At 43.1% G+C, this 144,179-nt stretch overlaps 5 protein-coding genes across 5 annotated transcripts; 4 read left to right on the plus strand and 1 right to left on the minus strand.

Moving 5' to 3' along the window:
• The first annotated feature begins 4,993 nt into the window (after positions 1 to 4,993).
• Positions 4,994 to 41,125, plus strand: gpm6aa (glycoprotein M6Aa). Its single transcript, XM_083785284.1, has 7 exons — positions 4,994 to 5,331; positions 29,921 to 30,113; positions 31,168 to 31,324; positions 34,085 to 34,238; positions 34,939 to 35,015; positions 35,400 to 35,465; positions 38,696 to 41,125. The coding sequence occupies exons 1-7, from the start codon at positions 5,295 to 5,297 to the stop codon at positions 38,846 to 38,848; spliced, it is 837 nt and encodes a 278-aa protein (XP_083641410.1). The 5' UTR covers positions 4,994 to 5,294; the 3' UTR covers positions 38,849 to 41,125.
• LOC310873016 (F-box only protein 6-like) lies at positions 32,457 to 33,278 on the plus strand (the record flags this gene model as incomplete). Its single annotated transcript, XM_083785285.1, has 1 exon — positions 32,457 to 33,278. Exon 1 carries the CDS (start codon positions 32,469 to 32,471, stop codon positions 33,276 to 33,278), a length of 810 nt encoding a protein of 269 aa, XP_083641411.1. The 5' UTR covers positions 32,457 to 32,468.
• Positions 41,126 to 46,748: 5,623 nt separating the features above from the next.
• lrit3a (info leucine-rich repeat, immunoglobulin-like and transmembrane domains 3a) lies at positions 46,749 to 57,329 on the plus strand (the record flags this gene model as incomplete). The annotated part of the gene is made up of 4 exons (XM_083785765.1): positions 46,749 to 46,870; positions 48,757 to 49,223; positions 53,250 to 53,555; positions 56,185 to 57,329. The coding sequence occupies 4 exons, from the start codon at positions 46,749 to 46,751 to the stop codon at positions 57,327 to 57,329; spliced, it is 2,040 nt and encodes a 679-aa protein (XP_083641891.1).
• A 5,267-nt stretch (positions 57,330 to 62,596) lies between these two features.
• egf (epidermal growth factor) lies at positions 62,597 to 85,088 on the plus strand (the record flags this gene model as incomplete). The annotated part of the gene is made up of 25 exons (XM_083785766.1): positions 62,597 to 62,723; positions 66,534 to 66,727; positions 68,021 to 68,202; positions 68,832 to 69,062; positions 69,434 to 69,639; positions 71,206 to 71,319; positions 71,638 to 71,760; positions 72,876 to 72,998; positions 74,477 to 74,602; positions 74,936 to 75,069; positions 75,498 to 75,646; positions 76,684 to 76,788; positions 76,896 to 77,119; positions 78,258 to 78,425; positions 78,605 to 78,757; positions 78,842 to 78,991; positions 79,395 to 79,514; positions 80,704 to 80,829; positions 81,060 to 81,182; positions 81,641 to 81,797; positions 82,340 to 82,501; positions 83,993 to 84,086; positions 84,235 to 84,331; positions 84,438 to 84,611; positions 84,856 to 85,088. The coding sequence occupies 25 exons, from the start codon at positions 62,597 to 62,599 to the stop codon at positions 85,086 to 85,088; spliced, it is 3,795 nt and encodes a 1,264-aa protein (XP_083641892.1).
• An 8,891-nt stretch (positions 85,089 to 93,979) lies between these two features.
• Positions 93,980 to 119,700, minus strand: elovl6 (ELOVL fatty acid elongase 6). Its single transcript, XM_083785730.1, has 4 exons — positions 119,481 to 119,700; positions 100,567 to 100,698; positions 98,389 to 98,540; positions 93,980 to 94,448 (listed from the first exon to the last, which is right to left on the minus strand). Exons 1-4 carry the CDS (start codon positions 119,561 to 119,563, stop codon positions 94,009 to 94,011), a joined length of 807 nt encoding a protein of 268 aa, XP_083641856.1. The 5' UTR covers positions 119,564 to 119,700; the 3' UTR covers positions 93,980 to 94,008.
• Positions 119,701 to 144,179: the final 24,479 nt, after the last annotated feature.

The following is a 144,179-nucleotide window of genomic DNA, read 5'->3' on the forward strand; positions in this document are numbered from 1 at the left end:
TGGGAGACTGGAAGAGCTGCCTTTAAAAAAAAATGAGATTTAAGATGTTTTTATCATGCCAACGTCGCCACACAAATAACACAAACTAGGAAAAATCGCGGCATCAAATAATCAAATGAAATAGTATGGTTTAAAGAACTCAACATAAAATCACCACCGTATACTGTACGTCCACTAGCAATGAGTCGGCTGGCGACCGGAAGTCCAGCAGCGGCCCAAACGGAATGCGTAAGAGTTGCATGCATATAGCCCATTGGATGAATGGCCCATTATTTTTTCATTATCTTTTTTTGAGGGGCGCTAGCGCCTCCTATGTCCAGCTTTGGGTGTTTGTGTAATAGACAGGGCAAAAGCTCTAACAACCTGATTACCGGGTGTGCCAAACTTTTCTCAGTTGTTTCTAATATGATTTTTCACGCAGAATCTAATTCTGCTTGGTACACTGGGGGGGTCACTGGCTGGGGAGTCACTGGGGGGACACTGGCTGGGGAGTCACTGGGGGACACTGGGGAACACTGGCTGTGGGGTCACTGGCTGGGGAGTCACTGGGGGACACTGGCTGTGGGGTCACTGGGGGACACTGGGGGTCACTGGCTGGGGAGTCACTGGGGGTCACTGGCTGTGGGGTCACTGGGGGACACTGGCTGTGGGGTCACTGGCTGGGGAGTCACTGGGGGTCACTGGCTGGGGAGTCACTGGGGGACACTGGCTGTGGGGTCACTGGGGGACACTGGGGGACACTGGCTGTGGGGTCACTGGCTGGGGAGTCACTGGGGGTCACTGGCTGGGGAGTCACTGGGGGACACTGGCTGTGGGGTCACTGGGGGACACTGACTGGGGAGTCACTGGGGGGACACTGGCTGGGGCCAGTGGGGGGTCACTGGGGGACACTGGCTGAGGGTCACTGGGGACACTGGCTGGGGAGTCACTGGGGGGACACTGGCTGTGGGGTCACTGGGGGACACTGGCTGTGGGGTCACTGGGGGACACTGGCTGTGGGGTCACTGGAGGGACACTGACTGGGGAGTCACTGGGGGGACACTGGCTGGGGCCAGTGGGGGGTCACTGGGGGACACTGGCTGAGGGTCACTGGGGACACTGGCTGGGGAGTCACTGGGGGGACACTGGCTGGGGCCAGTGGGGGGTCACTGGGGGACACTGACTGGGGGGTCACTGGGGGGACACTGGCTGGGGAGTCACTGGGGGGACACTGGGGGACACTGGCTGGGGGGTCACTGGGGGGACACTGGCTGGGGGGTCACTGGGGGGACACTGGCTGGGGAGTCACTGGGGGACACTGGCTGGGGAGTCACTGGGGGACACTGGCGTCACTGGGGGTAATCAGGTTGTTACAGCTTTTGCCCTGTCTACCACATAGTGTAAACACAAACATTGTGTAAACACAAATATTGAACAAAAAAGTGAGGACGCAAATTGTGATTGGCAAGAATGAGATGATGTACAGTATGATGATAAGAGCGCCCCTCACTTCACCCTGGTGTGATTCTTTTGTTTAATCTTACTTACTTAAAGCTAATAAATCTACCACACATGGCTTTCTTACAATGTTAGTGTTAACAAGCACTAGTTTCTATCACACTTGAATAATCGCCTTTACTGCCAGCTTTACTTCCATTGTTATATAATCTGACATTACATAACAATGTAGATGATTAATGTTTGAGATTCAAAGAATGTATTGGTCACATGTGCATACTGTAGTGTACATATACGGTATGTGCAGTGAAAGGTAGGATCTCCCCGAGATCACAGATTGCCCAGTCGTATACGCAGTGGTGGAAAGTACTTTTACTTAGCAACTGTACTTAAGTACAATGTTGAGGTATTTGTACTTTACTTTCCAATTTCCAATCTTTTACTTCTACGCCATTACTGTACATCTCAGAGCCAAAATTTGTACTTTTACTGTACTACAATTATTTGGAAACTTTAGTTACTATAGTTACTTTGGAGATTTCAATTTTGATTAGAAAACATACATTAACCACTTCAACCCTATACATTTCGGACATTCACACACACACACACACACACACACACACACACACACACACACACACACACACACACACACACACACACACACACAGTTATTTATGTCCACATAATGAGAAGTACAGGAATACCTTGTACAAAGGACAAACACTGCCAGTTACAACGTGCATGGACGGCAAAGCATCGTTACATACAGTACAGCTGACATGACACAGGGCAGCAGACATAAATCATGGATAAACGAAACAACGCCTCCTCCAAATTGAGCGGCTTCCTATAATGGCTGAAACTGAAGATGTGGGACATGGTTTCAGTTATTTGTTCATGGCCATGATGGATACAGTGAGGAGCATGATTGCCTGGAAACCAGATGGAGAGATTAAGTTTAGAAGGTAAAACCTGTAATCTCGCTTTCAAAGTGAAAAAAAAACAATGCACTCATCAATGGCAACATTTAACACAGAGTGAGAGACAGAATGGTCCGCAGTAGGAAGACTGCAGTCTTTCCTTGTGATCTCAACTCAGTCCAATGTTGTCGCTGTCTTTGTTGTTGTGCCCATAGGAGGCGACATCGGGCATTAGTCAGTGGAATTTGATGCTCAGTTCCACACACAGTCATAGTCGCTCTGACAGAGATACTGGCCTGGGGTCAGATATAACATTCTCTGAGGCAGCCACCGCCTCAGAGTTAGACCCTACCCACTCCAGGGTAACGTCAGCCCAGCAGCACATGTCATTTAGGTCTGGCCAGTCCGACCACACACCAAAGCCAGGGGAGCGACTGTCCAGCTTTCCATTGGGTTTCCTCTTGAAGCCTAGGGAGCTATTTAGAGTATATATATGAATAGAGAAGGCACCCAGAGGAAATCTTGAGGCGAAATGGACATAGTGGCCGAATGAAGGTATTGCAGCCTGGCCCCAAACACATGAACGCGCTGTCCGTTGACTAACATTGTACACGTCCACGACGGACGACGCTCGTGCGCGTTCAACGGCAGCGCGTTCATGTGTTTGGGGCCACTCACCATTGCAATCCGTCCCAGAATGCACTCTGTTCCTACCAGGAAGGAGGAGTGAATCCGCCTCATGCGCTTTTGAGCAACTTAATGCAAGTGGATAGGAGGAGAACTCGGGTGTCTTCTCTATAGATATATAACTCTATGGGGAGCTAGAGTCCGAACCACTCGCCAGGGGGACCTTGCGTCTTGTTAGGTCCAAGAAAAAAGAACGAGCAAGCCTTCTCACATACTGGTCATCACTGTTCAGCATATTCAACAGATGGGAGAGACGCGAAGCAATATATAAACCCATTTAAAATTGGGGGACCCCAGACCACCCTCACCTTTACTGTGGAATATAATGTCACGTGTTGTGTGTGTGTTTAGGCCAGCCGCCAGTCCATTGTCTCACTAACTGTACAGTTTTAAATTGTCAGTCAAATCACGTAGTGACTTTCGTGGAACATGTACATTGGAGAATAAGTGTTGTACTTTGGCACACACACACACACACACACACACACACACACACACACACACACACACGACTGCCTGCCCTCAACCTCACCCGTCCGTCCCTCCCTGTTCATACATCATCCATCCCTGTTATGAGCTGTTTGTATCCATTAGTGTGTGTGTGTGTGTGTGTGTGTGTGTGTGTGTTTGTATCCATTAGTGAGTGAGTGAGTGAGTGAGTGAGTGAGTGAGTGAGTGAGTGAGTGAGTGAGTGTGTGAGCGTGTGTGCTTGCGTGTGTGTGTGTGTGTGTGTGTGCTGACTCACCGACTTAAGTGTATACTTATGTGTGTGCAATGCTCACACTAAACCTCCATGAGAACCAAATGTGTGGTTTGTCATATAGTGTCACCCACCGGCATAGGGTCCACTGGGCCACCCGGGCGAAAAAAGGGGAGCGAAAAAACAGGAAAAATAACAAGAGATAGCCTACATTGGCAGCGCTTCACCCCCTGTGCATGCACATTTCTGTTAGTAGTTAATAACCACAGCAAGCTGCCATTGTTTTAAATGGTCCCCCATTAGCAATTTGGCAAAACGTTCACACCTATCGCCGGAGTTGCACTGACCGCACCCATATGGGCAACCATGGGCACCACCTACTTTCTCAATCACAGCACAACACACACACACCCCCGCAGCAGAGAGAACATCCAGCCGTATTCACACACAGGACAAGAATAAATGACATCACATCCACGCATATAAATATTACACGTGCCCGGACCCTACAGCCTAATGTAACACATGATGCACATTCCTGTAGATATACATGAGCAGATCTATACGCGGCATTGTTCTAACACAGTAGCAGTAGCGCAATGCATTTTACCGTAACATTACAGGCCTTTATACTGCGTTGTGCATCCTTAGCCAGCCGAATCACTGCAAGCATGAACGTGATAAGAATCAAGTGACACCTCCTTTGTGATGGTATAATTGAATCTGGATGGCTAATAAGATTAGGAGAATCCTATTTGGAAAACACAGACCCCCTCCTCTTATTTAAGAAGAGGTTAACTTAATGCAGTAGAACCAATGCTCGGAGGGTTGGGGGTTGGGGAGGGGGGGGTAGCCTCTACCACTTACGGGGGGCTATAGGCGAGGGTGGGCTGGGAGAGGAAGTCCAATAACAGACAGCACTTCTCTTCTCCCCCTCTGGAACACGAGGAGGGTTTAAGGCTATATATTCACTGCTCGCTCTGTGCTCCACAGCTGCTCCATATCCCCTTTGTAAACAGCATTATTTTTTCTTGCATCGACTACCCACCACCGCTCCCTCCTCTTTTCATACAAACAGCCCCCCCCCCCCCCGCCAAACAGGCCAACAGTCCCGTCCCGTCCCCCCCCCCCCCCCCCCCGCCTGCATATCACATATAAATCACCCCCTTTCCCCCCCTCCCCTCCCGTCTCCTCTCCTCTCCTCCGTCTGAGACTGGGAAGGCTCACAGCACTCTTGCACAGAGGCTGCACAGTGATGGCCAGCGCCTAGCGCGGTAGACTTCAACCGCTTCTTCCCTCACAGACAGACTTCCCTTGACAGAGATCACTGCTGACAGTCAGCCACTCCGAAGAGATCAGTAGACAAAAGAGTGGTAGAGATAGAGAAGGGGAGGAAGAGAAAGGAAGGCACAGCGAGAAGGAAAGGGTGCAACTGTGGACTATATTCATCAGCCGGCAACCCCCGGAGAGAAAAAACACTTTTGCTGGGGAATCGGCGACATTTGCTTTCACCCCGTTGTCTATACAACTGTAGGACCTGCACAATGGAAGAGGACATGGATGAAGGCCAAAGTCAGAAAGGTGAGGGACACATATAGGGGTTTATTTCCATCATGTGTAGATGTGACTCGATGCTTTGTCTGCATGTGCGTCAGCCGTGCGCTCGCAAATGGAGCCTTTTTTTCTCATTATATATATTTTCCTGAATAGGATAGCAGCTGTTTGGAGTAATTCCTTTGTCCATTGAGTGTCAGCTCTCGACTGAAGAGCGTGTCCGTGTGTTTCGGTGGCTAGAGGGGTGTGAACTGCCTTGGGTGGGGGGGGGGGGGGCAGACATGTCTTTTGTGTTTGGGGGTTTCACGCTTGTCGCGGCAGCTGAGAGGGAAACACAAACCGAGCCCCGTTCTGTTCTCTCAGTGTTGCCGGGCCTTTGTGTCCAAACTCAGAGATGCCGTATACGTATACGTGCACTAATCGCACACGGCATCGTCCGTGCAGGCACCCTTGTGAGGTTTTGACGCAGGGGGAGCAAGGGGTTCTCTCTCTCTGTCGTTCAATCAATGGAGGGGAACTGTTTTCTTTGTGCGAAAGTGGGATGCCGTTTATGTGACACACACACACACACACACACACACACACACACACACACACACACACACACACACACACACACACACACACACACACACACACACACACACACACACACACACACACACACACACACACACACACACACACACACACGAGCTGCTGAGTGTGTCTGACGAGGGCTTCTCCACAGACGTGACGGATTGGTCATGTTTAGCAGCGCGGCAGTGTTTCATATCCAGTGTTCCATGATCGATAAGCATCCAACTCTCCTCCTTCATGCACCGTAGCCCTCTGCTTCCATCAGTCTGTGTGAGACAGGGCTTGTTTGTTCCTCTCTCTAACGCTCCCCTTCTTGCTCTCTCTCTCTCTCTCTCTCCTCTCCATCTCCCCTCATTTCTTTAAAGACCAGGCAGGCAGCCAGGGATGGAACAGTTGCCATGGCAGTGCCCGACTCCAGTCATTATCTATTCTCTTTTCTACAGCTCATGACATTTCAGTAGCATGAGCATAGTTCACCCTATTGAATGTGTGTGTGTGTGTGTGTGTGTGTGTATGTCTGCGTGCGTGCGTGCGTTCATGAGCGTGCGTCCGTGTGCTTGCGTGTGCAGAGAGATAAAGTTTGCACATGTGTGTGGGGTGCATGTTGAATACTCTAAGGAAGTACAGTACGCGTTTACTGTGTGTGTGTGTGTGTGTGTGTGTGTGTGCCATAACCCATGGACAATGATATAAGGAGAGCAGTTCTTGTGATTGCAGCCATAGACAAAGACATCGTTCCAATTGTGTGCCGTCTTCTACCTGTGGAACAATCAGCACCTGCTGCTGAACCCCTGACAGGGGATTCTGACTGAATAGCTCTCAGTCGCCATTACTAGGTGTGTTCACAACCCCCCTTCTCCCATTCAGGCACTAGATTTAGTCAGTCGAGGTTATGATGCTCAGCCAACTGAAAGAGGCTATCACACAAGCTGCACATGCATCTCTACAGCAAGTCCCCTCATTTAAAGCTTGATTTATACCTCGCTGCATGCACGCTGAAAATAGCTGCTCGTTGTGAGCTTGTAGATCTGCCATTTCTTTTGCGTGTGTACCGCTGTACGATGGAGTATATGAATTAAGCATTGGCTTGTTAAAATCAACATCCATAATTACTAAGTCGGGCACTCATTCCCTGGCTGTGATCTCCAGTGCTCCCCTCTGGCCCAAATATGGCTCTCTGGAAAATCTGTCATATCTGGAGGATATGATATCCATAAAATATGCAGCCATAGCAGCTGGCTCAGAGCGGTGGATTAATGGTGTGTTCATTAATGCACTTCTTGCGGTGAGTCGGCAGTTGGCACCATGATGATGAACTGCATTGGTATTTCACAGGAAAACAAGGATGTTACATTAATTTGTGACAAGCCTTATGAAATAATGAACAGCTCAAGGCTTTGTCTACAAAAAACTGTGCCCCCAAGCCAGATTTTAGAACATGTATATATTACCTAGTCTATGGTAATGCACTTGACTACAGACTACACCAATGTCTGACTGATACTCTTTTTGCACACTTGACCTATAAGATTTACCAACACTAGTATAGTAGTACTTGCATTAGCTATGCCTTGCATTAGCAGTTTGGTGGAGTGTGCCACACCAACATATAAATGCACATACACATTGTATGAGCGTGTGACAAATCAAATCTTTGGAAATGAAAAAGGTTGAGAAAACGTGTTTTAAACTCATGTCACCGTGTGTCCTTTCCTCTACTCTGCACAGCACTTTGTGATGAGAAACATCCTTGACTTGCAGCGGGCCTCTGTACCGCTCAGGTGACCCATTAATGCCATCACTAGATTTAGAGTCGCTTTAGTGCCATTAGATCATACGAGGTGGTAATTCGGCAGATTTATTTTGTTAATCTGCTGATGGAAGAGCAGTTAGGAGTAGATGGCATAGCCTGGGATAAATGAAGGCAGGACTTCTCGCTCAGAGGTTCTGTGGTCAGAGAACACATTGTAGAAGTGGGACACAGGTTCCCTCTCTAGTGGTTTCAACATGGAGGGAGAAAGATTACTGATCGCCCGCTATACTGTTGTACATAGTTAACTTTAGTCAAATAATCTCCAAAGGGAAAGTTAATCATCAGAAATCTTGACGAAAGACGAAAGGTGTTATTTCAGGCTTCCGGATTTGTAAAACCAGGCTACAACAATCATTGCTTTTATTATTTATTATTTGTAATGTATTATTATTTAAAAAAACAATATATCCCCTCCTATGTCCAGCTTTTGGTGTGTGTGTGTGTGTGTGTGTGTGTGTGTGTGTGTGTGTGTGTGTGTGTGTGTGTGTGTGTGTGTGTGTGTGTAAACAAAAACTTTGTCCTAACACAAACATTAGATGCCATTGACAATGAATGGACAATTTTTTGTGTTTGTGTAAACACAAACATTGTGTAACACAAGACGAAGGTGAGGACGTAAATTCTGATTGGCCGGAATGAGATGATGTATGATGATGTTTGTTCGATGTTAAGAGCGCCCCTCACTTCACACTTATTGTTAATGGCATTTAATGTTTGTGTTGGCACCGTTTGTTTCACATCAGCATTACATCACCTAATCAACATGTGTTAGACTTTTTCAAAAGAGAATTGTTCCAATTGCCTCTATATAGTGACAGTTTGTGTGTGATATGTCAGACATTGCGAGAAATAAAACGATAAGGTACTGTTATAGTGTGGTGTTGGAATTGCTCCTACTGGGATATCTCAACAGTGTGAGGTACCATCAGCATGGGAGGTCTCTCCGAGATGAGGTATTCTCACTGTCAGTGTGCTCCAATAAAGTAACTGGGATGTCTCTCCAATACCTCCCCTTTCAGCTCAGTGAATGGAGCACAGGATCACAGCTTTGGCTCTACTCTTGCTTGCGAAGAGGACGGGAATTTGTTCCCTCACTTTATATCCCTGTACTTGTTCAACAGTGCAATATCTGTGCTCATTTACTAAATGAATGTTTCCGGGGTCAAAAATTCCCAGTATGTTTGCATTGTGGTCTCTTGTTATTACAGTCTCAGTGAGGCGCTGCATGGGACCAGGCAGTGGAAGATAACCCTTATCTGAAAACTCTGGGCATTGAGCTAAGCAATACCAACAGCACTAAACCATTCATTTGTCCATGAGGCCAGTTTTAAAAGCCTGTAAATGTCACATATTGCTGTATTCTCTATACATGCCAATCTACAATCTTATGCAAATCATAAATCAGGCTGTAGTAGGATAGCGGAGGTTAGAGGGTTCTATCTGCTGTCGATAAATGGTAAAGGGTGCATTTACAGTATATAGCGCCTTTATCCAAGGCACTTTACAGAGATTGTGCATACCCATTCATACACCGATGGCGGAGGAAATCATGCAAGGCACCAACCTGCACATCGGGATAAATTAGGGGTTCAGCGTCTTGCTCAAGGACACTTCGACCCTAACTCTGAGGGAGAGAAAAAAGTCTCCAGGGGGCACATTGCTATAGTTCAGTCCAGGTGAGACACACACCAGGTGTGCTTTAGGATTTTGTGTCAAACAGAGTGCAATATACAACTATAGGCCTACAAAGGTTATTAATTACTTTTAATTTACTACTGTATAATGTATGCAATACATTAGGGACATTATATACTGTACCCTTTCATCCACGTTCAACATGCAGGCATGTTATTATAAGCAAAAATATATATATATTTTCCATAAGCTGACAACGTGTCATGATGCAACATGTGAGCTAGATAGCTATTTCCTCTATTTATTTATTTGTGGTTAAACTTTTTGAATACAGGTGTGCCTTAATTGAGATTTGAACTTGCCCTCTGGTGTGCCTGCTGTAGTCTATTACAATGTGCCTGCTGTAGTCCATTATGATGTAACAGACTCAAAATCTTTGTGCAATAGTGCAATGTGCATTGTGCAATAAATACACAAGCTCTTAAAAGTACTAATAGTTCACTAATACGTCTTTCCAGTGTTATAGTTGTTTTGTTTTTAAGCCGTCGTGTTGCTAGTGTCAACTGTGCTGTCAAAAGTCTCATTTTAAGGCATTTAAGTGAAACAAAGTGTGTCAAATGCTTATGTTTTTGTGACTTGTTTAATGTGATGTGACAGTTACATCACATTAAAAAAAGAGTTAAAGGACCACTTCACCACTTTTCAACCTATCTTCATATAATGTCCTAACTAATAATCATGAAAAAATTGCGCAATTCTTTTCTACTCGGTCTGTGTCTCATAGGAGGGCTGTGGGCAGTCCAGAAACCGTCTTCCAGTGACATCATCGATGGGGAATCCAAGCTAATAGAAACTGCAAGCTTTCTAGTCCTGAAAAGTTGCAACGCGAAAATGGAAGCCATCGTTCTCACGAAAATGAAAATATAAACATTTTTGTAAAATAAATCTTGTTTCAAAATAAATCTGCCTAATGATGATGTCACTGGAAGACGGTTTCTAAACTGCCCACAGCCCTCCTATGAGACACAGACTGAGTAGAACAAAATCGTGCCATTTTATCATGATTATTAGTGAGGACCTATTATATGAAGATAGGTTGAAAAGTGGTGAAGTGATCCTTTAAGGTGAACTAATAGTGCTTAAGTGCTTGTGTATTTATTGCACATTGCACTATACTAAGATTTTGAGTTCAGCAGCTTTATGAAGGCTGGAACAAACGATGGCTTCAAGTGGTTTGAGTTGCACTTTGGCACAGGTTGATTGATGGCAGAAGTTTGTATTCGGAGAATAGGGGATGTTAATGATAGTCTGTAATGATTTGTGTTGCTTGTTTCATGGCTGCCTGCTCATACAGGCTTTTGTATGGGCTTATAGTCTTTCCTCCCCATTACTGTTTTGTGCATTTTCTCAATCTCTATAAATATGTTGTTCTTGTGATAATGTACAGTTCAGTTTAATGATGACATCACTGGAAAGAAGAAAATGGAAATAGACAGGTAGTGGCTTTGCTAAAGTGGCGCTGATGTCAACGAGTGCACTAGCACCGGCTGTCTTCCTCGGCGAGGCTGTAGATAGAGGATTATGAGTCAGAGGCACCAGGTGGGCTCTGTTCATTTCAGCTGCTGGCCAAATAGCTGTGTGCACACTCTGAGCCAAAGGAGCCATCCGGGACTCGAACCAACGTCCTGCGGTACCACACGCTGAGCTGAGCTATAAACCTGCACTGACTGACAGTTTACACAGACTTTCCAGCTGGCTGAGTAATAATGAAGCCGTTCTGGGAGATGCGTTGAATTCTCTGTAATAATAAATATATTTTCTTGAATGATATGAAAGTTTCAGCATAGAGATATCAAAACAGTGAAACATAATTCACAAAAGTCCTCTCTCTGTTGCTTCTCATTTAACCTATTGCGTGATATTCACAAGTCTGACTTCCGTAAATAAAAAATACATAATGGAAATACATTGCAGAACATTTTGCCCAATTAATTAGGGACATTTACAGATTATGCCAAAACCGTTAATTCATATTGCCCAGGTCTGTAAGTAAAAGTCTGGTATTCAAAATGTACTTGAGTAAAAGTACAAAAGTATTGGCATCACAATGTACTTAAAGTACCAAAAGTAATAGCGTAATATATAAGTGCCTAAATTGTAATTGTAAATTGTAATAGTACACTACTCATTATGCAGAATGTCCCGTTTCATCAGTGTTCACAAGTGTGAGCTTGTACATCGGTTCTCAAATAATTGTAGTGGAGTAAAAAGTACAACATTTGCCTCTGAGATGTAGTGGAGTAGAAGTATTGAAAATTGAAAAGTACTACGTAGTTGTACTTAGTTACTTTACACCACTGCCATTAACGCCTCCGCCTCTGTTCAATCTGAATGGAAAAAAGACACCTGTTAGCATTTCCTGCGCCAAGAGGCCACTCTGCAAGTCATCGCCATGCCCCTTCTGCTTCAAGGGTTCCATCAAGGTATTAGCAAGGCATGCTGGGATAACAGGATGATCTCTATGATATTGGATAGTGTCTTATATACACACTAAAATCCAGTGGTAATTTAACCCTGGAAGTGCAAACATGTAGCAGACTCAGGGAAAACAGTGGTCTCAGGTTGACCTTCCCAATCTTAAAATCACATGAAATAATAAAAATCACACCCGTGTGAACTGAGTGGTGCAACTCCCCTCTCTACCCCCCCCCCCCCCCTCTCCTCTCTCTCTCATTAGCAGGCAACAGTGCAGCACTAATACTATCTCTCTCTCTCTCTGTTTCTGGCTCAACAGCGCCCCTACTGGTAGTCATACTGGTGCTCATGAACACATACATAGGCACATACATAGGTGAACCAACACAGGTGAACACGGACATTGCTGTTCCTTGGAGTGGTTGCACCACTCAACAAGCTGAATACCAGAATAAAGTGCTGAACAAAGTACTGCATACAAGTGCAAAGTGCTGAGTTTCAGCACAGCTACTACCCAACAGTTACATACAAGATAAACATCAATATAAAATAAAACTCTACGTGGTCAGGGTACAAAACCACAACCCTCTCTTCTGTCTCTCGCCTATTGTTCTGATCCTCATTCGACCCCCAGTCTACTGGGTGTTGAGGGAGTTCCTCCAATTGTTTATGCAGGGTTTTTCAGGGCTATATTAGTGCAATTACGTTTGAAGGTTTTCTCATTGTTCCGACTAGAATGACTCAGTGGCCAGAGTGAAGACTGAGGACACGGGGTAACAGGTGTTGAAAACATAATGTCAGACGAGGACATTCCAGGGGAGCTCTCTCTAGTCTCTACCCCATATGCCTCGTTTTATGTCGAGATAAATATTATAAATCAGGCTCTACAAAGGTCTCTCCAATGCTGAGAACCTCATAAATGCCATTGTACTATAAACCCTGCGTCTGCTTGGATTGGATTACAGTAATAGTCTCTCTTGTTGATAAACAACCACTGTTAAAGGCCGTGCTGACAGTTGGCACTGTACATGCATCAGTCTCATATTTACTATAATAGTCTGCACATAATATATCCAGTCACAGATTCATTGGGGATGGATGTACAACATTCATTCACTGGTGATAGATTGTGAAAGGTCCCTGCACACTGCTGTCTTTTTCACATTTTTAGCTGCATTTCTTCCCAGTTCTTCCTGAAAAAAGCATCCAGTCTGCAAGGCCCTTTAAACTATTTACAGAATATATAGAATATAATAATGAGTCAGTCTATTTTATTCATTTAAAAATATATATCTTATTCTTATCTCTCTACTCTTTCCACTCATTTTCTGGGTTTTCCACTGACAATAATGTTCTTGAAACTATGGGCTCCATTTTCGTTCGATCTTTCTAAATACACTGTTTGGGGATTTAGCAGTGGGGAAGGGGTGTTCCCCCACTAAAGTTGGTATTTTGGTTACCCGTCTTAAATCCCTAAAACACCTCCTTTACCCGTTATATTATGGCAAATAACTTCTTTGACTATACAATTATATAAACACAATGGACACAAGGAAGTGGCAGGCACTCACTTCTGCTGATTATAGGAAAATTACAAAGAGATGCAATAGGAGAATAAGGAGAGATGACGCAGCCTGACTCTGTGCCTGGACATCTCCATTGAGGCGCGCGCCGCGCCGCTCTACCAAACTAATTTGGCACGGCTTACGGGTAAGCTACGGGTGCTTTTAAACTCCACTATGCAAATGTGTGTGACCAAAATAGCAATTTAGGGGAAAGCGTGCCAACACGCCCATGACCACACCTCTAGGCGCAAATACCGGTGTCGGCAAAAAAGATAGCGGGTGACTCTGGACCAAAATACCATTAAGAGACAGAGCAAGCTCCTATATTCGTAATTTTCGGGCAGCGGCTGAATTGCGGGCCGCGTCACGGGTAAAGGCTGCGACAAAAATGGAGCCCTATATGTTCAGGCCTCTATGCAGCTTTCAAATCAGTTCCTTCCGTATATTGCGCTGCTCAGAGCAGTATAGTCACCTAATTTTGTCCAGATGTCACGTTTGTGACGTCCACCCTCTGTAGATACAGTATATTTCCCATTAGCAGTTTCATTTGATACTCATAATAAAAAGCCCCTTTCATTTTCACTTTCACTAGAATGGATCATTTCAGAATAAACAAACATTTCAGTGCAGTATTGTTTTGAGGCACTTTCTGACTATCCTTAATGGTAGCAACCTAGCAGGGGCTCATATTGTATGTATTCAATAATGTCTTAATTGAACTATAGCTAAGCCCCTCCCCAAACTGCTATGGTCCAATCACAGCTAAGCATAACATGGGTTAGTTAGACAAACCTCTCCACCAATAGTTTTCCTATATGATAAAACACAGTAACACCGTTTAAAAAAAGAAATGCCACGCACATATTTTTCCAGTGCATATGGCAGGCCTTGTTGACGGATTTGGAAGAGATTTTGAAGGTCTGGTTCCAAAAATGAACCAGTATTTAATGTGTAAAATCCACGATAGTTACATTGGAATGAATGAGCCCGGCTGGAAAGTGTCCAAGTGGGAGAGGCCGGGTCTTAGCTATAGGTCCATTGTTATCCAGTGGCCTATAGCCCTAGTGGTTGATCGCCCATAAAGGTCTGATCCTGGAATCGCAAAGCATTTAATGAATTTGACCTGATATGATGTGAGCTGTAACATGCAACGATGATTCAAGGATTATATATTATGGCATGAATCATAGCCGTGATCTAATCATAAAACAGGGATAGGTGAAAAGATAATCTGTCGTCTGTAAGTCTATGGCACAATGGATCTAAACGACCACATAACAATCCCAAATGATGAGACTTCAATAACAATTATGAACAGGCTGACACAGTATATAACAAGAAAATATATTTAAAAAAATCACACCCGTGTGAACTGAGTGGTGCAACTCTCCTCTCTCTCTCTCTCTGTGTAATTAGCATGCAACAATGCAACACTATCTCTCTCCGTTTCTGGCACAACAGCGCCACTTTTGCCCCTACTGGTACTCATAGTCACATAGGTGAGGACTCTATGGTGAGGACGGACGGACATTGCTGTTCCTTTGAGGGGTTGCACCACTCAAATACCACCCTATACTTCAACTTGGCGGCTCTCCAGGAGTCTATACTAGTGACTCTTTTTTTCTATACAGTAAGGACCCTATAAAATAAAGTTTATTATTATTATTATCATCTTGGGTGCCACCATATACCCCTTAGTAAAAAAAAAAGCTATAGTTGAAAAATTTCAAAATGATTTTCCAAATATAGTAAAATATGGCTACAAAGTTTAAGGATAAGGCGTAGGGCGGTGTGCAAGATGCGGGGCTCCAAATCTCTTTGCGGAAAACAGTAGATCTACAAGCTCACAACGCATCTTCCGGTCGACGAGTCTTCGCCCTCAGAATGCGGGCCCGCGAGGGTTCAAGTGGTTATACGTGAAAGAAAAAGAGACTCCTTCATGTCTTTCCATTAGTGGCATGTCACTCCCGCCGCCTGGAGTTAAGTGAGCTCAGACAAAAGACACATCCATGCTCAGTCGTTACACGCTAAAGGTTCAGAGCGCTCCGTCTCTCCGAGGGAGGAAGAGGGGGGGAAAGGAAAGTATGAAAAAAGAGAGAGAAATGAGGCTAAGTCGTTTCTGCCTTGGCCCTGTGCAACGTTCGTTCCTGGGACCGTGGGGCTAATCTGTATAATGTGTCTGCCTCACTATTGTCCCAGTGAATTTGTTGACGTACGCTAAGTGGGTCACAGTGCTGAAGTATAGCCCGGCCTATTCTCGTCCCATTCCACGCTGTGGTTGACATGGCAACCATAGTGGTTGATTAAACACGCGCTGAGATGTTTGTGCATGTGTGTGTGTGTGTGCGCGTGTGTGTGTGCGCACGCGCGTGTGCGTTGGGGGTATACTTGAAAAAGAACCTGCTTGGGGAGGGGAGGTGGTGGGTGGATGTGGGGTTATGGGGAAGCGCAGAGATTGTGCACTCATACTCACACACACACACACCATTCCCCCTGCACTCGATCTCTTTCTCACCCAACCCCCCATCTGTGAGTCTTGGGATCCAATAAAGATCATGTTAGCTGTGCATCTTTTGGCTGTGAATCTGTGATTGGTGTTGTGGTTAGAGAAAAATTAACTGATGCTTGCACTGAATCCTCTCTCTCTCTCTCTCTCTCTCTCTCGTAGCCTATATATATATATATCAGTACATTTATGATGTTGCTTGACTCATTCGCTTTGATCATAACATTAGAGGCAGTGTGGTTCTATTGGTATGTTGGAATGTTACATGAACTAAAGCATGTACTACTTACAAGTCAAAGTCATAGAAGAGTATTGGTCTGTGGTCATGGTAACCCTATAAGGACAACAGCGATTCAAATACTGTACCTCAATGAGCAGATCTTATCTACAATATCCGTTTAACTTTTTACTTGGAGGCAGTGCTGGCCTGTATAGGACCTATAGGTGTCACAATATTTACATACTGTAAGCGATCTGTAATTGATTTGAATGAATAAGTATAATTACTTAAAGAATGGCACATCTGCAGTGTTTGGGAGGTGGTCGCCCTACTATTCCAAATGTAGGTAGGACACCTACTGGTAAACTGGTAGAATTAGCACTGCCATGAGCTCATGAGCACAACAGCTGAGCTCCCTGGGCCAAGCAGGGCTTCTGTCTTGATAGAGTAGTAGTTCACAGTTCAAATCCCGGATAGGGTGTGAAACTTACAGATTGCAACATTAATGTTAATATACTGTACACTATGTACTGTAATACTAATATTATATATTTTTCCAATTACACAGCAGCTATGTTTCATGTCCTCATTGTTCATATTTTGTACCCTACTTTTTGCTACATATAGCTCTCCTATGCAACTTTGAACTACTTATAGGCCTACAACTAAAAATATCTCCACTCAGTAGAGAACTCTGGGTAATGTTAGCCATATTCTGTTAAAGACATTCTAAAGACACTCCCAGTAGTTTTCAACGTGGTCCCCAGAGGTCATTGAGGGGTGTTCCAGGGGTCCCCAGCCAAATCAGCAGTAGTTTAATTGAACTCTAAATCAATTCAATTCACTTGAAATAATTACAATACAAAGAAATAGAGATATCACAGCCACTGTGTGTGAATCTACTGTATTTCTCATGTGCAATTGTCAGAGTTGAATTTGAAACCAAAACATACTTTCCATCAATAACCATTTTAAATGGGGGTTATTTTGGGGTCTGCAAAATGAAGAAGACTGAAACCTGAAAAAAAAAGTCTATATTATGAATTCAGAATGGGGAAGAAAAACGCGCTCCAGGTAGGATGTGTAAATTACGTCAGACTTCGGTGCTCTATTGGTAGGCAGGTTTCTGAACTGACCACAGCCCACCGATGAGACACAGTGAGTATAGAACTGTCCACAGCCCACCAATGAGACACAGAGTGAGTATAGAACTGTCCATAGACCACCGATGAGACACAGAGTGAGTGTAGAACTGTCCACAGACCACCAATGAGACACAGAGTGAGTAGAACTGTCCATAGACCACCAATGAGACACAGAGTGAGTATAGAACTGTCCACAGACCACCAATGAGACACAGAGTGAGTATAGAACTGTCCACAGACCACCAATGAGACACAGAGTGAGTATAGAACTGTCCACAGACCACCAATGAGACACAGAGTGAGTAGAACTGTCCATAGACCACCAATGAGACACAGAGTGAGTAGAACTGTCCACAGACCACCAATGAGACACAGAGTGAGTAGAACTGTCCATAGACCACCAATGAGACACAGAGTGAGTAGAACTGTCCATAGACCACCAATGAGACACAGAGTGAGTAGAACTGTCCATAGAACACCAATGAGACACAGAGTGAGTATAGAACTGTCCACAGACCACCAATGAGACACAGAGTGAGTAGAACTGTCCATAGACCACCAATGAGACACAGAGTGAGTAGAACTGTCCACAGCCCACCAATGAGACACAGAGTGAGTAGAACTGTCCACAGCCCACCAATGAGACACAGAGTGAGTAGAGAGAAATTGTGCCAGCGGCCAGTTATGTGAAGATACCGTTGAAAATGGGTGAAATGCTTCTTTAACAACTGATCTCAGGTCAAGAATAGAGTAGGCAGAGTAGGCAGTCGGAAGTGAAAGAGTGTGCGATGCCTAAAAGTGTATGTGTGCATGTGTGTTCCTGTCGGACGTGACGGGGACAGATGGAGCGAGGTGGGAGGTGGGCGGTTCTGGGTGGATGGGGGGTCGTCCTTTCTCTTTATGGCAGAGAGACGCCGTCTGTTGATTGGAGCACGGAGGAGGTTCGGGGTCATGGGCAAATTACAGCCAGAGTACAAATTAAAAAAATGCTTATCGTGACCAAAAAAATGCCAAAAATAGAAGATCTGCAAGTTACACGTTGCAACGCGACCTGTTGTGAGCTTGTAGATAGTCTATTTTTAGTGAAGAGATTTCAGGGCCCTATCTTGCGCCACCCCTTTACCCCTAAACTTAAAACATTTTCAAACTAGAAAAAGTGCCCTTCTGGGCACAGGTCTCCACCAGGTTATCCACAGATCCGTGCAGTTAGAGGTAAAAACACTTTTCGGCCAGTTATAGCGCCACCTTGAGGCTGAGTTGAAATTGTTCATGTGGCATTGCGTCCTCGGCCTAGTGGGAATGTGGGTGCACAATTTCAGGGAAATCACGCGATGTGTTCATGATTTGCAGCATTTTGTTTGAAACTGAGCACTCCTGTGAACTTTGGAAGCCAATCTTAGCCAATCAGGATGGAGTCTGAGAAATGTGAAAGACCGGTTTCGTTGAATGGCTGTAGAGAGACTGTGTACCAATTTGCGTGATGTTTGGACAAAATCTGTAGGTGTACTGTGCAAAAACTTGTTTTGCACAAAGCGGCCTCCTGGTGGCGCTATAACAGGCCGTTGTGGAATGTTTGGGGCAGAGGTTCATGGTTGGCATCCAGGGAGTGTGTGTGCAAAATTTGGCATCGACCGGGTTAACGGTGGCCGAGATTAGCTCCTCACGGACGGACGGACGGACGGACGGACGGACGGACGGACGGACGGACGGACACACGGACGGACGGACGGAGTGCAAAACATAGCTCCTCACGGACGGACGGACGGACGGACGGACGGACGGACACACGGACGGACGGACGGACGGAGTGCAAAACATACTCTCCCCCTAGGCCTTCGGCCTGGTGGAGACAATAATTCAACTAGCCAATCTAAATCGACACGTTGTGAGCTTGTAGATCGACTATTTGAACTATTTTAAAAGGATTTTCAAAATAGTAAAAAATGGCAAATACGTTTAGGGATAAGGGGTAAGGGATAGCCCCTTGATGTAAATGGGAGGAAAAGCGACCCAAGTAAAGAACCAACTCTGGTCTGTTTTTACTAGAAGTCTAGAGGGTTTACTTCCCCATCCGTTGGCTTCACTCAGCATTCATGAATTAATCCCTCTATTGCTGGATTTAAGTTAGATGGTTTATTAATTTAGTAAATGACTGACATCTTTCAAACTGCTTCTCAGTCTTATAGTTTCCTCTGGCATCTAATTTACATGCTGTTTTTAGTCAACTGTGGGTTTAGTCAATATAAAGCACAAATTGTCAGAAGAAATGTAGTTTTACCAGAGAACATCTAAATAGCTCCTCATTATATCCTGCGTGTCGGTTAAAGAATCAGAACAAATGCTAACTCTAAGGGCCGATTCATACTCCTATTTTACCTCTGTAGTGCCGAAATGATTTTGGCTCGTCAGTAGCACCGAAGAGCCGACTTTAGGGCGGTACCCGCCCCCCCGAACCTCAAATGACGTCACATTGTAGGCTCTACAGAGGCGAACCGACTTTTATTCTGCTCTAAAATAGGAGTATGAATCGTGCCTATATGTGAGGCTGTAGTCATCAGACATGACCACCAAGTCAATTAGGCCAACCTTTCAACCGGCGTGGCCGTGGAGTCAATACATTGAAACAGCCATATGTTCTACAACCGTGCTACAAACTGCGTGGGCGAGATAGAATTGCATCTACTATACTTATGAACCACACGTCTTTCGTCTTTATCACAGGTAATGTCATGCTAATGCAGAAAGCTATAAATAATGAATGCGAGAGGCTTGTGCTTGACTGAGCTTCGCTGCTGCTAAATTATGAATCAAGCAGCTCCCACTGTCAATTCTCACCACCTCTTGTCATTTTTCACCAACTCCCATCTGGCAGAGCTCGACAGAAAGAGAAAGAGAGAGAGAGAATGAGAGAGAGAGAGATAGAGAGAGAGAGAGAGAGAGATTGGCCTTGCAAGCTATAGGCTGCTCACTACAGACACCTGAACACACACACACACACACACACACCCTGACTAATGCATCCATTGCGTAACCGGTTGTCATACATCACATGCCGTCATGTGACAACTGACAAGGCACGATTTCCGTTCACAACATTTAGAACATAACTAATCAATAAACTATCACCCTCCTTCCTCTAATCCTCTCGTGCTCCATTCCTCCGTCTCTTCCCCGGACACATATCCTCCGCCGTCTCCATAGAGACTAGACATTTCCTTCAAGCCAACACTCAGTCACAGTGTTATAATTATGACTGTTATCCGTAAAACGACTTCTCTGGTGATAAAATATCTGCGACATATCGCACAAATGAAATAATGTATATCTTCTGTGGAAAATGTAAATGAACATCACCGATTAGTCTGATCTCATCCCGGTGGCTATTAGCTCCCTTTCCTCTCCTATGCAGTAATGGCAGACGCCTATCGATTGCAGTGATTGAGTGTTCTCCATCAAAGCTATACAGCCGCGACCACAGTTTCATTACATGCAACATGCGATTGAATTCCATGGCTAGGACGGACAGAGATGCATTACTGTTTCAGACGGCAATGCAACACTGAATGTTATTCAAGAAGTACAGTAGACGAAGACACGAGGAAGATGACAAATGTAATGGCTAGAATGTATGACAGAGTATATGTTAATACAATAATAAGTAGCACATGTGCAGTGGTAAGAGGTGGTCTCCCTACTCTTCAATTGAGAAACTGAGACCTTGATATTAATTGGTTCACAAATATCAATAAAGTTATTTGAAACACTGGATTAACCGCTATCATTACTTATTACGAAATTAGTTATACGAAATTATTGCAAGAGACAACAGAGTGCACACAAAACGTATGGATTGTAGCTTTAATGATATCAGCACAATTTTGCATTCCTGTGAAGTAGTCGCCACAGTTACGTGCACCTACAATATACACCTCTTCTACACATGATGACACCATGATGACACCATGATGACACCATGATGACATCATGGCAGTCATCTCTTTCATCCGGTCTTTGTCAGTGACCCTTTAATTTCCTCGTCTTCAGCCTCAGTATGAAACCCTGGAATCAAATTACAAGAGACTTTTAATAGCCATCTTGCCTATCACGTATTTAAATGGTGGTGATTTGTGTTTCCAATCGGAGGGGAGAATGGAGTTGTTGCACGATTTAAACGTTTTCAAACTATTTAAACATAGTTGGCCTATAGGCAACCACACTGATAATAATCTGAGTTCTCTGCAAAGGATTAGAAAGGCCTTCGGGTCTTTTCACACAGTACAATTCTCAGTGTACAACTTTACTTATAGTCCAGCAACCGGGGGTGTGGAGTGGGAAATTTGGTATATAGTTATTTCTTTATTGGCCTAAAAATATTGTCTATATGCATAAATTCATCAATCCACTTGCTGACCGGCTGTCAGCATTGAGGGGTTTATATGTGACCATACCATTAACAACCTATGCAAGGCGAAAATGTCAAACTTCCTAGTCAAACTAGGGGGTTTTGATGACTCTCCTTGGGCTAAAAACGGCCATAGCCATAATCACAAATGTGATGACGTCAGGATATTTTGGGCACATTTGGGCAAGTGGCTATGGCCATTTGTAGCCCAAGGAGTGTTTTCTTGTGCAAAACTAATGCTTAGAATGGATTCAGAATCATGAAGAAGGAAAAAAAAATATATATATATATTTTTTTTTAATGTTCTGTTTATTCATTTTTGTTTTTTTTACAAATAAGTAAATTGAGAAATAAAAACAGAGTGACAAATACAAAAAAAACTAAAACACACACAACAAAACACAAACTCCAAATCAAGACAACCAAAGAACATTCAAAACACAAAACAATAAAAACAATATATAAAATATATATATAAAAAACAAAAATAAAACTCCAATATAGTCAATATACGTAGCAGATCATGGTCACAAACATCATCCAGACAAGACAGGTTGGCCAGTCAGGCGACAGTTATTCAGGTTCAATTGGGGGCACAAGTTTAAGGCGGTCAACATGAGATAGAAAAGGCACAATTTAGTCAATATACAAAGCAGATCACGGTCACAAACATCATCCAGACAAGACAGGTTGGCCAGTCCGGCGACAGTCAATCAGGTTCAATCGGGGGCACAAGTGTAAGGCGGTCAACATGAGACAGAAAAGGCTGCCATGTTTTACTGAATTTGGAGATTGAGCCACGCAATGTATATTTAATTTTTTCCAATTTAAAAAAATACAGTATGTCAGATATCCAACGGGAATGTGAAGGGGGGTATGTTTTTTTCCAATGCATGAGAATAAGGCAGGGGGATAGTATCAGGAAGGACGCCAAATAGGGAAATAATAGGGGATAGCTCTATGGGAAACTGTAACACATCTGAAATAGTATCAAATATAGCTGACCAAAAAGACTGTAAGGCTGGACAGGTCCAAAACATATGAAGAAGATTAGCTGGAGCCTGGTGGCATCTATCGCACGTTGGATCAACACTATCATAAATCCTGGCTAACCGAACCTTGGTCCAGTACACCCGGTGGAGAAATTTACATTGCAACACCCCGTGTTTAGCACATATTGATGAAGAATGAACACGACCCATAATGGCCTCCCAGGTTTCATCAGAAATTTCTTCCTCCAGGTCCTGGGCCCAAATATTCTTATAGGCAGTGGTTGAGGGTAAATGAAGGTCAAATAATGAGGTATAGAGTGACGATATCTTTCCCTTAAGACTAAGAGGAGCTGACGCTATAATTATGTCTATAGGTGAATTAGGTGGAATAGTCGGGAAACTAGTACATTTTTGGCGAACAAAATCACGGACTTGCAAGTAACGGAAAAAGTGGGTTCTGGGTAGCTTATACTTTTGAACAATCTGGTCAAACGAAACGAACGTGCCACTATCAAACAAATCTTTGACTGACTTAATGTCATGATCATACCAAATCTTAAATGCCCGATCTTGTAAGGAAGAAGGAAATAATGGATTCGCACACAGAGGGGTTAGTAATGGGAATAGTTGAATATCAAAATGGCGTCTAAACTGAGTCCAGATCTTAAGAGTCGACTTAACTAAAACATTGGAAGAGAATTTAGATAATGGCGCAATTGAGGGAGCACATACTAAGGCAGTCAGAGAAGCCGGGGCACAGGAAGTGGATTCCATGAGCCACCATGCAGGGGATGATTGTAAGTTGTAGTCATGCAGCCAATACAATATAACTTGAAAATTAGCAGCCCAGTAGTAGAACAAAAAATTAGGTAGTGCCATTCCACCAAGTTGTTTTGGTTTCTCCAAGATGGTCTTGCGCAGCCTCGCCATCTTTTTGTTCCAAATAAACCCTGAAATAATAGTATCCAATTTTTTTTTAAATGATTTGGTAATAAAGGTTGGTATACATTGAAAGAGATACAGAAATTTAGTTTGACATGTCACATGCTTCATAAAGCATAATGAAAATGAATGAAAATCCTGCCTTATATACTGTACACTACAGTGTAGGTTTTTAATGGTATGGTCACATATAATCGCCCTATAAAAGAAATTGCTCAATACCGACAGCCGGTCAGCAAGTGGATTCATGAATGTATGTATATAGACACTATTTTAGGCGAATAAAAAACCCCAATTTCTACCAGATTTCCCACTTTAAACAAAAGAAGCCTGTTGGCTGCCGGACTATTAGAAGGACAGGCACACTCAAATGAACGCTGAGTATCTTACTGTAATTAGGGGGGAAAGGAGGACATAGATCCGGGAGAAAAGAGAGCAGCTATGATTGGTTCTCTTTCCTCTGCAGCATGTACAGCTGTGATTGGCTCTGGCCACACTCACTGCAGCATGGACAGCCCCTGTCATCGCCTGCTCTCAGCTGCAGGTGATAAGGTTGATTAAATGGACCTACTGTACAGAGTTTCTTCTGGGCAGAGAGATTGAATAAGTAATGATTACCCCTCCCTGGACCACCAATGAGTTGTCCTCCTACACAGTAGAAGACTGTGGTTGTACTGGGAAGCTCTCACTGGCCAACAATATAAGACTGTGGTTGTAGTTCCCAGTATTCAACAGTAGAAGACTGTTGTACTGGGCAGATAGAGAGAGTCTACTCTAATGGGGACATTTAGCAGTTTGTTAATGAAGTCACACAAATCACACAGCCACACTATACAGGCTGCTTGTGTGCATGTCAGTTTGGAAACAGTCTACAACTGGTTTGGCCAGTATTTATCTTATAAATACTATATAGAATCAAAGTGCTTCTCATGAATAATGTTAGCATAACTAAAAGATTCACTTGGGGCCTGGGGACAACTGGTTGTACAGGGAAGCTCCCAGTTGCCAACTGCAGAAAAACATGTGGGTACTGGGCAGTATACTGAGTATAGGTCCCAGTTATACCTGCAGACATAACAGTAAGCCTGTGGTTATACTATGTTAATTCATAGTCAGACCCAGTGTGAATGTGTATAGTGTCAGGCTGTTTATTCATTACTCTACTTTCTCCTGTACCTCTGCTCTCCTGAAATGCATGCTTACAGCTGCTATTTTATTTTATTTTGTATCTGTATTCAGTCAGAAATTTAAACAGCACAAGGTACAGTCAGACATCCTACTATAAATGTGCCACGTCTCTGTGTGTCTGCGTGAGCGTCTGTGTGTACGGTTGTAATGGACGTAAGTCGACAACCGTTTGCCCCACCGACTTCACATTCGACACACACGGTCAGTGCAGTGCCCGGTATCGAGTCGGACGGACCCACAGTTATCCAGAACCACCACAAAAGGCTCTGGTCAGGCTCTGCCAGTGGGCCTAATCAGCCTAAATCCCCTCACATGTGCAATTTCCAGCCTCTGCCTAAGTCAATTGATTGCGATGACAACCCCACACCTGCAAATTGATTACATGACCACTCCACTTTTCACAGTCAGTTTGCACTCTTCACACACAGGCGGACAGACAAATACAGAGATCGGTATCTGTGAGATGTGGGACACAGACAGATAGTTAAGTTAGGTGCTATGACAAGTTGACAGCGGGTATTATTAGGTTCCCAAGTTGCATCGCTCTCAAGTAGGCCGGTGGCCAACGGGCACATGTCTAGTTTAGGCTAAAAGGATAACAGACAGAGACACATACACAGACAGACAAAAAATACAGGTATGGGTAGAGAACAAGCACAAACAAGTAATAACACTAGTAACAAAAGTGTAAAAAGGTACAAAGACGGTATGAGAATAACAACATCCAACCTGGCCTAGAATTCAGTAGTTGTTGTGGACTGGGTTGGGGTGAATGTATCTGTAACTGCACCATTAGCACTGCAGTAAAAGCGCATGTGTGTCAGCAATCCTCACTTGGATTAAAGATTAAATAAAAGAAATGGGGAAGCCGCTGAGCAAACGGCTGAGTGACGACACGGTCTGCAGCTGGATTACATCTGCCAGGATGCAGATAATCTGGGCGAACCCCAGGCTGGGCATGTGAACAGTGTCTGAGCCTCATGCCTGATTTACAGTTGGAAGCACGCCGCGTCATTGAGCACTGAACATATCAGCTGTATAAGCTCACGACGCGCTGTGAGCTTGTAGATCAGCTATTTTCTATAGTACTATATACGACTACTTGGTATTCAGGTCAGGGCAAAGGAAGGCAGGGAGCAGGAGGAAGGAAGAGGGATGCCCCTCTAGTTTTGTAATGCAGGTGTGAAGCGGGCAAGCTGGTGTCCATGAAGGAGACGAGGCTGATAACGACCATGATGAGCGATAACGAGCAATGAGCACCCGCTGTGTGGTCGTACGCCGTTCAGTACGACAGGCATTGCAAATTAATTTAATCAAAGGGGAATTCTGTTGGCGATGTAAAGGCATTCTGTGGTACTATGAGCGTGAAATTACACTTCTGCATTTCGTTAGCTGACTTTATTGACGTGATAGACTCTGTTTTGGAGTGCAGTGAGCATTTGTATAGACAAATCCATGGAGCGGTGCCCTGTAGGCCAGGTGTCGGCAATCAATGCTGAGGTGTCAAGCCTAATGTTACACCTCAGCTAAGGCTGTGCCCGGAGGGAACGGGTTTGTCATTGATGCCCATGCACTCAGATCAGCTTGTAAATTGTGTCTGGTGGCTGTCAAATTAACTGCAGTTTAGTTGATACTCTGACTTGACTGAGAATACTCACCCCAACACACACACACACGCATCCACAAACCACATGTACACAGTCACATGTATGGTAGAAAATCCAAGAGAGAGTATGCAATCAATTGAAGCAATTTAAGACAGCACATGGTGTGTACTGCACACCCACACACACACACCCACACCCACACACACACACACACACACACACACACACACACACACACACACACACACACACACACACACACACACACACATCCCCTCAACAGGCAATGTGACAACAGATTGAAGCCAGCTCTGAGCGGAGATTAGTCACCTCAAGGGGCCACACAAACAGGAAGCCAGGCTGGGGTCAAAGTCCAGGTTGAGAGTTCAACTCTCTTTCCGTGTTAAATACATGTCAAGAGGAGGTTTGTAGGGCTTACATGGGCTTACAGTATATACTAAGGGGGAACACCACCATGTGCTAATATTTATGGAGTGCAGCTGGGCCCAAATATGTGATTAATGTACTATGATCTCCCGTTAAAAAAATGTCTAACGCGATTTGCCAATTACAACAGTGGAATGCTGGAGGCGTTAATATGGATCCATATATAGGCCAGTGTTTTGAACTGTACTCTGAGCCAAGGAATCATGCAGAAGGAATGTACAGTAGCTAGACAAAAATCACATTTTCATAATTGCAACAGAAACCTGAAATGGGTTATCCCAATGGTTCCAGCCCATGTTTTATGTACTCATGTAACGACAATGTGACATGTCACATGACATGACGACAATATAACTTTTCTGAATTCTCTCTGATGTAATAATTATTTTCTCTTTCCTATCTTTATAGCCAGCGTATACCTTCTCACAATGCCACACCAGCTGTTTCTCCTGCTGTAGATGTAAAATACCACGTGCACCTTTAGGACACATGGATTAATTTCAGTTTAGTAAATTTGCAGAATCTTTGTATATTTCACCTTAACACCCCACTCCTTAACCCATTCTGACCGGGCACCCATTTTGGTGTTGGCATCATGTTATGCTTTAGCTATTGAAAAATAGCAGATCTACAAGCTCATAGCGCGACCGAGTGCCGAGTGGCGCGCTACGAGCTTGTAGGTCTGCTATTTTTGAAAAATCGAAGAACGACTGACATTTTTTTAATCTGATCTCAGGTCAGAATGGGTTAAAGTTCATATTAATGAGGCTGTGGTTTCCAGCATGCAAAAAAGGAATTGTGCATAAAAGGTTGAGCAGTGGTGGTTCTTACATGCACAAATGCATTAGCGCAAACCACAAACAAACATAGTAAATACTGCCCAGTCCCAGTGTCTGCCCAGTCTAGTAGAGTACATCGACAACAAATGTCTTTCTTTAAAGGAGAACTCTAATTACATTAATATGAAGATACGTTTGGACGAGTGAAGCTATAGTGAGGAGTGAGGAGTGGACAGATTAATTATAAGATGCCATCATTTCCATCTACACTCGTGTCTCAGAGGTGCAGCTGTGGACAATTCAGAAACCTTTCCAGGAAGACAAAGGCTGTAGTTTCCATTAGTTTGAATGGGTCAAGTGCTCCTTTAAAAATCAAACTGGTGTGAAGTGGATTTATATTGGCCACATCTCTTGACGTCTCATGTAACTGCGGCCCTAAACAAACATTAAGTCCATAGATTTAAGGCCATGCATTGGAGTAGCCTCACAGTGGCCGGGAAAAAAGCGCCCCTCAAAAATTGTTTCTACGAAATGAGCAGTGTATCAAACTATGTGGTTTTTATTAAAGGGACACTGTCACAATCATCTCTCTCAATATTTGTTGTAGAACTAATGCTTCATAGGCAGCCATAAAACTATACAGAGGGCCTATGGTGCATTTCTGAAATGCCGCTTGAGTTGTGCTGGAAAGTTTACTGCAGTGATGTCAGTGGGGTCAAATCCATGAATGTAAAAACTATAACCCCTACGTCCTGGTCTTTAGCCACCAGCCTCGGTAACCACAACGTTGTCCTTGTTCACTGTGATCTTGACTTAAAAATATGAATGAGTTTGATGTAATGGCAAGTGGCAACCATAGGCTGTATGGGCGATTGTGGGGAAACGGAGGAAAGCCTGTAACATTGTATCATTGTTGTGAGACATGGCACTGGCTCAGGAGGTTGAGGCCGCTCTCCAACACAGAAAGTTAGGCATGTTTGTGGGTGGGTCGGTTCTCTGTATCTGCACTAGTGACTTCTACATGTTAGTTAGGGCGCCTGTTTAGCAGGCAGCAGATCTGGGAGGGGTTCCTAGTCTGTATGTGTTATGTAAGGATGTCCCGTTTCTTTTTGCTCTGGTTTTGAGTATATGCCAATACCGATTTTTACCGATCCGATAGTTATATTTTTATAGAACACTTATGCCATATCACAATAGTACCAGTAAGACGCCTGAGGGCGAGAAGCGACCTCGCCCTAAAGGGCATATATAACTGGCCATATATGGAGCGTATCTTGAGCGTATCTGATGAGCTCAGATCAGGATATGGAATGTCAGAACAGGTCAGCTCCATATAATGGAGATCTAAGGGTGGCAGCGGGGGGGCAGTGTATTGAATGTACAGGGTTTGATGAGGGCCCAGGTAGGACCAGGCCTTAATTTTCGGGCCTGTTGAGAACTCCCCGGCTGCCAGGCACAAATAAGTTTGGGGCAGGCCCGTCTGAAGTTTAAATGGACAGGTATCAGTCAGAAGGTCACTCACCCCAGAGAGTGCAGGGGAGGATCGGCGTGTGCACGCATCCGCCTGGGTGAAGTCAGACTGCTGGGCGAGTGCGGTCGCTTTGGCATGGGATGAACTTTGACCAATAAATCACAATGACCTGTGCACCATAAATGGGGGCTGATGTCACATGATGTCACGATGACCTGGGCACCTGGGGGCTTGCCTGGGGTGACCAGGGGGCTGATGTCACGTGATGTCATGATGACCTGGGGCTTGCTGTTAGGTGACGTGACAGAGTGACAGGGATTGTGGGTTAGGTGTCAAAAACGCAAGGTTTCATAGTTAACTGCGACCTCCGGTCGCAACAATATCCAAAATCACAGACAATATTCAGTCATGATATGGATATAATATTGATACTAGGGATGTCCCGAGTGTTTTTTTGCTCCCAATCTAATTCCGATCATTTGAAAATGACGTGATCGGCCCCAAATCGGAACAACCGTAGTTACGACATCCAGGTGAAACTACTCAATGTCAGTTGAAAAGAAGCATAACCGAGGTGTGCATGGTTGTCTAGTTGTCTACACCCTCTCCAAGATCAAACAGGAGGCATTATCAGTAACAGGGACTATACAAAACATAAGGACTAAATTGGAAAGATAAACAGTGTTGTCCTGGTCTCTGTAACAGCCAGCCAAGCATGCTTTTTCTCTCCCTATGCATACCCATGTCTAACCAATGACTAGTCTAAACTAAGTATGCACCCCACTTTGGGTCACTTGTGATCGGAACAACTGATCTTAATCCCCACTTCTGTATGTGTGTGTTGATTTAGGATGCTTGGAGTGCTGCATCAAATGTCTGGGTGGGATCCCGTACCCTTCCCTCATCGCCACCATCCTGCTGTACGCTGGTGTGGCGTTGTTCTGCGGCTGTGGACACGAGGCTCTGTCTGGGACTGTCACCATACTCCAGAACTACTTTGAGGTGGCACGGAGCCCCATGGACACACTCGACGTCTTCACTATGTGAGTGTATACGGCTTACAACTGGACCGGAATGCATTTTCAACTGCACCCTAACCTAAAAATGTTTGGACTGTAAGGGTTCCATGATAATGGTCTGTCGGACCAAGGCTCAGTCACCCTTTAAACCACGTGTTCCTAGTTTGGGCGTGTCATTATAGCCTAGCGGGGCCAGACTCATAACGTGGATTCACGGACGCTTCCTCACCGCATATGAGTCTGCCCATAGACAGAGAGTATGCGGAAGCTGGAGACATCAGAAGATGACCGGGGCTAATCAGTGACTGCGTTTCAACTGCTGTCCCGACTCCCTACAGCAGTGAAAAGCTTACCCAGGCTAGTGAAAAGCAGCCTCTGATTGGTCCATGTGTATATGGTGACGTTATACCCATATTAGTATAGTGTTACACAAAACGTCACTGTTTCTAAGGTTATCTTTGCAAAGACGGCAGAAATCGTTAATATCCGACATAGCTCGTAAGTGTTAAAATATCTCGTTGTTTTAGCACGGTCTGTGATGACGTCAGGTTTTTGTCTGTCAAGGCAACTACATTTTACACCCACTTTTCAAGCTGTCTCATATGCGGGGAGGAAGCGTCAGTGAATCCACGACATTAGCCCCGCCAGGCTAATGTCATTATACTGTATGTGACAAATGTCCAAATATGTAATACAAATACTTTAAGGAAAACAATATATATAGCAGGCTGTTGTGAGATTATAGATCAGCTATTTTCACTATTTTGTCTATGACTAGTTAGTCATAGGTAGGTAGGTAGGTATATAGTTACTGTATACAGGTATAATTATACAACAAGCATACATGTACTGTATATACTAGTGGTTCTCAAAGTGTGGTCCAAGGACCATTTGGGTTCCTTGATGGGGTTCCAAATGAACCCTTAGAACTATGTGTACAAAAGTGTACAAATGGAATCACATGTACACTCTCAAAGTCGTGGGGGTCCATGAAATGAAAATGTTTGAGAACCACTGGTATGTATGTACACAGTATACAGTAAGTAGCTAAGTGGCTCTGGGTGATTCTCGTCTCCAGGATCGACATCATCAAGTACGTCATCTACGGCATCGCCTCTGCGTTCTTCGTCTACGGCATCCTGCTGATGGTGGAGGGATTCTTCACCAGCGGGGCCATCAAGGACCTGTATGGAGACTTCAAGATCACCACCTGCGGACGCTGCGTCAGCGCCTGGGTAAGGAAACACTCTAGTCTCCTTTATGGAGCGGCGTCACACCCATTGAATCGATTCTTACCGCTCGGAAAAAGAAGTTCACTGTCACGGTCGGCAAAACGGCACGAGAGAGAGAATCCCTCACATTTTCCAGTAATAAGTAGAGTGCAGGATGTTACTTCCATCCTGGCCCGTGCTCTGGGGAAAGCCACCAGACCACGTCCTGTTATGCTGTGACCCACGGTGTCTCCTGCACTCTGACCCCTAAGCGTGAGATGTGGAGAGGATCCTTCCTCATGATGATACTGTGGGGAATGCGAGTAAAGTGTACCAACGTTCAAAAATCTAAACTCAAACTTCAATTCTCATCTAAAAGAACAAAAAACGGTCCATATGGCTTCTGGACAAATAGCTGCATCAATAAAACCACCCACAGTGGACAACTAACCTAATGTACTCCCAGTACCAACAAAACCACATAATGTGGTTGCTTTTCCTCCCTGTGGCTGAGCAGGGTTTGTTGTCTGCTGTGTCCAAGCACTAAATGTACAGTATAGTGTCTAGTTGCAGTTTCTACTGTATGTGAGGCAGAGCATAAGCAGGTTTTCGCTCCAAACAAATACGGATACATTATGTTCCGCTGCTGACCTAGTATCAGGTCCCAGCAGAGTCCGCTCTGCTGCGTCTGCCCTTCACTTTCCTCTGCACTCTGCCCTTGATGCCCCACAGTTGGCCACCACTGCACGAGTCCTTTCTTAGAACAGGAATCCACCTGGTATCTGTGCCACAGTCAGGTTGAGATCCTATAGGACATCCAAGGAATGCCCATTGTTGTCACGGAAACGGTCAGTGGCGTGACGTCAGGCCACGACGTCATGTCGCCCTATAAAATGTGGCAGTCAGAGTAAGAAGAAGAAGCAGGACTTGGATTATTACATAGTAAAGAACAGACGTTAAAACGAACATGTACCGTTGGTTCAGGTCCCTCAGGGAGGTCTGCATGTTTTGAATGTGCATTTTGGTCTTTATTTATCTCTACAACTGGACTGGACGTTACTTCCGCACGTTTGCAAACATTAACGTACAGTAACTTATAACGTTGCTAGCTATACTAGCTTACACATTTACTAACTGGAGTGTGTTAAGAGGAATGAAGAGGAGAGCCATGGGTCTCCCACAGATCTTGGCAGTAGCTGCAGATGGTCCTGATCAGTTTAATTCTACAGGTCAGCTGACTGGTCTTCCTTGGGAGGTCCTGAAGGAGGTCTTCATGAACCTCCCTCCCCATGACCTGGTCTGTGTTTGCCGGTTGGTCTGTCGTGAATGGAAGGAACTGGTGGACAGTGAGTCTCTTTGGAGAGAGAGATGTCGACGAGACGGCTTTAAGCCCTGCGACGCCGCCAAAGTCCCCAATGACTGGAGACTGTTCTACTTCCTGTGTAAGAAGAGACGCAATCTTCTGGAGAACCCACGAGGAGAACAAAAACTCAATGGCTGGCAAATTGTAGAGAATGGTGGAGATCGATGGAAAGTTGACAATCCCCTGGTTCCACATCCTGATGAGGCTGTCCAGAAAGTGTTTGTGACCTCTTATCGAATGTGCAGGAAGGCCCAGCTGATCAATTTGGAGAAAGAGGGTTACAACGACTCCTTCATGGACAACTTTCAGCCAGATATCACCATATCAGACTGGTATGCACCTCGTTGGGATTGTGGAAGTGTATATTACATTCGTGTGGAGTTGCTGAATCAAAAAAATAAGCCAGTACAGACATTTGGTCCTGCCCCGGTTCGCTTTGATCAGTGGAATGATCAAAAATGGAATCAGATGACCCATGTGTTCAAGAACTATGGACCAGGAGTTCGATATATACGTTTTGTTCATGGAGGTAAAGATACACAATTTTGGGCAGGATGGTATGGAATCCGGGTGACCAACAGTTGTGTGCAGATCTGTCCATCACTAGACCGGTAGCTCTGTTATATTCATGTAGTCAGAAGTCAGATCTGTCCATCACCAGCCCTTTGACAGCTCCCTGCTGATACAGGAAATCGTCATTACATTACATTACATTACCCATCAACAGCCATCCAAGTGTAACTGAGGAAGATGACGACGCCATCTCTACTTTCTCACACACTGTACGGGAAGAGCATCACCAAGAGTCTCTGCTAGCAGACCCTGGTGGCCGTGCTGCTCCTGTACAAGTATGACTTAAGGGAGGCACTAGATGAAAGGCCATTAAGTAGCAAGTTGCATGACGGTCTACCCATTAAAGGCAAGAGTAAATTTTGGCCTAAGTGCGGTGCTATTAGAAAGGCCATGAGGTCACCAAAATCAATGGAGGTCATCCTCGAGAAAGCGTGACAATTCGGTAACTTATATTGATCCCTGTGGGGAAATTTGTTCCATGCATTTGACCCTCCTAACTATTAGGAGCAGTGGCCACCTAGGGGCGCTCAGGGAGCAGTTAGGTGCTCAGTATCTTGCTCAAGCACACAAAACCAGGAGGAGGCAATCCAACCAGAGGTTTTTGATATACCGTATGTTGTTTGAGACCAAACTGATGGACAATATTGCTACTAGCCACGATAACGTTTGAAGAAGAGGTCCGATAAAGGCCTCAAATTACAATGCAGAGCACGGATTCAGACAGCAGACAATACCGTAAGACATGTCATATGGCTTAGCATTTAGTAGTAGATAGGCAATTCATTCTTGTTCAATTTAAATTAAACGGGGTGTGTGTGTGTGTGTGTGTGTGTGTGTGTGTGTTCCAGTTCATCATGCTGACGTACATCTTCATGCTAGCCTGGTTGGGAGTGACAGCCTTCACGTCACTGCCTGTCTTCATGTACTTTAACATCTGGACCATCTGCCAGAACACCACAGTGCTGGAGGGAGCACAGCTCTGCTTGGACCCACGCCAGTACGGTGAGGAGGCTACACCAACTGTCCCTCTGGACCTGTCGCTCTCTCTCTCTCTCTGACACAGGCTGACTGTCCTCGGGCGATAATTTCACTAGACTAGTTTTGAATCTCTATCTGTCTCTCTCCACTCATCTATTTGCACTGATTCTCTCTTACTTATCCTCAACTTCCACCCTCTGATTGTTTTCTTCTTTTCTATCTTCTTGTTGTTTCCCTGTCCGTCTGTCTTTCTCTCTTTCCATCTGTCTTGTTGGTCCAGCCCTTATCTATTTTTGAGTGGTGCAACCACTCCAAAGAACAGCAATGTCCGTGTCCGTGTGTTCACCTGTCTTACGTTAACCTACGTGACTATGAGCACCAGTATGACTATGAGTACCAGTAGGGGTGCTGTTGTGCCAGAAACAGAGAGAGAGAGAGATAGTGCTGCACTGTTGCCTGCTAATGAGAGAGAGACAACATGTTATGTTTGTGTTTGAGCATGAAACATGCATGCTGTCAATTAGAAATGCGTCTAGTTCATCACAGAAGAACAGGTTTTGCACGAGAGAAAGAAAAGAAAATCGTCTGTGGGCGTTTAATTGGTAGCAATCATATAAACCCAGCACCATGTGCTCTAATTACCCTCAATTTCAAAGTGGTGAACTTGAACTTTAAGGGATGCTCTACTGTTGATCAGAACCTGAGTGTGGACTCTTTTTTTCAGGTATCGTTCCCATTGCTGAGGCCAAAACTGTTTGTGCTGGATCTGAGAAGTTTTACAAGATGTGTGAATCCAACGAAGTAGGTGAAAATAACCTGTACCCGTGTCAACCATTTTTATGAACAACTAAATTAATAAACTCCTTTGTTCATTTTAAATTTTTCAAAAATAGCTATTGTAATCTACAAACTGGTGAGTCCTTTGTGGAGACGGTAGATCAGCTATTTTCGAGTACAGAACAGTATAAACCAGGCTGTGGCTAATGACAGAATCACTACACATTAGTCTTTACTGTACTGTAGCTTTATAATGTAAATACTGGGCAGCATCGTTTACAGTTAATTATAATGTTCACTGCAGGATTTTCAACTGTGAACGTGGATGTTGTTGAGCTTCACAGGCTATTAAATCAGAGTAGATTAAGAAAGCTAGCAATAATAATGTATTGTGTGTTTCATCTCCAGTTGGACATGACGTTCCACCTGTTTATCTGCGCTCTGGCCGGAGCAGGAGCTGCCGTCATCGCTATGGTGAGAGCACAAAACACACGTTTGTTTATCCCATTCTGACCTGAGATCAGATTCATACGAGGTTTCCGCCGGACACACACTGGTCTGATGAACCCATTCTGACCTGAGATCAGATTCTAAAAATGTCAGTCGTTCTTCGATTTTTCAAAAAATAGCAGACCTACAAGCTCGTATCGCGCCACTCGGTGGCGCGATATGAGCATGTAGATCTGCTATTTTTAAATAGCTAAAGCATAACATGATGCCAACACCAAAATGGGTGCCCGGTCAGAATGGGTTATGTAACTATGGATGTGTACATAGATTATGGTTGATATCGACAAACACACAAATAACTGTTTATACATCTGCGAGGCTAAGAACTATGCATACGTAAATAAATATGTCACATGGTGTAGACACAGTTCAAGTTCTATGTACCGTCCACCTGGATTGACATCTACAGTAATTCATACTCCATAGCACGAGAGTGTTGCTTGCTGAAATTAATTAACGGTCACACCTCCTGGCATGAATTAAGCTTTAGTCGTGTGGGTTAAATACTTAGTACTTGAAAAGATGAATATATAAGTACAAATATCCGTACCATGGAATTAAATATTTTCCTCATCATGTGTGTTCAACTCAAGTCACATGGTACAGAAATGCTGAGCAGGGAACATACCAGCGGACATACTTGACATAATGAACTGTCTCTTAAATAAAACCTAAGTTGGTAGTGCTGTACAATGTGTTATATTGTTACTGTGCTGTTTTTGGTGCACAACACCGTATTAAATGCATAATTGCGTCATTCAGTACTTAGTACACAAGATTACTTGCACGATGTTCCATTAATCCATGGTTTAATACTCTGGAACAAGGCACGTAAATGACTCAATGAAAGAAAGAGTAAGCCTTTTAATTACAGACCAAGTATGCGAGTAAAATAGATTAAATAACCAGTTAATATAGCATAATAATTTTATAATTGTCAATAGTATACTTACATGAATTACTAATGATGAACTTTTGAGGCTGTAAACTGTATAAATAACAGTAAAGCGAGACAAGGACTGAGAGGTTAATTCATTACATGGTCATTTGCAGTTATGAATGCATTAGTAACAGCCTGTATTTAATACCACCTAGGTCCTATTACACGCAAAAAATAACCCAAACTGATGATGCATTTTGAGCTTGTAGATGTGCTATTTTCACTATGTTTTAATTGGTTAAATGGGTACCTTACCCTCTAAAGTGTTGTTGTTGACAGACAAAAATAAACAGTTTCCAGGTATAGTGTATAGGCTATCTATTTCCTCACATCTTGTATACCTTAAGGAATAACAAATGAACAACTAATGTTTAATCTGTAATTATTAATGAGTATAGTTAATTGAATGTAATCGAAAGCAGTATGCTTGTTCTTCATGTGGGAAAAGACATGGTTTCTAGATTGACAACACATTTATGGTGATTAGCTTTGTGATGATTGTTGTTTCGGGAGGGGTGACTGTTGACAGTGCATGGCTTTCTGGCTGCCTGTATAAGATCAGAGCGAAAGCATTTTGGCGCAGTAAAAAGACGAGGGGCTTTCTTCTCTCCCCTCGCTCCCTCCCTCCCTCCCTCGCTCTCTCCGAGGCGCTGGGCATGTCACAGTGTTGTCATGGAAACTGGGAAAAGAAAAGCTGAGAGCTTATTGCCAACATCGCTCATTAATTTGTGAGGAGCCATTTTCTGAGAAACAGAATAGTGCTCCTCAGAGGAGGATGATGGTGCAAAATGTGGGCGAGAAGCCGACATCTCTTTTAACCTAAACACCATCGACGGGGGCAATCAAAGAATAGAACAAAGACACATGGCAACATGCGACATCAGACAGCTGGCCTGGCCTCACAACTGGGCACTAAATCAGTGCAGAGTGGCTTCATGTTCAGCCATGCGAGAAAAACTCATCAGTTCTAACAGATGGCTCATCAAGAAATGTATAAGTGAGTGATAATTGCCCAGGTTATTATTATTAATTTTTATAATCATATGTTTCGTAGTAGTATTTCTGCTTTTCTGCCCTAGTTGTTTACTGCAATACAGTATAAGCAATAATAAATATTCCTAAAAGAAGGTGCTTGCTGGTGAAAGGAGTGGCCGTTAAAACACAATACATTCACTCTGCTGCCATGGAAACAATGAAATAAGGACCAAACTTTGCACAATACCGCCACCTGCTGGTCCACTGATGATTGTCCACTGTTCAATTAAAATGAGATTTTTTACAGTACACATAATACAGTATATATATATATATAATATATATATATATATATATATATATATATATATATATATATATGTGTGGAGGTTGGTAAAGACCCTGAGAAGAAATAGGCTGTGGTGTGGTGTGAGATAACATGAAACGTTCAATTTAAACATAAGATTATGAGAAAAGAAAATTGATGACAGGGTTTAAATGACAAACATGACAAACCATGAGAGGAGAAGACATGAGAGGGCAAAATTAGATGTGCCACGTGGACATAATTTCTCTCCGTTCTCTACCTCATCAAACCTCAAATTAATATTATCTCTGTCCCAATTAACATTTGAGGCATTTAGCAGACACTCTTATCCAGAGTGCAACATTTGTGAAAAAGTCCTGAACCCTTTCAACGCATGACGGGGTAAATGGTCAAGTTGTAGTGCAAAGAAAAACAATTATGTACTAGTGTTGCTACAGTACCAAGTCATTGGGATACCAGGTAATCACCAAACCTAAAATCTGTCTAAACAACATGCTATCTAAATAACATTGGTGGACAAGCAGTTACGTGAAAAAAGTGAAAGAAATCCCCACAATTTACCAACACATCCATATTTTAAAATCAATGAAGGACAAAGTAGGTTTTGGCTTTCCACTTTTATATTGGCACACACCAATGAAAAAGTGGATTATGCAAGTACTTTCTTTGTCTGCCAGTGTTACTCGATAACCTAGAAAACCTATTATTGATGCAGTAAATCTATCTAAATGACATACACTCAGTTCAGTGAGTCGTGACAGGGGGGGGCACAAGGAGGGAGAAGAGCCAAGGATGATTGGAGTAATGGTCAGGGTGTCATAGCCGGGAAGAGAGGGACATCACATTGTTGGCTGATCAAAGTATGCAGGAAGGTGTATGAGTGGATCTGGCCATGCCTTGTAAATCATCATCACCATTCTCTCTCTCTCTCTCTCTCTCTCTCTCTCTCAGATCCACTACCTGATGGTCCTCTCAGCCAACTGGGCGTATGTGAAGGACGCCTGTCGGATGCAGAAGTACGAGGACATCAAGTCGAAAGAAGAGCAGGAGCTGCACGACATCCACTCCACTCGCTCCAAGGAGCGGCTCAATGCCTACACCTAAATGCCCATAGCATGAGGCCTGGCCCTGCCTCTCCAACCCCCCCATCCATCCTTCCCTTCCTCTCTCAACTTTCTCTACTACAACTCTCTCTCTCCTCCTCTCTCTCCACCATCCCCTCCAGACAAACATGGGGAAGGATGGCACGCGGGGCCCGCAGCCACTGCTGATGTCACTGGTGCGTCACATGACCAAGTTGGCGTGGGGGTGGGGTGACATCACATAAGGCCCTCCTCCTCCCCCCGCCACCACAAACAGCATTTCAAGTTGAAAAAAATGAAAGGCCCTTTACCTCTCTCATGGACTGTGTTATTATTATTATTATTATCATCATCATTATGGCCCTTTTGAAATCTTCTGTTCCAACCCGAAGACCAGTTCTCTTAATCAGGTTGTATTTCAGAAAATGTTAGTGTCACACGTAGCGACAATTTGCATACAGTATACAGTACATTTGCTTTGTTTTTACACACTTTTGTATGCGATTTACAATTTACACTTTTTTTCCCCCAGTGTATTTATTTTATTGCTGATTTCTGAGGGGGTCAACTGGAGCTTAAAAGCCCACGCACATTCTCTCATGTCCGTGTTCCATGTGGAGATTCATGATGAAGAACTATGTACTGCAAGAGACGGGCTAGGGAGTTATGGAGACTCAAATATTAATATTTAAAATCTCACTAAGGCAACTATAAATCAACGTAAGCCTTTTAAATATGCTATTTCCAGGGATCAAATCACTTTGATGAGAAAGGGATTCAAATCTTACCGTTTTCTTTGTTTTTCTAAATGATAGCAAGACAATACAATGATAGATACCAAATTAATAGAGGTAAACCAAGTATTTGCTATTGCTAGCTGTGCCAAGCCTGTTAAACAGGCAACAAAGATCAATATCAAAGACAGTAATAGTCAGTAATTGTCGATTAACCACTTTATGGGTTATTTTGTAATACAAGGGTAATGGCAGCAGTTTAAAATGTATTTTAGGACTGTGAATGATTCCATTGTCATTAATCATGAGCCACAAAAAGCACATGCAAACATGCATAATTTCCTAAAAAGTTGAACTTTATAAATAATACTATTATGAATCCAGTGTTTTGTTTTCCTTCTTTGCAGAACTCTGCACTGTAAATATTGATATCAAAAGCGTACCTATATGTGAAGCACTTGAATTTCAGGACAACACCTGTGAGAATAAAGCATGATTTACACTTTGACATGCCAGTGTCGCGCACCAAATATAGACAATCCACATCTACAAGATCACAATGCGTTGCGACATGGTGTGAGGTTTTAGATCTGCGATTGCGTGAGACACAGCTGCATGGCATGGTATAAATTAAGCATAAGATGGATCACGGAAAGTCAGTCAAACTCTCCATCCTCATCGGTCTCAAATGGAAAAACATAAATTATTATCAAAAAACCTTGGTGATAAAAAATAAATAAAAGACGTGTTGGGTGTAATGGCACTTCTTGGTGGAGTAATGAGCTGTGGGAAATGTTTGTGTCACAGTACAGTACCAGTACTTTTTCGTCCATGACCAGTAACCAGTTCCGGTTTGTTTTGCCAACACATCCCACTGACACCAGAAGACATAATACCTGGCCTTTTCATTGCCTGGCAATATTTTGTCAGTTTTGTCAGTATTTTTAAATAATTAAACAAAACAAAAAACTAGTTTATTGCACTTATTTGACCATTTCTGTGCTCTCTCTCTCTCTAGATGTAAGATCATTGGTGTTCAACTCCGAGTTGGATAACTTGTGCGTTAGGTATAACGAGTGTCAGTTTAGATGTTTTTCGTGGCATGGACATGCATTAATAAGTATAGTATTTCTGATTCAAAAAGTCATTTTTATTTCACTTGTTTATTTTTTACACTTTTGACCGTCTTGCTGGATCAACCCTTTGTTTATATGTGCAGTAAAACCTACCCCCATCCCTGCTAACCGCATTATGCTACTGTTAATAGAGCCTGTAGTCTTTGAGTTGTGTCTCCTTAGTTTGTGATGATCTCTCAAACATGTCTTAAGAAACTAATACTTGTACCAACGTTGCTTACTCGGTAATGATCTGAAAAAAAAGTATACGCTTTCAGCTTCCTCCTCGTATTAGTCTTTTTGTACTTTCACTAAGAATGCTTAGTAGCCGGCTTTAAACTGAATCTGTTTTGTACATTCATGTGCCAACAGCTTGAAGTGGCTTATTTGACCTGTACGATCAAATCTGCTTGCATAAATAAAATTCACTTGTGTACTTGTTAATAAATACTCAATGACTCTGGTGTATTTTTTGTTCTATTGTGAAGCTTTTGTTCCTATAATAGTTTAGGTATTACTATTAATAGTTGGAGGTATTATTAGTAGTTGAAGTTGATTATTATAATAAAACTCAAATTAAATATGTTTTTTTTAATAATTTCTTCTGTATGTCTGTATAGGACAAAATAAGACTTTTCTATTTTAATTGAATGTTTTTGTATACTGTATGAGATGAGATGTAGTGTATAGTTCATGCATTGTTGTTCATTGTGTTTTGTTTATGTCCTCCTCACTTTCCATATTTAAGCCCCTAGTCTGTATATCCACAGGCTCACTCACCACAAGGGAGCATCCTTTCACCAATATTCTTTATCATGTACACTGACGACAAGTGCAGGAGCTTTCAGAAAGACATATATGTGGTTAAACTTTCTGGAAACACTGCATTGCTGTCCCTTCTCCAACTTTCAGAATCAGAATATGGGAATTCTCACTGACTATGTTTTAAGGAACTAAGGAACTGATCATTGATTTTATATGTAACAGAGATGCATTCAAATCAGAGGGAAAACTAGAGTGGCCCACTTTTTTAAAAACAAAATGCAGATCTACAAATCAAATGAATGTAACGTTGATGCTTGTATATAATGACATGCCCAAAATAGGAATGCCAGTTTGAAAATGGCTAATGAATATACAGTATATGGTTGCAGACAAGAAAACATGTGTCACATAGAGTATTGACATGAAGATAGATGAGCATGGTTTGAGATAGATGCACTCAAGAGTCAGTGCCCATATGCAAAAAATATTCTGAGAAAATATACATAAAACTAGAAAAAGTGCACAGGTATCCATCAGGTTGTGGCCTCCTGGTGGTGCTATAATAGGCCAATGTGAAAAGGCTGACATATTTTGTTCTTACACCATTGATTTGGATTGGATGATTTGAGGCCTTTTCTGTTTTACAAAAATCCAACTGTTGGCGGCGCTATAACAGGCCAATGTGAAAAGGGTGGGATATATTCCTGCGTTCATGATGTGAGGCTTTTTGTTTAAAAAGGGCCAATCCTGCAAACTTTGAAAGCCACTGGCTGCGGTTACATGAGGGCTTTTTCATTCATAATGAAAACTTCAGAATTAATTAATTCAGAAGTAAGTTTTTTGCTGCGTGGGGAAATGGTCATTCCGAATGAGTGTTTACATGGACAATACTTTTAAATCCCATTATTTCATTCCACATCAGGTTTGGGGCTGGGAAGGCTTCTGATTGGATAGGGGGCGGGGCGGATATGTTTACGTCCAGTGGTTAACTTTAGTACTCTACTAAAGTAAAAAAAAAAAAAAATCTACTTTACTTGAGTATTTCCAATTCCCAATACTTCTACTCCACTACATTTCAGGTAAAACTAAATAATAATAATAATAATAATAATAATAAAAAAACACTTTTATGCCATGCTACTATTTGATGTATCCTGTAGCCTATGAGAGGTTGCTCTCAGAGATGTGAAATTAAACATGTCTAGTTTCTTATAATTAATCGCAAAACAAGAGCATAATATAGCCATACCAATTCCATGGAAACAAGCATGCACAGAAAGATTGGCCAATTTCATTCCGATTTAAGTTTTTGTAGGTGTTTACATGACAACTTTTAATAGGATTAAACTTTTATTCTGAATGAAAAGGGGATTTAACTGTCCATGTAAATGTAGCCAATGTTAGCCAATTAGGATGGAATATGAAATATCAGACAGATCCATCTTGAACAGACAGAATCTGGTGGCGCTATAACAGGCCGTTCTGGAAATTTTGGGGCAACGGTGACAGTCTATTTTTAATCAGATTGCTTGGTCGTTACTACCTATAGTATAAGCTTTATTATACAATAACGTGTGTGTGTGTGTGTGTGTGTGTGTGTGTGCGCGTGTGTGTGTGTGTGTGTGTGTGTGTGTGTGTGTGTGTGTGTGTGTGTGTGTGTGTGTGTGTGTGAGGCACAGCAGTTAAGGTTACAACAGACAAGTAAGGATAAGACAGATAAAAAAAGTACTGTAGTATACAGAAGAAACAAGGCAGAAGGAAAAGCAAGGTGCTTAAAGAAACAATAATAAGAATAAGAATATTAATAAAAGTAATACACAGGGCAAACAAGGACAAACTAAAACATACAGTCGATCAGTGCGTCATTGCGAATGCAATGATTGAGAATGCAATGAGCACTAACTATGAGACCCTGCAGATCATGTCTGTCTGTCTGTGTGTGTGTGTGTGTGTGTGTGTGTGTGTGTGTGTGTGTGTGTGTGTGTGTGTGTGTGTGTGTGTGTGTGTGTGTGTGTGTGTGTGTGTGTGTGTCTGTCCTGCTGTGACACCACCCGCCCGCCACCAGAGGGCGCAGCTGTAGCACACACAATCACACACACACACACACACACACAGGGCGCAGCTGTAGCACACACACACAAACACACACACACACACAAACAACCACACACTCACGAGCTGCGTTCGCTTCCCGCGTTTGCGCGTCTTACTTGTAATAAAGTGTATTACTACTACTACAACAGTGCAAAGCCAAACAAAAAAAGTGTCCATGGTCAGTGCAAGAAAGCGTGGGATGTGAAACAAACAGCACAAGATACACTCAGAAATGTCTTAAGGTCAGAGAGGTTTATTTTTAAAATAAATTATGTTTTGATTGTCCTACTGTAGCCAAGCGGCCGTTGTGTGTCTCGTTGTAACCTTTCAGCGCAACAGGCACAAAGGACTTCCCTAGGGAGAATCTGTCGTCCGCGTTTGCTCCAGTATACCCCATTATCTCTAGGTGGAGGGGGTGGGAGGAATGATTCATTGTTGTAGGGCTCTCAGACACTGTAGGGAGAGGCGGCCCCTGTCCACTCCACCCCTCTAGTACTCTCTGTCATGTTATAAATCACACCCCATGTTACAACTTACACCATAGTGCCAGACAGAAGGGCCTCACGCAACCACAACACGGCCCTCTGCAACAAATTAACATTTAAGGCATTTAGAGCCGTCCATCTAAATGCATCTAAGTGACATCTAAGGAAACCTGTGTCTGTTGTCTGTCTGTCTGCCTTTCTGTCTGTCCGTCTGTACATATTGGCATCAAGCAAATCCGAGCTTCATGCCAAGACGTGTAGGAGGAACACAGCCGATTTGCTCGTCTTCATATGACGTATATTCTCCATTCATTGGCAATGGCATTTAATATTTGTGTTAGTACAAAAATAGGGATTTGCTGGTCCTACCTCACCGTCCGGACCTACCAGGTTTCATGGAAAGGTTTGCTATCATCCCCCCGAACCCTACAAACTGGGGTCCCACAGGGATCTGTACTTGGCCCCCTCCTTTTCTCCCTGTACACTAAATCTCTTGGCACTATCATCACTGCTCACAATCTATCCCATCACTGCTATGCCACGCAACTGTTTCTATCCCCCCCCCCCCCCCCTCTGCTACTCAGGTGGAAGAGCGCATCACTGCATGCCTGGCTGACATCTCACAGTGGATGTCTTCAAGCTGAACCCAGACAAGACTGAGCTTCTCTTCTTCCCAGCTAAGTCCTGCCCCATGCGGGAGCTAACTATTTCCATAGACAACGCCTTAGTAACCTCAGCAACCTCAGCCCCAACGGCAAAAAACCTTGGTGTTGTCCTGGACATGCAGTCAGCTCTTGTTCAAAGCACACATTACTGCTGTCATCCTGTGGGTTTACACTCTATAACATTTTACAAATTAGACCCTTCCTCACCCAGGAGTCAGCCCAGCTCCTTATCCAGACATCAGTCATGTAAAAACTTGACTATTGTAACTCCCTCCTTACCGGCATGCACACTTAAGCCTCTCCAATTGATCCAGAATGCCGCAGCTCGCTTGGTCTTCAACCAGCCAAAATTCTCACATGTCTCCCCGCTTCTCCGCTCCCTCCATTGGCTCCCGGTCGCTGCCCGCACAGAATACAAAACTCTGATGCTGGCATTCAAAGCAACCAAAGGCATGGCACCCCCATATCTTGCACGTCTGATCGAACCCTACAAACCCTCCCGCTCACTCAGATCAGCCAACGCAGGGAAGCTGGATGTACCTTCACTAAAAACGCCGGGACAGCGCTCCACACGTCTGAAACTCTTCTCCCAATCTTCCACCGCAGTCTGAAAACCCACCTCTTCAGACTCCATCTTGGCCCCTACTAGCACTTGCTGTAGCACTCGCCCTCGCCCAACGAACTTACAGGCGAATGCAAAGGCTCAACTTATGTAACTTAGATAGCATTTTATGTAGACATAGCACTATATAGTATATATGCAGTTTCATTATATAGATATATTCCACTGTTATGATCGTAGCTTCCGTATTTTTCCGTCTTTATGTACAGTATATGATGTATCGCCATGTTTTTGTTCTTGCTCAATGTAAATCGCTCTGGATTAAGAGGGTCTGCTATAAATGCCTAAATTGTAAATTGACGTAAATTCTCCATTCATTCAACGGCATTTAATGTTTGTGTTATACACAAAATAGCCGATTTGCTCAGACACATATGACGTAAATTATATCCATTCATTGTCAATGGCATTTAATGTTATAGGACAAGAATGTCAATGGCATTTCATGTTATAGGACAAGAATCTACATCTACACTATAGCTGAATATTGGAGGGCCCTCAAAAACCACAAGTGTCTGTATCCGTCTGTCCACAGGTCTGTGGAGGACGTCACAAACCCAACACATACTGTACAGTAGGCTTCACAGATTGGCCAAGCTTTGCATCACTCTCGTGCTGTTGCTGCACCAATGTAAGTGATAATGTGCACTGCAGTGGTGTATGAATTCCCAACTTCCGTCGTTCCATCCCGACTTCTGTGTGTTTAGAATGCAACACAGAATAAGTTTGAATCCCAAATTCACCAACTTTACAAGCAACCACTAAACATATTGTTTGCAACCGGTAAACGCAAGAGTGTTAGGGTCAGAAGCCAAATCACAGAAGGTGATATAAGCATTGCTGTGCAGGAGATATGGTGAAGAGAGCTGAGAAGACGGTCAGGTAGGTGCGGTCACGTTACAGAGGGTGTGAGTATGGACGTACAGTATGAGAAGACAATGCGACGTTACTTTCCTGCGACGGAATTAACATGCATGCTCTGCAGGCCTCGTACAGATCATTCCAGGTTAATATAAGAGAGGGGGAGGGAGTGAGGGAAGAGAGAGAGAGAGAATGGAGTTGACAACCACGTGTTATCCAGGGGTGTGGCTATGTCACATGAGGGGAATCCTCTCCTGTAGCTTCACATCAGGTAGCTGCTAACTAGACGATTAGCGCCATGCCCAAGGGAGCGTTTCAGCCCCACCTCCGGGGTGAGTGACCCAGTCAACCCTTGAGAAATCCTCTGCTAATCCTCCCCACCCCCTCCCTCCGCGACACATCACACCCAGAGGTCACCTGCAAGGAGATCTTCAGCAGGTGTCCCGTTGCTATCTAACAATTATTATTTTTGGTCTTATTTAGGGTGTTTTTTTTCTCCCTACGTTTGCTTCATCTGTGGGTGTTTGTGGTGATGTTTTATCATCCGGACGGCTCCTGACCTGTCCTCATTCGGTGGAACCATGCGTCTCCGTGTCCTCTATGTCTCCGTGCTGCTCTACTGGCTAGTCGGCCTGGTCCACTCCTCTTGTCCGTCCCGATGTACGTGTAGCTTCTACGGACGCATAGACGGAGCGGCACTGAGGTATTTACACTGACAAATGTACAATTTCTTAAACTCTTTATCTATTTGGCAACATTGTTCTTTTGTCCTTAAAAGCCCATATAGCTGAACGTTATTTATAGTGGGACATTATTAAATTAAGCTGAACATTGTTCAAGATCAAGAATATCGCCTACCACAACATTTGAATGAAAGTATGGGCCCACAGCATTACAGTGTTGGAACACTGTAATGCTGACTAGCTAAGAGGACTCCTTATGATCAATGTTATATAATGCTTTGAAGTGCAATACCACTCAACGTAAGACTTGACTTAAGTTATTACTCAACATTCCCATCAGGGTTTGTGATAATGAACAACGTTCTCCTAAAACTGGACACCATAGCTTCAAGCCAATACAGGAGACTCACTGCATGCTTGTTTACAAACAAACCACAGTGTTCCTTTAACAAGACAGTGCCAAGAACTCCTATCGTGTCTTTATGTATGGACTCAGTTATTAATATAGATCTGCTTCTATCTCCCTAAACATCGCACTGCGCACCAAAACTCAATTGGGTCATTTTTCTAGTACTGTAGATGACGCATCATCCTGAAATGCCACCGTGCATAAATACTCATTCCTTGTTTAATCCAACAGCAGACACGCTGCCAACACAGACGTATGGTCTGTAATTAGGTCTTTCCATAGTGGTAATTAGATCTTTACTCCTGGGGGTGAGTGGATTGATTCCCTGCCAGGAAATGTACACTTGGCGGAGAACCCCTGAGCATTTTCACTGTGGCAGAACATCATGTTGGCTTTAAACATACTTTAACCAACCAGCAAAAGACCAAATGACCGACCAAATTATTTCTATTAAACAAATCCAGTATTTTCTCCTTTATTCATTTTTATTTATTTTTACAATTCTGTATTTTCTCTTATCCTTTTTTAAATACAGTAGCAAATGACTGACCATTATGTACACAGTTTTCCTAGATCCTGTATTTTCTTCTTTTTTTGGGCTATGCTTTGCATCATGATATATATATATATATATATATATATATTTTAAATTAAATCATTACATGACTACTATTGACTATACATAATGTTCAAAGAGCTACTACAGTGTGCCTCCTTACTTTACAGGGACTACAGATTTAACCCTAAATGTAATTCTAAAGCTAATTCTGGGACAGTTGTTGCACTGTCCAATATAATCTAAAACAAACTGTACTGGAACTGGAACAGATTTACCAACTGCAGTACTGAATCAGTGCCAGGCCCATAGCAATATTATCAGGGACTGGTCAATTGGTAGCGATCATAGAAAGCTCTTCTGTAAGAGAATTCTAGGAGAATAAACTCGTAACCTGGCACCACTATACCCTACCACCTTAAACCTACAGTAGCATCCCTATTCTGGGGGAACGAAAGTAGCAGATCTATAAAGCTCAAGGCACGTTGCAATGCGAGTCATGAGACACATTGTTAGATTGTAGATTGTCGGGGTGTCTATTTTCCGCAAAGAGATTGTGTAGTGTAGAGGGGAAAAAGAGAGGACTAAGTACAGAGTCACCAAAGTCAAATCATTATTACAGGGTTTTAAGTGATTCATTTAAAAAGCAGGTGGCTTGCGCACATCCAGTTCCTGGCTGGTGCTGGACTAAGGTAAATACAGTGAAGAGAAGAAAGTAATAATAATAATAATAATAATACATTTTATTTATAACGCACTTTACATTTGAAACAAATCTCAACGTGCTACAGGCAGAAAAATGTAAAAGAAAAAAATTATAATAAAATTAAAACAGCACACAGGGCAGCTTAAAAGTCCGCAAGCCTGTGTACGGACTACTTTCTTCTCTTCATTTTAAGTGATTAACCCATGAAACATGTACACATTTTGCTTCCTCTCAGGACGGTGCTCTGCAACGACCCGGACACTTCCCTCATTCCCGTCAACGTTCCGGTGGACGCCATCAAACTCCGCGTGGAGCGGACGGCCGTGCGGCGCGTCCCGGCCACGGCCTTCTACTACCTGTCGGAGCTGCGCTTCCTGTGGCTCACCTACAACTCCATCAGCTACGTGGACCCCGGGAGCTTCTACAACCTCAAGGTCCTTCACGAACTGCGTCTGGACGGGAACAGCATCTCCTACTTCCCCTGGGAGTCACTGAAGGAGATGCCTCGGCTGAAAACGCTGGACCTCCACAACAACCGGCTGCACAACATCCCCATGGACGCCATCCAGTACCTCTCCAAACTCACATACTTGGATCTATCCAGCAATAGACTGCAGACCCTGCCCCCTGAATTTATGGATCTCTGGCCTCCCTACAATGGAATGCCTGTCAGCTCCAATACCTCGCAGAAAATTGTGCTAGGTAAGCAATAATCGGGGGGGTAAAGTTTTAACTTCTTGGCTTTTGGACCTGCGTTTCATCTTTCCAGGACCGGGATTTCATTCACTCTGGATCCGTTGTTTCCGGGGCTCCCTCTTAGCGCTTCTACTGCCTGTCTCACTACAAGGGGGATACATTTGTGTTCCACTCGTCCATCACAAATGCATGTCTTGGATGCAAGTAGAAACTATGTTCCTACATAGGGCTGTTAATTAGAAGTGCATCATAAATCTAGGTAGCGACTGCAGTGAGGATGACGTATTACCACTGCTCTGGGTCTATTGGGAGCGGTAACAACATTATGCTAATTTAATGTCACACTTTGAATACATAATCTGATGTGCTTGTCTGCACTTATTGTTATAATAATAATCATAAAATAATTGGCTGTCTTTAATAACATATTATATTATAATAATCCAGTTCAGTGGGAAATATTCCAGACATATTTTGTGCAGGAAACATGGAAAAATCACATCTTGTACACAGCGAAATTACGACTCAATTTTGTTTATAGAGTTGCGGAGGTCTGCACTTGCAGAGGTCTCTCTTTGCAAAAAATAGCCAATCTACAAGCTCACGTGTTGTGAACTAGTAGATCGGCTACTTTTGCCAAATGTTCACCTGTTACGACATGCCCACAATAGGGTCTGTGCATAACTGTACTCCAGGGGGTTCTAGAAGTTGGCAAAGTCATTTTCTGTTCCAAGTTCATTTCCCCATGCCTGCGTTGGCTTGGTAGCCGAATTGACCCACATATCAATCAGTCAAGTTTATTTATATAGACCTTTTCATTCTTTTTTCTGTGCTATTGGACACCCTTTACATCTCTGTGTGGGTTTTACCAATATTGAACCAATGAAAAGTATTAAAAAGCGATTTTGACTAAATCTCCTAACTCTAACTCATAAAACTGTCTGTAAAGCCACATAACTCCAGCTGTTTTTTCCTTAATTGATTAGAATAATGAAATCAGAATGAAATAAATCCTATCTCCACATTAATGGACAAAAACGTCTTAACTTCTTAACATTCAAGTATCTGAGAATGTATAAAGTCACCGTACCAACTTTGATAAGGCAGTATTGTGTTCTAAAAACATGTTTAAAAAAATATATACCGTTATATTATTATTATTATTATTATTATTATATAGCTATAAACATATATATTAAACATAGCTGGTTTCAGTGCGACAGCAGAGATTTGTGTTTCCAAATCTTCTGCAGAGCAATTCAAACGAACCGGAACAGGAAATGTGTATGCCGCCATCTGGAAACCCTTGTAATGTTATGCACAGAGCCTATTTGGAAAGGGATGCTAGGGTCCAAATATGTGCTTAATAACTAGAACATCTGCAGTGGTTGGAGCTGGTTCTTGACCCTGGTGTCGGGCAGACACCAGACAGCACACTTATACTTAATGTACATCGTTGCAATTACTGTAGCTTTCTTTGTCAGGAGAGGACGACAACAGACATAAGATTTTGGATTATATCGGAACAGGATATATACTGTATGTATAATGTATCTATAGAACAGTGATCTGGTAACAGGGTTCTAACATAATACTGAATGAGGGGTTAGTCTCCCTACTGAATCTGGAGCCATGCAATTAACACTCATAGCTCTTTAATGCATAATTACACTTTGGTAAAGGTTTGGGTTGTGTGTAGTTGATGAAGAAAAAGTTGAGTCCGCAACTCTGGTAAATAACACTCAGCTCCACTGATTTATTGGTTGGATCTTCATGATACCTTGTCATGATGTAACTTCAAATATTAGTGATATTTCTTCAATAGGTGTTCCGGTGAATAAAATAAAAAAGACCCCAGACTCAGTCAATCAATTAAAACCTTTGCAACCACTATATTAATGGCAAGTATTTCAAGTCGAAAAATCTGAACTAACCCCACAACAAATGTTAAGTCATGTGACCCATGGGATTTATTAAAAGTACTCATCTCTATGCATGCATACCGTTTCATGCACACAATCACCATAATCGATGATTTGCGGCTCAAATTAACTACATGAACCCTAGAGTCCCTTTTCTGGACATGTTATAATATGTGAACATTCTGTGAAAAAACAGCAGATAAGACTGCCTATTCTTGGCAAAAAGGGTACCAAGTACGGACCGCTAGCTGAGGGGACCCCGGGTCCGCGGTCAACAAAGTATATCGGGTTTAAGTGGTTAAATGTAGCCGATCCTCACACTATCAAGTAGAACTAAATAGCGGTATCATAAATTCACAAAGCCACCTTCCTGACCACCTTCAAATGCCAGGACTCTTATTTTTATTTAGTAAGTGATTTGAATAAAGTCTACCGAGAATGATTAATTTCAAGCCCTTGCTGCTGCATGAGAGATACACAACATGCCAATGGAGATGAAAGTGTGGCCTCTTTAGCTCTGTTGCAAACAGGAGAGAGGGATAATGTTAAGAGGGTCTTTAACGCCAAGAGAGCTAATCCCTACTGAAAAAGCACTGGCCGTACTACTTGAAGGAGAAACAGATTACACTGTAGCAAAAACACCTGTTGTCTTTGATAACTTTTTAAATCTAACTAACTATAAGTATCTAACTCGTAACTAAAAAAATATATAAATATATTGTTCTAGTAGGCCTATAAAGGTTACATTCACCAATTAACTGAACCCAGGGGAAGCAATTGTGGTATTTCTCTGAACATCATAAGGACTTCTAAGCGGAATCTAAACGGATGCATACTGCAAGCGAGTTCAGTGTGTTGTATGAAGACTGCTGTAGTGCATTATAACCATACTACTGGTTTATAAAAGTGCATGGCAACATGGGAGGGAGCTGATGGAAGGAGGGACTTAATACCACATAGTGGACGAAGGCCAGCTTTGGTGTTTGGCCGCCGTTAAGAACATGCTAATCTGGTTAACGGTTTTCCTACACGTGCTTTCATGTGCACAGTGTGTACAGGAGCGGTTGAAGTCAATGAGGTAAGGGTATAAAACAAAAAGAAAAAAGACCTAATAATACTATTCAGTTTTCAGCTTCACCCAGTGGTCAGACTTGAGCAGTTAACTGTCTTGTTTAGGGACCGCTCAATACATTGCCTGTCTTTAGGGCAGGACTTCCGTTGTATGTACAAATCATTATCAGAGTAAGCATGAATGTCAGTCAACAAATGGCAGGGTAAATAGTCACATATAGTATATAAAAGGCAAATAGAAGAATGTAGAACAATCCTGTAAATAACATTCTTAACATTTGCGGTCAAGCAAGAACAAACCTAATGACAAAAACATATGTTAAGTAACCAACATCTGTATTCATTGTATAACTAGAATCTATCAAAGGGTGACAGGAATGAATACAAAGAGAGAGGAGTGGTAGGGGGTGAGGTGGAGAGGGACTTTATCCCACAGCTTGGGAGCCAGGAGGGAGAAGAGTAGGCCTATAGGCCTATATTGGAACGTTGGCGTGTAAGGTGTTTTCAAACAGCCTTCCTGTGTTATTTGGTGTTGTAGGTTGAAATATGCCCATGTAGAGATATAGTATAGTTACTTTGTCAAGTAAGCTTGATTTTCTGAGTGTCTTTAAAATATGGCAATTTTCATCCCCCACCATAAGAGCTCAGCAGGACAGCCTGGGACCCCTTTCTCAATCCAGGCCCATACTGTGGTTGCGGTTTCTTCTAATTTAAAACCTATTTAAGCTTTACTTATATACATGTATACTATACTGTGTTTACATGTGTTTTTAAACAGCAAAAGCATCATTTGTGGGATTGCAATTATTACCGTATGACACAGCTCTGTTTACATATCCGTTTACACATTTATTTATTCATTATTTATTAGGTCTATATCTGAAACTGTACGTACATTTCTTTACTTTGGCAATATAAACATGCTTCCTGCATGGGCCAATAAAGTCCCTTTGAATTGAACTGAATAGACAGCCACTTCAACTGATTCCAAAGTAATCCTACCAAACCATATACTTTATATCATATCTCTCATCATCAGGTATGCAGGACAACCCCTGGCAGTGTGTCTGCCGCCTCTCTAAGTTGCTCGAGATTTCCAAGATGACGGACACACCTGTGATTCTCATGGACCGGGTCCTGATCTGTGTGGAACCAGAAAATCTGTCTGGTGTCCCTTTCCAACGTGTTGAACTGGACCAGTGTGTCAAACCAACAATCATGGTCTCTGCCAAAAAGATCACGTCTACCATGGGCAGTAACGTCCTGTTGCGCTGTGATGCCACGGGTTTACCAAACCCCAACCTCGTCTGGACCACAACAAATGGCTCTCTTGTCGACAACACAAGTAATACACTAGTACACACCGACAGCATACTCTCAGAGGATATACTCACGTATAAACTAACTATTGTATATATTTTTGAAAAGCATAAACAATGGCAGAGTACACCTCAATGTCTTAAAATAATTTCTGATTTGACTGAATGTAATTGCTTTTTGATATGCATAGAAAATGCACTCCAATACTGAGGCGCTCACATTGTGCAGGAGTAAAGTTCCTGCCTATCACTGCGGGGACTACGGGTTTGAATCCTCTGTGGTGCCTCCGGTTTGGGGGGGGGGGGTCGTCTCAACTAAAACAATTAGCCCATTGCTAAGCCTGTCAAGCTTTTAACACCAGATATTGGCATGTCAGCCGTTTTTCAACTAGTTCAGTGAGATTCCAAAGGAGATTTCACGCCTTCGTGAAATGAGCAACACAGCTAACCATGTGGTTAGCGCCCCCCAAACAATGAGCAAAATACCCCAGTTGCTCTATTGCACTTGACTTATCCTGAAGGGATGATTGGAGCACACACACACACACACACACACACACACACTCTAAACAAAGTTGCAGAACCCATGCTCAGGTGACAGTCGCACACCTGCCAGCACTTGAAGCTCAAAACGAGAGTGAATACAAACAGAAAAATATTGCATGGGATTTTGGGAGGGAGAGAGAGGGAGTCATTGATCTTCATGAGTTAAGCTGTTGAGTGAAGTCTTCCACACTGTGTAATACATATCATACACCTCTCCTCTTGTGCTTTTGGCTTCGGAAAAGCGGAAAGAAATACGACACCCTCTCTAAATTCTGCTTTCGACCTGAACATTTACATATGCACACCACATCGCCATTCGCTCTTGTGCACCTATATTTACGATGTCTAATGTAGGATTGGATAGTGGCCATCCTACGGAAGCACAGCGCGAATTGTTTGTAGGAGGGAATTCCGGGTGGGAAGGGTGATTTCTGTCACTGCACTAGGACTTACAGGTTAGTCAGGAAACCTGTTTAGTGGGCAGTGGAACTTGAAGGAATAGCATGTAACCAAGGGCACCGCGCACCCCAAAAATCAGTCGGGGTGCATGCAATTTTCTGCTGACATATGCTGACATGTGCATATTGCCAATTGCATTTCATTTTCACATGTTAAAAAAGGGTTGATTGATGCTCTACTAACCTCTTCAGCAACACATTGTTAAGCTGTAGACAAATAAGGCAATGATGAGTTCCTGCATAGGCTACCTATGTTGCACAATCTTTGGAAGAAACCAATACCATAGGGGAAAGGTTGCGTTTGTAAATTATCTTTGTGGAGAGATTAGCTAAGTACTGTATATAAACTCAGCTACAAAAGTTTGGAAACTTAACTTCGGTCCATTATTTCTCCACTTAAATAATACCAATTGGTATTGTATTTTATATCATTTAAATTGTTGATTAGTCACCTTTACAACGAGGTATAGGTTGTAAGGTTCGGGCATTCGTGGAATGAGCAACACAGCTAAACGTGTGGGTAGCGCCTCCAAAAGAAATGCCAAAATGGCAAGTGGTTGGTATTCAACAATTGCTTTGAGTTGCTTAGTGGATTGGATGATTGCACTCTCCCACAGTAATAAGGGGGGGAAAAAACACTTATTGGCAAATTTCACACATTATATCAGTGATAGGGAACCCTAGTAGCGGGTGGAAGATCCAAAAGCAGCTGCAACAGCTTGGCACCAATACCATGCTGGTCAACCAACCTCAGTGCCGTAAATGCTGGTTTTCTTCTCTGGTCAACGAACCTAGCCACATTTTTTGCTGTGGCATCCCATTCCTCAACCAGGTTTTGTTGCAAGTCAGCCAACGTGGTTCTGTTGGTCACTCTAGCACATACAGCATGTCCAAGCTGATCCCATAAGTGTTCAAATGGGTTGAGGTCTGGACTCACGGCAGGCCATTCCATCCTCTCCACTCCCAAATTCTGGAGGTAGGCTACTCTGTGATGACCCTAGCTCTGTGGTGGCAAGCGTTGTCATCCTGGAGGATGGCGTATAGGTCCCAGATTTTGAAGATATGGGATCGCAACTGGCTCCAGAATCTCATCCCGATATCTCACTGCATTGAGATTGACGATGACATGCCTGTGAGAGAGATACTGCCCCATACCATACCAAGCTGTTGTGGCTGCGTAATGCGAATGGATCTTCCAGACGCTACTGGCTTGGGTTCCCTACCTCCGAGTGTAAAATTGCCAATATGTGTATTTGTCTTTTTTGTTGTTTTTTTTTGGGAGAGTGCAATCATCCAATCCACTAAGCAACTCAAAGCAAGGGTGAATACCAACCATTTTTTTGGAGGCGCTACCCACAACTGTAAGAGTTAGAACTTAGCAGTCACTGAGTACACCGGTAATCAGGAATTGGGATTAAATTGGGATATATATATATATATATATATATATATATATATATATATAGTACTGCCATATATATATATATATATAAAGTACTGCCATGACTGATGTGTAGGAAATATTATACATTAAAATGTCCTTAATAGCCCAGTTTACCCTGTTAAATCATTTAGAGAACAGGTCAGGAATTGAGACATTTGATAATGCTTGCCGTTATTTGACTTCCATGTTTGTATGTCATTTTAACAGTGCAGGAATCTCCAGCGGACGGTGTGCAATGGTCCATCATGAGCATAAATGGGGTCATGGCTACAGATGCTGGAAACTACAGCTGCACGGCCAAGAACTTTGCGGGCAAAGCCATTGCCACCATCACGGTTGAGATTGCTGGCCTTGAGAGTGAGACCACCATCATCCCGCCGACTGCCAGCAGCGGGACCACATCGGCCGGCCCGACGGGCCCAACAGGCCATGCAGCCGCAACAAGCGTCACCTCGTCGGACGTCTCCGTCTCGCCCTCGTCGACCACGACCCCTCTTCCCCCAATCACCACCAGCACGACGACAACACCCACCACCACACACCCCGCCCCACCCCCAGCCCCACCGCCCGCTCCGCCCGCCACACCCGCCCCGCCCCCCAAGAAGAAACCCAGCGACGGCAGTAGTCAACAGAAAGGTCCCGTTAGTAGACCTTCCCCGGTCCAGCAAGGAGTAAATGGAAGAAAACTGGCTGCGGACGAAAAGAGCCAGAAGATAGACGCTTCGAAGTCGCTCAGAGAGTTGAGCGTCGTGGAGGAGACGTCGGACAGCGCTGTGCTGCTCTGGACAGTCGATGGGATGCCTAGTGACTCCCCACTGACCGTCGTGTACTCGGCGTACGGTGAGGAGGACATCAAGGACACAGTAGAGACCACCGCCGGCACCGGCAAGGTGTTACTGGAAGGACTGGTATCTGGACTACAGTACTCTGTGTGTTTGGTGGCAACAAACACTGTGGGTAAAGACCCCTGTGTGGACTTCTACACGTTGGAAATCATAGAGGTGGAAGATCATAATGGGCTCCTGCTGGTAATCGGCACTGCAGCCTGCATCGTGGTGCTACCTCTCATCGCCCTACTGCTCTATAAGATCCTGGGTCTGTACAGCCAGAGCAGCAGCTCACCTCCGGACCCACTGGAGTTGCAGAACGACAGCTATGTCACGTTTGAGACCATTACATTGAAACAAAGGGCAATGAACTCGAACTCGAACTCTCACCCAACCCCACCTCAGATGTGGCCCAGGAGACCGACTCAGTCAGAGTCAGATCGATTGTTGCTATGCTCCAGGTCCAGTATTGACTCCCATGAGACCTATAGGAGTGACAGCTCCAGGTCTGAGTTTCTCTGTTGACATCAGGGGACGACAGCCATCTAGCAAACCCACTGCCTTCAACAAGCCTTTTTACGTGACATTGCTGAGTTATTAACGAACATGTTAATAATTCACTGATCAAAGGCAGCCTGTAAAGATTGTTGCGTACACTTGTGGAGATGGGGTTTGTTGGTTTGATAAAACTCAGTCAATACAATTACTTATTTGTATGTACCTATGGAGCCTTACATTCTTCAATATGTTGACATGGTTGGCATCATAGAACCACACTATTGTTGGACTTCAACAAAACCTTTTAAAGAAAGACTTATTACATTAAATGCCAAACGTTTTATTAAACCGTCAGAAGTCAAACCGACTGGTGTGGTAAACACAAGACATTCATGCACAGTGGGGCGTGGTCATCTATCTATAAATGCCACAAGTCTCTCTGTGTCTACTGACAATCCATATGTTGATCTGTCCTCATCAAACCCTGTACACTCAAGACATGCTTCTTATATGGGAAGTACAGAATTAATTCCATGTTGATCTGACCCCCCATAAAGCCAAAGCGCCAGCGCTCGCCCAGCAGCCTGCCGTCAATGAGGCGGATGCATGCACGCTCGCTTCTCGCCCTCAGGCGTCTTACTGGCTAACTATTTATCTCAAATTCATGAAATCAGTTAAATCTGTAAACTGATTAATATTTCATATGCCATATATTTTCAATACAACCAGTTGCCAATAAGTCAGCCACCCGCCAATAAAAACAAGTTGCCCGCTAGCTCACTGCATACTTTTCTGACCTGGCCTTAGTGACTTTTGAATATTAATATTAAAAATATATATATTTTGTTATGAAATAATAATAAAATAACAGTGTTGAAAAAGCTAAAGCAGAAGCACCAACAATTCATCAGTATCAGGAAGAATGCATTGTGCTGTTGAAGGGCATACTCGGCTGAAGGGGTATTGTAGCGGGTGTACACTAGCAAAGAATGTTTGAACTGGGTTATGGTATCCATAACAACAAGCATCAATCCCTGAGCAAAATACTGTAGGACATATATGACACACATTCTATGACCCATCCATGCTTTTATATCCATATGCGTGTGCTTCACTGATCGACCTCTTCTGAGCCCAGATCAGTGGTTTTCTACACTGGCTACAAACATGTCATGACATCACTGATCTTTATCGGTTACAACTCATGGTTGCTTCAAGCAATTGTTGCCTTATTCTATAAAAACCAGACGTGTTTTTTTTAATAATATATATTTCCAGGTCTTTCCGACTAAATGTATTTGTACGTGAACAATGTTGTGAATTTATTTTTAATAAACTGAATATTTGACGAATTATACCTTTGGTAAACTCATGAATGATACCTGTGCTGTGCTACCACATCTAATCAGAGAAAACACAAATCAACTAAGGCTGCCCCAAAATAACTAATAAATAAATGTAAGGTTATATGTATGCTAATCAAACAATTAATAGGTTAACATATGAATCTGTGAACTTGCTTCTCCTAAACAATACAACCTGACACCAAAGAAACGATAGCCGTGAAGTTACACTGATGTATTTCTGACGTAAGCTTTCGATATGACACATGTATATTATTATATAACTGTATATTTGATTTCAGCAACATATGCATCAATCTCTGCATACAGTACACACACACACACACACACACACACACACACACACACACACACACACACACACACACACACACACACACACACACACACACACACACACACACACACACACACACACACACACACACACACACACACACACACACACAATCTTTATTTGCATTCACATTTGACAAGAAATGTCTTCTACAACAAGTGCTTCAGGATACAGATCACGGGTACAGAAAGCATCGCCTTCTCCATATATGGCGACTGCCAATTATTGCAGACATTTTGCCGATGCCTTAGCTCTCGGCTTGGGCATGCCTGCAATCTGCAGGCCCCTCACGACTGATTTATGGACATTACCGAGGCTTCCAAATATGAACACAAGTAGTTTACATTTGTAGCCAAGCTGTATAATAGCATCCTTAAGTCTCTGGTACTTAAGCACCTTGGTAAGGAATGCCTCTTCCAGACTGTGGTCAAATGTACATATACTTCCAAAATGGTCACTTCTCTACTGTCCTCAACAACAACCACACACACACACACACACACACACACACACACACACACACACACACACACACACACACACACACACACACACACACACACACACACACACACACACACACACACACACACACACACACACACACACACACACACACAAGGAACTGTGGATGGAAGTTTCAAAGACTTTGGAGTTGCTACTAGATCCTCTGACATACATCGTACGTTGCAAAATGTGAACGAAACAAATGTGAAGTATAACGTCACATTCATAGAGCTCCAGCATCTCTACACTCAGTTTCCTAGACAACGTAATCTAGACTCGCTGTCTGTCATGGAGAGTCATTATCATTGGACCACACCAAGTCACCGTACCGCTATTTACAGACTCCAGGATGGTGATTGTTGTCTCACTTGTCTGCCAGGGGTGAAACCATGGGAAAAGGTCAATGCCCTGCCGTTAGCGGAGAGCATTATAGCCTGGAGACAGGACAACTTTCTCAGCCAGTCTGTGTAACTCCTCTGTGAGGTGGTTAACTGACTGACGTTGCTGCTGACAATACGACAGTCATGGACGCTGTGAATGAAGCCGTTCTCAGCAGTAAAAAAAAAAAAAAAAAAAAGAGGAAAAAAAAGGAAAAACATGACATTAGATAACCAGATCCGCCGCTCCTTCCCAGTTCTCTGCTAATGACTCAGACAGATACAGGCTGACAGACAGACACACGACACTGACAGACAGACACACGACACAGACAGACTGACAGACAGACACACGACACAGACAGGCTGACAGACAGACACACGACACACAGACTGACAGACAGACACACGACAGACAGACAGACAGACGACAGACAGACAGACACACGACACAGACAGACTGACGTGCAGGCAGAGATGCAGACAGACAGACACACGACAGACAGACAGACACACGACACAGACAGACTGACGTGCAGGCAGGCAGGCAGACAGACAGACAGACAGACAGACAGACAGACAGACAGACAGACAGACAGACAGACAGACAGACAGACAGACAGACAGACAGACAGACAGACAGACAGACAGACAGACAGACAGACAGACAGACAGACAGACAGACAGACAGACAGACAGACAGACAGACAGACAGACAGACAGACAGACAGACAGACAGACAGACAGACAGACAGACAGACAGACAGACAGACAGACAGACAGACAGACAGACAGACAGACAGACAGACAGACAGACAGACAGACAGACAGACAGACAGACAGACAGACAGACAGACAGACAGACAGACAGACAGACAGACAGACAGACAGACAGACAGACAGACAGACAGACAGACAGACAGACAGACAGACAGACAGACAGACAGACAGACAGACAGACAGACAGACAGACAGACAGACAGACAGACAGACAGACAGACAGACAGACAGACAGACAGACAGACAGACAGACAGACAGACAGACAGACAGACAGACAGACAGACAGACAGACAGACAGACAGACAGACAGACAGACAGACAGACAGACAGACAGACAGACAGACAGACAGACAGACAGACAGACAGACAGACAGACAGACAGACAGACAGACAGACAGACAGACAGACAGACAGACAGACAGACAGACAGACAGACAGACAGACAGACAGACAGACAGACAGACAGACAGACAGACAGACAGACAGACAGACAGACAGACAGACAGACAGACAGACAGAAAGATGCTTTCTATTAGGTACAAAAAGTATAATTAAATGATGGTACAATTAAAAACAGATTTATTTTAAAAGATCATATAGATATAGATATCATTTAGAATTGGTATCATGTGTACTGTTTTCTTAGTTCTAGTTATATTACTTATATTATTAATCACTATTATTTGTATACCACATAGTTGACCCAATTGTATACCATATAGGCAAACAAAAGCCAAACAAAAATAAGCTTTACTCTTACAGTACCTGTACTGTACACAAGATTTAACAATAAAGTACAACCTTGAATAGTTAGACGACCCAAAATGCAAAGCAAATGTGTTGTCTGACCAAACAACAAACTTAAAGTAGACTTAAGTGTAAAATACATAACTCACAAGAACTCATAATAATGAGATTATTTTGAACTTGATTTGGCTATTCAACCTTTGATCTGAATCCATAACTATACCATGATCCCTGGCTTGGCCTTTATTGGGCTTCAAATACAAGGAGTCAAGGTGAGCACTACATCACTCAACACGCTCTGTGTGTGTGTGTGTGTGTGTGTGTGTGTGTGTGTGTGTGTGTGTGTGTGGTCTTTCGATGTGTGTTTGTAAATGTTCTGTTTAGCTAGGGATACCACAAATCAACAGAATTCTGTGAGACCCAAAGAAGATGCCATATATGCGTCCAATAACACACACACACACACACACACACACACACACACACACACACACACACACACACACACACACACACACACACACACACACACACACACACACACACACACACACACACACACACACACACACACACACACACACACACACACAAAGGACAGAGATCAGGGGGTGGGGTGAGGGTGACTTTCACTGTTATTCTCTCTAGCCAGCCTCATTAGGTGCATATTCCACATTCTATCTCAGACTGACTACAGCCACTCGGAGAGACCAGTCCTTCTACTAGAAGCTGATCTGGGATGTGTCAAATTCACCACACGGGTGTCAGGAATTTCATACTTTGCTTCCAAAACAGCCAAGCTGCACGGGGGCCGCAGTGAAGATCCAGAGGGACCCAGACAACCTGTGAGTGTCCAGACATCAACAACTTTCATCGCTCACTGGCATCTTCTCCTTTTTCCCTTTTTTTGTTTTGTTTTTGCGCCTATCTCAAAGTCAGTGATGTAAAAATCGGCCTTCAATCTCTCTCTCTCTCTCTCTCTCTCTCTTGCCCACTCTTGCTCTCTCTCTCTCTCTCTCTCTCTCTCTCTGCTGGCCGAAGCCTTGGACAAGGATGTCATCATTGGTCCATCAGCGAGTGCCACATGGTTTCGGGGGATTTGTGTGTGCTGGTTCCGACTGTGGGAATGCCTGAGAAGAAGTGACACGCCTGGTGGTGCATCTCACCGGAGCACAAGGATTATGTTGGTTGCCACGCTCGTGGCCGTGCTGATTTGTTTCATGGTGCAAAGCTTAGGAGCCCCGACCCCTGGCAAAGCATGCTGGGAACGTGCACCGTCGGATGCTGGCAGAAACAGCAGCTGTGTGGGTGAGTATGTACGGTACACTATAGCAAGTCTACTTTACAGAGATATTCAGTAAGGTACAGGTGACATCCTGGGTCATATGTGTCAGTACAGTGTGTATGCTGACACTCTGCAACGGACCGTCTACTGTCAAATCTAAACTTTGGGGACGGCAGTGGCTCAGGACGTAGGGCGGCTGTCGGGGAACTGAAAGGTCCCCGGTTGGATCCCAGGCTCTTGCTGGCTTTGTGTGGAAGTGTCCTTGAGCAAGACACTAAACATGTAATTGCTTCTGATGAGCGGGTTTGGTGCCTCGCGCCGCTGTCGGTTTGTGAATAACTAACTAAAGATGATTACTGTAATGACAGCAAGGAAATATATTGTATATTGTCCCTGTACCATGTCACCCTGTGTATCTGTCCACCACCAAGAAAGGTTTGTTTATAGAGACAGTCAATCCTTTATGATCGATTTCTTGACTATTACATTTCAAAACAGAAGTCTTTAACCAGAAGAATCTGGCCAAGGAAGTAATACAACTTTTATTTATTTACTTTATAAAATGACTTTATATTATAAAGTCAAAGCATGACTTCCAAAGTAATGTATACTTACTTAATTAGCACTTAAGTGGTTTAACAGCTACCGGTATGTTTAAATTAAAACATCATCAATACTTGACAAATAGGCAATATTAAATTGTCATATACTGGGAACAGTATCTATTTTCATATAAATTATGGAACACAATTAATATTTGAATGTCTATATCACTAGGGGTCCCCTAATGAAGACATATTTGAAGACAAACTACACAGTCAATCACAGATATGTAAACTAATTGCACACACACACACACACACACACACACACACACACACACACACACACACACACACACACACACACACACACACACACACACACACACACACACACACACACACACACACACACACACACACACACACACACACACACACACACAAAGTGTAGAGGCAATATGTTATTCACTACTTTATGTTCTTCTGTCTGTAACGGTTAACTTCATTCACTACAAGATTCAATTCATCATTGATTTCTACAGGAGGAAATCTGAGAAAATTACATGGTAGTTTAGTAATGGTTACCTCAACGTGAAACAAAACAAATTTTTTCCACTCCATCTGCATTATCATAGTGACACCCTAGTGTCGACTGCTCGGCTTTGGTTGCTCAAACAAATAAACGTTTTCACACAAAAGGAAAACCTCGGTCACCCCTGAAAGAGTACAAGATTTTCCATGCATCTCACTCCTCGCTTGGCTGACCAGACAGTGTGATGTACACAAGGCCAAGCCGCCTGCTCCATAGGGGTGTTGGTCAATGAGGATGACCACAGACAGACAGACAGACAGACAGACAGAGTTGCCTGGTTGTCCAGAGTGAGGTTAGAACCTTTGACCGGGTCACACTTCTTGCCAGGTGGACACAGATGGACACACCAAACTGTCAGGCATTCAAAGATGCATTTTAACCATAATATACATCTGAACTGTTCGGTCCCAGCTTTCTGTAGACCCAAACATATTTTGATTGTGGTCAGTAGTGATGCTTCGATTTGAAATCCTGAAATGATCTAGCCACGGCATTCTTATTCCAAATTGTTCTATTTAAAATGGCTTAGGTATCCCAGTATGACTCTGGTTGAGGAAGTGCTTGTAAATCCCAGTTGGACAACAGTGGTAGCTTAATTAGGGCAGCTCAAGAATGGTGAGACTGCAGACTTGGGAGCACAGGCACAGAGCCCAGTATGTGTTCGGAAAATACGTTCCGATAGCATTTAAGTGGAGAAATAGGCCATGCAGTTGCTCAATATTGATACATTTCACATTTAGAAAAGGTTGTTAAAAAATATTCGGGTGCATAAATACATACATATCAACAATACATACATACCAACATTTCTAGATGACAAAGTTTTCAACAACATCAACCTGGTCTAATTTACTTTCATTGTCAAGTACTATGTAGATTCTAACCCTATTGGTATACAACTTGGACTGCACTGAGTCGACTGTGCGGCCATCATTCCGCTCAGTGCGGCGCCTCAGAGAGCTCAAAAATACAAAATCATATCAAACTATTTTTGTTGAACTATAGCACCAGGTATGTAGTCGATCATTCTATTTTGACGTGTCGTCTGCGGTTGACTTTGCCTTTGGAGATGAACATGGACAGTTTGTAGGATTATGCCCAGAAAATGTGTGCATAACCTTTCCCAAGATATCATTATGAACCGTTGAATATTGAGTCATACGGAACATCAGCCAAGCCACTGGTATACCAATGGTATTTCTAATGTATGTGAGGCATGGCTAGTCTGCATGTTGTATTTCTTGGGGTATTTCACAGTAACCACAATCCAGTCCCCAATTTATCAGCAGTACCAGTGATGATCAGTGATAGTCATCATACAAAATAGCCTTATATAAAGCCTAACAGTATTCAAGATGGTGTCTCCTCAATCAAAGGTGAACCACAATATATGAACTTGTCATGAGTGGTCACCAGCGACCCAAACTGCTCCCTGTTCTGTTTGTCTTGTCTGCTTCATTGTTGTATTGTTTTCATCATTCCAGAACATCGGTGACCAGTAGCCATGGTGACACATGACAGTGTTTAGTCTATAGCTAATAGTCTCAGACAAGGCACATGTTTGTTTTGAATCCATAGCTCAGCCTGACTAAAGGGAGTGGTCACTACAGCATATGGGAGAATATGAATGTAAGGTTGCAGCATGTTTCACAGAATACAGGCCCAGTGGGAACCTAAATCTTGCAGGCGTCTTGTTTTTTTGTGTACATGATTTTTGTAACAGGACATGGGTTTTTTTTGCAGGTTTTTGCACAAATTGCGCTGCATTTATGTCATGTCATAAAAGTTAAAGTTTATTAATTATTATTATTATTATTATTATCAGACTAAAATATATCCTTAAACTTCTTGTTTATCCCAAAAACTACTTTTGTAGAAATTTGTGTCATTTGTAGAAATATTGGGCCTTACATGCAATTTAAAAGATTCTATATAAAATAAATATATTTTTTTTACCGTTTCACACAACAAAATTAAAGATGTACTGAAACAGTGGCAAAGATATTAGAGCCACGATCCACAAATACATTAAATTGCAAAGTTTTTGACCAAGTGATGGATTTTCTATCCAAAAAGGTTGTATATTGATGATAAAATCCATGCCATGGTCTGACTATCTTCATTCATATGTGAGGATATTCACTATGCAAATTGCAAAGCGCTTTGACCTTTGTGTTGCTAAGAGACGCAGCTGCCTTGAACTTCACCCCGTTACACCCATGAATAGATTGTGTGGAGAACGACATTGACTTATTGATTCGACACAGTTAACCGTGCCATTAGTCCAGAAGGACACAAAGTGTGAAGCTGCAGCTATTGAGTTGTTGAATGCTGCCTCGGTAACAAAAAGCAACCCAGGTTTTACTCAGCTGTTGGAGCTGTTGGTCACCTCAAAAGCTCTGTCTTGGCTATTGCTTTAATTGCAATGGTCCAATTTGCTGAGTTATAACCAAAAATGATAGCTGTTCTTACAAAATGATTAATAGCATTCAAACAATTCAAACTATGTAAAGGACAGCGATTTAATTAAGCTATTGGGTGAGAAGGCTGGAATTTAGCTCCATAGATAGATCGCCCCATAATTTTAATTGGGAAAAAGTACACACACAAAAGGTTTGATCCCAGCCAACGACCAGTGTGAGTCCATCAACAAGTTGGCTACCGTCCTAAAACAAATGTTTTTTGTAAAAATCCAGAGCCTTACCTGATCTTTGGCCATGGTAAAGCCATCCACCGCATGGACCTGGATGGGAGGAACCAGAGGAGACTGGTGGCAGGGGTGGGGACTTCCATTCTGCTGGACTTCCATTCCAGAGAGGAGATGATCTACTGGGCTGACAAACACACTGGGGTCATCTACAAAGCATCGATGACAGGAACTCAGAGACAGGTGTTCACACATTTACCAAAGACACCTGAACAATCCAGTGCCATGCACTGGATTGTTCAGGTGTACAATCTATCATAGAAAGATTCTGAGTTCACCCAAAAAAATGCTGGTAAGATTTCTCATAACAGAAAGAGCCTCCCCCTGGCCACCCGGGGAACCTGATGAAAGGAACTGGTTGGAATAACGTGTTCCTCCCACGTGCTACGTCCAACCAGGGAAACTCCCCCCCTGTCAGGTGAAAAGAAGCAGCCTGGACTCCTCATGCATTGAAAGAAGCATGAGGTCAATCCGTTTCTCTCCCCAGGTTGGCAGAGGGAGTGTAGAGCCCAATATTACATTAGATAATTGACACTGGGTGAAAAGAATGGGTTACAAAATCGTGGGATAAAAAACAAAAATAAATTTGCTCAATATTGGCTAATATCACATTTATGACTAGTATTTGGGAGCACTATTAAGGAGTCCATCATCATGATGAAATGAGGCAATGATGCTATTGATGATTCTCTCAGACCAATCAATAGTCTGCAGTGTTTTCTTTTGGTAGTGCCTCAACTTTGCTTGGAATCTCACCAAAAGTGATACGAACCAGGACCAGGTTTAGGTGCTACCTAGTACCTATACCAACCAGGACCAGGTTTAGGTGCTACCTAGTACCTATACCAACCAGGACCAGGTTTAGGTGCTACCTAGTACCTATACCAACCAGGACCAGGTTTAGGTGCTACCTAGTACCTATACCAACCAGGACCAGGTTAAGGTGCTACCTACTGTATGCCCAACAGAAAAACAAAAAGACATACACGTACATGGAGTTGAGCTGGTACCATGCAGTGGAAAAGCATCATAATCATTTAATGGAATAAATAATTGCCCACTGCCCTGCAAAAGGATATTGTTAATCCTACTATTAGAGATGGAAATTAATTTGATTATTTGCAAGTGTGTAACGATGCATTTTAACAGTGTAACAATGCGATACACATCACGATACATGGTTGACGAATGACGATAGATACATGGACGATATTACTTAGCATCGATACAATCGATTATTTGCATTGGAAAATGATTCGATACCGATTATTTGCATTGCAAAACTATATACGATTCAAAGTCAAACGATACAATACGTTTGCTATTTACATATTAATATACTTCGGTTGTTGAAATTAAAATACATTTTTCGATGCAGTTACTGTATCATTAAAGCCCTAATTATTTGTCATGAACAAATCCATGGGAAAGTGGTGAAGGGTTAATCAATTGCTTCATTTTGAAAACTTTTCCCAGAAACTGTACTCTTCTGAGAAAGGGATCTCAGGCCTTGCAGTGGACTGGCTTTGGAACCGAATATATTGGACCAGTGAGGAAAAGGGAACCATCAAGAGAATGGATACTGATGGGAAACATGAGAAGACCTTTATAAGACATCTGACCCAGCCCAGTTGTATAGCTGTCGATCCCCATAACAGGTACTATACGTCATAGAAGTTTAGAAGTTTTATGTAACAGTTGTTGCATCTGAATCAAATGATCAGAATCAGCAAAGATAAATACGTCATCGGGACATCCCTAGTTGTCATGATGACCTAACTGTCTGTTACACAAAACATGACATAATGCTACACTGCTTCCGTCCTGGTGAGACTTCTTGAAAAAGACAATTATTAATCTCAATGGGAATACAGAACACTAAATGAACTCAAAATAAATAAAGACAACAAAAGGCCACAATGCAGCTCCTCTGTGTCAACTTCCCTGCCATATTGTTGCTGTGTTTCTAGAAATGTTGGTGGTCCATCCAGCGTGGCTGGCACATAGGTGCAACACGACTTGACCGACTCTCACATACCAACAAGGTCTATTCAGACTGAGACACAGCAGGGAGACATATTGATATTGACCAGGCCACTTAAGATGCCAGCCATTTTAATGCTCTCTTTTTTGTAATAATGTCAACAAAAGAATGTCAAGTCTTGCCTTGATGCCGTGTATTAACTTTACAGCATGAAAGCAATATGATTCTTGGCACGCAGTTGTTAGACCACCTTTATCCCACTGTCTGTTTGGTTTGCCCTACCTAATACAAGCAGTGTTGCAGGTTTGTGTTCTGGTTGTCTGCTGGGATGAACCCCAGCATCCAGAGGTCTAACACAGCGGGGAAGACAACAGTGACAACGCTCTTAAAAATCCCAGAAGGACTGAGGGCTCTGTCCATCGACCGCTCAGACAGGAGGCTCTTCTGGGTTCAGTTTGGCTCGGATGGAGAGAGCACCATTGGTTCTTGTGATTACGACGGGAATCTGATCAACCACATTGATCAGCCACTTCGGTGAGCAAATCACCCCCACCCACATCTCCTTCTATTCACTTCTATGTACACGTCTACTTATTAACTCTAATAATCTGTGAGTAGACATCTTATGAGCATTAGTAAGGACCATTTATATGAAGATAAGTTGAGAAAAGGGTGAAGTGATCCGTTAAAATAAATCTTAAGACACACAATTTAGAATTGTTTTTACATAGCTTTTTCGCAGTGCTTTTCTTTTCTTATGTATTTATCATTACTTATTTCATTTATCCTTTTTTTAAGTCTTTACAGTATGAAAAATACAATTTATATTAGAATTATTATTTATTAACTTCTGTAACAACACATATTTCCCTTTGGGACCATAATAGTATCTCATCTTATCACAGATCTCAGTCTTTGGGGCTGTCAGTCTTCCTGGACTATGTGTATTATACTGATATTACATCACGTGCCATAAGACGAGTAAATAAGTACAATGGAGGAGAGCCAGTGAACGTCAACACAAAGCGGATGAACAAACCCCCCGTTGACCTCAAAGTGATGCATCCCTTCAACCAGCCAATGGAAGACGACCCCCAGCCAGCACTTCCAGGTTACAGTTTTATCAGAACTCTACAGTACTAACCTGCATGGTAGAAGGCTGCCCTTCATGCATTTATCCTGACTCATTGAATTCTTTATTAACAAGATTATTAACAGTAGTAGGCCTACAGTCAAAAGTTATACAAAAGGATAATACAAAAAAAAACAATTGTATTTGTAGGCGATACATTCTAACCTGCAACAATACCGCAGTCAAGTATTTGCAGGAGGGGTGCATGGTGGTTCAGGCATTCAATGCATGCACAGACCATACGTTATGCTGATGAATCAGTATCCTCCTGAATCAGTATCCTGGCTTGAATCCGATCCCCACCAGTCATATAAATAGAGTCAGTTTAGAGCAGATTAGTTTTTCCAGCGGTTGTAGAAAACATAACATCTTAATTGTTTACTGCTACAATGGTAGTCCGGCAGCCGACAGGCTTCTTTTGTTTAAAGTGGGAAATTTGGTATTATAGACTTGGCCTAAAATATTGTTGCGAACGCACTGAGCACTAACTAGACCCTGCAGATCATGTCTGTCTGTGTGTGTGTCTGTCTGTCCCGCTGTGACACCACCCGCCCGCCACCAGAGGGCGCAGCTGTAGCACACACACACACACACACACACACACACACACACACACACACACGAGCTGCGTTCACTTCCCGCGTTGTCTATACTGTACATTCATGAATCCACTTGCTGACCGTCTGTCAGTATTAAACAATTTATTTTTAGGGGTTTCTTGTGACCCTACCATTAACAACCTATGGCAGGCAAAATTGTGATGCGATCTAATAGATCATATTATTTACGGTATGTATGTATTTTGAGGTGTAATCAGTCTGGTGTCAGAGGCACTTGCCCGTTGGGCGAGGGTATCGGGTACGGTCGCCCCTAAACCATCTCGCCCCTCAATTTATCCGCCGACCTCACGCCGACGGTCCGACAGTTCTTATATTCTTTATTTAGTTTTACTGAGAATATGGTTAGAAATAAGTTTAGGGTTAGGGATAGTTTTACTGAGGTTACGTTTAGGAAAGGTGCAATTCTGGGGAAATTGCAACATGTTGTTGGCTCGAAGGCACAGACGCCTATGGAACTATAGGACCCTCCCACAGATTTAGCTGTCAAGTCACCCCTGTGATCATGTGTAAGAAATTAGGAGGGGATTTATCCCTCAATTTTTTTGTTTCCAGGTCCAAGAAACGTTTAAATTCTTTGCATTTGCGGCAGCCCCTCTGCGGCAGCCACCCTTGACCTGCGATACAAATTTGGGGTGGATTGGATATTCCGTTCGCGATTTGTTTTGTAAAATAGGCCCCTCCCACTAACTTTGGAAGCCGATTATGTACTGATGTATTATTTATTGCATTCATTTTAATTATTATTATGAACCTCCCCTCCAAGTGTAACTGTAGTCCTTACGGTATATGCCATCTCACCTTTATCTTTTCATTTTAAATATCGTTCATTAAATCGAGGCAAATGTTTGAACAATTGGAACACAATTGATTTGAAGTATAGTATTGCCCAGACCCATACAGTAGCACTGATAATGTGTCCATGCAGGTTGTGACGAGAGCACTGAGGACTGTGTGGATGTCTGCTCTGGGCCACTGGAACAGGGGGTCTGTCAATGCAGTGAAGGCTTTGTCCTTAATACGCAGGGAAATTACTGTGAAGGTAAGCAGCAACTTGATACCAACTCATTATTTCAACCACACAACTCTATACTTCGTTGACCGGCGACCCCCGGGCTCTATACTTGACCCCATCCTGTTTCCCTATACACCAAATCTCACCAGCAAAAATATCAGATGTACAAGCTCAAGCTATACAAGCTTGTAGATCTTCTATTTTCGCTGAATGTTCGGGCCCGAGAATATGCATGATATAGGAAATGTGGTTGTGGTATTTATTAATATAGCAGGATTGTGTGGATACAAAATATTGTATTTGTTTTGTATAGCGGTATGCTGAAACATGACACGTGTTCCATAGATATAAATGAGTGCGCGCTGTGGACCCACGGCTGTTCTCTGGGCTGTGAGAATCTCCCAGGGTCCTACGTGTGTACCTGTCCCCAGGGATACGCTCTGCTTCCGGACAGGAAAACCTGCCAAGGTATGTAGCACTACATTTATCGTCGCTGTCTGGCAGAAACCAGCTACTGTAAAATATTGAACCAATGAAAAGTATTAAAAAGCACTTCGGCCAAAATCTCCTGACCTAACTTAGTCCTAACTTGAGCTGGATGTTTTTTTTTTCATTTCCTGAAGGAGTTAGGTGGTTTCTGCCCGACAGCAAAAAATAATAATTATGCTATGTTGGATTATGCCGTTTCAACTTGAAATGTAGTTACCCTTTACTTCAGTATGTGTAGGGCTGCAACTAAGAATTTATTCATTTATAAGATTATTATTTTATTGTCTCAACGAATCAAATCAACAGCCTGTAATATTGATATATCGCAGCCCTATACCTCCTATATCCACCAATTAAAGGTGATGTATATTCTGTATGGGATGTCTGTTGTGATTCATACTGCTGCTCTTTTGTCTGCGTCTACAACAACAACATTGCTTCTCTGTTGGAACGCATAATATGCCAGTCTGTCATCTGCCACAAGCATACTACACAGACTGACGTACCGTACGTAACGTGGAGTCAGAATGTAAACACTGTGACTGTGTGGATTTAAACAACTACCGTATCATAACATCTACATCGAGACAGAATCCCAGGTTAAACACACTGCAATTTCTCACTTTCTAGGAGAACCACACACACACACACACACACACACACACACACACACACACACACACACACACCACAGGGACAATAGGATTACATGAGCAGGTGACGTGTGTAATAGGGATTTATTTAGTCAGCAAGCCCGTGGTCGGTAATCTGGTCTGCAGAGGGAAAGATACGATAGGTGTTGCTGAGACAATAGGCCCAAGATGACAATGGCAACACTTTCTGTGCTTCCCCACAGTTGATGCATTATAAGACACAAAAAGTTGTTAGGTGCTTTAAATAAGGCAATTACATTCTTTAAGTAAAGGGAGAAACGTTTTGTTGGTCTTGCATAGATTAAATGCCCCCCAACACTCCCCCCCCCCCCCCCCCCCCCCCCCAAGGGGTCAGTATATACCTATATACAAACAGTCATGTTCACAAATGTTGTAACGTTCAGGTCATAGTGGTGTTTATCATGCTCCATCCATCCACAGAGATCCTACCATGTGAAGCTAACATGACCCAGTGTGGTCATGGATGTCTGTCTACAGACCAGGGTCCTGTCTGCGTGTGTCCAGAAGGGTCCAGGCTGCAGGAGGACGGACGGACCTGTACGGGTACGTAGAGTACAAGCTACTGTACGTTTACAATGACGGGACAGTCGGTTCCTTTTTGTCTTTTGACCGATGGGTTCCCACCTCCCAGACCGCTCCAAGGTATATGAAAAATAAGGTAATGACACCAACGTAATTTTCCTTGTTGTCTTTTGACCAATGGGTTCCCACCGCCCAGACCGCTCCAAGGTATATGAAAAATAAGGTAACGACACCAACGTAAATTTTCGCTATCATGCAATTCCAGGCGGCAGATTTGTCGCACCATGGGAGCCAAACTACACCCGGAAGTTTGGTGGAATGCATTGGAGTCATTGAGAGCCCGGTGACCAGCTCATGAACAAACACTATTTCTGAATGACGTCTGTGTAAAGTAATCCCTTCTGGAAAATAACAAAAGACATAAGTTATAACACGATATTATTGTCTGCTGTGTTGTTTTTCTATGCATAATTGTATAGAGATATCTAAAGACACAAAGTACGTTTCTGAGACTGTCCACTGTTTTCTGTCTGGCAGCCAAATCTCACAATACCTTAGTATTGATCCTCAAATAAAATGATATACTGTGATCGAAAAGCAAGTGATTAGAAAACATGGGATACGTCTTCTTTTATATTACGGAAACCGATTATATGACAAAGGTCGCAATTGTTCAGGAATAATGTTCACAAGCTGGTCCAGCCGGCTCCATTCACGGCCATGTATTCATGGAACTTATGGTACGAGGTTTGCCTGAAAGTGCCTCCCATGAAAGTGTCATGGCGTACCATGACATCAGCGGCGTCTCCTCCTTCTGTAACGTTACTTAGCCCATTCTGAACGGGCACCCATTTTGGTGTTAGCATCATGTTATGCTTTATCTATTGAAAAATAGCAGATCTACGTACAAGCTCATATCGCGCCACCGAGTGGCGCGATACGAGCTTGTAGGTCTGCTATTTTTGAAAAATCGAAGAGCGACTGACATTTTTAGAATCTGATCTCAGGTCAGAATGGGTTCATCAGACCAGTGTGTGTCCGACGGAAACCTCGTATGAATCTGATCTCAGGTCAGAATGGGTTAGATTGCTCATAAATGAACTCAAAAACTAAAATACTTAAATATAGTAAAAGCGTTTAGAGTAGTTATAGTAGAGTAGTATTTGAAAACTATTGCCTTCGCAAGAATGATGCTCAGCTGTATAGAAGCTATGATGAGTCAGTAGAGGCATTAATGGTGTCATCAAACTCTTAACGACCCATAACACTGTAATGAGTGTGTGTGTGAGTGAGGGAGGGAGGGAGTAGTGTCAACCACAGGTTGACACTGACTCAGTGTGTTAATCATAAACAGAAGCTTGTGTGTGTGTGTGTGTGTGTGTGTGTGTGTGTGTGTGTGTGTGTGTGTGTGTGTGTGTGTGTGTGTGTGTGTGTGTGTGTGTGTGTGTGTGTGTGTGTGTGTGTGCACGGACGTGAATCACGTCGTTCGTCTGTTGCAGGATGTTATTCTGCAGACAGGGGGGGCTGTAGTCAGCTGTGTGATACTGTGAGTCCAGGAGTGTGGGAGTGCAGCTGTCTGCCTGGATACCTGCTCAGCCAGGATGGGAAACGCTGCACAGCCACTGGTGAGTCATATTGACACACACGGGCTCTCATTATAGATAGTGATGTACATGTACGTGTATTAGCTACTGTACAAGTGCTTTCTTGAACCATAACTTGAGCTGTGTGTTCGTGTGCCCACCCAACTGTCAGTTCTGGTGAGGCCATAAAAGATCATCCCTGGTGTTGGCCAATACAAACAGCACACATAGACACATACTGTATTCGATAACAATTTACAACTTAGCAGACGCTCAAAGTCCAGAGCGATTTACAGTAAGCAAGAACAAAACATGGATAACGTGCAAAATAATTTCTGTGACCATTAACTTTACATATATATTCCTATTGTGTAGGACCTCCTCCCTATCTGCTTGTAGCCAACCTGCAGAACATCAGAAGAGTTGACCTGAATGGAAGTGATCAAACGCTACTGGAGGAACCCAGAGGAAGCATAATAGCTCTGGATTATGACCCAGTGCAACATAACGTAAGAACTACTGCTAGTTGTCTATTTTATCAGCTAGCTAATGGCATTCACCTGGTGTCCGGAATATAAATTAGTTCCTATTTTGACTAGGATTGAAACCAGCAGTATTTTGGGTCATCAGGAGTTAAGAACCATGTCCATGGCCCAAATGGACCTACATAACATAATGTAGTTCAGTATTTGGCCTTTGAATGACTGCCACCTACTGGACATCAATGGTTATTGCATGTGCTGCATTACAATTTCCACAACTGTGAATACAATATCCCTTTGAGGACAATAATGATTATTATTATGGCTGTAGCTCTGACAGCTACCCAAATTACAGTTAACCATTACCCTAATTAAAACATAATTATGATCTGATATCTACTTTGATATTAGGTTCACTATAAGGCCTGTTTGGTGTGTTTGTTTTGAATTTCCAGGTGTACTTTGCCAATACAGTTCTGAAGACCATTGAGCGGTTTGATGTGAGTGGTGGGATCAGGGAAGTTGTGGTATCTGAGGGTCTGGGTTCTCCAGAGGGTCTGGCCATCGACTGGGTCAACCGTAAGATGTACTGGACCGATATCAGGTGATTGTCACGTCACTAACAAAGATCGCTGCATATGAATTTGAGTGCTTGGAATATATACAGATATAAATTCATATCTAAATGTATATCTGTTTAAATTAGATTAACAAAGTTCTACTGCTTGGCTTGTTAACGACATGCACAATACATATAGAACTTTACATACATTTTACATTCTCACAAGAGTGAAAAAAGACGTCCATCCATTCATCTATATAACCACTTGAGCCCTGTTCTATATTTTGTAGTAAGGGTCGGGAGTCGCACAACGAAAATAGACAATATACAAGCCCACACACATGTGACCTTGTAGATCCACTATTTGGGAAGAATTTTGCCTATAGACCGATTCAGAAACGGGTCTCATGGTCGCAGGCAACGTATTTCCTGTAGGCGGAGACGACATATCTGCGGTTTAAACCCGCACCTCTTCTACTACAGTGAACTGTAGAGTGACTGATGTTAGTCTGCCTCAAACGTTACTCTTTTACCTGCTTTTTACTAACACTAACATTACAAAGATGCCCAGAACATCGGGATGAACCTGTGTAGTTTATGGCTGCTCCAACAGTAGTGGCAACATAAAAAAAAAACGGAATGTCAAAATATATACCGCGGTGGCTGAGACCAGAGCCATTGAGTAATGGTTGAGAACTTGAGACAAAGCAGTGAAAGGTCCTGAAAGATACATAAGTCTTACCCAATACCCAATCTTTCTGTTTTAGGAACACAAGGCTGCTGTACTTTATACCTCATACTAAGCATTTAAAGTATGAGGTATAACGTACAGCAGCCTTGTAATGTTAGTGTTAGTAAAAAGCAGGTAAAAGAGTAACGTTTGAGGAAGACTAACATCAGTCACTTTTCCATTCACTGTAGTAGAAGAGGTGCGGGTTTAAACCGCAGATATGTCATCTCCGCCTACAGGAAATACTCTGCCTGTGACCATGAGACCCGTTTCTGAATCGGTCTATAGTGGCATGCCCAAAACAGGAACGCCAGGTTGAAAATGGTTACAATAATGATCTATCCTACAGCCGGTCTGCCGTGGACTACTGTACGTTAGACGGACTGAACAGAGAAACCATCGTTAGTGAAGGTCTGGACAAACCGAGAGGAATCGCAGTTCATCCTCAGGCAGAGTAAGACACGCTGCAGCAGCACTTCCCCGTTTTGAATCGAACAACTTTATGATTAACTGAACTGTACATTCAACAGTACATTTTCCCTTCATCTTTTGCTTTTTGAGGAAGTTGTTCTGGACGGACCAGGGCATAAGGCCTGCGGTGGAGCGGTCGTCTTTGGAGGGGAAGGAACGCCGGGTCATCGCCAGCGGCAACCTCCTGACGCCGAGCGGTCTGACCATCGACTACACGGAGGACAGACTGTTCTGGTGCGACAGGAGGAGGGGCGTGGTGGAGACCTCCACCCTGGACGGGGCAGACAGACGGGTCCTGACCGAGAACCAAGTAGGTGAGGCTGGTGTGGCGTGCACACAAACACAAGTACACGCTCGCACACACATACAGTTATGTGCATGTCAGGGAATGGTGAGTATTTAAGGGTGGGGGTGGGAAATTACTTTTCTGCATTCGACCAGCAGATGGCTGGCTTCTCAGCTGACCACACAGGGACACTTTGATACATAGATTGAACAAGCCGAGGGCCGAATAGCGATCCTCTGATTCCCAGGCAGCCTTTATGTATGGATAGCCATAACCTATTTAGACATGAGGCCGATACCAACAGCTAATGTTGCAAAAAGAGGCTCCTGGATTGAAAGGTATAACAATGAATAGGGGTTCCAGGTCTAGATGGTATAATAATTATGGTACTGGCAGATAAAGAGCCTCTAACGTGTTTATAGTTGTGGTAGATCCTCCGAGTCTGCACTTCCCCTTAAGCTTAATGTATTGCTTTCTACAGCCAGGATATCACAATTTTTAAAGATGGAGTGCCGTTTATCCCCCCCCCCCCCCCTAAAACAGGATCATCAGGTCTTATTGTTATATAAGGAGGTATAATCGTTTCAAAAAAGTGTACAGTATAATCAGTATTTGTTCAAATGTTATTTTTATGTGGGCACGGCCACCAGTTCATTAAGTATGCCAGGTTTGCCTGGTGGGTTTTGATGGGTGAACTGAAGCCGATAAAGGGGCTGATAATGTGATGTCACTATATTACCGTTTGACTGTCAAGGGTTCAGCCTCCAGGAAGAAACCCTAAATACAAAGTTAATACACCATTTCACATAAAAATTACTCCAGGGTGTCTAATGAAGTCACCTCATAGACACATGAAAAAACGGAAAAATACAAAAATTGTGGCACTTTCAAAAATACAAAATTGTGGCACACAAAATCTTAAAAGCAGGTGTGTAGCAATAGAAGAATGGCATGCACGCTGCCCAACTTGCACGGTACAGGATTGAAGCAACGTTTTGGTCAGTGATTACTTTTCCGAGGAAGGTCATCGCTGACTGAAACGTTGCTTCTCCTGTGGTTAATAACCTCCCTGGACTCACCTGGTGGACTGTTTCAGTAAAGAGGACAGGTGAGGCGGGTCCTCATGTAGCAGCATTTTCAGTTGCTTTCCTTCTGATTGGTCCCAGGGCAACCTTTTGACCTGGCGGTGTTTGAGGACAGGCTGTGGGTGTCCGACTGGGAGGGAAGACAGCTGAGGAGCATCCACAAACGAACTGGGAAGAAACTGGAACGCTTCTATGGCGACAAGGTCACGCCGGCGTCCATCGCGGTGGTGCATCCTCTCGCAAAACCGGGTACGGAAGACAGGACAGGTCACTCCTCCTCTGTTATCAAAACACAACCCACATTGTTTGTTATTTTTTATATTACAGATATAACAGCTAATCCCCCAGGTTTATCTCATTGTGCAATAAAACTATTAAAAATACTAATGACTGAGTCTCCATGTGTCATGTTCCATGCTTACCTCCAGGGGGAGACGTTTGTTTCCACCAGAATGGAGGCTGTACCCACGTGTGCGAGAACAGGCTGGGATTGGCCCACTGTTCCTGTCTGTCACACTACATCCAATCAGAAGACGGGAAAGGCTGCTTGCCTGTCGACAGGGCATCCAATGAAACAACAGGTATCATATCAAGGCCCTGGATATTTCTGTTAGATTTAAAATGTTGAATTGAGTCATGGCCACAAACTAATGTATTTTATTTAGAATCTGGAGACAGTGAATCGGCTGACCTCATTTCCATCCAAAACAAAACACTCAACGATGAGAGCACACCCTTGGTTATACCTGGGCCCTCAGAAGAAGAGGCTGTACACTCTGATGAAGGCAGCGAGCCCACTGAGAAGATGGTTTCTGGTGAGCAGCTACAGCCATGTCATCCTGCAAAAAAAAAAGAAAAAGAAAAACAGACATATACTGCTATTTTAATTTAATTTAAAGTGTCATGGTTCTTGATTAAATGTAGTTCTTCTATTCATTTTGGAATCCTTGTACTCACTTAGTATTGATTGTAATGTTATTAATATCAGATCTGATCCTTGTGCTCCTCTCTATTGGTGAGTGCAATGTTACTGATCTAGATCTGACTATTGTACTCCTTACTATTGGTTAATTGTAATGTTACTGATCTAGTAACTAAAAACAGTGTGGAGTGTGAAATGTGAATGTGAAATTCTGAATTTGAACGTGTTGTTGCATTTTAGACCAGGACCATAAGTGTGAAATGTGAAAATCTGAATTTGAACATCTTGCGTTTCAGACCAGGACGAGTGCTACTCACTGCGTTGTGGTGTGAACGCCCAGTGTCAGCAGGAGACAGGAAACAGCCCCACCTGTCGCTGTCTTAAGGGCTTCATAGGAGATGGAAAGCTGTGCGTGGGTCAGTGTCACACTCTCTAAACTCTGTAGGGTCAGCTCGGTGGCCTGGGGATTACACAACCATCATGTAATGTAAAAGGCATCGGTCTGATCTTTACAACAGTCAGTGCACATCTGTTAGCACTGCAGCCATGTTTCTTTGAGCCGGAGAGGGACACAGTGTAGGAGAGACATAATAGGAAAGCTCAGAGGGTCAGTGTAGGAGAGAGTGAGAGATGGTAGAAAAGTTCAGATTGTCTGTCCTGATGAAGGTCTAATCGACCGAAACGTTGACCAATAAAGAGCAACATTTTTGGCAAGTTTCTGACAGTGTGCGGGACCCTTCTTTGTTTTTCAAAGATAACCTTTTTAAGAAAAGCTCAGAGCGACAGTGTAGGAGAGACAGGAAATATGAGTGGGAGATGGTGTAAAGGGATGATAATAGAAAAGCAGAGCGCGACATAATGTAAGAGATACAAAGGGTAGGAAAGCTATGGTGACAGTGTACTGTAGGAGAGACAAACAGTAGGGAAACTTAGGGCGGGGGGGGGGGGGGGGGGCAGGTAGCAGAGAAAAATAGAAGGAATGCAGAGTGAATACAGTGAAAAATTTAAGGAACGCAGAGTGAATACAGTGCAGAGAGACAGTAAAGCAGGAAAGCTGAGATGGAGACAGCTAGCGTAGGAGAATTGGAATCAGGTGGAATCTGATCCCAGACCAATTTTTTTTCTTTTCTGCTGGTGAACTGACTCTATGGTGTGTGTGTGTGATATGAAATGTAAGCTTACCATAATCACAGTAAACATTGTCATGTCTTCAGTCACATTCAAGGGCTTTAGGGGGGGGAATTAAACTAACTCCAGTCACTTCTGCACAGCACAGCTGTGTGTCACTGTTCAGCTGATGCTTCTTGACACCGGTTAATGTTACTTCAAATTAACAAAATGATGTTATGTTTCTGCATCAAATACAACTACACCTGACCGACCTAATATAAAATTCCGTCAAAGCTAATATTTTTTACAAGCGACCCTCTCTGGTATTATATAATGTGTAGTTTGAGCTGTTGGAAAAGTCCAGATGAAAACAAAATGGTTGATTCTTTTTATTGAATCGTGAGACCCCAATAATTGGAATCAAATCGAATTGTGAGATAGCAGAAGATTCACACAGCCCGTAATGACTCCCTCTAATGTATTGTTGTGTTTCAGATGTGGATGAATGTGTGTTCGGCCTCTCTCTGTGCAGCACTCAGGGCTCAGAGTGCATCAATACAGGAGGAGGATATCGCTGCCAGTGTCAGACGGGTTTCACTGGCGAAAGACACCATTGTGCTGGTGAGACAACACTTCACTGCAACCTTTCTCAACCAGCCGTTTAGCACCCAAACTGTCACAACAAATTTTTTTTTAAGAATATTAAATATGTTGTCTTTGTTCAACACAGAGGCCGATTTCTTTATATACATTTATATATATATATATATATATATATATATAAAAGTATATTTTCATTCAGGTCTATGATCATCCTGTTCATCCTGTTCTGCTCTCCATTCCTCTTGCAGATATCGATGAGTGTAAACTAGGAACACATCAATGTGACCAAAATGCACTGTGTCAAAATACACCAGGGACTTACAACTGTACCTGTCAGCCTGGTTACCACGGCGATGGACACATCTGTCAAGGTGTGTCAGATGTACAATACTACTACTACTAACAATGTACAGTAGCACAACTCTCCCACTAGGCTGGGAGAGCCGCAGCAATCAACACTTCGTTGGGGCTTCTCATTCAAATCAGTTCAACCACTTTAAACCTGCATACAAAATATCAGAATCCATATTGCCGTTGAAAAATCCCTATCGAACAACCTGTACCAGAGAAGAACTGTAATATTGCTGGCAACTGTACAGTAAGTAAACACTTAATGACATGATGTAGCTCATTGGGCAGAGCAAGGCATTAACCCTTAATCGGGGGGTTGGGTTGGAGTAATTTCCTCTCCAACCACCAAAAATAAACACAGACACACTACAAGTTACACTTGCATACGCCTCAAACTACGCAACAAAAATGTTATGTTGAGAGTGCATGAACTACTAAAGGGAACCAAATGAACCCGTACTGTGTCCCGTCTCTACAGAGGCAGAGAACAGGAGTCCAAGGACGACCAGACGTCCCGCCGATGTCACCACTCAGAACAGTAACGCGCCACAAAGCTGTCCCTCCACCCATGACTCCTACTGCCTCTACCAGGGGGTCTGCTTCTACTTCCCCGAAATGGGATCCTACGCCTGCAAGTAAACTCCACCGCCCAAACACAAACACCCTGAGCTCACATGAGTGTCACATCGCGACGTGTTGTGAGCTAGTCGTTTGTCTATTTTTTTGCTGCGTGACTCATACAATGAAGTACACATCTGGACAGTTAATTTTTGGGTTGTTGTTCGGTACAAATGTTAGACATAATGTACAGCAAAGCGGGCATTTACTGTAGGGGTTCGTTTTGGAATAATGAGTGCCTTACAATTGCATGAGCATTTGACAAAGCCAATTAAAAAACATTAGCATTTGTCAGACACGAGCCTAGATTTCTTATGACCTGTAATTATTTACAGATCATAATAATATGCTGCCATGAAATGTCCCATGTGCATGTTTGTGTCCTGAATATTCTAAAGCAACAGATGTACTGAACATGTACAGTAGTTGTTACAGATTATCGCCACTAGATGTCACTATTGATCTCTCTGTGTGTGTGTGTGTGTGTGTGTGTGTGTGTGTGTGTGTGTGTGTGTGTGTGTGTGTGTGTGTGTGTGTGTGTGTGTGTGTGTGATCCTAGCTGTATGTCAGGCTACATGGGTGAGAGGTGTCAGTTCAGTGACCTAGAGTGGTGGGACCTCCAACAGGCCCAGGAGGAGAAGAGGAGAAATGTGGCCATCGCAGCCTCCATGCTGGTCATTGCCCTGCTCTCCATCGCTGGCATTGCCGCCTACTGTTACGGGTGAGAGGAGAGAATAGGAGAGGGAAACCAAAAGGGACAATGGCAAAAGGGACAAGACAGAAAAGTGATGAGGAAAGGAAGAACATGGGAGAAAGAGGGAGGGAGGACAGAAGGAAGGGAGGAAGGAAGTAAGAGAGGAAGAAAGAAAGAATGTTTTCCATTCATGTTGTGGACGCTGGAATCATAAGACCGGGACAGATTAACCTCTCTCACAGCCAACACGTTGACCGTGCTGAGGGGTGTCTATCAAACCCACAGGGGTGTGTGATCCATGTAATGCGAGGGTCTGGGCACGGCAGAGAGCCTGAGAAGTGCTCACACGTGGAACGAATGGCGACATGCGACCCTGGTCCTCCACAGAGTGAGAGAGAGCATAGGGGAAACTAACGGCCTGCCCTCACCCACCCTTCTCCTCCTCGCCTCCATTTCCACCTGATCTGAGTCTAAGTGGGTTGATTTGTTTTACGATTGTTTTGGAGGCTTAGGGACAAGGCTGTCGCTATTCTAACACTACTTTGACTCACAAAGCAACCTCCCACACTCCTCCCCTCCCCTCTGCTCTCCACTCTGTCTCTCCCCGTCCTCTCCTGTTCCCTCTCTCTCTCCCGGGTTGTGCTCTCAGCTTCCCTCTGTGGAAGTGGTACGCTTTCAATTACATGCTTGGTTTACCTTGTTCTACAGCAATTACACATAAAAATAGGTCATTTCTCGGCCACAAAATGGAGCCGGTGAGGTATGACCCCTGTGGAGGCGCGACATGGCCTCTGCCAATACCGCCGCATTAAATTGCCTTTCGCACTTCACTGCTAGTGGCGTGTTTGCACTGCACGGTTTGGGTTTCATTCAGAAGACAGAAGATAGAAAGAAAACACTGTCTTATCTGTTCATCTGTCCCTCCCCACAAATACAAAGCCATACCATACCATGCATGCACGTCAGTCAGTCAGTCAGACAGACATGGCATGGCATTGCACTAAATAAAATCCATCTCCTCAGGTCCAGTAGACGATTAAAGAGATCAGATACAGTATATACATGGCTGTAACTGTAAGCCACTTAACAATTATTACAACTCATACTGTGAATGGGTCCCACTGGGAGCTGCCCAGTATAGTCACAGGCCTCTGTGGACCACTGTCCATGTTTCCTCAGTGTTATGCGCCCTCAGCTTTAGGTCCCCGCAGCTCAATATTAACTTTAACCACCGAGAGAACATAAAAGCTCACCCCACTGGAAGTGGCCCAGTATAATCACAGTCCTCTGTTGGCCACTGGGATCTGCCCCGGTTCAGCCACAGTGAATGTGATTCTGAGGATGACAATGACGTTGGAGATGGGACGTGAAGAGATTAGTTTTTCAGTTTCAGAGAGAAGGCAGCACGAGACGGGTGTTATGACTGTATTGTCTTCGGAAGGCAATTCCAAATACAAAAAAGTTGAAATAATGATGTTTCTCTATGTATCTGTATATCTATCCATCTCATCTATCCAGAACTAGAACATGTTTCCAGAAGAAGCATCCATCAGTGGACAACATTAGTGAGTTAAGTACGACAGATGACAGTGTGACAGACACGACGCCCAGGGTAAGCTAACATCAATTCATTCAGCAATAATATTCTCCGTTTTTACAGATGGTTTAACCACTGTAGCCCTGGCATTGAAATTTTGGACTCGAAACTTGGGAATTGTAGGCTGAGACCTATAGTGTCCACCTGTTGGTTTTCCCTCCAGTTATACGTGGTGTTGGAACACGGAGGGCAGGGGAAGGTTGTTCATGCCATGGGTTGTCCCAGGAGAGCAGTGTGTCCATCGTGTTCCTCAGAAACAGGTACATGGCAGACACACACCTCCACCCCCACTTAACACTTTTATTTAAGGGTGTCCAGGTGGTACAGAGGTAAAGCACCGTGGAGATTGTGGTTATTCCTCCACAGCTAGTGCCTCGGACTTGGCAAGGCACTTTTACAAACTCAACCGAACACAACTTTTCTGTCACTACTGCATTAGTGAAGAATCCTACAAGTTGCTTGGTGTGCCTGTTCAGCAAGGAGTGGAACTGGGAGGGAAAGGGGGGCGACGCCATGTGTATTTGATGAGACAGACCAACAGTACTAGGGATTGACGGTGAGAAGGACTGTGAAACATGGGGGGACCGAATCAGTCATGCTGATAAACAGTATAACAGCCGTCCCTCTCGTATGATATTGCTTTTATACTACAGTTCTACTACCGGTACAAACAATTCATCAAGTAATGGGGGGGGGGCAGTTCATGATTTTACTGATTGTGAATGAATTTAAAAAAAAGTGTAGATATATTACGGAAATGAAAAGCAATCTATGTTTTTGTCAGGTGATGCCGGTGTTGTGGCCGACGAGGCGGGGTCCTCACCCAGACACAACCAGGCATACGAGTGTTCCATGGTACCTACTGCTGCCATGGAAACCAACAACGGCAGCATGCAAACGCTCAAATCCATCGACAACCTCATCTTTCTGGACGACCCACAGCCAACCGACCCGGATACCCCAAACCCCGGACCACAACGACCAACACCTGGAGCCCCATGCTCACCTGAGGCCTAGAGACCATTCTAGAACCATACATTCACCTACTACAGTACATGCATTTGACCAACATACAATTCATGTAAACAGAGGATTTAACTTATTGCTGGTGCTACTACCCCTACCCTTCATCCTTTAATGTTGCTTTCCTCCTGCCTGCAGCTTCATGCATCCCTGATTATAGTTATTATTCGTTCATACCTTTATGGCGTAAACTAGAAATTAGAAACAATTAATATCCTTTATAGAAATTCGGCAGACAATTTGACGATTTGTTGTGAAGTTCTATGAGACAAAATAGTAGCCCAACTAGGTGGGCTTTGAAAATATACCTACTTCGATTAATACTATTTGAAACTTGCAATATGACTAGACCACGAAGATTTTATTCTGTATTCGAGCTGCTGAAGTCGAGTTTGCTTTAAACTAACTTTTCACTTACTTATTTCACTATTGGGAAAAAGAATAAAAATAATAACACACACACACACACACACACACACACACACACACACACTGAAAATGAATAATTAGTGAATAATTAGTTCTTGAAAATATGTTTGGTGACTGTTTTGAGACCATGGTGATAAAAAGACCTAGCCCTGATTGTTGAGAAAATACGTTTGAGGTGGGTTGTATGCAGGTTACGGCGTACGTACTGACCCACTGCACCTAAACACGTCAATGACACAGGTACAATAAGGACTATAGGACTAGAAAACAAGTACATTTACTTAACGGGACACTATCACGCATTTGAAGTGCACTTCAATTAGTTGTTGATAGTAGTTATTCATAGTCTACTCTATGCAAACATCGCACAATAACCTTTTTTCATTTTCTCTCATGATGCATTTCTCAGGAAAGCATTTTCTGCAACAAGACAAGACAAGCATTTTCTGCAACAAGACAAGAGTCTAATATTGGCATGGCACTCAGGCATTTCGTGTTTGTGCAGACTGTTCATGCTGCGTTTGTTTAACGGTGGTTCTGTTTCAACATCATACGTCATGTAGCGACATGAGCAGCGATTGGTCTACTTTAGAGGCGACAGACAGACATACAGGCCTATCTAGGACCATGCCCTGAACTAGATAACTTGTAGAAAGGGTTAAGGTTTTTATATTGACAAATTGTACTCCAGTAACATCACTGGTGTAAACGTTTTGGTACGGCTCAGTTTTAGATAATGCATTTTCGGCTCTCCAATTTTTTTTATTGATAGTGTCCCTTTAATGTTAGACTCCAGTGGGGTCTTTTGTAATAATGTGTTTGTAGTAATGCGTTTCCCTGCTGTACAATGTGGGTTTAGGTAAGAAATAACATTCCGAGTCATTTCATCTGTAGTATCACATGGTCTGAAGAAAGAAAATAACATTTCAGGTCAAAATGTCATATGGTTGTACAGTATGTTTTATCTTCTGAATAAGCTTTGGTCAGCTAATTAAATTGTTGGTTCAGTTAGACAAAAATCAACAAGATAGGTTATATCTTTGTAGTTTACAGTAAATGTTATGCTTAATTCAGCTAGAAAGGGAGGCATTTTTGTGAAATCACCGTCTTCAATGCATTGTGTTTCCGAGGTTTCAGTGTATTAATGTGTTTAAGCATTAAGCCGGTTCTGGCTTCGGTGAGAACATTAGAATCTTTTGCGTTTTACCAAGCTCAGAGGTCGAGTCCACTGCAGTGAGGGAGAAGATTATGTCTTTGTTTATGTATCTGTTGATATTATGCCATTGTGTATTATAATACTTGGTCCAGTATTGCATTTACTAAAGTTCATTGTCAAGCTAATACGACAACTGTGAGAATGTAGATTGTCAAACGTTGATGCTATATTTATTTTTATACAAAGATCCTATCTAGAGCTGTGAACACAGCGGTTCTTACTTTATGCTAAACTGAAACAGTCAAAAGGTTGGTTGAAGTTAGTATAGTTTGGTTTGGCAAAGGGAAGGTTAAATTTATAATGTGATGCTATTGATCTCTGTTCTCTCATTTCTTTGCTGTATATGTGCTCTATATATATATTTGGATTAGTGACAATGCAGCGACTTTTAAACCAATCTATTCAACTGTGATTATGTCGAATTTTCAGCAACCACACAGAACTGGAACGGTAAAGTTGTATGTTGATGCTTTTATATTTTTGCTGATAATAAAATCACTTCTGTTATCTACAACCACAAACACTGAATAACCTTTATAGAGTCCTCTCGCCAGCTCCTGTTGCTCATTCTCACTACATGCAGTCCTAAATATGACAAGTAACCAACAGTGAAGACAACAAGCTTCTATTCCTATGAGGATAGTCCAGTGATCATCAATGACAGAGGATGACTGCAGTAGAGTATATGCTTATCCTCTATCCTCATGAGTTATGTAATGGATTTTGAAGATAACAGCTGTTTTACTAGCATCCTTACTTCCTCATAAATGAAACATCATTTATTTTATTCTGATTCATTCGATTCAGAGATAAATCCCTACCCTGTCTCATTCCAGACATATCATAGTACACCATCTCCCTCTTTCTCTCTCTCCTCCAGTGATGGAGGGAGGACGAAGATGGAGGAGTTTCTTCTACTCCATCAAACGTAACGCTCTGGTGACATCGGTCACCAGAACCCCCCCCCCCCACACACACACACACACACACACACACACACACACACACACACACCTATTCATCAGTCCATCTCTCTCCCCGTCTGCGCCCCTCTCAAGGTTGACTGAGGATCTTTAATGGAGAGGCACCCACAACCTCCTCTCTGTTTCAGAAACCACTTTCACTCAGAGACCATCAGGGGCCACATCGATATTGATTTGTCCTGCCGAGCCACACTTAGCTACACATTGGCCCCCATTAGAAGCTAACAGAGAGGTTAGGGCTCCACTCTAAACAGCAGCAGATTGACTCTCAAACAAAAGATGAAATTGGGGCCCAGCGTCAATTTATTTTGTATTGCTCTTCTCAATGGGGGCAATAGGGACCAGACTCACTGGTAACTAATAGGAACACTGGAACTTTTATATGGAACATTTTGGTGTTGCCTTGAACAATATTACAACGGATAATTAGCATTAAGCTTTAAGTGTTTAAAGCTCAGTCAATGCAGAATATACTTCAGTATTTAGTTAGTTTTCCTTCCACAAAACTCTGTTCTTCATAATGGCATCATTAGTGGTATTAGTTTTAATCAGTTTTAGTTTATTGGTGTGTAGAGTAATACTTAAGACCACAGCAACTTCAATACAGACAAAGGCACTATGAAATTCACAGTTGCTGAATGTGATAGTCATTGAGCTGGTATGCTTCTGGAGGTCAGCGCTCAGGCAGAGAGGGAATGAAAGTCTTTTCATCATTATGTGTACCTCCAGCTGAAGTGATCTTCTCCTCTGTCGTCTCTGGTAGATTGTTTGGAGTTGAGAGCTCAGACCTGCCTCCCATTTTGGCTTCAGCTAGTAGTAGTAATTCACCCTGAGAGAGAGAGAGAGAGAGAGAGAGAGAGAGAAACAGAAAGGACAGACCATGTGGAGACAAACGGGGAGAATGAAGATGTTAGAAAGCGTATCATATCATCAAATATATCTACAGACCATACAACAAGAGCTCACAGCACAGCATTATCAGAGCAACAACTTTTGAAGGAAGCCACACACGTGTCATGTGCTGTCATACAGCCTTGTAAACCATCGGTAGTTCAAGGAGAATTGTGATCATATTATGCTCGTTTCCATAGCTGAATGAGTAGACCCCGCAAGTAGATTCCCGGTCCCGGTTCTGGGTCGAGGTGTCTGTGAGCAAGAAATAACATCATACCTGGCAACAAAGTGTAATGAACTCACATTGGCTCTGTTTTCTTAGATATTTAATTCAGTCTGATATTTTTGTCTGATTCAGCCTTTGTCTGATGTCTCATTCAGTCCGATATCTAATTCTTTGTGGTATATTTGTATCCTGGGGGGCCGCAGGGGGGCTGGATCCCAGCTGAAGGGGGTTAAACGAGGCATTAGTCAGCCACTCAAAGGCTTTGTGTTGATCCTGCAGGTCACAGGTTGGTCCCTCCGGCTCTACACAACCACCCAGTACAACTAGTTTGTGGGATTTAGGTAGATTTAGAATATGTGCATGCAAGTAGGTGTGCGTGTGTGCGCACGTGTGTGTGTGTGTGTGTGTGTGTGTGTGTGTGTGTGTGTGTGTGTGTGTGTGTGTGTGTGTGTGTGTGTGTGTGTGTGTGTGTGTCTAATTTGCATTACGGACATAGACGTGATCCTGAAGCTCAAGAATACAGAGTAAGTAGGTAGTGTTATGTCCCCTGAGAACAGAGTTCTTGAGAGAGAGTGTGTCTACGTGTGTGTGTAGTATTTTAAGCTCTGCATGTCGTAGATGAGATAAGTCAAGTCAGGGTGTCTCACCATGTTGTGAATATCAGGTACAACAACACACATCTGCGACTACACATTCCATCTGCAGGCTACTGTATATGTACTTTATGTAGCCTGTATACTGTATCTTTGATGTATTTTCTTATTTTGGTTGAGCATGCAAAAAACTAAAGAATAACAAACACTTCTTCACACCTGTAAACCTGTGATAACAGGTAACAATATAATTGATTCTGATTATCTAATACAAGTTTGTATTAACCAGGAATATTTCATGAAAACTGCTCAAATTATTTTAAATTTTTCTGTACCAGTAGTAGCCGCTATACCTCCAGTCATTTTATCCAATGGATCAGTTCACTCTTTTGTCCAGTAGATGTCAGTGGTGGATTGTACAAAGTATAGGGTCATATTATACATACAACAGGTAGGTATTGTGTGTGTATTTTCTTAATTATTCTCAATTAATTATGCATAAAGTGAAGTATTTAAAACCTTTTTTTAACGGGTCTAAAGGATTTAGAATAGCAGAGAGCTCTGGGATTAAGAGCAGCAGTCAGACAGAGATCTCTATATGCGGTGTAAACAGGCAGGTCTTCAACTACATTGAATGGATGGTAAAGTGTGTCTGCTCAAACGTTACTCTTTTACCTGCTTTTTACTAACACTAACTTTACAAAGATGCCCAACAGTGGTGGCAAAACATTCAACTTTGGAGTTTGGAGAGAAACGGAATGTCAAAATTGAATTAACCAATAGGCCTACCCAATCTTTCTGTTGTATGAACACAAGGCTACTGTAATCAATCAGAAATCAGAAACAGTATCACTTAACAGGTTTCATTACAACCGAGTCACAATGACAATAGGACAACAGCTTGAATCACATCAATACAACAATATACAATGCAAACAGCAGCAGCAATGACAAAAATAAATAAAAAAGCTTCTTACTTTGAGTCGTCTTCCACTAGACGTCATCATGTGTGTCAGTGATCATGATGCAGGGTCAAACAGCCCTGAAACGAGTGTCATGTGAACCATGGCTAGGTCAAACTGAATACAATTTATACAGGTGCGGGCACTTCAGACTGCTTCATCTTTTCCACTTGAACGAGTGAAAATAAATATATGGCCTATTGACCTCGTACTGCTCGTAGAGACGAGTACAATATTCGCAAATATGACATCTATGAGAGCAAAATGGCCGCTGTGTGAATAGTCAATTGGGCAGGTGTGTGTAAGCACAGGGTCTGTGCCTGTGTAATCTGCCCCACACATCAAGCCTAGCTCACTGGAGGAAGTTGCCAGATCATGTGACCATCATTGTCAATGGAAGCCAGAAACGTGATGAAGATGCAAAGATGCATCCGACGAGGCGACATTTGTATAGCTGCTGCCAAAGCTACAAATACACTGTGTAGCTTTGCAGTGGTGGAAAAAGTACTCACAATCACATTTATTACTTAGGTGTGATTTTTTTTATCCATACTTAGGATTCTTTGTTTACTAAAGGTATACCACCACCAGTAGCAAGGGTGGAAGCATATTATGGAAGTGGAAGGCCTGAGGAAAGCCTTGCTTGTGGTATACCTAAATAAACAAAGTATCCTAAATGGATAAAAGGGGAGTGCTGGTGGTATTACTTTCTACAGACTATTCCTACCAGAACCGTGAACTCGATGTTCTTATAGGCCTACTACTCAACTTAGTGCTTGCTTCTCCTCTCAAGCATATTGCAAATCCCATTCCCCACCAGGAGGCATGCCCTACCTCCCTCCATCTGGATCATCTTGTGATGACAGTGTTTTAGCATGCATGAAGGCTCAAGGCATTGTGGGGAAAGGATATAAAAAGGAATGTTATGACATCATTCAGGTGTAACCAGAGTGGCAGGCTTTATAGAGACAAATCTTTGGACCGCAGCTGATCAGTCAGTCTATCAAATAAATACAAATTACCACATGAGCCATACCCAGTATTCTGGGGCAAACATTAATTGGTGAAAATAGCAGATCTACAAGGAGCAGGTCTGGTTTAAAGGGATATTTCCGTAACCATGATAGATTCATCAAAAACACCCGTCCTTTTTTCTGGTGATTGATTTTGTACTTCTAATACGTGAGGGGCCGTGGTTTTTCAATTACTGTTTTCATGTATTTTTAAATAAAGTTTAGATTCTTTAGTCTCTTCGGTCCTGCAGCACCTTTCTCCCTCCTCATTATTTTCCAAAAACAATATTTAAAAAATAAATGAAAACAGTAATTGAAAAACCTCACGTAGGCCTATTAGGACAAAATCAATCACCAGAAAAAAGGACGGGTGTTTTTGATGAATCCATCATGGTTAAAATAAGAGTTAGAAGTTACAATGGGTTTGTATAGGGAGGGGGCGGGGCAGCTAAACGGAATATCAAATATCTAAATACTGAATCAAGTAACGTAAAAACGGTCTCACATAAGACTGAGTAGACTATGGGCCGATTCATACTCATACATTTCGGCTCGTCAGACATTTTCAGTAGCACCGAAGAGCCGACTTTAGGACGGTAGCCCATGGAAGTCCATAGGTCCAAACATTTAAAAATTAAAATCCACAATGAAATAACCACGTTTTTTTCATAATTTAGTTTATTTCCTTGTGGGATTTCTATTTTCATTATTGGACCTATGGAATTCCATATCAATTACTTTGACAGAACAGATCTGAAGGTCTGGACTGGAGGGCACTAGCCTGGCATACCTTTAAATTGCCCCAGACTTAAGTAGGTCGCCACCTAGTCACACTCCATAACCAGTCCAATAGTGCGCCAGTGGTTTGCAAGATTAGCCAGGTGCCACACATACACAAAAACAATCTCCTTCTCCAGCCTTTGGATTAAGAGAGATAACATTTGTCCAATGTCATCGAACAGCTCAGAAGAAAAATAAATCACACAACACAAGTAGTGATGTTTTGATGTTTTTTTTCACTCTTTGTTCAGACGTTAAAGATTCTCACCAACATTTGTTTTATACATTGAAAACAGTGCAAATGCACAATAGCAGAACAGACACCATTAATGTTTTTGTGTTTTGATTTTTTAAAGTCAATACAGCCGTCTTTTGACAATTGCAAGTTTCTTTTTGTTTTACATGTTGCTCAACATAAATATGTTTAGGCCTATGACTCCAAACAGTTTCCAACAAATGATTCAGTGTCCAACACTGGTCCTCTTTACCGCTCTGCGGCCTACTCCTTCAAAATGAGTCTTTGGAAATCAATGGAAAGTTACTTCCCAGGGTGACTTTCCCTTTGTCACAATAAGCAATAGATCAGCATCGGTTTCCCATCATGCACCACGTCCACTGTGGTCACAAGACATGTCTTCCTCCAAACTGCTTCATTTCTTAACATCTGGATGTAATGAACTGGCTGTTCCTTTAATGTATATTGCTAACCGGCACTGATGTCAAACAGGTCTAACATTTCTGATATGCATATTATATAAAGAAAGAGATAACCTAAGACCTGAGAAAAGATCATGTTTTGCAGTTCAGTGCTGTTTAAAGCTGCTATAAGCAATATGTAAAATTTTAATGACACTCCCAAAAATAATTTAGTCTCTGTAACACATCTAGGGGCCACAATCTGCATTCAAAGATGTTCCTAGAAGCTTTGTCATTGGCCGAAAAAAACCTAGGTCGAAATTACTAACCAATCAGGAAGTAGACAGGCAAATCAATCAATGACAAAGCTTCTAGGAAGATTGTGACCCCTAGATTTGTCACAAAGACTACATTTTTTGTGGGAGCCCATTACCCATTGCTGGCTGTCCAATACAAATAAAAAGGTAATTAAAATGTGGACATTATTACTTATAGCAGCTTTAACTGCCAAAACACTCAGCCAGTGTCTCAAACATTTTCTTTGACAGATCAAAAACAGACCCAACAAACAACATTGAAGAAAGACGCATACAAGAAAATGAGAACACTCAACCGTCTTCATATGATCAATTCATTCTTATTTATCAAGTAAAAATACACTATTGGCAGACATAGTTCCTTCTTTTTCTGGTAATTGACTTGTTTTTTTATTGTTATCCTCCGGGGGAAAAAAAGGAAATTCAATGTGACTCAAAAGGAGACATGGAAACATCAGGTGGACAACTCACTGAGTCGTGACGACCTCCCACCACAGGGGGCGCTGTCTTCTCAGGTGACCCCCTGCTGGGCACTTGCACCCCCCTCGGATTTGGATCTGCTCATTAGTAATGACGCTAAAAGCACAAAACATCAGCGATAAAACTCCCCTCCCGAACCCCCCCTCCCCCCCCCCCCCCCCCAAACCCCACCATAACGCCCACTTCTAGGGCCCCCCCTCGCCCAACCAACACCACCCCTCCATCTGCTCACCGATTTGCTGCAGTCATTGGTCCCTGCTCTCCATTGCATCTACCTCCCTTTCATCCATTTCTATTCTCCTCCCACCTATGGCAAAACTTCCCCCCCCCCCCCCCCCTCTCTCTCTTTTCTCCACTTTAAAAAAAAATAATAACTTCGTAACATTTATTGGCCCTTCTTCGCCATGACGGGAGCAGCTCTGGTCTTGCTGAAGTAGGCCCCGATGAAGAACTGGAGGAAGAGCACAAAGTAGCTGAGGTACATCAGCGACGACCACACAATGTTCTGCATGTGCGACGGGCACTCCTGGCCCTGCTGCATCCAGCTGTACACCCAGTAGTTCACCACGCAGCCCATCACCATCTGCGTGATCTGCGTCAGTGTGATGAACATGGCGAACTTGCGTGACACGCGGAAGCCGGCGGCGCGCATGGCGTAGTAGGAGTACATGACGGCGTGCACCAGGTAGTTCATGGTCATGAACCAGCCGCCGCCCGCCACCATGTCCTTGTAGGAGTACCAGGAGTAGAGCAGCACGGTGATGTGGTGGTACCAGTGGAGGAAGATGAGCTTCTGTTTCCTCAGCACGATGAAGAGCGTGTCACCTGGAGGAGTATTGGAGGGGGGGGGGGGGGGGGGGGGGGGGGGGGGGGGGGGGGGTGGAGGGAGGTATAGGGAGATGGGAGGGGGGGGGGTGTAGAGATGGGGGTTTGACAAGGGGGGAGCAGAAAATAAATCCATTAGAAGTAGTAAAGGCCTGGGTGTGTACTTTAGCCAGAAAACCACAAGGAATGTTTGGAATGCACAAATCTCATGGCAGCCAATCCAAGCCATGATGACTATAGAGAGCGTCGCAGTCCCACCGCCTTTCATGACGACACCAAGCCCAGGAAATGATTCCCAATGCATTTTTCCCCATAGACATTTCAAAAGGTATTTATTTAAAGACTGTTACGCCGCGGACAAAGCCAACTCGAGTCGTGACAACTCATGACAACAAACACAATATTTTGGACTAATTTCTTCTAATTATTTGTTCGGCCCAAAAAATTGTTTGTCGTCATGATTTGTCATGACAAGAGTTGGCTTTGTCCGCGGCGTAAACGTCTTTAAATAAATACTTTTTGAAATGTCTGAGGAAAATGAACGGAGAATAATTTCCTGGGCCCTGGTAGGGGGCGGGACTGCGACGCTCTATAACCTGAAGCAATAACAAATTGATACATTTTAAGCATGAGCCGAGTGTCCACCAATTGTACGCACAGTGTAAAAAGAAATTCTCCCACTAAGAGTAAGACAATTGGGCTGCTACGATATGGCGCTCCCATTGAAAAACATTATGCTGGCCTGAATGAACAATGTATTTCCTCCCGTTTGATCCCTGGCTCCTGCCGGGTTTGTGTCGAAGCGTCCTTGAGCAAGACAATGACTAACTGCTCCCCGAGCGCCCCTAGGTGGATACCCACTTTAGCCAGTCTACTGAGGTCTCTTTAATATGGGTCAGCGTCATTATTCCGACGGCGCATTGGTCTGACTCGCCCCATTACTAACCCTGTCCCTAACCGCACGCGAAGCCACGTTGTCGGAATAATGCTCCGTTGGAATTACTAGCGGGTCCCCTTTAATATTGCCCTGATGCAATTCATATATGAGTGCAAGTGTACCACATTGTAGAACCAAACAAAAACACTCCAGATATTAACTGATAAAACCTTAAACAGCTAAAAAGCAAGGGTAGTTGGGAAACCTAGAGACTATCTAGGTCATGGAGGGATGCAGCACCAGGCTGCTAAACTATGCACTTCATTTTGTGTCGACTAGTAATTACTGTAGGATAGCAAACATACTGACTGATGAGCTAGTGGAAATCTACCAGGCCTCCAGTCGTGGCATAACTTGTGTGTGTGTGAGCGTATGACACTATAACCATAGTTATCATTGTTAGTGTTTGGTCAGCAACAGAAATCTGCCCATATCACCAGCTCTTAATGGCTCGTACACACTGCACGATATTTGCTCCCTTTATGTTGTCGGGGACCATTTTTGGCGCTCACCGACAAAACTCCCGATCTGACACAAGATCGGGCTTTGATCGCCAAGGTTTTGCTCGCTGTCTGAGAAAGGCTCGGCGAGAAGATATAGCGCCGATAAAAGTGCTCGCAGACACCTTCCCGACCGTTTCTGAATATCAACCAGGGTTGATATTTGGCTCTGTCGCCGACTGTACATCGTACAGTATGAAATGCGTTGCGATCGCGTCCAGAGAAGTCCTTTATTACAGCCAATGAGAGCACATGACAGCTGTGCTCACTGACACCGTCTGTCTGTCTGTCTGTCTGTCGTGTCGACTGTATCGATAGATCAGATGATATAACCTTTATTCCTTGGACACCTATCCTGTGTCGTACAATGGTAGCTATATTAGCCCAATGTTGCTATTAAATAGTCTATAAAACCAACTAATTTCACTTGAATAATGTTGATAAAACCGCATCGGAGCAAACTTTTGGACCTCGTGCGCCCTCTGAGAGAGAGGTGTCCTGTGTCGTTCTCACGCTTGCATCACGGCATCCTGCACGTGTGTGAGATGTCAAAATGAATTGGAATAAAAAACAAATTATGTAGCCTATATCGGGTCTGGATCGCATCTTGGTGAACTCTTGCAGTGTGTTATCCCTAGTCGACAACCAATCGTTTAGTGTGAAAGCCACAAAGATATAATGACAGCCGATTAAAAAAAAAGACTCCTGTAGTGTGAAATACATGACGAGCTGATGACGAGCCGACAACTTTAAAACTCCTACAGTGTGTAGGGGCCATTAGTAAACAGAAAATACATTCAGGTCAGGATACCAATTTCATCCAATCGGGAGCTCATAGGATAGTGGAAGTGAAACCAAAAGTATTGCAGACAAAATTGGGACACTATAAAACTGAAGCTGACAATTTGGTGTAGAAGACGTACAGTACTTGTATTTATGTTTATTGAAAAATTTGAAATAAACACTTTTGCGTTCATCACAGTACATTTCACAGAATGGTCACACAGACTTGAGTTCTGACAAGCACTCAACTCAAGATACATGAGATATTAGATGTGTCGACTGGGGGGTTTACTGAGCACATGCTTTGTCCCACCCCCTCTCTCCATATGAAGAGGTCCTGTTCAGGGTTGAACCAGGGAGCTGGCAGGGTGCAGTGCCCCCAGTGAACACAGCAATGGACAAAGACAAAAGAACTACACAGGCAGAAAATCAAGTCTGAGACACAAAATCCCTACAGTCCCTCCAGACCCTGCTAGAGGAAAGATGTACACGTCCCCCATCGAGCAGTCTGGACTAAAAGGAGGACATTGGCATTTGTAGGAGATTGAGGGACGGACAAAAATGTAATCACACAGTTAGTGGGTGTTTGAGAGAGAGTGAGACGCCAAAGAGATATTTGAACACCGAACAGTGTCAAAAAACAACACGGGCACGGGCAAATGCAAAGATAGAAAAATGCACTGTATATGTGTCGCTCAGTTCTGCAAGTGTCACTGAAGTTGCTATAATCTAGGAAAAGCACACCTCGAGGGTAATATTGCAATTGCCACTACCACAAATGTCCCATGAAAACTGCTACCCTAGCTTCTCAGCCGGCTCTGCTCAGTCACATCAGCACAGCTGATTTTTATAATTGGTTGTTGATTGGTTCGCACAGTTGTGGGTTTGTATCTTTACAGCTGGAAGTTGAACCCAGCCAACATCAATTTGTATCCTTGTATCTTTTGCAGCAGCTACAAACGTCGGATTTGCTTTGTAGCTATACTGTATCTTTGGTTTCCTCGTCATAACTGCACGGGTCCGCCTGCAGTCCCACCTCTTACCACTAGGGCCCAGTGCTTCAACGTTGGAGAGCCTCACTGGGGGCTTGGCGCCCACTAGAAAGTTGGGACTCATCCTAAGATGGTGGGGGGTTGGCCTCTGTCAGGGCTGCACAATGTCACCCTATCCTGTTTTGTGATATTTATGGATAGAATGTCAAAGCGCAAGTCAGAGGAGAGAGGATCTACTGTTCAGTGAGCTGAGGATTGTTTTCTCAGGAGTGTGGCTGGCATTTCCTTAAAGGATACAGTGAGAAGCTGTCAATTAGTAGGTAAAGATTCTGTCAATTAAGAGTAAAGCGTTGCGTATGTAAGGAGTCAGTTAAGGTGGTACTTCTGGCATCTAGCAAGGATGCCTCCTGGGTGCTTCCCCAGGGAGGCACACACAGCTGGTAAGAGACAACGGAGCAGACCAAGGACCAGGTGGGGTGATTAAATCTCTGATGGCCTGGGAACGCCTCGGGATCCCCCAGTTAAAGCTGACTAACGTGGCTGGGGAAAGGGAAGCCTAGGACTCTCTAGCTGAACTACTATCTCCACAACCCGACTCTGGTCTGAAGTGGCCGGAAATTGAATGGATGGATGTCTCAAACATTTCAATACTGTAGCCAGAAGTGAGAGAACGGGCTAGCTTTGTAAGGTTTGGTTAAACTAAAATAAATGTGTGTAAATTAACTTACCCAGTTCTGGTGCTTTACTGAGCACAAAGGCATATGCCCAGAACTTGCTGACTGGTCCATTGTAGAAACTCTGGTCACAGACAGACTGCTTGAGTCCTTTGGTCATCAGGATGTACGTCATGTAGCTTCCTGTACGCACGGCACCGAATATACTGGAACAGGAACACACAGAGAGACTCAATCAGACCGTTCAATACGTTCACACAAGTCATTTAAAGTTGTTCTCCATATCTTGTCCACACAAACCACAACTAGAACTGCACTCTGTCGAGTGCCAACTTGAACATAAATGGCCTACTTGTGCGCAAGCAGAGTGAGTAAGTACTGCTGACGGTTACGGGTTTCAGATGGCGACGTAATTAAGATATGTTTCAATGTTTGTTGGGTAACAGGTAACGTATGTATACTTGTATGTAATCTGAGACCCATCTTAATTACGTCATCATCAACAGCCAATTACGTCATCATCAACAGCCAATTCTAAGTTATAGAATATGACATACATAAATACCACTTTCGGTACAGCCGACCACAGTATACTACTTTCATCTTTATACTCGATTACATACATGTATACGTACATACATAAACTTTTGCCCACCAGACATTTGAGACCTATCTTAATTACGTCACCATAAACAGCAATTATAAGTTATAGAATATGACCACCATGACCACCATGACTACAACGGCACGACCACCATACATTTCTGATCCAGCCGACCACAATACTTGCGCAAGTAATTAGATATAAGAAATAAGAATACAAACATAAATATAATTTGGCCATGTACATTAATAAATAAGAAATGAAATTAACCCATTAGACCCGATGATTCTAAAAAAAATCTTTTTTTCTGAGAAAACAAAGTTTCCATGTCAGTGGTGCTCAACCTTTTTCACGTCAAGGACCCCTAGAATTATCTGTTTTTGGCTGCGGATTATTTAGGAACCAAATGGACCAGTATGGGTCTGTAACTCTGAGTGTACAAATGGAACCAAATGGACGTGTTAGGGTCTATTTGGTTCCATTTGTTTCACTGAGTGAAATTAACATTGATTTTACAATATACATTAGGATCCCAAAGATAGAAAATAAATGCCATTAAATGGGGGTCCTTAGCCGCCCTATTGCATATCAAACTGAGCGTTGTTGAAATAAAAATGGTTGAGAATCACTGCTAGAGCCGAAAAAAAATTCTCTTATGGATGTCCTCTTATGGATGACCCCCTTTTCAAATAGGGGTCCGCGGGCTAATTAGTGTCAATTTGGGGGTCCTTGACATGAAAAAGTTTGGGAACCACTGGCCTAAACAATATAGTATCAAAATAAAAATCTGAATGAAACTAGAAACTACAGGATGCCAGGTAAACAAATGAACGTAGCAATGCATCTGTCTAAATAACATGCCACCTTTGCACCTTTGCATGGTTGTCAAGGCTAGATCGAGTGCCACAGGCTAAGGTGGAGTCTGAAGTGGCGATTCTACAGATTACGGTGGAAAATTGGGAGTGAATCTGTGGAATGGGAAGTTTGTTCCACAGTTTGGGAGACAGAATAGTCTGGGACACGTGGAGCAATGTCCCAGATGGTGTACCAAATGTTGCCTACAAGCTCACAACACAATGCGTAAAGCTTGTAGATCAGCCATTTCCAGCAGATTTGGGGAAAATGTATTGACATTTTTCAATAATTATGATTGGCAATTATGTAATCATTGTGACAGGCCTACGTATTTATTTAACCCTCTTATTGCCGCCCCTAATAGCAGCTGACTTCTGCCAGCTCTAGACGACATAATTATCTGAATGCCACAAAAAAAAAGTGTGTGATATAAAATAAATAAATAATAATTACTACGTCAATTATGTCAACGGTAGTGGGGGATTTTGTGATTAACTACGTCAATAACGTCAAGGGCAATAAAGGGGTTTTAAGCCCATTTTGGGCTGGAACCCCTTTTGGTGTTAGCATTATGTTATGCTTTAGCTATTGAAAAATAGCAGATCTACAAGCTCGTAGCGCGGTCTGCTAATTTTAAATCGAAGAACGACTGACATAGAAACATGGCTTTTTCAGAAAACCGTCAGGATGTAGAAGACATTTTTAGAACCTGATCTCAGGTCAAAACGGGTTAAATGAGGAAGAGTATTGCACCGTGTCGGACACCTCCTCACCTGAAGACGGCGAGGGTCAGGGACCACAGCACCAGAGGTTTCCTCAGCTCAAACTTCTCCCTCTGCTTCATAACATGGCGTCCTCCCAGGATGCAGGCAGCGTAGAGTGCAGAGAACAGGAACGACTTCTTCCTGTGATCAAACGTGTACGGAAGAGAATGAATTAAAGTCAGGGGTGATTTTAGATAAAGCAAGCATGCCATTATGTGCTCAAGTCTGGACACCTCATGTCCCGTGTCTCAGTGGGGACTGTTGGTTTAATTCCTGCTCTCTTAACCAGTACAACCACAGTGTTTTATTACTGGCTCTTCAGTAGCTCCACTGCACTGGAGCAGTAGGGTGCTATTGGATTTTATTTTATTTGACTTTATTACTATTCTCACTATAAATAGCTATACAGTATGCCAATTGTACACCATACCTTGATTATTATTTTATTTAACTTTATTCTGACCTATAATTTTCTTATCGTTTCTTTTTATTGAATTACAATTGTTGTATCGACATTCGACAATATTGAGGAAGCACAAGAACTGCTCCACTTGCAATGACATCTGTATTGTAAGCAGGTGACAATAAAAACCCTTGAAACCTCGAAATGAACAAAATGACAACTTCGTAATGGTTGCTGCCATGAGTGCCATCAGCACCAAGTTCCACCGCACTGTGGTGCGTTTGTTTGTATTAACTTGTCAGAGAGTGTTGTTGTGCATCATGAGCATGCGGAGCCACAGTGAAACGCCACCTGCCAACCACCAGAATAAAAACCAATGCAGTCCCAGCACTCAGCAGCCTCTTGACAGCCAGGTGGTGTGAGCTGACAGGCTAGATGCTGAGACTGTCTTCTAAATGCTGCAAAAACAACCAATAAACAAACACTGCTTCACCGTTTTCACTTTCACAGACCGAGAAGGAATTCATTGGGGCAGCAGTAGCCTTAAGGTTAGTGAAGGTAGTTTGTGATGGGATTGGGAAGGGTGTTATTATGAGTCCTTGAGCACGGCACCTAACCCACAAATGACTCACGCAAGCTGGATAACAGCGGTTGCTGTACTGGGCAGCTCCCAGTGACTAGTCTTGCATAGCCAGACAACTATTCCACAATCTCCCATTTGTGGAATATGCTATATAGAGTCTGGAACTACACTTCCCGAAATCTGAGTAATCCATCATTTGTCATTTCCGTTCAAAAATATATATTTTAAAATATCTTTACATTTTATTTTAGGGTTAGGATAGGATTTTATTTCCATTCCTGCTAAGCATCAAGCTATATATACTCAGGTGATTTCTATTTATATTAGGATACATTTCTGCGACTGTAAAGACGTAACGCAAGACTACCCAGTGAGGACTGTGGTTACACTGGTTACACTGGGCATTTCCCAGGGCTGAAGTCGTGTACAGTAACTGGATTGCAGCTATTGTCGACTATGGATAAGATGTTGCAGAAAGCTTGTTAAAAACAATCTGAGGGTCAATGGGACAAAAGAATGGTTTCAGTTTAGCATCGAACGGTCTATTTAACATCCAATCCTCTCTCCAAAGGACACCAATGTCCTCCTCTGAATGAATAGGATTCACTGCGCATGTAACAAGAACAGTTAACCTTACTCGTTATCATGAGAATAAACTACAGTGAAGCAACAAATGAGTTAAGCTGTAATTTATCCATTCCAAACAGTACCCAAGCAGTGGATCTAACCGGCGGCTGACAATGTATCCCATTGTGGAATCTGTACTGTCAGGATGTAGGTGGACGTCCCCCAGTGTCCCTGTACAGTAGCCATTCGGACCTCCCACCTCCACTGAACAAAGGACAAAGACGCCCCAGTCAAAGTCAAAAGCCCAGAATGACAACGGGGCCAGCACTGCAGAATGACATCAGTGTTCCCCGGCCACTCTGGTCGGGAGAAGGAGAACAGAGGGACACACAGGGAGTCAGGGACGCTGGCCTACTTTGCCAAGGAGGACGGGACAAGACAGGGGGGCCTTTGGACAACTGTCCCCTGCATTCCTCCTTACACCGTCCTCCAATTTGATTGAAAACAACAACAACAAAAGGCCAGGGTCACCGTGCGCTACATGGCATGATGTGCGATGTCACGGAGGGCAGTACAGTGGCAGGGTTCAGATCATTATCTTCCCTTTAAAAACACGCACTTCAACTAGAGGGCGGCGGTGGCTCAGGGTTTCCAGTTTGAACCCGGGCTCCCCCAGAGTTAGTGTCGAAGTGTCCTTGAGCAAGACACTGAACCCCTAATTGCTCCTGATGTGCTGGTTGGTGCCTTGCATGGTTTCCGCCGCCATCGGTGTATGAATGTGTGCATGTGTGTGTGTGTGAATGTAATGCACAATCTATGTAAAGCGCCTTGGATAAAGGCGCTATATAAAAGCACCATTTTACACACATCATTAACTTGCATGTTTCTCCTTGTGTGAAAACTGAAAAGCATTAATTATGTCCGCTTTTCAAGGACATTTTCCTCATTAATAAGTTCAGACAAACAATTCATTTTGTTTTACGTCTTTGGGAGAGTTTTTTTCTTTTTTTATAATTTTTATCCCACAATTTTGTAACCCATTTTTCACCCCTGTGTAAATTATCTAATGTGATCCTGGGCTCTACAGTACACACACCCTCCACCAACCTAGTCCTCATATATGGGGGACAAGGGGAGAGCAACGGACTTGAACTCATGCTTCCTTCATGTCTGAGTGTCCAAGTTGCTACTTTACAGCTGACAGGGGGGGGGGGGGGGGGGGGGGGGTTTCCCTGGTTGGACGTAGCGCGTGGAAGGAACACGTTATTCCAACTAGTTCCTTTCCCCTCCATCAGGCGGGGCGCCCCGGCTGGCACGCCTGGCAGTTTATTTTTCTTGTTTACACAGGGTTTTCAATTCTATCCTTGTCCTCTGTGTTCTACATACGTTTGGCAGGTAAACTAAAACTTAAAATAGGAGTGAACAGTCACAGGAGAACATAGTAAAATCCGGAGCATTCATTTAACCACTTTCAGTCTGGCTTCCCTATTTTGGTCCCCATATTTGCACAATATACTGTACTAATATTTATAAATATATATATGGCTTAAGTGGTTAACAAAAATGGACCAGCACTGCAAGAGTAAAATTTTACACTCTTGGGGTGAATAAAGTGTTGCATTGAAGGTGCAAAGAGCCTGGGGCATGGTCAAAAATGGTAAATGTGCGTGCGCTTGTGTGTGTGTGTGTGTGTGTGTGTGTGTGTGTGTGTGTGTGTGTGTGTGTGTGTGTGTGTGTGTGTGTGTGTGTGTGTGTGTGTGTGTGTGTGTGTGTGTGTGTGTGTGTGTGTGTGTGTGTGTGTGTGTGTGTGTGTGTGTGTGTGAGTGAGTGAGTGAGTGAGTGAGTGAGTGAGAGAGAGAGAGAGAGAGAGAGTGAGAGAGTGAGAGAGTGAGAGAGAGAGAGAAGGGAGGGAGGGCTGTTGTCTTTGCAGAGCCTAGCTATGCCCCCCAGTCACAGGTCTATTTGAGACATCAGTGTGAATTCTCATCATGGCTCCACTGTGGCCAGTCATAGCTGGGCTGCTTCTAGCCTTCTACACTGCCCTGCCTGCTGCAAATGAAGATGTCTGCCGCTTAATTTAATTCACTCATTCATTTTGACAGAAGTCACATGTACTCAGCGACCATGCTTCCGTTTGAACATGTGTGTGCATGTCTACCTTGTTATACTATCTTTATGCTTGTGGGGACCAAAAGGGACCATTGTTCAGGGGGCCAATGACTGAAGGTCGGGGTAGCCATTTAGGGGTAAGGTTTAGGATTAGAGTATGGGGCAAAGGTTAGAGTTATTGTAGAAGACCTCTAAGGACTTTGAGATTAAGGTTAGGAAGTGGTGGTAAGGGGGTGCATGCGCGTTCGTGTGACAAGGTTTCATAATTGTGGGTGATTGGATTTTACATGAGCAAACAAACTACAATTATTTTTATTTACTGATCTAGCAGGAGGAGTCTTGCAGCATGGGATTTAGATTCCACTGCGTTTTGCAAATGTTATTGTGATTTTCTGTTTTCCAAAATGAACCATCACTGGACAGAAGCCACAACTGCTCTTGCTATACAAAATGAACGCCAACGTCATCAACTTCTGTCATCAACAACACCCAATCTCTGGAATCACATGAGCTTTCTTGGCTTAGCACAGAATCCCTGAGTTGTCTCTCATGTGTCTCCCGTCTCAGCTTTCCTACTGTCTGTCGGTCTCCCTCTCAACTTTCTTACTGTCCGTCTTTCGGTCTCCCTTCAACTCTCTCCCTCACAGCGTTCCTAAAGTCTGTCTCCATTAAAAACAATTAAACCCAACGTTAACGACTGTGCACAAAATGAAAAAGCACTAAGTCAGAGATTCTTCATTTGGGAAGTGAGGAAAGGGATTGAGGACCGCAGGAGGACGGGAAGAGGAGAAGACGTTGTGAACTGTGGAGAGGAAGAACGTGAAGGCGAGGATGCAAGAAGTATGGAGTGGGCGAGGGAGGGGTGGTGCGGAAGAGAAGGTCAGAAGCAGTAGAGAGAGGGGATGTGAGGTGAGAAGTTGAATGTCCCCCATAGCCCCGAGTCCTCCTGTAAACCCACTAACCCAGGCACAGACACACAGCGCCAACACAGTCCAGTATTCACTGTGTAAACTGGTATCTGCTCAATAAGTTATAAACCAATACGGTCCCTGGACAAATATTGCCTGAAACATGACGTAAATGGCTTAATTGTAATTACATAGCCAGTCTTTAGGGTGATAACTGATATCAGCCCTAGGGCAGACAAAATTCATCACCAGTGACCACCACTGCAAGTAACCGTCATGGCTGCCACAACTCTGCTGTGTTGATCCAATTCCATTTTCTCCTTATTGTTGATGTCACTATACAGTATAAGACTAGACTGAGTATATCATGTGATGAATACATTATAGGTTAAACCAGCCTTGAATGGTCACTGGGTGGGTGCGCATCAATGAATGCCTGGGTGATGACAATCTATAATTAAATACATAATGTAACCACATCAAACAAAATGCCTTAAAGAGAAATAGCATGCGTCACATGCAACAGTATAGCCACAGTACTACATCTTAACGGCAGCGGTTCCCAAAAGGGTCCGTCTGTCAGCTTCACTAACTGGTTGAGATTTGTGTTGCGTTTGTGTTGTGTTGTGTAGCCTCTAGCCAATGTAAGTGGGTGGCAATGGAACAGAACAAGAAGTACAAGTTCTTTGCTCATGGATGATGGATGAAGGCAACGAAAGCGGCGGCGCAAAGCACAATGCGCGTGGTGGAGCTGACAACTGGTATGATGAGTAGCATACTATATACTAGGGTTGGGTGACGATACAAATCAATCGTCAATCGTGATTTTACAAGTCCAAACGCCGATTATTTTTATCAGGCGATTTTTCTCTGCGATTTTCTTCTTTTGCTAAATAATATTAACCTACAGCGAAATAATGTAAGTGCCAGCAAAATACGAATCAATTTCCCCATGCAGGAAAGTTGTAACAGTGGCCGGGTGGAAGGTGGAAACCCCCTCCTCGTTATAATGGTATGCTCCCAGAGTCCAAAGCAACAGCATCGGGGGGAAGTTCAGTCCGCTCAGCTATCACTCTGGCAGCCACATAGGCTCAGGCTGGGACAGAGGGAGGCTAATGTAGCCTACTGTACAGTAATGTTTACGCTCCGGAGTCCGGACCCATGCAGTTTAATAATATACAGTCACATCACACCAGAATGCACACTGCTGTCTCGTGTCTCATCACAACCCAATGCGCGACCCATGAAGTCGGGGGAAAAAAAAAAAAAAAAAAGAGAGAAAAGGAAAAAGATGGAGTGACAAATCATTCGCAACAACAAGCTAACGATGGTGGTGGTGTTAGCTTGTTGGTGCTGATTCAACGCACTGATTGTACTTCACTTCATCTCATCTCCGCCTGTAATCTAGGTTATTTTGTTATTGACAACGTGAACGAACTCCGACACCAGCGCTGCAAAAACAGACAGATCTACAAGCTCTCAACACGTTGCAAACGGCACCACAGAGACGGGCGCGTCTGCAACGCGTTGAGAAAAAAAAGACAGATCCACAAGCGCTGAGAAAAAAAAGACAGATCCACAAGCTCTCAAAAAAAGAAGACAGATCTGGCCTGGGCCGTGGATCAGCGGTCCGGGCACCTTGGCCGGTGGTCCAAGTCTGGCAGTGTGCCGCGGGTTCGACTCCCGATCCCAACGGCCTTTACTGCATGTCACCCCATTTCCTGTCAGGCTACTGTCTGTCCCTCTATAAAAAATATAAAATAAGGCGAAAGCCAAAGAAAAGAACAGATCCACAAGCTCTCAACACGCTGCTGACGCGACGCATTGAGAGCTTGTGGATCCGTCTTTTTTTTTACTCGCGACCCGCTATAAACTGTAATCACATTGCACAAATATATCGTCCAGACGATGGGCGATAGGAAAATGTTGCTATATCGCCCAACCTTACTATTACACTACTATATACTACTATATACTTCGGATAACATGAGTATTGCACAGCGGGTGGGGGTGTATTCCTGACTTGCATGACCCCTGTGTACGCTTATAGGAACTGTATATACATTTCCTATAAGCTGTGACATTATGGACATAGTATTCTGAAATAGCCTACATAAACATATAATTAATTCATCAATCAATCAATTAATACAAATATTAAACTCAATCAAAACCACCAACCATTCCAATGTGGTTTGTGAAATACCAGCAAGGAGCCAAATGCTCTCTATGTATGGTTCTTTTCACAAGGCGGGACATTGACGATGACCGTGTGTGTGTGTGTGTGTGTGTGTGTGTGTGTGTGTGTGTGTGTGTGTGTGTGTGTGTGTGTGTGTGTGTGTGTGTGTGTGTGTGTGTGTGTGTGTGTGTGTGTTAAACAAACAGAGCCAGTGATGTGATGCTTGCCTGGAGATCTTCCCCTCTGGTTGCCTGCCGCACGAACACAAAACCACTGGGAAGAGTTAAACTGAAGCAGCCACTGTTCAAATCACAGTACTGGAGTTCTGCGACAGGCTGTAATAAAAGGTTTATGTAAGGTAGGGGTCTCTCATTCCTTACTATACCATACTATACTGCGAATGGCCTTCCAAATAAGACCATGGCCCACTACTACAGGATATTAAATTATTGTGAAATCTGGCCCGCAAGACAAGTCCTCTCATTATTACCTCTGCTGTGCTCACACATCTGTCTGTCTGTACGTCCGTCTGTTCAAATGTCTATCTTGTGCGGTTATGAACGGTTATGGAGATTCTGCCTCTTACATAACACTTGGCACTGTAAGGATGGTTGTGTGTGTGTGTGTGTGTGTGTGTGTGTGTGTGTGTGTGTGTGTGTGTGTGTGTGTGTGTGTGTGTGTGTGTGTGTGTATAAAGAGTGAAGATAAGTGATATTAAAGTGTTGAGTCATCCTGGTGTAAAATTACAGGTTCCAACTAGTCTAAAATGTTCTGAAGGCAGAATCGACAGTCAGCTGAAATAATGATGAAAATAATTTCAACTGTTATATGAAATTCAGAATTAAACAATTCATGCTTAAGTATGCATTGCATGCACAAACGTGCACACTGCACTTTGTGTACACACGTTATAAATGTATAATTTATAATAAAGTTGACTAACAACCCACAAAACACCACTATAAAAACACAAAGATAAGCCCAACATAGAGGGAAGTTGTTAAGTTTGGGAGTGCAACAGCATAATCTCCCCTGTGATTCAACCTTGACTTTGGGACAACAAGAAGCAACTGGTCAACTGATAGTTTGGGGCCAACCCATTTAAAGATTCATACTTTCGTAGGTAGCACGGATCCACCCAAAACTGAAGACGCGGGTCCCGAACCGAGCCAGGACTAAAAGCCACAGGTCTCAGTCAGTCCATTTGAAATGGATGGACCCATAAGGACACGGCGACAAGCTTTTTAACGTTTTAACCTATTCCAACTGTAGTCAATATCATGAGCACTGCACTGCTGAACACCATGAGTGCTTTGTAGCCAGGTGAAACACAAACAAAAGCCACGGGGAAGATGAGAGTTGAAATATCATCTGTGTCGAGCATGTTTATGGCCATTATCTGCGGGGACGAAAGTATAAAATCTGCAGAAATGTTCTGTCCGTCTGCCCGAGACCTGGTCGGACCAGGTTTAATAAATTAATTATATATATATATATAATATATATATATATATATATATATATATATATATTATATATATATATATATAGGCCTTGTAAATGACTATGAAAATGCCTCGTTATAGGCAATGATAGATTGTTACAGATCAGAATGATCTATATTGTCACATCACAGGTTTACAGGTGTAAAACAGTGGGTGATTTTTTTTTGGGGAAGCTCCATCGGTTTTGATTGTTTCCAGAAAGAAAAGAAAGGGAATAATAAAATGAACACAACAAAGAAAGACAAGGTATCTAGTTAAACATAGTACATCTAGTTTCTACTCAAACATAAGGTACATGAGGCATTAGAAATAAGATGTTTGAGCAGCTGGTATAATATGCCCTCATTTATCAACGCGGTGTACGCCCAAATTTGCAAATCATTTTCGTTTGAGCTTTCTAAATACAGTATTTGGTATTTTGGTTACCCGTCTAAATCCCTAAAACACCACCGTTACCCATTACATTATGCATAGGTGTGGTTTGTGTGTTACAATAATTAAACCAATCACTGTGTCACATTCCATTGCCTTTAAGAGATCCCTTATCCATAGCTGTTATGCCCAGTGCTATTGCTTCATAGCCTTACAGTCTCCCATGGAAGAGTGATGCGTTGCTTGCCTTGAAATCTTACTCAAGTTTGCATCTTTTTTAATTTGCATCTTTAGGGCGATAATTACATTTAAATGATGCAACTTTAAACACAATCAATGCCGGGAATCAAGCTCTGGGGTGCCGGAAAGACATGGCCGCTTTTACTCTTAACGGTGGCCGTTAGTGTCCGACAAAAATAATTCAGAATATTCTCCCCTCGCCTGATATCATTGAGGATGCGCTAGGACGTGTTCACATGTCCAATGCATCCCTCGATTGGATTCCCTAGGACTTGTGACTACGTCCTTCGGACGGAAGTAGCCCAGTACTAAAACCTAAATTCTCTGTGCTGCCGTGTAGATAAAATATGCCTCAAACTACTTACCTACATACCGGTATTTACATTACAGTAATACTGTAATGTAAATATGAGATACCACAGATTACAGTGTTTACACAGACCCACCCTGATCACAGGTCAGTTAACACAAAGCTCTGAAACCACTCCTCTTACACAGATTTAAGGTACCATAACATTAAAAGGTCACATTCTGATATGATAAGTACTGATTAAGTACTCACAGGTCAAAATGGTACAGGTTTATCTAGGCCCAGTCAGTAAACCTAAACCCATTTTGTTAGGTGCTAGCGTGGTAACCATCATTGTTGACGTTGATGTGTCTCAAAACAAAGTGAACAGAATGTGATTTAAAAAAAAATCACATGACAGCAGAATGATCTCTACACAAAACACTGTAACTTCCCACTAGTGCCGTTTCCTGTTGCACGCATTAATATTACAGACATGCAGAAAGATGCACATACTCTCAGATACAGTATGTGCATTGTGCTTGCACACACCCAACGTGCTTTTCTCTATGTCTGTTCCTCGCCAGTCTGACAGGATCTGACAGACAGAACATACTGTACATCATGGTTAATGTGCTTACACATGTTTATATTATTCTGTAGGCAAAAGTGGAGGACTTCAGACGCAAGCTAGAGCTAAGGTTGGGATCCAGAACCGGAGGAACCGGATCCAACATTAAGGAACAGGAATGGGTTCCATCACATTTGGAATTGTCTCCAGAACTGGTTTATCACACTGTCAGAGCTGATATGTGGACTTTCACGTCTGCTCTATACAATAAAAAATAACAGTGCTTCTCAACCTTTTTAATTTCTCAGACCAGCCTAACTCCTAGAGTGTACAAAATGGAACCAAATTGTGTTCCATTTGTACACAGTCAAGAGTTAGACCATTAAGTAAGTGTCCATTTGGAACCCGGGGCAGAGTCCGGGGCAGACCATAGGGCAAAGTCAGAACCAATCACCGTCAACCAACTGCATGTGGCAGTACAGTATGTCTCCCACAGACATGGCCTTTATGCCAGTCTAGAATTCATGGCATTCAACTTGTCCAAAGGATTATGAACATAATACTTAAGTGACTGACTATCGGAACCAGTAGTAAAAATAAAAAAAATTGATACACACATAGTCACACACACATACTGTACGAGGCCTTGAGGCTCGTAACTACCAGGTGAGCGAGAGCCCAGGCTGAGCAGTTGGTGGCCTCACACGTCGCCGACTAGTGTGCCATTAGAGTTGAAATTGCTGTGAATGGAGTCCGAGGGTTGGAATAAAGCCAATGCAAGCAGACACACAGACACTGAGATTGAGACGCAATACGTCAAACTCAGTTCCCAGGCGACCAACATCTGTTTATAGCGAGTCCTGTCATAAATTCAGCGTAATGCACATTGCACACAGAGGTTCAAACTAGTATCTTCCCAGGCTAACCTCCCTCAACCAACACATGCACCCCACCAACCAGTAGGAGTCAGAGTGCAGCAACATGGACACAATCCTCTGCTGGCTTCCCACCTGCAAACACCAGCTGTGTTCGTTAGAGCAGGCGGTCAAGTCAGAAGCACTTAGTTACTATGGGATGCTTATTATCTAACATGGGAAATTAGGAATGTAAGCTTGTAATTCCTTACTGATAATAATTAGGGTGTGTTATGGTCCACTCTCTGGCAGAGCTGTAGGAACACCGAGTCATTTGGACCAGTGGACAATTAACACATTCTGACCTGAGATCAGATTCATACGAGGTTTCCGACTGGACACACACTGGTCTGATGAACCCATTCTGACCTGAGATCAGATTCTAAAAAATGTCAGTCGTTCTTCGATTTTTCAAAAATAGCAGACCTACAAGCTCGTATCGCGCCACTCGGTGGCGCGATATGAGCTTGTAGATCTGCTATTTTTCAATAGCTAAAGCATAACATGATGCCAACACCAAAATGGGTGCCCGTTCAGAATGGGTTAAGAAACTGGACACTCAGACAGTGGACTAATCTTACAAAGCCATCTCCTCCCAATGCGACACCTGAACTTCCAGCCTCGTCAGACTGCAGACGCTCGCCACATGAGACGCTTTCTCACCGACAACTGACTCAGCGTCTGGAATACATTAACCCTCCTTCATTACAATAACCAAGTACAATGTTCATAAAAACCTTTAGAAGGTCCACAGAAAGGGCCAATAACAAAAGAAAAGTGCAGTAAAGGAGGTATACTAATAGTCTTATTTGTAAAGAATAAAATAAAAAAAAACATAATTTTCAGCTGAATAACCTTTTAACGGTAAGGAAGGACAAAAATGCTTTTCTCCAGTTGTCAACGTGCACCTTCACCACCTTACTCAGGGTCCTGACCCATCATTTGAGAGCCTCTGCTGTAAATCATTGAAAACGGAGGATTTAAGACTGAAACAAATAGAAGTTACTTTGCACAGCGGCTCATTTTTGCACTAGATCTTGTTTCTGCTGAAAGGAAAACAGACAGCTTAAAGTAGTGTTGTAAATCAACACCACACACACACACACACACACACACACACACACACACACACACACACACACACACACACACACACACACACACACACACACACACACACACACAAGGATGTAGTATATCAGGTTTACTCCCTGAACTTAAGAGCATGGTTATTAGCAGATTGATTCTATCACATATGGAAATGTGTTTGTTTCAGTACAGCCTACCTCTTCTATGATCACAGAAATAGTATCCGAGCTGTCACTGTCAGCAATACATTTATTACACATTTATTTATTTGAGGCAGCTTTTTGCCATTTTATTTAGCTATATTGACAGGAGACTGAGGGAAGAGAGAGGGATGGAGTCAAGGACAGGCAACACCACCCAGAATCGAACAGGGGGAACGTTTGCACCTTACAGTGCATAGTCAATGCACTATCCGGTCGACTCCAGGCAGCCGACCTCTCATTACTTCTTGTAACGTAGGTGAGCTTGTTCTACAGTTGTACTTGGTGTTAGAGGAGTTGCTCTACAATTGTCCTTGATGTTGCAATTGTAATTGGTGTGTGTACCTGTGTTCTACAGTTGTAATTACTTACTGTAGTGTTCTATGGTTGCACGTGGTGTATCTAGTATGAGTGCCGTATATGTCAGAGGGCAAGAATGGAATTAATCAATCGTGCAACCGCCAACCACGCTACAGTATGCAAACATCTCAAACTATATATATATATATATATATATATTAGGGTTGGGTGACGATACGAATACATCGTCAATCGCGAATATACGAATCCAATCGCCGAATATTTTTATTAGGCGATTTCTCGGGACGATTTAGCCCAATTAACATGTAAAGTGTGAGCAACATGTGAATCAGCAAAGTAGTAACAGCGGCCGGGTGGAAATCCCCCGTTATAATGGTATGCTCCCAGCCTCCCACAGTCCCCGCACTCAGCACTGTCAGCAGCCAGCATCGGGCACCGCGGCACGGCACTTACGGCAGCCTGGCTGGGAGCCGAGGGAGGCTGTAGCCTACATGTTGTTTAAGCTCCGGAGTCCAGACCCATGTAGTTTAATAATATACAGTCACAACAGAATGCACACTGCTGTCTCGTGTCTCATCACAATCCCAATGCGCCACCTGTGAGTGGCGGGGGGGAAATAAAAAAAACTGTCTACTAGTGTTAGTGTATAGGCACGGGGATCATTCATTAGCTTAGCGTGTAGCCAATACTGGTGCAACCCACTGATTGAACTTCATCTCCGCCTGTAATCCAAGTTATTTTTATTGACAACGTGAACGAACCCCGACACCAGTGCTGCAAAAATAGACAGATCTACAAGCTCTCAACGCGTAGCGAACGGCACTGCAAAAACAGGCAGGACGCGATGCCTTGAGAGACTGTGTGGATCAGCCCGGGGCGGCCGCAGCAGCTTGTGGGCTCCGCTCCGAGCCTCCGACGACCGGTGCGGGGAGGGAAGGGAGCAAGTTACCCTGGCTGCGCTGCAGTCTGCAGAAACAGACTGATCTACAAGCTCTCAACGCCTAGCGAACGGAGCTGCGAAAACAGGCAGGACGCGGCGCCTTGAGAGCTTGTAGATCTGGCTTTTTTGCGACCTGCAGTGAGCTGTTCTCACTTTACTTTTATGACACGAATACATCGTCAATCGCCGAATATTGGTCAGACGATTGGCGGTTGAAAAAAATTTGCATATCGCCCAACCTTAATATATATATATATATATATATATTAGAGATGCAACGATACTGATTTTTCAATTGCGATCCGATCCGATATATTCATTTTGAAATTTCCCCGATATCCGATATTTGCCGATCCGATATTTGCTGTAGGCTACATAGCAAAACAAATAAATACAAAAAAAATCAAAGAGGGGATGGTTTATGGTTAAGTGTTTAACCTGTAAAAATAAGAATATGAACTGTTTAACCTGTAAACCTTAAGGGAATGGCAACCTGTTAATTAATACTATGGATTATTATTATGTGCAAAGGTACATTTTTACCCCTAAAGTGATGCCTGCATGTAACCTGTTAATTCATTCTATGGTTTATTAATAATAATAATAATAATAATAATAGTAATTATTATTATTATTGCTATATACACGTGGTACCTTTTTACCCCTAATGCGATGCCGGGAATCAGCTGTGCTATCATGTGACAAAAGCCTTGAGCCTTAACGACAGAACTCGGGGAGAAAGAAAATACCTCGGGACGTTTGTTATGGTGCTAGCTGGTGTTGTGTTGCTACTTCAGTTTGCAAACTCTGTCTTTGTCTTAAGAATTGCACTACACTTACAATCTGAATCAGTGTTTGAGCTTCTGACAACAATGTCATGGTTTGATAACTGAGCCAATTATATAAAGACGGATTTTACCGCGACGACGACATGCGCTTATTCTTCATCATCATCGTCATCACAGCAGCATTTTTTTCAATGGCAATAATAAAGTTACAAAGATTGAATCACATAGCGCTAAACAGCACGTGTGTGCAGTAAATATATAGCAGAAGAATGGATTACAAGAGCAATCTCATCACAACAATGTCAGAACGCAGCTAGATGATAGGCTCCACCACACAACTGAACTGCGCAAGCACTTGACTGATCCGTGCGACGACGGGTAAACTATACTTTTAATACTGTTAAGTCTGTAAGTGATTCCATTCTCTTGCATATTGCACCTTAGTGGGGCTTTTTTCTATAGTCTCTGTTTGCAGTCTGTACGAGTTGGATTCGCTCACTGCACTGTCTGTGCAGGACGGACTGTAAACATTAAACACGTGTCCCCCTCCTGTATCGGAGCGTGTATCGGTGGCATCAAATCCGATCTCCGATACATTAATTAAGCTGGATCGGAGGCCGATACCGATATAATATCGGATCGGTTGCATCTCTAATATATATATAAAACGTGGCTATGTGTGTCCGTATGTGTCCCTCCCTATACGTGTCAGCGCACGGAAAGCTGCAACACGGTAGCTCTTGGCATTTCTCGACCGTTTCGGACGTGGGAAGGATCGCCGGAACAGGGCCGGCCCCCTGGGGGTCTGGAATTTCCGGGGACCCCCACACGGTAACTGTCATTTCTTAAAGATTTTTTCCCAAAATAATGAAAGTACAGTACAGAGCACAGTACACAATACAGAGCACAGTACACTAACTGTCTATAACAATTCAGTTGCACCGCTCACTTCACACAAGTGTGAATTTTCTATTATTCATTTCTTTAAATTGTGACAATGAAGAGCAACCAAACATCTAACGTCTTGTAATTATGATGAATGTACTTGTAGTGGCCACTGGCCAGCAAACTGAGCTCTTCTGTCCTTCTGGTCATCTCCCCTACTGTTCATCTCCTATGACCATGTAACACCAGGAAAGAATGCACAGAGATGACAGATTGATGTACAAATGTGTACAGTATACTGTCAAATCTTACCATTTAATTGATTTGTCACCTGTTTAAATAGTTTGGATGTGCGTGCAAGCCGTGCATTCATGCCCCAGCAAATGCACAGATGGAACCCATCAATTCCATGCCCCTTCCCAGTGACCTGAATGACTATCCACCACAGTATCTCTGACATGCGTGTGACCGTCATTTTATCAGCAAATGTACAGTAGGACTCTGCCCCTTCCCAGTGACCTGAATGACTATCCACCACAGTATCTCTGACATGTGTGTGACCGTCATTTTATCAGCAAATGTACAGTAGGACTCTGCCCCTTCCCAGTGACCTGAATGACTATCCACCACAGTATCTCTGACATGCGTGTGACCCTCATTTTATCAGCAAATGTACAGTAGGACTCAGCCTTGGGCATCACGTACAGCTAGGGGTGCAATCAAACTAATCAATTGTAAAAAAAAATACAAATAACCAATAGACGATTTGAATAACAATAATCGACTTTGGGGGAACCGTTTTAATTTAGCTTTATAAAATGAATTGGCTAAAATAGTCTAAGTGTCAAAAGTGACAGATGTGTTCCGTGAGTCAAAGAACATTTGGAAAGTGCCATGACTTTTGGCCAAACGAGGTTTCATTTGGCCATGTATGTATTAGGGGCAGAAGAAGAATTTTCACAAAACAGCAATTTTCATTGGCTCATAAAAACTTTTTTTTACAATTTTTTGCCCGTATAGGTATAAAGTTCACGTGTAGAAGTTTTCGTGCATTTTTATCAAAGCTAGATAAAGATAGGCGGATAAAGATAAAGATAGATAAAGATGGGCGGAGATAGATATGAACTGTTTTTGATATAATGGTGTAACAGGTGTTCTAATGGTCAGAGCACAAAAGTTGTTTGGCATGAGGAGACACATTTGTTTGCATTTTCAATTGACTGCTATAGCGTCATGGGCTTCGTATAGTCACCGTTTGGCCCTCTACCAGATTCCCGCGTTTCCAAAACCGACTGCAAGGTTCAGCCAGAACTGCTATTTTTGGCAGAAGGAGGAGAATAAATAAAAATATATATATATATATACAGTATATATCTCAATAGTTGTTTCTGACACAAACTGTCACAATGTAGTAAACTGGATGCTTTCACAATCACCACTTTCAACCTGGCGTCCATATTTGACAAAATTATGGCAGGGGGAAAAAATTACATTTAAAAATAACAGATCTCAAAACTCTTTGCAGCACTCAGGTATTTTAGTTTAGTAGTATACGTATCAAATTGGGCTTAAAGTGGTTAAAATAGCAAAAGCTGGCCATTAACACCACGCAGGGGCAGAAATCTAACCTGAGTTTTCAGTTTACATGACAAATTCTAACCAGGAAGCCACACCCTGGTGCCCACTTCACTGGATGGCATGAAAATGCACACGCCCACATATTCTCAATCTGACTGACAGATACACACACAGAAAGACCCCACCCACACTGTTAGGTTGTATTGAAGTTCCCCTTTTGCTCTGTTGGAGGCTGGTTAAGGTCATCTGTAGTGCAGCTGTATGTGGACACAAATCACGCATCATGTGCAAGCATTGACCTGCAAACTGAACTATATTTCATCACAGTCTCTTCAATCCACACCTCCTATTTTTTTTAATGTGCACACGGTAAACGTAACATTACGAGACATTATAGCAGCTCTGAACTGGGATGTCGACACAGCACTGTAGCAGAAAAAGCAGTGTGCATGCCATCCCACTATGCGTTTGCACTGTGGTATGCTGCTTTTCTAGGGCTAATGAATGTGTCAATCTAGTCTGAGAACTGCACTTTGAGAAAGAGAATGACCCTGTAGCACTGATAGAGAGCAGCACAGTATTGGATGAGTTAAAGCTACAATCAGTCTTATGTCCGCCCAGCAGAGAAATGCTTCCCCATGTCCCAATTGGCCTGGTGAAAAAAAACGTAATCTGTTCAATAAATGAACATGGCTTACGCAGTTGGCAAAGATATCCAAACTACAATAACAACGCATCGAGTGTGCAATCAGACCATATTCTATTGACACTGTCAAAGTAGTAAGTGTCTGACACCAGAAGAGTAGAGTAGACCTCCCCCTAGAACTGCAGATACGCTAGTCATATTGAGTTAACATACTCCATCACACAGATTGGTTCAAATAAGAACTTTCTTAGTTCTCTTCTTGTGAAGTTGTAGATCAGCCCTTTTCGCTGATAAACTATATAGGGTTGTTAAAATGCATGCCAGATTTTAGCTTTAAAATTAGTTAAATTACACATAATATTTTAGATCCCATCATTCCAGGACACCCTGACAGTGTAAAACATCATGAGTCCTCCTGTCCCAGAAAGTCTTTCCATCCATCTGCAGCCATGTGCTTGCTCCTCACTCTGACACCCCAGTTAACACGCAGCCACAGCGCTGCTCAGCTTCCACCCCATTGGCTGGTGCTCTGTCAGCAGACATCATAAGATGAATCTCATTGGCTAGTTCTCAGTACCCCATGTTATCATGGACAGTACCCCGTGTTATGGACAGCTCCCTGCTACAAGCTACAGTAGAATGAAAGGCATTGTTTAACTTAATAGATATTCTCCCACGTAATTGAGCGAACTCCAAACAATCCTGTGTCAATATAGGTCTATGCTCAGCAACAGAAATCAGCAACATTTTAACTATGACTTATTGGTGGTTGTTTTTTGCCTAAAGCTATCATTTCTCTGACAGTGCATCCTCATGGATCAAAATTACACTTATGGCCGATTTCATGCTCCAAATTATAATTCTTGATGGGGAACTAAAAGTCTGGCTTATGACCCTGTGGGGAGGCACACAAAACCAGACCGTGATGTTTAATTCAGAACATTAAACGTCATGATTAATTCAGAATAAATCAGTCAGAGCTGTTACTAGCCATGCCATGGAGGGTACAGCCTACATAGTAAAGTCCTTAGGGTTGTATCCATTTGTAACTCGAACTTGAACTAGAGTGTACAAATTAAAAGGGTTCACAGTGTACCAGCATAGAAGGGGGTTTTCTCCCCAAGTACATTCTATCAGGATGATCTGATAAACAAGGCTGCATTGCAACACATGTCCAGTCATTAATTTCAGTATTAGATTATACACATATACATGGAGTCGAGACATTGGAGAACCAAGGAGGGATGTGGTTCTCTCCTCGCCCAGGAAACAACAACCCATCACCTTTAACAATACCAGGACAAGGCTGGTGAGCGGCCACAGGAATAGTTAGGAATATACTGACAAAAAAACCAAATGCAAACGTGCGGATCACAACAGAAGGTCAGAGCTGTCCGAGAGGGAATTCAGAAGTGTTCTGTGACTGATCTAAAGCTCTCAGACTGTCTGACTCAGACATCATCTGGGTTCAGATGGGCAAGCTAGTGCATCAAAACGGCGCTTTATCTAGGCCAGATAAAAGGTGAATTATCGGTCATGTAGGCCGGCTACAGCAAACAACAATTTTCGGATGATGATGACTATAATAGGATAAATAAGAGGACACTGCGAGATGTAATCCTTGCTTTAAAGCAGCACGTGAGGCGGCATTGTACTCATTCGTATTCCATATATAATACCTATATTCGAATACGATAATAATACGTTTACCTTTACCACCTTTGCCTCAAAATACTACTATAATGACGCAGTCTATATGCCAAGTAGCAGTATTTACACGGAAGTGGTTAATATAAAATGCATTTCATTTCATTGCAGCAGCAGCAGCCAGCTTACCAGTTCTCTTGCATCCATCGGATGGCTTCGTCTTCGTTGAATTGTCTCTCGAATTCATACTCTTGCAGGGCCAGTACCGACATGATGCGGTATCACTTATGACTACAATTAACAACAATAATACAAAAAAATACGACGATATTGTTAAGTGCTATTTTATATTAAATTTATTGGGTTTCCTCCTCCCAGCGCGTGTCTCGCATTGCTCCTGCTGTAACGTTCCTTCCTCTTCAAGCCGGTTGACAGACTACGCCCTCTGCACGGGGAGGAGGCCCCCGGGTCCTAGAACCTGCCCTCCAGTATTTTTTATGGTTAGGCGGCAGGCGGTCTAGTAAGAGCAGACAGTGGTTCTCAAAGTGGGGCCCGAGGACCTCCAGGGGTCATTGATGGTGCTCCATCGGGTCCCCATCAAAATTAGGAAAACGTATTTATTTTATGTTTTGGTTTTGCTTTGTTTTGATTTGAAAATAGTTCTCACAGCGTGTCGATCAGCTATTCTTGTACAAAAAACAGGAACAGAATTTCTTCCCTTATGGCCGGAGTAGTCCATGGCCAAATACATTAATCACGTATCAGTGTGGGGGTCCTTGACATGAAAATGTTTCAAAGTGAGGTCCAGGGACTCCCAGGGGTCCTTAAGGGGGTTCCAAGTGGTCCCAAGCTAAATGAGGAACAGTTTAAACAAGTATGCCCTTTATTTTCCCACGAGGTATTGTAAAATAGCCGATGTACAAGTCACAATGCATTGCAGTACTGCGACATATTGTCTCATGTTCTCATGCAGGAGACAAACCTCCAAAACTGACAGACGACAAACGAGTTCCCTGATGTAACATATCAAGATGGTATGGCCTTAGGCCTACTAGTCTGAAAGAAACAGGGTTTCAAACTGTCAATGAGCTGGCAGAAAACGTTATTTTAGATTATTACTTGCGCGAGCAGAGCGCAAGTACTGTTTTCAGCTGCATATTTCCGTGACTGCTTCGGCCAATGGGGGATTATGAATTTTCGGTGATACGCTTGGCCAATCAGGGATTGTGTATATTGTATTGTCTTTGGTGGCTTTGTTCGGCCAATCCAATCAGGGATTGTGTGTTTTTGGTGGCGTCGCTCGACCAATCAGAGCGTAAGTTGACAGCTTGCTGCGTATGTCGGTGGTACCTCGACCAATTGGATTGGGTCCGTGTGTTGGTGGCGACGCTCGGCCAATCAGGGATTGGGTGATGATGTAACTATGTATGTTTATCTAAAAACAGACATATGTGGATGCCATCAGAAATTTGAATTTCAAAGTTATATATAGGGATCTTAAAATATAACTTCCATGGATTTCTGTTTCTATTTACCCATTTGCAAAAGCTTGCATTGGGAAGTCCATGGATGCTGATAGTGTCCACGCTCTGCTCATGCACAAGTAGGCCATTCATCGCCAACTTGTGTGCAAAGCGCAAGTTGGCAGCTCGACAGAGTGCATTTCTAGTTTTCACTGTTAACAGCAAAGGAAAAAATTAATTGTGCTGGCATGGTTTTTGACCGATACGACCACCCGAACTCAATCAAGCAACAAAAGAGACAAAGATGTGGAGAAGTAATGGGGGTGCACACATGTTGTAATCTCAAAGCACAAATAAGTGCCAAATTACAAGATGTACTTAACAAGAACTTCAAGAAGTGGCTACAAAGGCTATGCTTTCTGCTTCTGTTTGCAATTAGATAACCGTTCAGCTCAGCTCAGGTCCACTTCTAAGGAACAGATGATCATCCTGGCCAGATGTTTGAAGATGCGGAAGAAATTAAAACCATCGTCAAAACCATCAGACAGCTTTGAGACTGAGAGTTTAGCCATTTTTACTATGAGTAATCCAGGAAAGAGGCCAGGATACTGACATGCCATCCACCTCGCCAAGAGAAACATCATCAGGTCTGATGACACTGATGTCCTTGTATTATGCAAGTAGTTACAGCAAGGCTCTCCGCCCTAATGCACAAAGGCCATACTAGAGAGGTTCAATGCCAATCAATACAATCTGCAACTAGAAAAGTGTGCTGCTCATGCCGCCTGACAGCGTGTTGCAGGTTCTACTCCCGATCCCAACAACCTTTGCTGCACGTCACTCCCAATCCCATTTACTGTCAGCCTACTGTAAAGGCAGAAACAAAAAGAAAAGTGGTCTTCTCAGAGTGCAGAGGCTCAGGCTCAGGCTGGGATACCTATATACCCAGGGTTGTGTTGTGATCTGTTCATAGCGCCATCATGATTTGCATGAGGTTTGGACAACGTCTGTAGGGGTAGTAGCAAAACAATATTATTTTAGCAAAAATCGGCCTTATGGTGGCACAGACCAATAGAGGGTATACGCGTGACATCATCATCAAACCCGGAAGTTATGCAGGAATGCCTATACTGAGTGTCAAAAAACTACTTTCTGGCCTTGACAGCCCATGCATCCAAACAGAGAAGTCCCATCTGATTGCATTAAACAACGTTAAACAATGTTAAACTCACTTTGCATGTTGCTTTGCCACTCGATTTGCCACTCGATGTGCCATTCGCTTTAAGCATGCGCATACCATCTATTAAAAAAAAATTGAGGTGGATAATAAATACAGATATTTATTTCTACAACAAACTATTATTCCTATTTAAGAGAACACCTGCGTCTCAGAGTTGATTTCATCCTTAGTATGGAAAAACTGAAGCAGATAGAAGGAGATTTGGTGATCTAGATAATAACGTAAAACAGAAGTCAATCACCTCAAAGAAAAGCATTTCCAGCTCCGTGATTCCTTAAGATTCAGGATGGAACGTTGACACATTTAAATATTGTCTCGGTGAGACTGTTGCACAAAATCTTTATGTTTTGATCAGTCCTTCTACATATTGGCAATAATCATGTATTCATATTCATACAAAATCAAAGGTGCTGTAAAGTGATGGTTAAACAAAACCTTTTCATTGCTAATGCTATATAGTGTTTGTTCTGTAAATCAGCTTCAATTCTAAGGCAGGTACAGGCCATGTGTCAATTCTGTCTGTGACTAATGATGCAACATGTGCATGATGCAACATGCAGCCTTATCAAATCTCTTGTAATGTTTCATGTTGTAATCATGCCAAAAGGTAAGTAATATATCAGCACTCCACTCACACACGTGCACATAACTATACGCACACACCGATAAATGACATCCAGAAAGACCGGCACATCTGCATGCATGGTGCACATGCATACACCTACCACACCTACCACACCCACAGCCAATGCATACGGTAATGGCACACATGAAACAGATATTTGAATATAATCATGCAGGCCACGCATCACACAGACGTACAGGTACACGCTGCACGCATGCATGCACATGCTTACATATTCATATAGTTTCATACAGACTGACACGGATTCACACACACTGTTTTTGTTTGTTAATTTGTTTTGTATCCCAAATAGGCCCGGTTTTGAAATGAGACCATGCTGCTGAGAGCGTTTCAGTCGCTGTTCATCTGTATGTCTGTGATAAATCAGTCTGCCCTTTGCCTCGTGGACACATGGTGTGATCACATTCGTGCTACTGACCCAAAGTGACTGTTCCCTTTGCACAGGAACATTGGACTGAAAACCACCAGAATGCCAACTCCTACAGTCCAACATGTCACAGTTGAGCAAAGTGTTTGCCATGGCACTCTCCTCTCTCTGATTATCTGATACCTTATCACACAGTCCCTTTGTCGGACTCAGACATGACGCCAATCCACCAAACATTTATAACATGTATTTCACCAAAACGTCATCATAAACGCATCACAGACCCAGCCTGTTAATGTCACATGGAAACTGCTACAAATGAGATAAGTTAGAGACCTTTATTGATCCCTGTAGGTGTTGTGGCAGCAGCAGTAAGTGTGACATGCATGGAGGTACATAAGAGTAGAGCGATAAGAATAAGATCAAATGAAATAAACTTGTTTAACACTAAACATGCAGTGCACATGGTCTGACAGTTAAAGGTAGGGTAAGTGATATTTTTGGTTAAAACAAACAAATAAACAGTTAAAGCTTAAAGGCCTATAGCCTATTCTAATAGTAATCATTGCTAAAAGTGTTTGTTCAGTAACAAGGGTCCAGATGTCCTGTCTCTCCAGCTCCTGAATAAACAGAAAATATGTTTTCATGTGGGCGGTCAAATTTCATCCAAACAAGAGAGTGTATCCATTTATCAATTTCATAGTGTTCCAGTTCCAATTTTGTCTGCTCATTTATTTGTGTCACCTGACCTGAAAATGCATTTTCTGATTTATTTTTTCCCCTTTATTTATAGGACAGTAGACTGACAGGAAATGGGGACGGGGATGGGGAGTGACACACATAGCTCAGGTCGTCGTGAACGGGATTCGAACCCATGAGATGCTATCATATTATGCTATGACATGGTCGGACCGCTAGGCCAGCGGCCCGGGCCCATTTTCTGTTTTCCAAAAAGCTGGAGAGACAGGGAGACGGTTACTGAATGCTAGCCTGACAGTGTGTCGTGGGTTCGATTCCCGATCCAAACAACCTTTGCTGCGTGTCAGTCCTCATCTCTCTAACTCTATCGATAAAGGCATACCGTAAAAGCCCCAAAACAAATCTTTAAAAAATAGAAGATAGAAGAGCTATCTAACACTTATTTTAACAAAGATCATGTAAATACTATCAATAAAATGTACATCAATCACTAATGAATATATACTGTAAACGTATACAATATACATACATACTATCTACAGTCAAACGAGACTGATATACAGTGTTGATCAAAAGTGGGAGTATCTGAATAAGGTATTCTGTGAAACAAATGCATAAGCTATAATTGTAAATGTATAGCATCTGACAAGAGCTGTCAAGCACCATAGTGTAACAGACGATTGTGGCTGTTGTGTTACATGCCGTTTCTGGAAAGCCGGAAAAAGCACACATGAAATGGAGTTGGAACAACTGATGTTCAGGAGGAGGAGAAACGCGCATTGGCCCTGCCCTCCATGCCACTCTCCGCCCTCCACGTCAATCTACCTGCCCCCATTTATACCTGCCCAGTACCACCCAGAATCCTCCATGCTTCGCCCGCCTCGCTGCGTCGCACACCAGCCGCCTCCCTACAGGCTTCTCGCAACCCACCCCCACCCCTTCACCTCCATAGCAGCTCCTCTCCCCGCTCCCCCCAAAGGAGCTACTACATCCACCTCACCAAAAGTGGATCAAACGATTAAAACAAAACTCTCTCCTCTCCTTATCAGGTTCCTGCGGGGGGATGTCGTCCATGTGCACCGTAAGACGAACGCCTTACGACGAACGCCACACGACGAGTGCCATTCGACCTCCTCCCCAAAGACTCCAGGGTCGGCGACCCCCCCGGAACCTACACATCCGCATTCATTCATCCCTCCATTTATTCACTGTCAATAAATTCCTTAAACCTCCCCAATGGCGTGTTTATTCCTACTAGTGAAGTGGGCTTTGTTTGGTTCTGGGAAAAAACAAAGCAAAGCCAGCATTAATGATGGATCCCGATCTTCTATCTGACTATTGCAGCATCTTTGTATAAAAGTGGGCGGCCACAGAGATGCACAGAGAGAAAATAATAACCATAGTAGCCACTAGCCATAGACTATGGAAACCCTCAATCTGCAGTCACGATTCATGGAAACCAACGAGACGAGAAACACAAAATATATAGGGAAGATATCAATTCCTCCAGCAGTATACCGGTAAGCAGCCTGTAGCAACATAGGGGTATAGTGCCAGGCAAGCCTGACCCAGCCTTGTTTTATACGCTTTATTAAAAAGGAAAGTTTTAAGCCTATACTCTTAGTATTACATGTAGAGAGGGTGTTTGCGTCCAGTTCTAAAATCACAGGAGAGGAGCCTGATATTTGAAGGCTCTGCCTCCCATTATACTGCACACTTTTGGACATTCTAGTAGGAACCAGTAGTCTGGAGTGCACTTGTTCTACACTGAACTCTTTAAGATATGATGGTGTCTCATCGTTAAGCATTTTGCGTTTTGTAGTTTAGGAGAAGGATTTAAAATGATTGTGGGCTCGAGTAGCGAGTCCAGGCCCAGTTTCCTGCTGGGCTGTGATGTCATGGGGGTCAACCAATAGGAAGACAGAGGGCCGTCATGTGGGACTCAATACATCATTATCGAGCAGGGCCTTTTAACACATATTTATGTGTATAATTATTATTAGTAACCAGACTAAAGTTATTGTCACTTTTTCTGGAGTAACCTACCTAACTTCCGCTGTGATTGGCCGAGCTTTGCATACCATTTGTAGTAGCTGATGTTGGTTACGTAACCCAATCTATGTTTTACAATCGTTTATAAAAGACATAAATTCCCTTGCAGTGGCAGAAGACCAAACTATTCAAGCGTTATAGAAATCAGCTGGGGGTTGGATAAGAACTGGGTGGCCTGCAGGTTACCTCGTGTCATCAGACTTTCCACCTCAGCGGTCTGTGTTACTAAGGGCGCGTTCGGCTATGCGCACCGGGAATGTGGTCAGTTTGTTGAGTGTGGTGGGCGGTGACGTCACAGAGTGCGTTCAGTGTGCCTTATTTACGAACGACCAGTTACAACACACCATTCACACTGAGCAACCCTACCCTCAGGGTAGGGTTGCTCAGTGCGTGCACTCGGCACACCCGGTGCGCTGCGCACTGGATTTTCGAACGACAACGCACTGAGTGCACCGAATAAACGAACGACAAGAGAGCACACCAGTGCGTTCAGGGCGCATTTCCGAACGCGCCCTATATTGCCCATGTGATCCGGTCTAGGCTAGACCGGGTGATTAAAAAAAAATCACACCCATGTGAAATGAGGGGCACTCTTGTCATCGTACATCAATTTATGTCAGCGGTGGTCCCTTATTGGCCAAGCGCTCCCACCAACATGTGATTGGTTAGCCGATTTGCCCGTTTACATACGACGTAAGTTTTCAATGTCAATGGCGTTTAATGTTTAATTTACGTCATATTTAGCGGAATTCTGACATAATTTCTCCATTCATTGTCAATGGCAAATCTTGAGACATGTGGGGACAAAAGCGATTTATAGAAGGGGCTAGCGCCCCTTAAGAATTTAAAAATGACCCCTGTGTGAAGTGAGGGGCGCTAATATATTAAAGTCTAACTCGTGTTGATTAGGAGATGTATGGTGATGTAAAACAAACTGTACCAACACAAACATTAAATGCCATTAACAATAAAGAGACAATATGACAAAGAGTTACAAAATGATGTAAATTTTCCCTTCATTGACAATTGCTTTGTTTTGGTTTTACGTCATGATCATGTACAATGATAAGAGCACCCCTCACTTCACACAGGTGTGATTTATTATATTGCCGTTGGCTCATGGCTGCCAGTTCCCACCACCTCCAGACCGCACTGAATAACTGCAAGCTTGTGTCATGCCTTCAGACTAGGACTAAGATTATTACTTGCGCAAGCATTTTTCACCAGATCAGATAGTGTCATATAGGTAAATACTTTTCATAGAGGTGTATTCTAAATAGAGTGGACAATTCATCAGCATGTTCTAAATCGATAAAAACTGTATTTCTTTTCTAGATAGAAACTTGTACCATACTTAATAATAATACTTTTTTACATGCATAAAGTAGGTAGGTAGCAAATAGTTAAACGTAATAATTCAACATTTCAAACGTTTCTTCACAGAGAAACTGAGATTTGACAGTTTGTAGTGGTCGAAAGTACTTGCGCGCTACTAGTGTGCAACAAGCAAGTATGCACTCGACAGAGTGCAGTTCTAGTTATATCTTATGACATACAGTAACTTTAGGTTATCTTCGTCTTATCTTCAAGATAGATCTTCAACATCCTGTGAAAAATGCTGGCAGCATATACAGTACACGCATTTTATTCTTTTTCAGCTTGTTGGTCATGGATGCAAGTTCGCACCTAATGCTGTATGGGAGTCCAGACAGCTCCAGGCCATCCTCAATAACTGCTAGCTTACATAATGTCTTCAGACTAAGACTTAACCCATTCTGATCGGGCACCCATTTTGGTGTCGGCATCATGTTGTGCTTTAGCTATTGAAAAATAGCAGATCTACAAGCTCATATCGCGCCACCGAGTGGCGCGATACGAGCTTGTAGGTCTGCTATTTTTGAAAAATCGAAGAGCGACTAACATTTTTAGAATCTGATCTCAGGTCAGAATGGGTTCATCAGGACCAGTGTGTGTCCGGCGGAAACCTCGTATGAATCTGATCTCAGGTCAGAATGGGTTTTAAGTCTAAGATGTACAGGCCATCAGCGGCTAGCGGGTGTGGGTTTTTGTAATCCTCCAACCCACACTGGAACAGATTTGAATCTGTATCCTCCACAGAGAATGACACGGTCCCCCACCAATGGAACAACATATAGCAACGAAGTCGGCGGAAGCGGGCATTTCCTCCATAGATATACACAACCTTCCCCAAGACACAGGCCGAGTGTCCCCCTGCCTCTCCTCTGGAACAGTCCGTGAACCATTTGCGGGCAGAGGAAGCGGGGCTGCAGACGGGACTGCACTACTGCAGGCAGAGGAAGCGGTGCTGCAGAGGGGACTGCAGGCAGAGGAAGCGGGGCTGCAGACGGGACTGCACTACTGCAGGCAGAGGAAGCGGGGCTGCAGACGGGACTGCGGGCAGAGGAAGCAGGGCTGCAGACGGGACTGCGGGCAGAGGAAGCAGGGCTGCAGACGGGACTGCAGGCAGAGGAAGCGGGGCTGCAGACGGGACTGCAGGCAGAGGAAGCGGGGCTGCAGAGGGGACTGCAGGCAGAGGAAGCGGGGCTGCAGGCAGGGCTGCAGGGAGAGGAAGCGGGGTTGCAGGCAGGACTGCAGGCAGAGGAAGCGGGGCTGCAGAGGGGACTGCAGGCAGAGGAAGCGGGGCTGCAGAGGGGACTGCAGGCAGAGGAAGCGGGGCTGCAGAGGGGACTGCAGGCAGAGGAAGCGGGGCTGCAGAGGGGACTGCAGGCAGAGGAAGCGGGGCTGCAGAGGGGACTGCAGGCAGAGGAAGCGGGGCTGCAGGCAGGGCTGCAGGCAGAGGAAGCGGGGCTGCAGAGGGGACTGCAGGCAGAGGAAGCGGGGCTGCAGAGGGGACTGCAGGCAGAGGAAGCGGGGCTGCAGGCAGGGCTGCAGGCAGAGGAAGCGGGGCTGCAGAGGGGACTGCAGGCAGAGGAAGCAGGGCTGCAGAGGGGACTGCAGGCAGAGGAAGCAGGGCTGCAGAGGGGACTGCAGGCAGAGGAAGCAGGGCTGCAGAGGGGACTGCAGGCAGAGGAAGCGGGGTTGCAGGCAGGACTGCAGGCAGAGGAAGCGGGGCTGCAAATGGGGCTGCAGGCTCTCCTATCTGAAGAATGCCATGTACTGGGCAAATTCTGGATCCTACCTCCAATAGCCAGTTGGTGAAGGAACTGTGGATCTTCATCAAAGATGTCCTTATAGCAACACCAAAGTCCTTTGCAGAAAAAGGCAGCTCAGCCATGGTGGACAGCCTCAGCAGAATGCTCAAAACTGGCAAAAAGTTAAAAAAGCCAAAAATCTAAAAATAAACCCATGTCCGCTGGGTCCAACAGGTCAGATCATTCTGTCACAGTGCAAGGCAGGAGAGTCAAGATCCAAACGCAGACTGTCAAGTCGAGACAGATGAGCTCAAATGCAACCAGTTTATTACCAAAACTCAGGAGGGGAGTATAAATACACAGGGAAAACAGGACACAGGTGAACATAACAAATAATCAACACTGGGATAGGCTGGGGAACTAACAGGACAAGGTGGAAACACTAGGCTAATCATGGTGAGACAACACAGGCAACAAAAGCAACAGAGGAAACCAAGAGACAAAACGTACTACAAAATAACTATACACAAGTGCAAAGGAAACTCCAACTGGAACTAAGACACATAACAAAAACATAGGAAAACAGTAAGGAAAAGCACTAACTAAGTACAGAACGTGTCACGGACCGTGACAGACCCAGGCAAACAGACAAATATAGATCTCCATACATGGGCATAAAAGGACAGGGACAATGGTTATTGGTCAATTAGGGGGTTGTCCAGAACGCCGATCTGACCGATATAACCATATATTCATAGGCTGGAGATCCTGTTGTCCAATATCCCCATATATGGGCATACCCAAACATGGGCTTATATAATTATAGGATAAAATATCTAAAAGGGACAAAAACAGACAGATGTGCCTTATTGTCTATGTCTATGTCCTCAGCCTATATCAGAACGTGCGTTACATTAGGCTTGGTCACCACTCGCCAGCAGATAGAGAGTATGCACATGCATAATTTTCCCATCAGGACACGCCCCCCTCATCTAGACTGAGTGGCAAAACATTGAGCAGCATCGAGTGTTGGGAGTTTGGAAGCGCTCGTTGGAAATCATTCAACCGTCCTGCGTACCACCCGTTTCTAAATGTCACATAATACAGGAGGCAGCAAAATGTTGCTGAAAACAAGCACTTCCAAACTCTGACACTTAGAAAAATAATCAAATGCTGGGCATTTCTTGACAGAAAGTAGCTCATAACATTTCTATGGTGGATTTTTATGAAACAAATACTTTGCAGATAGAAAGAGGATAATTCAAGCTTTTCATACAGCTGCAATGTTGGTGAGTTTAACATTGTTTAATGCAATCTGTTTGGATGAATGGGCTGTCAAGGCCAGAAAGTAGTTTTTTGCCACTCAGTGGGCGTTCCCGCATAACTTCCAGGTAAGATGATGTCATGTGCATACCCTCTATAGTAATCTTTTACATATTGGAAAACTGGTATTATTAGATACTTTGCACGTCATCTTGTACATGATGGGGAACTACCCATAGATCCGAAGTCCCGTTAGTCCGAACATGCACTGCTCCCGTGCTTGCGGTTAGATTTAGGTTAGGGTTAGAGATAGGGATAGTAATTTCGGAACAATGAACCTTCTGACTAATGACACGGCACCACATGATGTGCCCCAGTGTTGAGACTGGGTGCAGCCTGTTGTTAAGGAATGACAATAATCCAGCCTGGAGGTAACAAATGTAACCATGGACTAGTCTTTCTGCATCTTACAGAAGCCTGACATGCAATGTTACAAAGTGTACACTTATTCGAGGGATGACTAATTCCGCACACGCGGTTCAATTTTATAGCAGGCGCGTATAGGTCCTGGCAGAACAGCAAACGTTTTAAGGAAGGAGGAGAGACCTGCACACCGCCACTTGCTGGTTCAAGAAGTTTATTTTAAGAGTCGTAGCAACGTTTCGGCCTTTCGGCCTTCTTCAGGCATGAAGAATGCCTGAAGAAGGCCGAAAGCCTTTCAAAATCACTGATAAAAATAACTTGATCTTAGATCACAGCCACAACTAGAAAAAGGTACTTGTTATTTGGTATTTGTTTGTTTCAAATCACTGTCCATTAAATTGACAGATTTTTCCTCTTTTTTCCCTTTTACGTTCCACTGACATCTCCATAATGTCCACAACATGAGGGGCATCATGCACCACTGGGTCCCAATTTCCAAATATAAAATAATCCTGCAGGGTTCATTTAACTCTGAGAGTGTAAGTGGACTGAAATGGAATTTACAGGTCCATTTGGGTTCATATTTTACTGTGTGCAATGCCCCCACAGACAACATAATTAATCACACATCATGTTGTCTGTGGGGCATCATGCAATCATGTTGCTTCAGTTAGTTTGTGCATTTTGTAATGTACAAATGGAGAGGGGGAGGCTGCATGGAGGTGTGACTTTGTAGTCCAGGAAGGAAGTGAGACCACATTTCCATAACAGGTTTTTGGTCATGAACATGGTGTCATGACTAAAATATCTAAAGAAAAACAATATTACACACATCCTAAATGGCATTAAAATAAGCTCTGGTTGCAAAAGGAGTGAAGTGGCCCTTTAAAATAATTGAGTTGTAGCAGACGAGCAGTATTTTTGACTGACGGTCATTTACTGCACTGTTTCTCAACGTTGGGACCAGCTTTGCAGGTCTGTAAACCTTATAGGGTGTACAAATGGAACCAAATGGACGTGTAAGGATTTCACATTATTGGCCTATTAAGTATTCTTTGGGCTTGATATTATTGATACTTTTTGAGGCACTTGTCCTTCGCACAAAAGTCACTTGTCCGGAGCACGAGCACACAAATAGGCCTACATTTTCAATCAACTAACTGTAAGTTGGTTTTACTTGGTGAATACATGATGTTTGAATATTAGGTGAATATTCTAAGTTTGCAAGTTAATAGCCCTAGATGAGAATGTCTGATCTTACATATATGTCATGTATTCCAAATACACAGCCATATATCGGTCCTATCTGTGCACGCTCGGTTAGCAGACTGACGTCGTCAGACTTGGAGTCGTTTTGTTGTCATTTGAAAGTTCAGACATCAACTGTTCCCAAAGGAAGTTTTTATATTTTCATGCTAGCTTTTCCTCATGTAAAAGTGGCAATATTTTACATAACATTTGTTTTTCTGCCAGAACTTTCAAATGGATATGAAACTAGAGGACAATATCTGACTCAAAGTCTTGGGAATTAATTACTGGGCGAGTACACACACAGTGCCACAAGTTTACATGCATGCTGACGTGGTCAGTCTGCTAACTGCTCTGATAGGACTGATGGCTGTGCATTTGGAATACATGAAATGTAAGATTACAGACATTCTAGGGCTAATAACAATATTGGAAAGGTGATGATTAGGAAAGCCAGACAATAATGCCAGACAATATTGTTGGCTGGTAGGAGCGTCACAGAAAAAGCGAGTCACTTGTCCAATGGACAAGTAAAAATGTAATGCACTTGTCCGGGATGATTTAATACTTGTCCCGGACAAGTGGACAAGCCTTAATGCCCTGAAGGTTCATGGTTTTCTTTAGTGTTACATCTTATATACAGAGCTGTCCCCTGATATATGCATTACGCCACGGATCCCCATTTGATAGGCTACCAATTTTATCTCAGTCTGGGACCCCAATTTACACTGTAAAGTCCCCAGTGTTATTTTAACTCTGGGTGTTACACTTGTGCGGGTCCATTTGGACCCCTGGTGGTCCCTGGACCTGATGTTGAGAAACTGACTGGTCACACGATTCACCTGAATACATTTGATCCATATGCCTCTAGCTAAGATGCTGTCCTTTGCATCAGCAGGAATGGAAACTGTGATGATGTAAGTGTTTTAATAAAGCTTCAGTCCTGTACCCTTGACCACCAGTGTGGAACATTCGTCATCCCAATTGACAACCCCCTCCATCCCTTCCGCGTTCAGCATTTTCTGGTATACACTGTTATTTTTCTGTTTTAAATAAGACTGTATCCTTGGAACAAAGTCACATTTGTCTCCAAACATATGGCATCTGTCTGCGTAGTTGCTCGCCGGTGTGGCGCTTGTGCACCAAACAGAACATATATAGATCATGCTAGCTCTCAAGCCTCAAGTCCTTGCCTTCTGATCTTGTAGATCAGCTATTTGGGGTGCCCAACACCTTGCTCAACAAAGTATATCAAGCCCAAGTTCTTATAGCGTGTTACTTTACTACTAGACTAGACAACCAGACTTGCTGTGGTTTATATTCAATCCAGATATGGATTCAAATTGATTGACTTGTCATAATGTAGACATCTGGCGAAGGCCTATTCCTGTCGTATCCGCCATGCAGTCAATGAACACGCAGTCGCACACCAACATTCAGCAATTACATCTGGCCACAAAAGATCACAGGCTCTAGGCCTACTGAATGTGAAAGGGGGTACTATAATAATATCTGGGATTTATATATCGCTTTTTGTATAGTAAATATGAATAAAAAAAACATAAATCGCTATAAAATTGTGGGGAAAAAATACATATTTAGGCCCCCGCCCACTGAAAATAAATAGCTAAAATCACTAAAACGAAAGAAAGCAGCAAATTAAAACAAAAATAACATTCATCTTTTACCTTCTCTAATAACAACCCAAAACATGAACCTTGGTTGAAAAAGACTCAAGTAGTCCTTTAACATAAATAAAGTTGTAAGTTCCTGTGCTCTGGTGAATATGGGGACTTATCCAGGGGGAATCCAGGAGAAATGGCAATGCGGGGGTCCTACAGGAGATGAGGATCAGGATCGAGGAGTGTTAATAGCGCATAATTATGCAACTATTATGCAGCGCATAATAGTTACTAATACTATACTCGCTACTGCTAGTATAACGCACTTAACATTGACCAATCCTAGCCCGGTGCTGCCACCTCGTGGTTCAACAAGTGAACTGCTACACAAACTGTGGCTCGTATTTCACTCTCAGGCTCAGATGTAGGCTATCAAGGTCACTCGCCCAAACAAATTGGATTCATAACATATAGCTTATACATCAGAGGCTGAGCATATAAAATACCTCCAGGACTGCCGACAATACACACATGGCTCACAAATCTACTCAGGGATATTCAGAGAGTGACCATTTTCAATAAGATGGTGAATTGGTCGATATGATGGTTGAACAGGTGGTGGCAGCTGTATTGTTCGAACCACGAGGGCAGCAGGTGTTGTTCTAGAGTCGTGGCCTGGAAAGAATGAATCAGACGGATAAAAGACATTCAGCCGGCCCTCTCCGCTTCATTACCCACCATGATAGCTGGGCCAACCTGTCCCGATAAAGTATTCTTATAGGGTACTTTTTGCCTTGCATATTGTATTCAGCAAAGAGCCCATGCACAACAGAAATCTGAACCAAAATAAAATATGATTTAGCCACAAGTACAACTGTTCACATAACGCTTGCAGTGCATATCTGTGTCACACATAATAATAATAATAATAATAATAATAATAATAATAATAATAAGTCACACAGACTGTGTGACATATTATTATTATTATTGTCGATACTATAGCCTACATATAGGCCTAGCTATATCTTAAAAGGCGAGTATGGGCCTATAGACTACGAAATCAAATTGAGTGTATTTTAGTATCCTGTTATGATGATGCTGAAATAATTTGTAGGCTATTTATTTGATTATCGTTACTACCATCTGCTGGCTTCATTGGATACGACCGTTAAACCAAATTACACAGATCGAGATTGTTATGCTGGGAATGGATGTTTCCAAAGTCAAGATGCACAGTGCAGTGCACAGTGCAAATCAAACAAGGACTCGTCTAGACTATAAAGATAGCACATATACACGTATATAGAAATGATAGTTACTGTGTGGGTGTCCCTCTACTGTACTGTACTGTGCTGAGTGATAGTTACCATGTGGGGGTCTCCAGGGGTCCCCAGAACATCCAGACCCCCAGGAACGCGCCCAGGGGGCCGGGACCAATCCGGCGAGCCGCCCCACATCCGAAATGGTTGAGAAATGACAGAGTTACCGTGTGGGGGTCCCCTCTACTGTAGGCCTACCCTATACTGTACTGTACTGTCACTGTACTGTAGGACTGGCACACCCGAAATCATCATATATACAGTTAATGTGTTGTAACGCCCAAGTCCCTATACTTGGGTGATACTGGTTGCCGAGGAAGTTCAGACGTGTGATCAAAATAACTGATGTCCAAAAGTTTGTCATACAAAATAAACATAACATAAATCATCAAACGCACAGGCTATGATACAGATCACCAGCCCTCATGAACACAGTCAAAAACTGGTTTACCTCTCTGCCACTGACAACACCTGAGACTAATTAGGGCCAGGGTTAAATACCCTCCCTGTAACCATGGCAACGTAGATTGGCAAATTGACAATGAAACCTAGAAACAATATGGTGGCTCAAATGGCTCTTACATGTGTGTTTGTGTTTGTGTGTGTGTGTGTGTGTGTGTGTGTGTGTGTGTGTGTGTGTGTTAGGTTGCGCACAGGTGGTGAAAAACAGCCATGCTGTTTTCATGCTCATACCCAGCCACCCAGCCAACTACCCACTACCCAGCCACACACATAGCACCATAAAGGAGTGGTTGCACTGCACCACTCAAAAAATCTAACCAACCGTTGGTTCATGAGTTATAGGGGCCGTAGAAAAAAAAGCTTGTTTTGACCAAAAACACAGCATGGGAAAATAAATCTGAAATAAATTAAACGCACTCATTCGTAATCTATTAAGCAACGGAATAACGCAGAGACCCCATTCTCACATTCTATACAGTTTAACACTGAAAAGACAAAATCTCGGCTTTGGCACCCATTCAGGAAGACAGAATTTCTCATCTATGGCACCAAAAAAGGGGTATATCACTGCTTTTGTTAAGGATTGTGTCATGATAACAGGGCAGAAACAGCTAGGACTCGAAGAACAAGCCATGTGTATTTTCAGAATGAAGTGAATGTGAGATTGTTTATTCATGTTTTTGGTGTTTTATAATCCAATAAAGGATGGGACACGAAAATAAAATTAATTTATTAATGAATTCATACAGATTTGCCTGTGTTTCCCAGACACTACATAATGGTTTCACACTGGGGGTATGAAACCCCCCTCTCTCTGCTGGATGCAGCTGAAGTATACTATGGAACTGTGTTTTGTCATGTCCAGACTAGTATGAACACAACCATCTATTTTACAGCACAATGTGCCTCCGTACATTGACAAGCTTTATGTTGATGCTGATCTTCCTTTTTTCCATGGCACCTGCCCACAGAGCCAAAACTACACAGTGATGGCATAGTGATCTGGCATCTCCCTTTAGGGTGAGTCAAGGACTATTAAATGAGGACAGGAAGCGAAGACCGTACGGTGGACTCCATGTTGCTCCCTGGAAGGAAAGAAACATGCGCAATTGAGACCAAGGATGCTGAACGCGGAAGAGTTGGCTGCATACAGCCCATTGTGCATGTTTCTTTCCTTCCAGGGAGCAACATGGAGTCGCTTCCTGTCCTCCTGTCACCTTGGGGTGAGTCGGAGTAGAGTAGCTGCTTCTTCGCCTGGAAAGGAGCAAGCTTAGGGTGGTTCGGGCATCTGGTTAGGATCTCCCTAGGGAGGTCCTCAAGGCACGTCCCACTGGGAGTAGACCCCGGGGCATACTAAGGCGCAGTTGGAGGAAACACATCGACTCACTGGCCTTGGAACGTCTCGGGATCCCCCAGGAGGAAGTCACTAATGTTGCTCTGGAGAGGGACATCTGGAACACTCTGGCGGAGCTGTTGCCCCCGCAACCCGACTACGGATAAGCGGATGGATGGATATCTTGTTGGTTAACACTTTTTTTTTTCAACGGTAATCAAGAATGTTTGTTCAGTAACAGTCAGCTCTTCAATAAACAGAAAACAGGGGGTTCCAATTTGCCTGCTCATTTCTATGTGCCAACATTCCCAATTTCACTTAACCTGTATCCTGTCTGATTTCTCTATCCTGATTAGATAGCTATATCCGATCTGAAAAGTACAATTTCACAATGAGTAGGCTACTACTATAGAGCCATTTAAAACTTATTTTAACTAAAGAAAATCACTATACCTTTAGATCATCACATTAAAACACCACATCACACGTGTATAGTTTTGTCCGTACTGAAAACCAGACAATCAATGGCACGTATAATTGGACACCACATTTCAGCACTTTTAAGATCTCAAATAATCTTTATTTACTGTAACTCAACTGAGCACAGATCGTCTTTTACAGCAATACACTGCTTGAGACAGACAGACAGACAGACAGACAGACAGACAGACAGACAGACAGACAGACAGACAGACAGACAGACAGACAGACAGACAGACAGACAGACAGACAGACAGACAGACAGACAGACAGACAGACAGACAGACAACCATGATACGGGCACTGTAGTAGGCTACAGATGAAATAAAGACACAGGTAAGGGTAGAGAACAAGTACAGGATAAGTACTATAAGTAAAATTAACATTAATTAAAATAGGCTAACAACAACATAAAAGACAATATAAAATATGATGATACATCCGACCTGCATGGCCCTCTGCGCCTGGGCTGGTCAGGCATGCATAATACATAAAGCGTCAGTAAATAGAGGCATATCGTGTGGAGTTGCCCTGCTCAAGGGCACGTTGATGGGGTCCACATGAAGGAAGGGGTCCTGGTCCTAGCAATTCCCGAATAGCTTACTAGAACGACAAGAACATCATTGAATGCAGTTAATTAGCAGTTATGAACTTATGATAGAAAACCCAGAGGAGTTTGAACCACTACCCCAAGACATTGCCCAAACAGTGGTCCAAACATTGCCCAAACAAATGGGTCCCTGCCCATGTGGGTCAGGGACCACTTTTTATGGGTCACGACTGGAGTGAAATCGCACTCAATCCCCCAGGAGGAAGTCACTAATGTTGCTCTGGAGAGGGACATCTGGAACACTCTGGCGGAGCTGTTGCCCCCGCAACCCGACTACGGATAAGCGGATGGATGGATATCTTGTTGGTTAACACTTTTTTTTTTCAACGGTAATCAAGAATGTTTGTTCAGTAACAGTCAGCTCTTCAATAAACAGAAAACAGGGGGTTCCAATTTGCCTGCTCATTTCTATGTGCCAACATTCCCAATTTCACTTAACCTGTATCCTGTCTGATTTCTCTATCCTGATTAGATAGCTATATCCGATCTGAAAAGTACAATTTCACAATGAGTAGGCTACTACTATAGAGCCATTTAAAACTTATTTTAACTAAAGAAAATCACTATACCTTTAGATCATCACATTAAAACACCACATCACACGTGTATAGTTTTGTCCGTACTGAAAACCAGACAATCAATGGCACGTATAATTGGACACCACATTTCAGCACTTTTAAGATCTCAAATAATCTTTATTTACTGTAACTCAACTGAGCACAGATCGTCTTTTACAGCAATACACTGCTTGAGACAGACAGACAGACAGACAGACAGACAGACAGACAGACAGACAGACAGACAGACAGACAGACAGACAGACAGACAGACAGACAGACAGACAGACAGACAGACAGACAGACAGACAGACAGACAGACAGACAACCATGATACGGGCACTGTAGTAGGCTACAGATGAAATAAAGACACAGGTAAGGGTAGAGAACAAGTACAGGATAAGTACTATAAGTAAAATTAACATTAATTAAAATAGGCTAACAACAACATAAAAGACAATATAAAATATGATGATACATCCGACCTGCATGGCCCTCTGCGCCTGGGCTGGTCAGGCATGCATAATACATAAAGCGTCAGTAAATAGAGGCATATCGTGTGGAGTTGCCCTGCTCAAGGGCACGTTGATGGGGTCCACATGAAGGAAGGGGTCCTGGTCCTAGCAATTCCCGAATAGCTTACTAGAACGACAAGAACATCATTGAATGCAGTTAATTAGCAGTTATGAACTTATGATAGAAAACCCAGAGGAGTTTGAACCACTACCCCAAGACATTGCCCAAACAGTGGTCCAAACATTGCCCAAACAAATGGGTCCCTGCCCATGTGGGTCAGGGACCACTTTTTATGGGTCACGACTGGAGTGAAATCGCACTCTTTCCCTACATTAAAAGATATATATAGATTTTTGATTTTTTTTCCCGCTCCATTTCACAGCTATGTGTGTCCCTGTCTGCCCAAGAAAGGACAGCTGCAACACCTAAAGTAGCCAGTAGAGTACTGCACACAGTGCACAGAGTAAAGTGGCACAGATACACTACTACATTACGAGCCCTGGGCACGTTCCTGGGGGTCTGGGTGTTCCGGGGACCCCCACACGGTATAACTCTGTCATTTCTCGAAGATCTTTTCAAAAAATAATCAAAGTACAGTAGAGCACAGTACACTACAATACACTATAAAGTACAGTACAGTACAGTAACAGTACAGTACAGTACAGTAACTAAAAATATATAAGTATATATATATAAGTATAGTTGCACCGCTCAGTTCACACGTGTGATTTTTCTTTAATGATTTTATCATTTTAAAACAAACAAAATAAATTCCACGAATTAAAACAAAGGATTGTGCGCTCGTAGATCTGCTATTTTCACTAGTTTGGGTCCCAGGCAAACGCTTAATCTCGCATGGGTGAAAAGTGAAAACCTGAAAGGTTTTGGAACCACTGATCTAGAAGGTCTTGCACACGCAGATTTGAGTTCCCCATCCTCTCTGCAGACACAGGAGATCATGTGGCGAAAACCACTCCCTTTGTGGGTTTCCTCCATCATCCACATCCACGTTGAAAATGGATTTTTACAGCACCTTCCTTCTGTCCCTGTGTTGGGCTGAATATTCTGGAGGGGGAGGAGAGCAGTCTGCAGGTGTTCTGCAACAGTACAGAAATAGCCATGCTGCTCATATTCTCCAGTAATATCATATACGGTTTTGACAAACTGTTTTATAAACTGCTCTACAACGTATAATAGAAATGTTTTGATGACATGGTTAAAAGTTCAATGTTATTTTTTGGATGCAGCAAGATTGAAGTGTGTGTGTGTGTGTGTGTGTGTGTGTGTGTGTGTGTGTGTGTGTGTGTGTGTGTGTGTGTGTGTGTGTGTGTGTGTGTGTGTGCGTGTGCGTGTGTGTGTGTGCGTGTGCGTGTGCGTGTGCGGGTGCGTGTGCGTGTGCGTGTGCGTGTGTGTGTGAGTTCTAAATGGTAAATAGGCTACATTAATCTTTTGAAATGAGCTGCATTTGTGCAGCCACTAAAATAAAAGTCCAATCAAATCAACAGACCTCAAGTCAAATTATGACTTAAAGGGGTATGTTCACCCCTTTTTTGATTCGATTACTCACCCCATGGAGACTTGAATTATTTTGTTTGTCGTATTCCTAAGCCAATCATTTGAGGAGACTCTTATAGTCTTATAGACTTATAGTCACTCCATCCTATAGGTTCACACTCTATAACATACGACGAATTAGACCGTTCCTCACCCAGGAATCAGCCCAGCTCCTAATCCAGACAACAGTCTTGTCAAAACTCGACTATTGTAACTCCCTCCTTACTGGCCTACCAGCATGTGCACTTAAGCCTCTCCAGCTGATCCAAAATGCCGCAGCTCGCTTGGTCTTCAACCAGCCAAAATTCTCACATGTCTCCCCCCTGCTCCGCTCCCTCCACTGGCTCCCGGTCGCTGCCCGCACAGAATACAAAACTCTGATGCTGGCATTCAAAGCAACCAAAGGTATGGCTCCCCCATATCTTGCAAGTATGATCGAACCCTACAAACCCTCCCGCGCACTCAGATCAGCCAACGCAGGGAAGCTGGAAGTACCCTCACTAAAAACGCCGGGACAACGCTCCACACGTCCCAAACTCTTCTCCCTTCTGGCTCCAAAACTGTGGAATGCATTTCCCATTGCAGTCAGAACTGCAGCATCACTCCCAGTCTTCCGCCGTAGTCTGAAAACCCACCTCTTCAGACTCCATCATGGCCCATAGCACTTACCCCAACCCCTTAGATAGCATTTCTGTAGACTTAGATAGCATTTGATACAGACTTATAGCATGTTATGTAGACAGCACTATAATTGCATTGTATGTAGTCATAGCACGTCATAGTACATATAGTATAGCATAGTAGTATAGATGTATAGTTTATATGTATAGCTTCATTATATAGATATTCCACTGTTACTTTCTTAGCTTACGCATGTTTCTTGATAAATGTTTTTAATTTTTATGTGATGTATTCCCATGCTTTTTTGTTCTTGCTTAATGTAAGTCACTCTGGATTAAGAGCGTCTGCTAAATGCCTACATTGTAAATTGTAATAGTCTCCATAGACTCAGAGAACAAAGGAGGCTCTTCTGTGAAATGAACCCTTTTTATGCTGTTATTAATGTAGATAAATTATTATGATTAGATAAAGACATTTCAGGAGCAGACATTGCATGTAGGTCATTGTAAACAGATAAGAGTGACAGGTAAGATAGTAAAACATTTTAAACACCTGTATATATTAACAAAATGGCTGCCAGCCTGAAGTAAAGCATTACGATATTTAATCATCATAATTCAGACAAATTTGTTTCTTGTAAATTGAAAATCTGGCTTTGTTTCGAGTTGCAAAAGAAGGAATGAAGCAAGATGTTTCAAAGTTTTAAAGCTTTGATTTTACACAGTTCTGTCAATGGCAATATAATTAAAACTACCTCAGTCTGTAGACATGAACGATTAAAACAGTTCTGAATGTATTACTTTTATATGCATGCATAAGACCAAAAGCATATCGACCCAAATTTTAACAGAGCAAAAAACTAAACAGATGGTACATTGATTACAATTAAAGTTGAAATGTCTATGATGCACAAATGTCTTGAGAGCCAACGTTTTTGTAACATTTATTGTTTTTCTGAGCTTAAATGTTCTTCCACCGCAGTGTGCCATGCTATATCCATATAGACACAGATATATAGAGCCTTGTCAAAGAAGACAGAACCTGATGGCTGGACCATTAATGGAACATAGTATATCAAAAGTAGTATTTGTGTTTTACTTTAGTGTCAGGGCCGGATCTACCATATGGCACGTGCCATAAAAAAATACGTTTATTTATTTATTTTTATTATTATTATTCTTTTAGTTCCACAGATAATTTCCCTGCTAATCCAAATGAAATAAATGGTGTTTAAAAATATGTTTTATTGTTGGTGAGAAGGGCAGCTGAAAAGTGCAATTGTGTCTAAAGCAGCAACATTGCGCTAGATTGGCTGTCACTCTGGGGGGGGGGGGGGGGGTAGGTGACCGGAAATAGGCCAATATAACGGCATAAAACTGCCCCAAAACGGCTACAAAACAGCAAAAATGTTGCGTGCGCGTGAAGGGGGGCCCTTCTAGCTTCAGTGCCCAGGGGCCCTCGGTGGTGTTAATCCGGCCCTGTTTAGTGTAATAAATATACACAACATTTTCCAAGAACATGAACACAATAAGCCAGTCGTTCAACCGGACTTCCCAAAGTCAATTCAATGAATATGAAATAACACGATGTCCAACATTAGTATTATCTGACAGTATAAATATGTTTTTCTTCACTATTGTTAAGACTTAGAGATACTGATGGCAAGAAAGAAATACTGTAAGTGCTTTTGTGATCAGCTGATCAAGCTGTGGCTAACGTACTATACTTGAGGCAGACAACCAACCAACCTGTGTGTTCACAAGTCAGAGTCCATGGACTCTGACTACACCCTGGCTATAACCTGGCTACCATTGTAATGCTGTAACTTTATCATCCACACTGTCAGTATAGTCCTATAGGCAACTATTAACCCATTCTGACCTGAGATCAGATTCATACGAAGGTTTCCACCGGACACACACTGGTCTGATGAACCCATTCTGACCTGAGATCAGATTCTAAAAAAAAATGTTTTTTTTTTTTTTTTTTTTTTCAAAAATAGCAGACCTACAAGCTCGTATCGCGCCACTCGGTGGCGCGATATGAGCTTGTAGATCTGCTATTTTTCAATAGGTAAAGCATAACATGATGCTGACACCAAAATGGGTGCCCGGTCAGAATGGGTTAAACTAAGTTTGTCCTCTGGCCAATATCTCTCCATAACTTTATATGGGGCTGGCAAACACTTTAGAGTCTAAATTGACATTAAAAAAGGCCAAATTTGAGGAATGTGTCAATTTAAATGAACATTAAGACTGTTTTCACCCCCATGCCAGCTGATCTCCCTGCACTGTCACTGTCAACATAATCTCTCAAGAACAGATTCTGTGCTGCGCTACCGAATCTGTCAACAAGGCCATTCAGAATGTGTATACTATATAGTATATATATACACTGTTGATAGTGGGAATGAAAACACAGGCACACCACAGGAAGTGGAGGGCTGAGGCAGGGGCGAAGACTTGCAATGTCTTCGCGCCGCCGCCTCCCAGTTCTTTTTTCCTTTTTCCATACGGTTGTCACGTTTTCGTTTTACTTTATACCTGATGTGCGTTTCTGGTTTTATCCTCGTAGCAGTTTTTGTAATGACCCATTTACAAATGTCAATCAAGCTTGTTTGTTAAATGTAGGCTATATATGTAGACCATTCACGATTGTATTAAACAACGTCAAACTCACCAACATTGCAGCTGTGTGAAAAGCTTGAATTATCTATTCAACTTTCTATCTGTAAAGTGTTAAATCCACTGTAGACTTGTTATGAGCTACTTACTGTCAATAAATTCCTTGTAGGTGATTTTTGAGTGGTGCAGCCACTCCAAGGAACAGCAATGTCTGTCCCTCCCTATGTCCCTATGTCTGTATGCCCCTATGTTTAGGGTACCAATAGGGGCAAAAGTGGAGCTTTTGTGCTAGAAACAGAGAGAGAGAGATAGTGTTGCACTGCTAATTACAATGTGGAGCGTGCATGCATGCGTGCGAGCTCTCGCACGCAAGCGAGAGAGAGTGAGTTGTCTGCTAATTCCCCCACACAGTATAAACTCTGTCATTTCTCTACCGTCTTGGACGCGGGCCAGCACCCTGGGCTGTGGGTCCTGTGGGTCTGGAAGTTCCGGGGACACCACAGGGACCCCCACACGGAGTTGCACCACTCAGTTCACACAGGTGTGATTTTCTGGAGTTTGGAAGCACTCATTTTTAGTAAAGCAACCTCCTGCTGCCTCCTGCATTATGTGCAAATTCAAAACAGGTGGTACGCAGGGCTGTTGGGTGATATCCAACGAGCACTAGTCCCAA

The sequence above is a fragment of the Protomyctophum parallelum genome (genome assembly GCF_964188405.1).
Source record: "Protomyctophum parallelum genome assembly, chromosome: 16".
Classification (NCBI taxonomy): Eukaryota; Metazoa; Chordata; class Actinopteri; order Myctophiformes; family Myctophidae; genus Protomyctophum; species Protomyctophum parallelum.

Coding starts and splice junctions, on each gene's coding strand:
- gpm6aa (XM_083785284.1), top strand. CDS start 5,295: ATGGAAGAGGACATGGATGAAGGCCAAAGTCAGAAAG. Junction 30,114..31,167: donor ACACTCGACGTCTTCACTAT/GTGAGTGTATAC, acceptor TCTCGTCTCCAG/GATCGACATCATCAAGTACG. Junction 31,325..34,084: donor GACGCTGCGTCAGCGCCTGG/GTAAGGAAACAC, acceptor TGTGTGTTCCAG/TTCATCATGCTGACGTACAT.
- elovl6 (XM_083785730.1), bottom strand. CDS start 119,563: ATGTCGGTACTGGCCCTGCAAGAGTATGAATTCGAGAGACAATTCAAC. Junction 100,699..119,480: donor CGATGGATGCAAGAGAACTG/GTAAGCTGGCTG, acceptor GTTTGATCACAG/GAAGAAGTCGTTCCTGTTCT. Junction 98,541..100,566: donor CTGACCCTCGCCGTCTTCAG/GTGAGGAGGTGT, acceptor TTCCTGTTCCAG/TATATTCGGTGCCGTGCGTA.